Genomic DNA, 108,387 nt, shown 5'->3' on the forward strand with positions numbered 1-108,387 from the left:
TGGGAAAGCTACAAAATTGACAGGAAAAAGTCCCAAGTTTCCACAAAATTTCCCAGGTTTCCACGAAATTTCCCAAGTTTCCACGAAATTTCCTAAGTTTCTACGAAATTTCTCAAGTTTCCCACAAAATTTCCCAAGTTCCCCACAAAATTTGGGAATTTTTTCCCCTTATGAACCAGCTGGTCCAACTGGGTTGAACCAAGTTTCGACAAGTTTCAACAGGTTTCGAGGTTTCGACAAGTTTCGACGAAATTTCGACAGTTTCGATCGAAACTGGAGGCTTTTTTTTCGGTCCTCATGAGTTTTGTTTCGCATTTTCCAAAATGGGAAATTTCGGTGGAAATTTTGCAAGTTTCGATGGAATTTTGTTCTATGCTGAGAAGGCTTGGTCGATTGCCTTGGTCACCCCAAGCAACTAGGCTAAGCGACCAAAGGGTACAGTGACAACAAGTTGCCTTGTTTTGACCCTGTTTCATCTTCGATCCTTTAAGGTTTGTTCCAAATATTCAATCCTTGTATGATCAGGATTTCTTTAGCAACTTTGAACCTATCCTTTGATCTATTCTTTGAAGATTTCAAATCGAACATAAGGTAAGGACATTCACTTACAAATAGAATGATTTACTTTTTATTTTGATAGCATGATCTTTCTTATTGTTTTAAAGACATGTTCATGATAATTATGTGAAATCCCATCTAACCCTAATCTGGAAATCCATATAGTAGGTCCAAAAAACCCTGACTGATTTTGGAAGATGATGTAGCTTAAATGATGACGAACTCGGAAGATGGATCATGAGTGCAGTGATGACACAATTGGAAGGTCCTACAGAACCAGATAAGGCTCTAAGTTGGAAAAGACCCAGGAGGAGTTTAGGGCTTTCGCAAACAAAAAATCTGTTTTTGACCATTCAGCATTGCTTGGTCGATTGCCTTGGTCTCCTCAAGCAATCAAGCCCAAGCAATCAAATGTGCCTTCGGGACAACTTTGGGTATTTTTAGAAGTTTAGGTTTCTGGAGCCATATATATTCAAACTTCAATTTAATTAGAGCCATTTTGCATCTAAGCCTCTAGAGAACGTGAGACGAACCCTAGAGCCCTCTCTTCAAGGCCAAGAAAGATTCCCAAGCATCCGTAGGAGTTTCTCCGTCAAATCTCTCTTCAAGGTTAGTATATGCTTCTCTCTCTCTGGGTCTCTCTCTGGGTCTCTCTCTCTCTCTCTCTCTCTCTCTCTCTCTCTCTCTCTCTCTCTCTCTCTCTCTTTCTGTCCTTACCCATTATTGAGATTGTGAGAAAGGTCTTATGCTACTGTAATGACCTAATCTCTGATTCTCAATGACTTAGAGTGAATCCCCATTCACTCTATCCTTTCCGTGGACAACACGATGTGATTTCGGTATTAAATCTAGTATAATCTTTATGATCTCAATTCTACTTGAGTTGTTTGATTTCTAATCTATGTTAGATCTACTCTTAGGTTGTTTTTGACGATACTGTTTCTTATTTCTAGAATGAATCCCCATACTTCTAGTCTACCCGTGAAATCTCAGGACTAATCTGCGGATTAAGCCTATTACGTGATTTAATAGATTTCTATTCCAATGATCATGTTATATGCTTAGATCATGCTAGATAGTCTTCTAATACTATTTTATAATTTTTCTATTAATTTTGGAGTGATTGAAACTCAATCGAGGAGTTTTCGATCAAATTTGGAGTTTGCTATCCATACACAACAAGCTTGGTCGCTTGCCTTGGTCGCCCCAAGTGACCAAGCCAAGCGACCAAAGAGGTGTCCTGATAGAAACTTTTCCCAAGTTTTGTCTTCGTTTCATCTCCGATCATTAGGGTTTCTCAATATTTGTTTGTTTAAGCTTTCTTTGGTGATTTTGGACTTACACTCTGATCTCTTTCTTCAAAGTTAGGAATCGAACATAAGGTGAGTACCTTCACTCACAATTGACATGATTGCATTCCTTATATTGTAGAACTTGTATGCATGTGATAGCTACTGTCTTAGAACCTTTTCTATATTGTTATACTTTTGTAAATTTCAAAATATGTTTTATGATGTTAACTTGCATATTTGTATGATTATGATTGGAAGGAATGGACAATGTTATGATATACTTAATCATAACTTGCATACTATGTTATAATATACGAAATCATATTGTGATGTGATTGCCTAGGTTGTGGTTGTGGAATGGAGAATGCCCTTTTGGAGTTTTTGTCATTTAACCCCAGTGGAGGTGGTATGGGATGAATTCCTATGGTGCCTTTTGTCACATCCACCCAGCCGGTACCCCATCTGGCATACCCGAGAATGTGATCCACAGTCCAAGGATGAAGAATCGAGGGACCATGCCTCCCACATACACGATAACATAATCATGAACAATAATAATCAAGGTAAAAGCAACTAATACTAAATATCATGAATAAGATAAGATTCAACAAATTAGAGTGCAGAAAAGCAGATAATATCAAGGTATAAATTTGATCATAAAGGTGAGAGAATGTATGATAATCACCCTCTCAAAGTAGCGGAAATGAAGTATGATTAAGTTAATTACAATCCCAAGTATAAAAAGATAATCCAAAACAAGTTAATTACACGTCCAATGGTTCCATAAATAGACCAAGGAAATGGGGCACTAAGCTAGGGTTTCTTCTATCCTAATGATGGTCTCTTCAATGGTGTGGATGAAGAAAGCCCAGCTCTGCCGCTCCCGCACTATCGTGGGGCTAACCCTGGTGAGAATATTAATCCTCCTCGGCACCAACACTCTGATCTTCACCAAAGATACCACCCGGAGGGTAGTATGCGGGATCAAAGTCCGTCTCAAAGGGGGTGCCATCATAATCTTCGGTACTTGTTGGATAATCTAAAAACATTTGTACAAAAGGAATGAGTTTGAAGAACTTAGCAAGGTAGTTATTCCACAATTAAAATCATACATATACAAAACATAACATAATGCAATATGATATGAAACATATGATGCAAATATGATTCTAACTCTATGAATGCTAGTCTCTATGGTAGACATGTTTTAAGTCATAGCACCATACTTCTTTGGGTGGTTAGTCACTCCCCCTCAATCATACAAGATATCTTGGGTCTGCTAGGGAAGTTAGGTAAAGTCATCTAAAAAACCATGGTTGGGGATTTAGTCACCACTCTCTCACATCACCGTTTGGTATAAGTATTGGCGCATGTCACAGTAAAGCCTAGCCCAATGCAAGTCATCTACTCAATCGTATCAAGTCAGATCCAGATACGTCCACTCTTCGCCCCCGACAATCCTTTCCTGTATCCTTCATACTAGAGTCAGCGTAATCCCAGATTACGGACTCATCAACCCTATTGGTCATCCACAAATAGTAAACGGGAAGCTCTCACGTCCTCTCACGGATTGGTTACCGGTCTTGAGCACCCGTGAGCCCAAGTCTAACTATTTGCAACCCTACCAATAAATGGCCCCTTTCGGGTATCCGTAGCATGGTTTATGTCCCCTACCGGATTGGTTACCGGCCTAGAGCGCCCATCAAACCATACACTACCACGGGTCGTTCGGTCTCAATGCCCTTCCAATTCGGGTTTAACACGACAAGGACAATCCTAGCCACCCAACTAGACAATCCTATGTATGTCATCTAATAACCCGTGAAAGTGTCGATAGGCACCTTCGGAGAACATCCCATACTATTCCCTCCGATGCCCAAAGACAGAAGTGTCAATAGGACACTCCCCAATCCCAAGTTATACGTAGGCAATCACATATTCAAGTTCATCATTTCTCATGCATCCAATACATCTTCATAATAAAAGTTAAATCATGATATTGAAATGAATCAACATAGACATAAGTAATCAATAATAATTTAACATGACAAGAGTATAAGAATTCCGATGCTACTGTCCTAACACATGTATAATAGTCTTATGATAATTAAAAGTAATCAAGAGATTCTATTCTTTAAGTAAGAACACAATTCATAAGTTGATGGCCTATATGTTTATGGAGATAACCATCCTTACCTTAGGTTGAGTTGATGATGAATTGAGAATACCATGAAATGGTCCAAAAGAGTTGTTAAAACCCTAAACAAACATCAATAATAAGTTAGAGAAGAAATCGGGAAGATAGGATGTGAAATGGGTCTAAACTGGCTAAAGTTGCTGTCAACAACAACTTTGGTCGATGGTCTTTGGCCGATGGCATCAACCAAAGAGGGTCGACAAAAATTCTCTTCGGGACAAAATAGTGGATTTTGGGGGTTTTCATCCGAAATTGGTTTTTCGGGGTTCGGATCAATCTGAAACTTGGAGGAATGCTTAAGAACAGTATGAGGACACTATAAATCAAGAAAATAACATAATCCAATGGTCTAAATAGAAAGCCCCAATTTGAGCTATCAAGTTCAAGAGACAAGCATCAAGGCATGAATTGGGATTTATTGCATTGACCTAGAAATAGCAAGCAATAGCTAGGGGAACTTATAGAAATTTGATTGGAGTCATATGATAGTGATAAACATGAACATAGCATACCATACAACTCAATTTTGTACAAAATAGCATGATGTTAAGAGGAAAATCAGGGAATAAATATGCTAGGCTTGAGATGGGGGCATAGCATCAATAGATGGCTAAGGATACTGGAAAGGATAGCCTGGGGCGAGGAATGGACGTATCTGGATCTGAGTTGATATAACCAAGTAGATGATTGGCATTTGGCTAGGCTTTACCTTGACATGCGCCAATACTTAGGCCAAATGGTGATGTGAGAGAGAGGTGACCTAAACCCCAGCCATGAAATGTCCAAGAGGGATGCAAGACCCAACTACCACCGGAAGAGCCCAAGATGCTTGGATGGTTGAGGGAGAGTGAATGACCTTCCTAAAGAAGTATGGTGCTATGACTTAAAGCATGTCTTCCTATAGAGACCAGCATACATAGAGTTAGACTCATACATGCATTGTCTATCTCATGCTATGTTTTTGTTATCATGTTATTTATGTTATTATGGAATAACTTGCCTTGCTGAGTTCTCTTGAACTCACTCCTTTCGTGAAAATATCTTTTGTTAAATTATCCTACAGGTATAGATGACTATGATGGCCAATACGAGGAAGCGCAAGCTGAAGAAGCATACTACACGCAAGGTGTTGGCAGTTATGAAGATCTCGGTGATGATCCCTCGTGTGATCACGCTACGTACCATGATTAGCTCTACCATGGAGTGGGAGCGTCCGAGCTTAATTTCTAAAGTTTATGTTTATGAAGACGTTCTTTATAAAGTAAAATAGACTCTAGCTTAGTTTCATTACTTCTTTCTTTCTTTTCTTTTGGAACCGGTTGTAATCTTCTTTTGACTTTCGCGCTACATTCCGCTGCATTTGTGGAATGAGATTCCGCCTCACTCTACATTTTGATTATATATATATTGTTATCATTTCAACACTCTGATGTTATTTCGTTATTTTGCTTTGATCTATTAATTAATATTGTTAACCTTGATTTAGTCTTGTTCTTGATTATATTATTGTGAATATGGGAGGTTAGTTTCCTCGATAATGATCTTCGGGCTTTGGATCACACACTCGAGTGTGCCATGTAGGGTACCGGCTGGGTGGATGTGACTACTACATCAAAGGCACCCTACTAGAAAGATCCAGAATACATCACCAAGGGGGATTGAACTCAACTCGGGCTTGCCATGTATAGAGAAAACTTTTCATTTTATCTATGACTTGGGGATGCCAATAGAGAGCGAAGCTTTACGAACACGAAACAATCAAATCAAGAATTCTAGCCTTGGAGCAAAAAGCATAAAGTTGATTGAGGATATTCCAAGCATGAGAGGAGGTTTTGGCCTAAACAACATGTGGCAATGTTGAATTAGACAAAGAAGAAATCAATTATCCTAATATAGACTAATCTTGGTGATCCCATTGTGCAAATGAAATTGAAGAAGAGGAGGATGCATCAACTTAAAGAATAGAATCAGAGGATGGTTGTGGGAAAGAATATTTAGCATACCCGATCAAATCATAACCTTTAAGAAACAGGAGAAACTGCACTTTCCTCAATGGGAGAAACTATGCTTTCCACACAAGGAAATTCATTGCATTCAACTAATTGGTAGTCCACTTCCAAAGTTCGAAGACACCCAAGAAGACGGAGGTGGAGGAGCCCGTACAAAGGGCGGAATGAAGGAAGCCAAAGAGGCATAAAAGCCACTAACCTAGAAAGAGAAAAAAGGGCACAAGCTCACACAGGCCCGAACAACAATTGATACCATGTAGTGATTCTAATATCCAATTTGAATGTAATGTGAAGTACAAGAGTATTTATACATTAAGAAAAACAAGAACCAATTTGAACCCCCACACAAGCCCGAAACAACAATTGATACCATGTAGTGATTCTAAATCCAATATGAATGTAATGTGAATTACAAGAGTATTTATACATTGAAAAATAAAAGAATCAATTACAACCCCCAACCCCCCCCCCCCACACAAAGAAAAAACAAGGAGAAAGAGGAAGAGAAACACAAGAACTAATGCTAAACACAACTTTCTACCAAAAAAACAGAAAACATTAAAGACAATTGGTATCCTTAACCGTCTGATGGGTGATAGCCGGCAGATCTACAACCAAATCATTTTCCATGTTCCGAAAATTAAAATAGTTAAAATCCTTTGACAATATTTATGGTTTCGATGGTAGAGATTCTCCAGCAAGAAAGGTTGCAAAGAGAGCCAGAGACTCGCTAGGTTTGAAATTGGGCACCGCATGTCCAGCTCCTCTAAATGTTGCGAATGTGAGTCCCTTGTACTCTTGGAACCACCCGATCACCTGGATTCATAACAGCCCACATAACTACTAGTCTTCTTTTCAAATTATCTACGGGAGAAAGGAGACTCATTCCGTTAGTAAGATGAATATGTCTAGATTACCTGCTTCTGTTGATACCAGTATCTCCATGTTGTAGTGATAGGTAGTTTTAAAGCACTCAAGCTATATCTTGTGGACAAAACAGGAACTCTTCCATCCGTGTCTCCACTAAACAAAAAGAAAGAAATATGAACTCATGAGCCATAAGGTCCAAAAGAAAAGCTACTACACCTATAATATCAAGGGTTCTGCTGGTTTGTAGATCTCCTTCTTCATAGTTCCCTACCTGTAGACCCATATCCCGAGACTGCTGCGATTAGTTTCTTGTATATAGGTATGGTGGAAGGTATTGACTCCGACCATTCGGAAAATATTGTCATACTACATCCAAAGTAAAACCACAAAGTGTTAGAAAGGCATCTTTAATGTATGAGTACTAGAATATTCGACTAGTATAGTTAATGATATGTTAAAGAATTTGTTTTAACACATCCAATCAAGCAGTCTAGCTCAGCTCACTTGACGCTTTTTTGTCACACATATTGTGTGGGCCCATGTGAACTTTAATCCTGAAAGAGAAGCGTTCCCCTAGTGGAGATATGATCCAGACTCCTATTTAAGAGCTAGATACTGCTAGTGAACCAACAAGAGTCGTACTTCGACCCATGCCAACTAATCCATATTGCATGAGGAGTTTTATATGTACTAGACAACCTCAGCCAGAGTTGCATCAAACATGAATTTCTAACCCTAATCCATCTGTGAGAAAGCTAGTGCACACACTCAAATACAATTCGAAGTTCAAATGCTAAGAATTCTAACAATCCCAAACTCTCTCAGATATGTACAAATAAAGGTGTACAAAAAGGTTTGCTTAGTTGGTAACACGTGGCACCTCTTAGTGAAGAACTCATGGCCAATTCTTTGTATGTTATATGTAATAGTCCTCCCCCCCTAATATAAAGCTACCAATTCCCAAAGAAAAGAAATGTACCGCAGCCTCTACTCTATCCATGGATTTAGGTTGAACAGTTCTACCGAACAACCGTAAACTCTCCTCTCTTCTTGCATGAAAAGCCAATAATTTTAAGCTAAGATTATGGAGAAAGAGAGGCATACTTGCAGATGCTCCAGTTCTTGAGCTGAAAACCATCACTGACATGGAGGGCCTTCTGGACTTCGGGTCTGTTGTAGAAAGTCTTTGCATAATTGTCAAGGCAGGGGTCATAACCACCCATGATTCTTGGCAACTGGGAAAATTTTTGTTGCCAGATTAGAGAAGAAACAATTTTTTACAAGAACTAGCAAGGAAAAGAAAATGAGCTGACCATCTTAGACTTGCGGTTGAACAAAACTTGCATTGATCCATTATCTGAGCTAGCTGAGTTGTTGGTGCTACAGAGAGAGGTATAAAGGCTATACATATCAATCCCTTTATATTGATTAAGAAACTCACTCACAGCGTCGCTGCAAGTATCGTTATCCCATGTATGATCTGAGGAAAAATTGCAGTTTTCCTTGATAACTTTGTAAGTTTCATCTGATATCACAGCATGGCTCCATCCATAATCCACCATACCTCTCCAATCATCATCATTCGTTGTCTCAGGATTACCCAACTATAATTTTCACAGAAAATCTCAACTAGTAAGACTTTATAGCACATACTATGAGGGATTTTTATATTATCTAGTAGTGATCATTACCAAGAAACCCTTCAGGTTTATACGTAGAGAAGGATCCTTGTTCATATCATATACAAGTTCAGCCAGCTCTGGAACGTATCTTCCTGTTCATCAGGTACATGTAAGTCATGATAGAAACATAAAAATGATAATAGCCTGAAGGGTTACGAAGCAGCTGGCTATGTTTATGTACCTGCATAGCTCTCCCCTGCAATGTAAAAACTATGGTTTCTATACATCGGGAATTTGTTGAACCATCTGTGCAAGAAGGTATACGTATCCTTTGCTAAACAAGTAAAGACCAATTAGAAGATCAATTATTCTCTATCTGTAAAGATCTCAAGATAGAACTAGGTAGGCATCAAAGTAACTCACCTGTAAAGGTATCACCAAGAATACCATAATCAGTGCTTGTATTCGAGTATGAAAAGCCAACACCAACTGGAGATTCCAAGAATAACATGTTGGCTTCTGGAACAACAGGAACACAAGGAGCAATTCAGTTAATGCCGTTTTAAGTGTATACAGGTATACAGAGAAGTTAATGATTTCAAAACCTTTATTCCATGAGTATGGGTTGAATTTCAGCCCTTTTCCATCTTTATCAACAAGGAAAGGACCAATCTCTTCTGTAGCTCCGTATCCTACGGAAGAGCACCCTGGACCTGAGACATGATTTTTACCTTGTCAGAGAACATAGAGTGTAGAATGTTGGAATATTGTAAAGAAAGCTAAAACAATATGACAATGTAAAGGAGAATCAGGAAAACTTCAACCTGCGACGAAAGAAGGCTATGGATCGAAAAATGAGGTTATCACGATATTTCCTCCATTAGCTTTCAAAATCATAAGGAATTTGAAAACTACTAATTAAGGAGAGATACGTCTTGTTACCTCCATTAAGCCACAGCACCAATGGTTTTACTTCAGGGTTACTTGAGGCTTCATAGAACCAGTAGAAGAGAGCTCTCTGATTGGTTTCATTTACTGTAACATAACCTGCATAATGGTTGAACTCCACCTTAGGTTGGCCTGGCAATTCAGTTACAAGATCCTTGCCTGCCTCTACGCCCACCTTCTTGGCATGAGACAAGGGTACATGCCCAGCAGCCTCGCCAGGAATTACAGAAATTAGACTGAGTAGAGCCCAACATAGAATACCCATCACCTTTAGTGCAAAAGACATAGGAACACTAAAATTTTAAACCCTCAAAACCTCATATAACAGAGAAACAATACAAGGAGAAAAAAAAAAAAAAAAAAGATATATATATATGGAGATATATATATATATATATATATATATATATATATATAAAAAAAAAAAGAGCTGTGGTTGCGTATGTAAGGCGGACCTGGTGCCAAGCTGTACGAGGCAAACGATAATTTGTTGGGAAGGGATCAGCGGAGCCTCCACTTTTGATGTGGTTGTTGAATTCAGTTTGGAGAATAATACTCACAAAATTGATCCCATAAAAGTTTTTAATATTTTACATCTTTGAGACTCAAATCTTGCACGGATTATAATGGATACCAACTTTTGTGAAGGTGGATGAAGCTTCACCCCCAAAGGAATCCTTCAGGAATTCGGATCCTCTCTGTCCAAGCCTCTCATTCGTCCGGTACATCCGTCCGTTGGATGGGCAACTCATTTTTAAAGTACCACATTCAGGTTCCATGCATATAGGCTCCTTTGGTACCAAATTAAGATTTTGATTTGAATCTTATCAAATCTCATTCAACAGCTAAATGCATCTAGTACCACTTATGGGAGGCTAGCCAACATGATAAAAGAAAGAAAATTCAATTAGTAATTGAAATTAAATTCACCTTGAACAGCGAAGAGTATCTATCACCACTATGGAGGACAGCTTCAAATATTAATTATATTCACCTCTAACATCTAAGAGTATCTATCACAAATATAGTGGCTAGCTTAAGATGTTAATTTGAATTTAAATTCACCACCATCATCTAAAGAGTATCAACTACTAGTATGAAAGGCTATAAAACATGATTATATGATAAGATCCTCTTGGGACAAAAGAAGCAAAGGAAATTAATCAATGAGCTATTAATAGAATCCAAAGAAACGAGTGATTATATCAATAAATTTCTATCCAAGTCATTTCTTTTGTAAAGCAAGGACTCAATCTCAGTTCAAGTTAATTTTTTAAGCTAGCCTTCAACAGTTGTAGTAGATACTTTTAGCTGTTGGAGGTGAATTTGAATCCAAATAATATTTGAATTAGTTGTTTCATTTTATCATGTTAGCTAGCCTCCATAGTTGTAGGAGACACAATTAGTTGTTGAAGGAGTTCTTGTAAGATTCAAGTCAATATTTGAATTGCTTCCTTCTATATCATGTATGTCATGCACAAAATTGATTTTGGACCCTCTACTCACATGGGTAGGATTTTTTCAACCCACATGGATTCATGACACACGCTCAATTTAAAACCAAAATCATATTTTTTAGGAAAATTTCAAGTGTTGCTACGCAATTTTGTTCGTCTTTTCAACCGGATGAACCCGCAAGAATGAGCTCGACCGGGGAGGTCAAGTGTCACCTCCGACGTTCTAGTTAGGAATCTCTCCAATTAAGGAAGACAAGAAAGCAATGAACAATAAAGTTTAGAGTAGTGATAGTTCTATCCTGTGTGTCTTCTCCTTACGATTACCTGTCCTTTTATAAGGTTTTGGTATTTGACTTCGTCTCGAACTTATACTTTGTTCGGACTTCAATACGGACTCTAGTTGTAGAGCTTTTCTCAAATACATATTCCTTGACTTAGAAGTTCAATAGAATAAGTAGTCTGGATTTTCCGTATTGCTATTTGTAAACTGACTTTAACATGGTCGGTAAATTGAGCCAAACAAACTGGTTTAGGTTGGGACCGACCAAACCGGTTCATGTTAATCCATATTCTCTTTATCATCAAGCATGCAGGAATTTAGATCTTCTTTCTCTCAAAAAATGATTCTATTCTTATATGAAGAACGTGTGTTATGAATCTAACCTTGCAAGTTGGAAAATTTCCTCTCCATATGGGTAACGGATCCTGTTGAGCCATGTTCCTGCTGCCCCAATTATATGTTTTGATATGGAATATCATAGGGTAGTTGGGAAATTAGTAAAACCCAAGAGAGTATATGCGAACCCAAATAGGAATGGAATTATTCCAAATAACCACATATGTAGGGGATAGGAAGAGCATGGCCATCCCCTTAGGTTGGTAATTGGACTAAAGCCTTCTAAATTGCCAAAGTTGAGCCTACAGAAAAGATTTTTTGGGTTTGGCCTTAATGGAATCCAATTTTTGTGATATCCCCTAAGATTCTAAGTTAATGTTGCATCAAAGGACTGGAGGCTAGAAGGGTATGTATTAATATGTTATGGGCCATTCAGATGGACAACCCGGTCATGGAGGCCCAACTCATGGAAATAGAAAAAGAGAGTTCTCTAGAAGCTGCCTTGCATGAAGAAGAGATAAGGAAGAACTCTTGACTCGGATGGTATGAGAAGGTGGATAACAAGCTTCCGCGAAATGCAATTAATGATGGTCACAACTAGGTAAGAGTGGATGGTAGTTTTTAGAACTATATATATTTACTTGTCAAAGGTAAAATGGGCTAAGCATAACTGAAATTGAACCACATACTCTACACAGGGAATGGCCCATGGAAGTCTAGAGCATCGGGAAAAAAGAACCAAAATAGTTGGATTATGGTTAAGGATTTAGGGACGAAACCAAGAGTTGACAATAGGCCAACTAACTAATGGTAATAGAGCATTTACCAAAAAAAAAAACAACTAATGGTGATAGAGCTGATCGATAGCACATTGACCAGCTCAAATGCGTGTAAATAAAAGGGAAATTGCTCCCCATATGCCCCTACTTACTAATCGAAAGTCCTAAAGTGTGATAACCCCTAGGATCCTAACCCAAAACCCTAGTTGCAAGTCCAAGAACCCGGAGGATCCAGTGCGACGAAATTGTAGGCCATCCAACTTGAAAACATTGGTTTGGAACCAAAACCCATAGATCTAGATGACAAAGATGGTGGTCTACCACTTTGTCAGGAACTAGAAGAAGATCCAACAAGAATCCTAATGGTTTGGGCAAGTGGATTTTTAGCCCACGAGTGACAGAGTTGGGAGATGCCTTAACCCAGTTAAGAGCCTTTAAAATGCTCCGTAGGCTTGTACCAATGTTTTGGACTAACTTGGGCGGCAAAACACCCTTATACCGCAAAGTACTAGTTGGTCGGTTGGAACCATATCGGGATTTTCACTTCCAAAACCCCTATTTATGGTTTTAAACCTTGATTTTCGTCATTATTATATTCTCAAATGGTTGAGAGACTTGAAAGAAGTTAGAGAGCACGTGGAAGCAAGAGACAACACTTTTTGTGGAGAAAACCATGTGACTTCATTAGGTTTTGAATCTCGAAGGTAAGAAAACTAATTCCCTTCTTTTCTTCTTTTCTTTTTTTATTAATTCATTATTCTAGGGAGTTATTTTGAGGGAAACTTTTGCTGGAATTCTACTTTGGTTGGGAACACCATTGTTTTCATCAATCCCAATCATGTCACACAAGAGAAATAGGTTTTGTATCTGTTCTAACAATGTATTCTTCCAAAGAAGGATTCCTTGCTTTAAAATCTGATCTAGAACTAGGGTTTCTTAAGTTTTCTTGTTTGGAGTGTTTAGTTGGTGTTTCAGATATGTGACTTATACCTGGGATCACCCCAAAACTCATTAAATATGGGGGATTGACAATGTGATTTTCAGATATAAATTTGCAAGAGAGACCTGGTGATTGGTTGCCCCAATGGATTGGCTCAACCGATTGGCTCAACCAATTGGCCCTCTTCATGACTTTATTTTGAAGTTTGATTTGGCTAAATTGATTCTAAATCTTAAATGTAAGTGTATGAACATATTAATAGGACCTAATGTGACTTGCTAGAGTACTAGTTTGCATGAAACCAACTTATATAGAAGGTTTTCGACATCGATCTGGTAAGGAAACAGTGCACTTGTGCTTGGTTGCTTGATGTGTCATCTCTTTAAGTATTCACATATTCTTATTATTTTATGTACTATAATGTATTGTTTAAACACGTAAATCATGTAAAGTTGTAGGATGGTTACATACTGTTGTTCTTTATTTAATTACTTGATGTGGGCTGTGCTCTAACCGAAGCTATTGCATCGTTTGCCCCAACGATGGCATTTCTGATCTCATCTGTATTTCAATCGAAAATGTTTGAATTGACTTGTTGGGTGCATTCGCTAACCACCTACCAAAGTTTAGTCGAAACAGAAATTGTGTTTCTTTGTTGGAAGCGAGGATTGCACCCCAGTCCTATTTTTCCCATCACCAATTAGGTGATGGTAGATATCATGGAATGGAGCATGCTTGGTGACCCTATTTCCATAAGATTTTATTTTGTTGCAATAATTGTCTTTCCTGCATTTGTCATTTTTTTATTCTTGCTTGAGGACAAGCTTAGTCTAAGTGTGGGGGAATTCTGATGAGCACATTTATGCGTGAAATCTTAGGGCATAAATCATGCATTTTACACATTTAGAGTAGAGCTACCTTTGGTTTTATGTTGTTTTTGAAGATTTTAGGACCTTCCAAGATTTAAGCAAATATTTGGAGTTTTGGGTACGAAACATGCAATTTTACACATCAAGATGTCCGTTCAAATTCTCAAGTTCGAAAATGGGCTGACATAGAGCATGTTGGGCCAGAGATGTGATTATGGACCTAATATGGGAAAAATATCGTTGAACCGGGTCTTTCCTAGGTTCAACCCTCAACCCCAATCGGGGGCAAACCGACCAAGTTAGTTCTGGGCGAACTAAGTTCTAAGATGGCGTGCTAACGAAGAAACCTTACACGATCAACAGGCAAGCACGAGTCCGAGATTTTCGGGATGGATAACCCGTCAAAGAGACGGTTATCACACTCACTAAAGTGGACGATCATGCCAACTCGAATAACAGCCACGCCTGTAGCATCTAGATCGTGCAATCAAGGGAAGTTGTCCACTACCCCACTAACAGGTATAACTATCAAGATCTGACGGACACCATAAGAAGGCACATACGAGTTCAACGAATAGGATTAAAAGGTAAACCCTATATAAGTCAGAACCTACGTACAAAGAAGGTATCTGAATCGTATTCACAATATCGTATTTATACTTTAGCTCTGCAACTAGTCAGAGCCTTTGTGATCAGTTCATTAACTGACTTAGCCATCGGAGGTGGATTCCCGACCCCCACGGTCGGGCCATATCTGAAAATTGTTTTGTAGGTCATCTTCAAGTGATCTAAGGGCTAAGCAGATTTTGGACACATCATTTTGCACCGTTTGTGGGAAAGACTTTAGAAAGTCATGGTTACCAGGTCAGCAGCAGCTGCGGAGGCTCAACGAGAAGCTGACGTTCAACTTCCTGGTGGGAACGATCCAGAAGATATCCCCGAAGGAAGTCGTGGTCGTGAAGTACGAGAAGATGGAGGACAAGGAGGTAATGATCAACTAAATCCTCCGAATCCTCTCCAATAGCAGTTGGATCAAATGCAACTCCAGTTTTTGATATGAACCAGACGCTTCGTACGCTGGTTAGACAGGTGGTGGCTCCTCAGGCTCCTGATCATCAAGAAGCCAGAAGGTGTGCAGGAGAAGTAGAGACGCTCATACTGTTGCTGCGAAGGCATTCCCCATAGGGAGATAGGCAACTGGTAGGCGGTCAGAATTATGGTCCGAACTTGCGAGGGAATTCCCAAGAGTGAGACAAAGAACAAAGAACTAAGGAATAACCCAGAATGAATGGTCGGCATGAACGATCGCAATCAAGCCGAACCCGTCCAGTAACGAGATTGGGCAGAGGGGTACAAACTCACTCGCCAACCTCAAAACATTTGGGTCATGAGAGCTATCGAACTGGTGGGGGATGTTCGGTCCACATTGGTTAGGAGCGTGTAGATATTAATCAAAGGATGGGATTGCTTTCCCGAGGGAAGATGGCCGATGATATCTACTCGGTCATCAGAAAGACCCCTTTCGTCGAGGCAATAGGTGGATTTGTGTTTACTCACAATTTTCGGCTCCCAAATTTCTCTTCGTTCGACGGTTCGGGAGATCCCATCGCCCATATCAATTATTATCAGCAGACTATGGCTGTGGCTGGTAATTCGATGAAATCCTTTGTAGCGTGTTCGGTTAATCTTTGACCGGTGTAGCACATAAGTGGTTTTCAAATCTTCCTTCGGGAACAATTGTCAATTTCGAGGAATTGGCACGAAAGTTTATTGGTCGTTTCCAGAGTGGAATCTAGATCAAAAAGATGGAGGAGACTTTATTTACCATAAAGCAAGGGAAGAACGAATCAATTCGGGAGTACCTGAAAAGATTCAACAAAGTTACTATGGAAATTGAGAATCTGGATGAACAGGTGGCTGAAATTGCTTTATTCACTGGACTCACAAACCAGAGACTCTTGGAGTTTTTATTTCAAGACATGCCAACCACTTATGCTGAACTGGTGCAAAGGTGTCAAAAGCAAGGGAAGTGATGGAGATTCCGGATGCAAGTGAAGGGGACATGAAGGGCTCCCCCAAAGAATAGAAGGCTCCTGAAAAAATACAGAAGCCTAAGCAACCCAATCATGATCGAGCCAGAAAGCCCCGTTCAGCGTGGAGGCAGCGTTCTCCCGATCAAAGCGAGTACACACCATTGAATACTCCTCGGTTAGAGATTCTGAATATCATCAAGAGACAAGATATTTTGAAATGGCCACCGAAGGTCATATCCAAACCTGGAGAGCGTAACATGGAAAGGTATTACTGTTTTTACAAAGATTACAGGCATTACACCAATGATTGCAGGCACCTGAAGGCCGACATTGAGAGATTGATCTCTCAAGGACATCTCTTCAGTTTCATTAAAGGACGACCAGCGGAGCCAAAAGTAGCAGTCGAGAAGAGGGACTGTTCGGGAAGTCGAGAGTGACAAGTCGAGGTTTCCCAATTCAAAGAAGGGAAAGGAGGAGGTTGGAGCTAGCCGATCTCCAATCCTACCTATTTTTGGGGGACCCGAACCGGAGTCACTCCGAAAGCTGAAGGTCAAGTCTAAGTTCATTGGGAAGGTGGGGGCAGTAGTCGCCGGGGGGAGGGGGTGGGGTGGTTTCTGGCGGCAGTGGTGGGCAGTTTCTAGTGAGGTGTAGAACCTAAGGATTGGGTATGGGAGGGTATTAAATGGAGGTAGTTATATTATTTTAAACCTAGAGGGCATTATGGTCATTTCACACCTCACTTAACAAAATTTAGATTAAAAGCCTAACAGTGGGTAACTTGTATTTAGCAAGTGGATACTATGTAATTTAAGCCACTATAGTGGGGAGCCCAAAGTTTCACCCCCATTAGTGGGTGGCATGTAAAAAACTCTATTATTTATTATAAGTTAACCAAGCATGAAAGTATTCTTCTACCAAGTTTGGTGAAAACTAGAAGAATCCATTGAAGCTGAAGTAGTTTTCAGGAAGTTGATTCCTTTGTCAAAGGCTATGGTTAAATTGGATGATACTGTATAATATAGAGGTCTTCTATTTGACTGTTTGAGACCAGTTTCTGCCATCATCACAATTTCATCAGAACTAGTAGGAAGTTATAATAGTTGGAACTCTATGTTTAAAATATTGTTGGCATTTTTATGTTGCTTGCTGTTTTGGTTTTGAAGTATTGCTGCTAGGTATTCTTCATGATTTCTTAAAGAGTTCCTTATTTTTTTTCACTTTGTTAAATGGTGATAAAAAGGGCATTGCTGAATGCTATTGTCTTTTGAAGAGGTTCCATTGCCCTTTATTATAATTCGGTTAAGACAAAAACCGACCTCTTGAGGCCACCATTCAGCCTCCCAGATGGCTTGTCTATTTTATAGCTCCGTTGGATCTATGGTTTGTTGACTTAAAAATGGAAAACAGTTCTTTACTGCAGGGGTCAGACATGGCAATCAGTTTTTCCAGATCATTGAAATACATAATCTCCAAGGAGGCATCAGAACAGTGAGTTGTAGAACATTTGCTGCTGCTGGTGGAAAAGCAAAGAAGGGAGCAAAAGGAGGTGCGCGGCTGGTGATGCTCCAAAGGCTTCTATACTCAGCAAAGAGGTAAAATCCACCACCGTTGTTGGTGCCAATATACTCAAGGATGAGTAGACCCTAAGATCATGGCAGATGCTGAATACCCTGATTGGTTCTCGCACCTGTTAGATAAAAAGCCAGCATTGAGTGAACTAAGGAGGAAGAATGTGGAAACTCTTCCATATGAAGAGCTCAAGCATTTTGTTAAGCTGGATAACCGAGCCTGGATAAAAGACAATAACTCTGTCCAAGCCAAGAATTGATGAGACCTTTATTTTTCTTGCTTTTCACCAACCCTGTTCTTAAGTGAACTTACCTTGTTTTATGTATTCACCTATTTTACAAATGAGTCCATGGGTCAACTGTAAGTGTTCTTAGTTTGTGTGCTCTCAAGCTTAGAGCATAAACCCAAGACAAGGATGGAAAAAACTTGAGAACCAAATTGAAGGTCTCTTTATTTGTTGAATTGTGGGTGTAAGGGTAATCTGGGTATTTCCTAGGGTTTTGGTTTTCCATTGAACCGGTGTGGTTCACTTCATTGTATATACCTAGCTTGGTCCGGTTTGAGTCATTCGTATGCAAAACAAGGGTTCTGCGAATTTGGGGAAATCAGAGAGAGAGCTCTGAGATGCGATAATGGCGATTCTCCTTTCTTCTCCTTCGATCTTTGTTCTTGGAGGAGGTTTCAAGTGTTGAGACCTGGATTGTGATCGGCGTGAAGAGTGGATGACTCGACGGTGATTTGGTGCCATATGGTTGCCCTATTGTGGTTATCTTGTACATATCAATCTCTGATCTTGTAAGTTCTTATCCTTCCATAGTAGATCGGACTCCATTCTTGAGTCCCGGAGACGTAGGCATCTAATGCCGAACTCCGTAATCAAATGCCTGTGTCTCTTGTCTTCTTGCTTCCAATTTCGTGGTAAATCACACACGACCGAATGGTTTGTCTAGGTTAGGGTTTATAGATTGTGTTTTCTTTTCTTGTTTCAATCTGATAAATCGTATAGGATATTCAATCAAATGCGATCATGAATTATAACTGGGAATATCAAATTGGCATCAGAGCCATGTTAGCCTGTTAGCCTGAGACAGCCTGTGTTTCGGTGGTTTTCTTTTTCTTGTGATTCGGTGGAGACCTAATTAGAATTTCTCTATGAGTTTTATGTTTAATTGGTTTATATGATCTCATAGGTAGTTTAGGTTAAATTATTGAATAATTTTTTTTGCTGATTATATAATCTGTGTATGCTTCGGCTACTGCTTCTGCTGATTATAGTTCTGTGCTACATCTGGTTCATATATGCTACTGCTACTACGATTGTTTACAGAATTAATTTTGGTTTTTTATATATATGATCTGTAAGATTCGGATGATACTACTGCTGGTTTTATAATCTGATTTTTTATATAATTTCTAAAAGTGTTAGTCTGTTAGCTAGTGTTAGCCTTGTTAGAGGTGTTAGTTGTTATCAAATTAGGTTATGTATATTATTTACATAATAATTTGATTGTTTGATCTCATACGGTTGTAGATTATTTTCAATTTTGATAATCTGATTGTGATACATGCTTTCGCTGCCCTCTTGTACATGCTCATATGAATCGGTTTTCATGATTTAACCTTTTATATGTTCATATATAGTCTGTTATCAAGATATGATTTAATTATATGCTCATATCGATTCGGTTCTATGTTGTAGTGACGCTTTACCTCTTGTGTGTGTGTGATGCAATAAGAGTTGTATGCTCAAGATATGAAATGCATACACCACCAAAGCCTTCAATCACCTCAAGCTTGACTTCCACAAGCTTACTTTAACACCTTGGTATGTTCTTCAAGGTTTGGGAGAAGGTGAAAGGCAAAGCACAAGGATCACTTGGGGAGTGGGTGATCAAGTGTGAGTCTTCTTCCTCTCAAATGAGGTGAATTGGGTTTATATAGAGCACCTTTGAGTGCCAAAACCCAATCCCCAACGGATAGAAAACGGACACATTTTTGTCCCGGTTTTTCAGCCACGGACGGACGTCCGTCCGGAAAGAGCCTTTAAACTAGCCGTTATAGGCTGTTTTTACACCAGACGGAATTCCGTCTGGGCAGACGGTCATCCGTCTCAGAAAAGAGCCGTTGCAAACTAGCCGTTATTGGCTAAGTCAGGGCCAGACGGACGTCCGTCTGCCCAGACGATCATCCGTCTGGCCTGGACTGGCCCAGACGGAATTCCGTCTGCCAGACAGAAATTCCGTTTGACCTTCTATGATTGAAAACACAGAAATGCTAAACCAGACGGTCATCCGTCTGAGCCCTGTTTTGCTGAATTAAGTTGGGGCTCGGACATGGCTTGGGTTTTTGGACTTTTAGGTCAACCCTAAGCATTGTACACCTCACTAACATGTCCTAGGTCACTCTAGTAATATGAATTACATATAATTGATGCATTTACATGAATGTGTATTAGAGAGTGTCCTAAGCCCTAATTCAGCCTAAGTCTTGATCTTCGACTTGATCTTCGACTTGATTTTGTGCAACGGTCTTCATGTCCATCTTGGCATGGTCATCTTGACTTAGACTTCATGCCCATCTTCATGTCTATCTTGGCATGATCTTGGCTTTGACTTGCATATGGCTTTGACTTGGAGTTGGTCCACTTGTTCTCATCTTGAACTAAAACATCATAACTCAATATAGCCATTAGTAATTCAGGCCTATTATCATCAAAACCAATAGAGGCTGATGTGGCAATTGCTGACGTGGCATTTCCCAACAATCTCAAAAGAGAAAGAGGGTGATCGAAGTCACTCCTTTCTCAAAAACATCAAAAGCAGGGAAAAATGGTTGATCAATTCAATTACAAATCCCAATATCAAAGAGTAATCTAAAGAGTTATTACAACATATCTTGGTTCCCAAAAAGTCATAAAGGCCTAGGCTAGAGTCTCCTCCGTCAAGTATAGAGTATCCTCGTAAGTGTACACAAAGGAGACTAAGCATGGCCTCTCCCAAATCCAAGGTCGGACTAACTCTAGTATGGAGGGTAATCACCCTCGGCACCTTCACCATAATCTTCGTAATAGCCAGGACCTTCACCGTAGTATGAGGGATCCTGCGCCGCCTCATAGTAGGAGCCATCAATGTCTTCAGTACCTGCAGATATGTCTAACAAAAACAATTGCAGAAAGGAAATGAGTTCAAAGAACTCAGCAAGGGGAATCGTTCCACAATACACAAAACATACGATACAAGTCACAATATGATGTCAGATGATATGAGACAATAATGAAAAATGATTCTACTCTGAGTATGCTAGTCTCTAAGGTAGACATGCTTTAAGCCATAGCACCATACTTCTTTAGGTCGTCTGTCACTCCCCCTCAATCATACATGATATCTTGGGTCCGCGGGTAATTGGGTAAAGTACTCATCAGAAACCATGGTTGGGGATTAAGTCACCACTCTCTCACATCACCATTGGTATAAGTATTGGCGCATGTCGCGGCGAAGCCTAGCCCAATGCAAGTCAAGTCATCTACTCAGTCGTATCATGTCAGATCCGGATACTTTCCCTATGGCACCGACCAACTCGGTTCCGTATCCCTCACACTAGAGTCAGCATATCCTACGGCTACAACCAACTCGGACTACGAACTCATCAACCCTATTGGTCATCCACAAATGGTAAACGGGAAGCTCTCACGTCCTCTCACGGATTGGTTACCGGTCTTGAGCGCCTGTGAGCCCAAGTCTAACCATTTGCAACCCTACCAATAAATGGCCCCTTTCGGGTATCCGCAATATGATTTATGTCCTCTCACGGGGTGGTTACCGGTCTTGAGCGCCCATCAACCATACTCTACCACGGGTCGTTCGGTCTCAATACCCTTCCGATTCGGGTCTGATACAACAAGGATAGTCCTAGCCATACATCTAGACAATCCTATGTATGCCATCCAATAACTCGGGAGAGTGTCAATGGACACCTTCGACGAACATCCCATACTATTCCCTCCGATGTCCAACGACATAAGTGTCGGTAGGACACTTCCCAATCCCAAGTCATACGTTGTCATTCACAAACTAAATCTCATTATATCATACATGATCAATAATTCATCATATAAACAAAGGCATATCATAACATGATTAGTCATATACATAATCATAAAGAATAATTAAGCATGATATTCCGAATAACATATAACATACTATTACTGATAAAATGCATACAACAATCATACATGGTTAAGGAGTACACATATGAAGTATATCTACTAAGTTTACAAAGTAGAAGTATATTTGCATAATCAACGTACTAGGGGTAACGACCGTCCTTACCTTAATCGAGTCGAGAATAAAATCAAGAGTCACCAAGAATAGCCTAAAAGTCAGTGTTTGTACCCTAGACAACATATAATCAACATTAGAGAAGAAAGCAATCGAATCAGAGGTCAAACGAAGCATTTCGGCCAAAAACAGAGTTGTTGTCATATCTTGGTCGACTGGCTGGTCGACTGTCAGTCGACCAAAGCTTAAACAGTAACGGGCATAATTGGTGATTTGGCCCGAAACTGATCTTTCGGTGCTCCGATCAACATGAAATTTGGAGGGCATGATTATGGCAATATGGGGACACTACACACCAAAAAATATCACGATCCAACGGTCCAATTGTGAATACCCAAATCGAAACCCTATGTTCTATATGCTAATCATCACACATTGAATTGGAATTGATTGCAATAGTAAGAATTGATGGGGAATCAATTAAGGGGATGACAAGAATTAAATTAGGATCATGAATCAATAGTAATTCAATCTAGCATACATCTACACTTCAATTTGAACTAAAGAATAGGTTGAAATGAAAGGAATCATGGGATTGTAATGTAGGTGAACATAATCATAGCAAGAATGAATTGAGATTGATGGAAATGAATGGGGAAGCTCATGGCCAAGTGTTTGCAAGGTTGCAGCACTTCAACCATGGCCCAAGGATTATAAATTAATAGAAGATGAGTAGATTAGAAGAAAAATAAGAGAAATCATACCTTGAGTTGACGATTGAGGTGGAAAACCAATGATTGGAGTCAAGGATCTTCACAAACACCAAGAGAGGGCCAAGAGAGTGTCACTCTTTGTTCTCTGGAGTGCCAATGATTGGGGTAAATCTTCATTCACGAGTTCCAAAAAGGTAGGGTCAAAATGGTAAGTAAGTTTTCTAATTTTTGAATTTCATTACTGCTGGTCGACTGGTCAGTCGACCAAGGCTGACAGAACCTTAGAATAGGGATTTGGAAGGCCAGACTGATCCGAATTGAGTTGAGTTTTCAAATACAAGTCAATCAACAAGTCTAGTTTTAAGAAATACCTTCGGATTGAGCACGGGGTTCAATAGGTGCTTCAACTAATTCAATCTTCTTCACAGATTTTCACTAAACACCGACAATGTGCTCAAGTAAGGGCATCACTGTCAATATCCATAGGCTCTGGATCAAGCATCGAATCTTCAACTAAGAGAGCCCACAAGTCTCTTCTACCTCCACTTCGGGTCTTCGGACCTACAACAATACAAAATCCTGGCCGGGTCAGGGTTAGGATAAAGCCGGATTTTACACATACCTTATGAGTTGATAATGGAGGCAAGAGAGAGTGTTTTGCAATGATTTTAAGTAGAATATCCTTCACCAATTTCAAGGAGGAGTTTTGGGGAACCTTCTCCACGTTCTCAGGTGTTACAATGATTAGAATAGGGTCCAAAAGACAAGGCTAGTATAAATAGGGTGTGGAATATTCCAAAGAAATCATTAACTCGAATCTGGGCAGCCTTGGTCGATGGGATTGACCAAGCATAGTTCAGCAGAAAATCAGCAATAGTTCAACAACTTTGGACAGGGATTCGGAGGGCTATACGGGGTCAAATTGAGTGGGGTTTTCTCCTACAAGTCATTCAAGAAGTCTAGTTTCGAGAAATACCTTCAGATTGAGCACGGTAGTTCATTAGGTATTTAAAATAATTTAACCCTCTTCGATGTGCAGAATTTCACTAAACACTGACAATGTACTCAAGTAAGGCGCATCATCGTCAAAATCCATGGGTTTCGGGTCAAACACCATGTCTTCCATAAAGAGGGCCCACAAGGACAATTTCCATCACTTTGGGACATGGATCTACACTAAGGGAAAGGTCGGACAGGATTTTCTAAGGCTTTCAAAGATAATAACACTGAAATCAAGGTCCAACTTCAAGGTCTAACATCAAACAAGTCTTTCTTCACTCAAAAAAAATAGGGTGCCCTGGCTAGGTTTGGGCCGGATTTCACATCAGTGGGAATAGTATGGGATATTTCCGATGGTGGCCTTTGATGCTTTCCTGGATTATTGGTTGTCATACCTAGGGTTGTCTAACGGTGTTTGACTAGGATATCCCTGTTATATCAGACCCAATTTGGAAGGGTATTGAGACTGAATGACCCATGGTAACAATGGGGATTCATGGGCGTTCAACATCGGTAACCAACCCGTGAGAGGACATGAATCACATTGTGGGGGCCAGTCATTGGTAGGGTCGCATTTAGTAAACTTGGGCTCATGGGCGCTCAAGACCAGTAGCCAATCCGTGAGGGGACATGAAAGCTTCCCGTCTATTATTTGTGGATGACCAATAGGGTTGATGAGTCCGTAGTCTGGGACTATACTGACTCTAGTGTGAAGGATACTGGAAAGGATCGCCCGGGCGAGGAATGGACGTATGTGGATCTGAGTTGATATAACCTAGTAGATGATTGGCATTTGGCTAGGCTTTACCCTGACATGCGCCAATACTTAGGCCAAATGGTGATGTGAGAGAGAGGTGACCTAAACCCCAGCCATGAAATGTCCAAGAGGGATGCAAGACCCAACTACCACCGGAAGAGCCCAAGATGCTTGGATGGTTGAGGGAGAGTGAATGACCTTCCTAAAGAAGTATGGTGCTATGACTTAAAGCATGTCTTCCTATAGAGACCAGCATACATAGAGTTAGACTCATACATGCATTGTCTATCTCATGCTATGTTTCTCTTATCATGTTATTTATGTTATTATGGAATAACTTGCCTTGCTGAGTTCTCTTGAACTCACTCCTTTCGTGCAAATATCTTTTGTTAAATTATCCTACGGGTATAGATGACTATGATGGCCAATACGAGGAAGCGCAAGCTGAAGAAGCATACTACACGCAAGGTGTTGGCAGTTATGAAGATCTCGGTGATGATCCCTCGTGTGATCACGCTACGTACCATGATTAGCTCTACCATGGAGTGGGAGCGTCCGAGCTTAATTTCTAAAGTTTATGTTTATGAAGACGTTCTTTATAAAGTAAAATAAACTCTAGCTTAGTTTCATTACTTCTTTCTTTCTTTTCATTTGGAACCGGTTGTAATCTTCTTTTGACTTTCGCGCTACATTCCGCTGCATCGGAGGAATGAGATTCCGCCTCACTCTACATTTTGATTATATATATATATATATATTGTTATCATTCCAACACTCTAATGTTATTTCGTTATTTTGCTTTGATCTATTAATTAATATTGTTAACCTTGATTTAGTCTTGTTCTTGATTATATTATTGTGAATGTGGGAGGTTAATTTCCTCGATAATGATCTTCGGGCTTTGGATCACACACTCGAGTGTGCCATGTAGGGTACCGGCTGGGTGGATGTGACTACTACATCAAAGGCACCATGCTAGCAAGATCCAGAATACATCACCAAGGGGGATTGAACTCAACTCGGGCGTGCCATGTATAGAGAAAACTTTTCATTTTATCTATGACTTGGGGATGCCAATAGAGAGCGAAGCTTTACGAACACGAAACAATCAAATCAAGAATTCTAGCCTTGGAGCAAAAAGCATAAAGCTGATTGAGGATATTCCAAGCATGAGAGGAGGTTTTGGCCTGAACAACATGTGGCAATGTTGAATTAGACAAAGAAGAAATCAATTATCCTAATATAGACTAATCTTGGTGATCCCATTGTGCAAACGAAATTGAAGAAGAGGAGGATGCATCAACTTAAAGAATAGAATCAGAGGATGGTTGTGGGAAAGAATATTTAGCATACCCGATCAAATCATAACCTTTAAGAAACAGGAGAAACTGCACTTTCCTCAACGGGAGAAACTATGCTTTCCACACAAGGAAATTCATTGCATTCAACTAATTGGTAGTCCACTTCCAAAGTTCAGAGACACCCAAGAAGACGGAGGTGGAGGAGCCCGTACAAAGGGCGGAACGAAGGAAGCCAAAGAGGCATAGAAGCCACTAACCTAGAAAGAGAAAAAAGGGCACAAGCTCACACAGGCCCGAACAACAATTGGTACCATGTAGTGATTCTAATATCCAATTTGAATGTAATGTGAAGTACAAGAGTATTTATACATTAAGAAACACAAGAACCAATTTGAACCCCCGCACAAGCCCGAAACAACAATTGATACCATGTAGTGAATCTAAATCCAATTTGAATGTAATGTGAATTACAAGAGTATTTATACATTGAAAAATAAAAGAATCAATTAGAACCCCCCCCCCCCACACACACAAAGATAAAACAAGAAAAAAGAGGAAGAGAAACACAAGAACTAATGCTAAACACAACTTTCTACCAAAAAAACAGAAAACATTAAAGACAGCTGGGTATCCTTATCTGTTTGATGGGTGACAGCCAGCAGATCTATAACCAAATCATTTTCCATGTTCCGAAAATTAAAATAGTTAAAATCCTTTGACAATATTTATGGTTTTGATGGTAGAGATTCTCCAGCAAGAAAGGTTGCAAAGAGAGCCAGAGACTCTAGTAACCATTGTGCAAAATTGAAGAAGAAGAGGATGCATCAGCTTAAAGAATAGAATCAGAGGATGCTTGTGGGAAAGAATATTTAACATACCCGATCAAATCATAACCTTTAAGAAACGGGAGAAACTACACTTTCCTCAACGGGAGAAACTATGCTTTTCACCCAAGGAAATTCATAGCATTCAACTAATTGGTAGTCCACTTCCAAAGTTCAGAGACACCCAAGAAGACGAAGGTGGAGGAGCCCGTACAAAGGGCGGAACGAAGGAAGCCAAAGAGGCATAGAAGCCACTAACCCAGAAAGAGAAAAAAGGGCACAAGCCCGCACAGGCCCGAACAACAATTGATACCATGTAGTGATTCTAATATCCAATTTGAATGTAATGTGAAGTACAAGAGTATTTATACATTAAGAAACACAAGAACCAATTTGAACCCCCGCACAAGCCCGAAACAACAATTTATACCATGGAGTGATTCTAAATCCAATTTGAATGAAATGTGAATTACAAGAGTATTTATACATTGAAAAATAAAAGAATCATTTAGAAACCCCAACCCCCCCCCCCCCCCCCCAAAGAAAAAACAAGGAAAAAGAGGAAGAGAAACACAAGAACTAATGCTAAACACAACTTTCTACCAAAAAAAAAACAGAAAACATTAAAGACAATTTGGTATCCTTAACCGTCGATGGGTGACAGATGCAGCGCAGATCTATAACCAAATCATTCTCCATGTTCCGAAAATTAAAATAGTTAAAATCCTTTGACAATATTTATGGTTTCGATGGTAGAGATTCTCCAGCAAGAAAGGATGCAAAGAGAGCCAGAGACTCGCTGGGTTTGAAATTGGGCACCGCATGTCCAGCTCCTCTAAATGTTGCAAATGTGAGTCCCTTATACTCTTGGAACCACCCGATCACCTGGATTCATAACAGCCCACATAACTACTAGTCTTCTTTTCAAATTATCTACAGGAGAAAGGAGACTCATTCCGTTGGTAAGATGACAATGTCTAGATTACCCGCTTCGTTGATACCCAGTATCTCCACGTTGTAGTGATAGGCAGTTTTAAAGCACTCAAGCTATATCTTGTGGACAAAACAGGAACTCTTCCATCCGTGTCTCCACTAAACAAAAAGAAAGAAATATGAACTCATGAGCCATAAGGTCCAAAAGAAAAGCTACTACACCTATAATATCAAGGGTTCTGCTGGTTTGTAGATCTCCTTCTTCATAGTTCCCTACCTGTAGACCCATATCCTGAGACCTGCTGCGATTAGTTTCTTGTATATAGGTATGGTGGAAGGTATTGACTCCGACCATTCGGAAAATATTGTCATACTACATCCAAAGTAAAACCACAAAGTGTTAGAAAGGCATCTTTAATGTATGAGTACTAGAATATTCGACTAGTATAGTTAATGATATGTTAAAGAATTTGTTTTAACACATCCAATCAAGCAGTCTAGCTCAGCTCACTTGACGCTTTTTTGTCACACATATTGTGTGGGCCCATGTGAACTTTAATCCTGAAAGAGAAGTGTTCCCCTAGTGGAGATATGATCCGGACTCCTATTCAAGAGCTAGATACTGCTAGTGAACCCACAATAGTCGTACTTCGACCCATGCCAACTAATCCATATTGCATGAGGAGTTTTATATGTACTAGACAACCTCAGCCAGAGTTGCATCAAACAGGAATTTCTAACCCTAATCCATCTGTGAGAAAGCTAGTGCACACACTCAAATACAATTCGAAGTTCAAATGCTAAGAATTCTAACAATCCCAAACTCTCTCAGATATGTACAAATAAAGGTGTACAAAAAGGTTTGCTTAGTTGGTAACACGTGGCACCTCTTAGTGAAGAACTCATGGCCAATTCTTTGTATGTTATATGTAATAGTCCTCCCCCCCCTAATATAAAGCTACCAATTCCCAAAGAAAAGAAATGTACCGCAGCCTCTACTCTATCCATGGATTTAGGTTGAACAGTTCTACCGAACAACCGTAAACTCTCCTCTCTTCTTGCATGAAAAGCCAATAATTTTAAGCTAAGATTATGGAGAAAGAGAGGCATACTTGCAGATGCTCCAGTTCTTGAGCTGAAAACCATCACTGACATGGAGGGCCTTCTGGACTTCGGGTCTGTTGTAGAAAGTCTTTGCATAATTGTCAAGGCAGGGGTCATAACCACCCATGATTCTTGGCAACTGGGAAAATTTTTGTTGTCAGATTAGAGAAGAAACAATTTTTTACAAGAACTAGCAAGGAAAAGAAAATGAGCTGACCATCTTAGACTTGCGGTTGAACAAAACTTGCATTGATCCATTATCTGAGCTAGCTGAGTTGTTGGTGCTACAGAGAGAGGTATAAAGGCTATACATATCAATCCCTTTATATTGATTAAGAAACTCACTCACAGCGTCGCTGCAAGTATCGTTATCCCATGTATGATCTGAGGAAAAATTGCAGTTTTCCTTGATAACTTTGTAAGTTTCATCTGATATCACAGCATGGCTCCATCCATAATCCACCATACCTCTCCAATCATCATCATTCGTTGTCTCAGGATTACCCAACTATAATTTTCACAGAAAATCTCAACTAGTAAGACTTTATAGCACATACTATGAGGGATTTTTATATTATCTAGTAGTGATCATTACCAAGAAACCCTTCAGGTTTATACGTAGAGAAGGATCCTTGTTCATATCATATACAAGTTCAGCCAGCTCTGGAACGTATCTTCCTGTTCATCAGGTACATGTAAGTCATGATAGAAACATAAAAATGATAATAGCCTGAAGGGTTACGAAGCAGCTGGCTATGTTTATGTACCTGCATAGCTCTCCCCTGCAATGTAAAAACTATGGTTTCTATACATCGGGAATTTGTTGAACCATCTGTGCAAGAAGGTATACGTATCCTTTGCTAAACAAGTAAAGACCAATTAGAAGATCAATTATTCTCTATCTGTAAAGATCTCAAGATAGAACTAGGTAGGCATCAAAGTAACTCACCTGTAAAGGTATCACCAAGAATACCATAATCAGTGCTTGTATTCGAGTATGAAAAGCCAACACCAACTGGAGATTCCAAGAATAACATGTTGGCTTCTGGAACAACAGGAACACAAGGAGCAATTCAGTTAATGCCGTTTTAAGTGTATACAGGTATACAGAGAAGTTAATGATTTCAAAACCTTTATTCCATGAGTATGGGTTGAATTTCAGCCCTTTTCCATCTTTATCAACAAGGAAAGGACCAATCTCTTCTGTAGCTCCGTATCCTACGGAAGAGCACCCTGGACCTGAGACATGATTTTTACCTTGTCAGAGAACATAGAGTGTAGAATGTTGGAATATTGTAAAGAAAGCTAAAACAATATGACAATGTAAAGGAGAATCAGGAAAACTTCAACCTGCGACGAAAGAAGGCTATGGATCGAAAAATGAGGTTATCACGATATTTCCTCCATTAGCTTTCAAAATCATAAGGAATTTGAAAACTACTAATTAAGGAGAGATACGTCTTGTTACCTCCATTAAGCCACAGCACCAATGGTTTTACTTCAGGGTTACTTGAGGCTTCATAGAACCAGTAGAAGAGAGCTCTCTGATTGGTTTCATTTACTGTAACATAACCTGCATAATGGTTGAACTCCACCTTAGGTTGGCCTGGCAATTCAGTTACAAGATCCTTGCCTGCCTCTACGCCCACCTTCTTGGCATGAGACAAGGGTTCATGCCCAGCAGCCTGGCCAGGAATTACAGAAATTAGACTGAGTAGAGCCCAACATAGAATACCCATCACCTTTAGTGCAAAAGACATAGGAACACTAAAATTTTAAACCCTCAAAACCTCATATAACAGAGAAACAATACAAGGAGATATATATATATATATATATATATATATATATATATATATAATATATATATATGGAGCTGTGGTTGCGTATGTAAGGCGGACCTGGTGCCAAGCTGTACGAGGCAAACGATAATTTGTTGGGAAGGGATCAGCGGAGCCTCCACTTTTGATGTGGTTGTTGAATTCAGTTTGGAGGATAATACTCACAAAATTGATCCCATAAAAGTTTTTAATATTTTACATCTTTGAGACTCAAATCTTGCACGGATTATAATGGATACCAACTTTTGTGAAGGTGGATGAAGCTTCACCCCCCAAAGGAATCCTTCAGGAATTCGGATCCTCTCTGTCCAAGCCTCTCATTCGTCCGGTACATCCGTCCGTTGGATGGGCAACTCATTTTTAAAGTACCACATTCAGGTTCCATGCATATAGGCTCCTTTGGTACCAAATTAAGATTTTGATTTGAATCTTATCAAATCTCATTCAACAGCTAAATGCATCTAGTACCACTTATGGGAGGCTAGCCAACATGATAAAAGAAAGAAAATTCAATTAGTAATTGAAATTAAATTCACCTTGAACAGCGAAGAGTATCTATCACCACTATGGAGGCCAGCTTCAAATATTAATTATGTGCACCTCTAACATCTAAGAGTATCTATCACAAACATAGTGGCTAGCTTAAGATGTTAATTTGAATTTAAATTCACCACCATCATCTAAAGAGTATCAACTACAAGTATGAAAGGCTATATAAAACATGATTATATGATAAGATCCTCTTGGGACAAAAGAAGCAAAGGAAATTAATCAAAGAGCTATTAATAGAATCCAAAGAAACGAGTGATTATATCAATAAATTTCTATCCAAGTCATTTCTTTGTAAAGCAAGGACTCAATCTCAGTTCAAGTTAATTTTTTAAGCTGGCCTTCAACGGTTGTAGTAGATACTTTTAGCTGTTGGAGGTGAATTTGAATCCAAATAATATTTGAATTAGTTGTTTCATTTTATCATGTTAGCTAGCCTTCCATAGTTGTAGGAGACACAATTAGTTGTTGAAGGAGTTCTTGTAAGATTCAAGTCAATATTTGAATTGCTTCCTTCTATATCATGTATGTCATGCACAAAATTGATTTTGGACCCTCTACTCACATGGGTAGGATTTTTTCAACCCACATGGATTCATGACACACGCTCAATTTAAAACCAAAATCATATTTTTTAGGAAAATTTCAAGTGTTGCTATGCAATTTTGTTCGTCTTTTCAACCGGATGAACCTGCAAGAATGAGCTCGACCGGGGAGGTCAAGTGTCACCTCCGACGTTCTAGTTAGGAATCTCTCCAATTAAGGAAGACAAGAAAGCAATGAACAATAAAGTTTAGAGTAGTGATAGTTCTATCCTGTGTGTCTTCTCCTTACGATTACCTGTCCTTTTATAAGGTTTTGGTATTTGACTTCGTCTCGAACTTATACTTTGTTCGGACTTCAATACGGACTCTAGTTGTAGAGGTAAACTTTTGCTAGAATTCTAATTTGGTTGGGAACACCATTGTTTTCATCAATCCCAATCATGTCACACTAGAGAAATAGGTTTTGTATCTGTTCTAACAATGTATTCTTCCAAAGAAGGATTCCTTGCTTTAAAATCTGATCTAGAACTAGGGTTTCTTAAGTTTTCTTGTTTGGAGTGTTTAGTTGGTGTTTCAGATATGTGACTTATACTTGGGATCACCCCAAAACTCATTAAATATGGGGGATTGACAATGTGATTTTCAGATATAAATTTGCAAGAGAGACCTGGTGATTGGTTGCCCCAATGGATTGGCTCAACCGATTGGCTCAACCAATTGGCCCTCTTCATGACTTTATTTTGAAGTTTGATTTGGCTAAATTGATTCTAAATCTTAAATGTAAGTGTATGAACATATTAATAGGACCTAATGTGACTTGCTAGAGTACTAGTTTGCATGAAACCAACTTATATAGAAGGTTTTCGACATCGATCAGGTAAGGAAACAGTGCACTTGTGCTTGGTTGCTGATTGTGTCATCTCTTTAAGTATTCACATATTCTTATTATTTTATGTACTATAATGTATTGTTTAAACACGTAAATCATGTAAAGTTGTAGGATGGTTACATACTCTGTTGTTCTTTATTTAATTACTTGATGTGGGCTTTGCTCTAACCTGAAGCTATTGCATCGTTTGTCCCAACGATGGCATTTCGATCTCATCTCGTATTTCAATCGAAAATGTTTGAATTGACTTGTTGGGCGCATTCGCTAACCACCTACCAAAGTTTAGTCGAAACAGAAATTGTGTTTCTTTGTTGGAAGTGAGGATTGCACCCCATTCCTATTTTTCCCATCACCAATTAGGTGATGGTAGATATCATGGAATGGAGCATACTTGGTGACCCTATTTCCATAAGATTTTATTTTGTTGCAATAATTGTCTTTCCTGCATTTGTCATTTTTTTATTCTTGCTTGAGGACAAGCTTAGTCTAAGTGTGGGGGAATTCGATGAGCACATTTATGCGTGAAATCTTAGGGCATAAATCATGCATTTTACACATTTAGAGTAGAGCTACCTTTGGTTTTATGTTGTTTTTGAAGATTTTAGGACTTTCCAAGATTTAAGCAAATATTTGGAGTTTTGGGTACGAAACATGCAATTTTACACATCAAGATGTCCGTTTGAATTCTCAAGTTCGAAAATGGGCTGACATAGAGCATGTTGGGCTAGAGATGTGATTATGGACCTGATATGGGAAAAATATCATTCAACCGGGTCTTTCCTAGGTTCAACCCTCAACCCCAATCGGGGGCAAACCGACCAAGTTAGTTCTGGGCGAACTAACTTCTAAGATGGCGTGCTAAGGAAGAAACCTTACACAATCAACAGGCAAGCACGAGTCCGAGATTTTCGGGATGGATAACCCGTCAAAGAGACGGTTATCACACTCACTAAAGTGGACGATCATGCCAACTCGAATAACAGCCACGCCTGTAGCATCTAGATCATGCAATCAAGGGAAGTTGTCCACTACCCCACTAACAGGTATAATCCTGTCAAGATCTGACGGACACCATAAGAAGGCACATACGAGTTCAACGAATAGGATTTAAAGGTAAACCCTATATAAGTCAAAACCTACGTACAAAGAAGGTATCTGAATCGTATTCCCAATATCGTATTTATACTTTAGCTCTACAACTAGTTAGAGCCTTTGTGATCAATTCATTAACTGACTTAGCCATCGGAGGTGGATTCCTAACCCCCACAATCGGGCCGTATCTGAAAATTGTTTTGTAGGTCATCTTCAAGTGATCTAAGGGCTAAGCAGATTTTGGAGACATCATTTTGCACCATTTGTGGGAAACACTTCAGAAAGTCATGGTTACCAGGTCAGCAGCAGCTGCGGAGGCTCAACGAGAAGCTGACGTTCAACTTCCTGGTGGGAACGATCCAGAAGATATCCCCGAAGGAAGTCGTGCTCGTGAAGTACGAGAAGATGGAGGACAAGGAGGTAATGATCAACTAAATCCAGAATCCTCTCCAATAGCAGTTGGATCAAATGCAACTCCAGTTTTTTTATATGAACCAGACGCTTCGTACGCTGGTTAGACAGGTGGTGGCTCCTCAGGCTCCTGATCATCAAGAAGCCAGAAGGTGTGCGGGAGAAGTAGAGATGCTCATACCGCTTCTGCGAAGGCATTCCCCACAGGGAGATGGGCAACTGGTAGGTGGCCAGAATTATGGTCCGAACTTGCGAGGGAATTCCCGAGAGTGAGACAAAGAACAAAGAACTAAGGAATAACCCAGAAGGAATGGTCGGCATGAACGATCGCAATCAAGCTGAACCCGTCCAGTAACGAGATTGGGCAGAGGGGTACAAACTCACTCGCCAACCTCTAAACGTTCGGGTCGTGAGAGCTATCGAACTGGTGGGGGATGTTCGGTCCACATTGGTCAGGAGCCTGCAGATATTAATCAAAGGATGGGATTGCTTTCCCGAGGGAAGATGGTCGATGATATCTACTCGGTCATCAGAAAGACCCCTTTCGTCGAGGCAATAGCTGGATTTGTGTTTCCTCACAATTTTCGGCTCCCAAATTTCTCTTCGTTCGACGGTTCGGGAGATCCCATCGCCCATATCAATTATTATCAGCAGACTATGGCTGTGGCTGGTAATTCTGATGAAATCCTTTGCAGGGTGTTCGGTTAATCTTTGACCGGTGTAGAGCAGAAGTGGTTTTCAAATCTTCCTTCGGGAAGAATTGTCAATTTCGAGGAATTGGCACGAAAGTTTATTGGTCATTTCCAGAGTGGAATCCAGATCGAAAAGATGGAGGAGACTTTATTTACCATAAAGCAAGGGAAGAAACGAATCAATTCGGGAGTACCTAAAAAGATTCAACAAAGTTACTATGGAAATTGAGAATCTAGATGAATAGGTGGCTGAAACTGCTTTATTCACTGGGCTCACAAACCAGAGACTCTTGGAGTTTTTATTTCAAGACATGCCAACCACTTATGCTGAACTGGTGCAAAGGTGTCAAAAGAAAGCAGAAGTGATGGAGATTCTGGATGCAAGTGAAGGGGACATGAAGGGCTCCCCAAAGAATAGAAGGCTCTTGAAAAAATACAGAAGCCTAAGCAACCCAATCATGATCGAGACAGAAAAGCCTGTTCAATGTGGAGGCAATGTTCTCCCGATCAAAGCGAGTACACACCATTGAATACTTCTTGGTCAGAGATTCTGAATATCATCAAGAGACAAGATATTTTGAAATGGCCACCGAAGGTCATATCCAAACCTGTAGAGCGTAACATGGAAAGGTATTGCTGTTTTTACAAAGATTACAGGCATTACACGAATGATTGTAGGCACCTGAAGGCCGACATTGAGAGATTGATCTCTCAAGGACATCTCTCCAGTTTCATTAAAGGATGACCAGCGGAGCCAAAAGTAGCAGTCGAGAAGAGGGACCGTTCGGGAAGTCGAGAGTGACAAGTCGAGGTTTCCCAATTCAAAGAAGGGAAAGGAGGAGGTTGGAGCTAGCCGATCTCCTATCCTAACTATTTTTGGGGGACCTGAACCGGAGTCACTCCTAAAGCTGAAGGTCAAGTCTAAGTTCATTGGAAAGGTGGGGGCGATGAGTCGCCGGCAGGGGAGGGGGTGGGGTGGTTTTCAAGCGGCAGTGGTGGGCAATTTCTAGTGAGGTGTAGAACCTAAGGATTGGGTATGGGAGGGTATTAAATGGAGGTAGTTATATTATTTTAAACCTAGAGGGCATTATGGTCATTTCACACCTCACTTAACAGAACTTAGATTAAAAGCCTAACAGTGGGTAACTTGTATTTAGCAAGTGGATACTATGTAATTTAAGCCACTATAGTGGGGAGCCCAAAGTTTCACCCCCATTAGTGGGTGGCATGTAAAAAACTCTATTATTTATTATAAGTTAATCAAGCATGAAAGTATTCTTCTACCAAGTTTGGTGAAAACTAGAAGAATCCAGTGAAGCTGAAGTAGTTTTCAGGAAGTTGATTCCTTTGTCAGAGGCTATGGTTAAATTGGATGATACTGTATAATATTGAGGTCTTCTATTTGATTGTTTGAGACCAGTTTCTGCCATCATCACAATTTCATTAGAACTAGTAGGAAGTTATAATAGTTGGAACTCTATGTTTTAAATATTGTTGGCATTTTTATGTTTCTTGCTGTTTTGGTTTTGAAGTATTGCTGCTAGGTATTCTTCATAATTTCTTAAAGAGTTCCTTATTTTTTTTCACTTTGTTAAATGGTGATAAAAAGGGCATTGCTGAATGCTATTGTCTTCTGAAGAGGTTCCATTGCCCTTTATTATAATTCGGTTAAGACAAAAACCGACCTCTTGAGGCCACCATTCAGCCTCCTAGATGGCTTCTCTATTTTATAGCTCCGTTGGATCTATGGTTTGTTGACTTAAAAATGGAAAACAGTTCTTTACTGCAGGGGTCAGACATGGCAATCAGTTTTTCCAGATCATTGAAATACATAATCTCCAAGGAGGCATCAGAACAGTGAGTTGTAGAACATTTGCTGCTGCTGGTGGAAAAGCAAAGAAGGGAGCAAAAGGAGGTGCGGCTGGTGATGCTCCAAAGGCTTCTATACTCAGCAAAGAGGTAAAATCCACCACCGTTGTTGGTGCCAATATACTCAAGGATGGAGTAGACCCTAAGATCATGGTAGATGCTGAATACCATGATTGGTTGTGGCACCTGTTAGATAAAAAGCCAGCATTGAGTGAACTAAGGAGGAAGAATGTGGAAACTCTTCCATATGAAGAGCTCAAGTGTTTTGTTAAGCTGGATAACTGAGCCTGGATCAAAGACAATAACTCTGTCAAAGCAAAGAATTGATGAGACCTTTATTTTTCTTGCTTTTCACCAACCCTGTTCTTAAGTGAACTTACCTTGTTTTATGTATTCACCTATTTTACAAATGAGTCCATGGGTCAACTGTAAGTGTTCTTAGTTTGTGTGCTCTCAAGCTTAGAGCATAAACCCAAGACAAGGATGGAAAAAACTTGGGAACCAAATTGAAGGTCTCTTTATTTGTTGAATTGTGCGTGTAAGGGTAATCTGGGTATTTCCTAGGGTTTTGGTTTTCAATTGAACTGGTGTGGTTCACTTCATTGTATATACCTAGCTTGGTCTAGTTTGAGTCATTCGTATGCAAAACAAGGGTTCTGCGAATTTGGGGAAATCAGAGAGAGAGCTCTGAGATGCGATAATGGCGATTCTCCTTTCTTCTCCTTTGATCTTCGTTCTTGGAGGAGGTTTCAAGTGTTGAGACCTGGATTGTGATCGGCGTGAAGAGTGGATGACTCGACGGTGATTTGGTGCCATATGGTTGCCCTATTGTGGTTATCTTGTACATATCAATCTCCGATCTTGTAAGTTCTTATCCTTCCATAGTAGATCGGACTCCATTCTTGAGTCCCGGAGACGTAGGCATCTAATGCCGAACTCCGTAATCAAATGCCTGTGTCTCTTGTCTTCTTGCTTCCAATTTCGTGGTAAATCACACACGACCGAATGGTTTGTCTAGGTTAGGGTTTATAGATTGTGTTTTCTTTTCTTGTTTCAATCTGATAAATCATATAGGATATTCAATCAAATGCGATCATGAATTATAACTGGGAATATCAAATTGGCATCAGAGCCATGTTAGCCTGTTAGCCTGAGACAGCCTGTGTTTTGGTGGTTTTCTTTTTCTTGTGATTCGGTGGAGACCTAATTAGAATTTCTCTATGAGTTTTATGTTTAATTGGTTTATATGATCTCATAGGTAATTTAGGTTAAATTATTGAATATTTTTTCCTGATTATATAATCTGTGTATGCTTCGGCTACTACTTCTGTTGATTATAGTTCTGTGCTACATCTGGTTCATATATGCTGCTGCTACTACGATTGTTTACATAATTAATTTTGGTTTTTTATATATATGATCTGTAAGATTCGGATGATACTACTGCTGGTTATATAATGTGATTTTTTATATAATTTCTAAAAGTGTTAGTCTGTTAGCCAGTGTTAGCCTTGTTAGAGGTGTTAGCTGTTATCAAATTAGGTTATGTATATTATTTACATAATAATTTGATTGTTTGATCTCATATGGTTGTAGATTATTTTCAATTTTGATAATCTGATTGTGATACATGCTTTCGCTGCCCTCTTGTACATGCTCATATGAATCGGTTTTCATGATTTAACCTTTTATATGTTCATATATAGTCTGTTATCAAGATATGATTTAATTATATGCTCATATGGATTCGGTTCTATGTTGTAGTGACACTTTACCTCTTGTGTGTGTGTGATGCAATAAGAGTTGTATGCTCAAGATATGAAATGCATGCACCACCAAAGCCTTCAATCACCTCAAGCTTGACTTCCACAGGCTTACTTTAACACCTTGGTATGTTCTTCAAGGTTGGGGAGAAGGTGAAAGGCAAAGCACAAGGCTTTCTTGCAATTTGAGAACTTTAGGATCACTTGGGGAGTGGGTGATCAAGTGTGAGTCTTCTTCCTCTCAAATGAGGTGAATTGGGTTTATATAGAGCACCTTTGAGTGCCAAAACCCAATCCCCAACGGATAGAAAACGGACACATTTTTGTCCTGTTTTTCAGCCCAGACGGTCGTCCGTCTGAAAAGAGCCGTTAAACTAGCCGTTATAGGCTGTTTTTACACTAGACGGAATTCCATCTGGGCAGACGGTCATCTGTCTCAAAAAAGAGCCGTTGCAAACTAGCCGTTATTGGCTAAGTCAGGGCCAGACGGACGTCCGTCTGCCAGACAGAAATTCCGTCTGGCCTTCTATGATTGAAAACACAGAAATGCTAAACCAGACGAGCATCCGTCTGCCCAGACGGTCATCCGTCTGAGCCTTGTTTTGCTGAATTAAGTTGGGGCTCGAACATGGCTTGGGTTTTTGGACTTTTTGGTCAACCCTAAGCATTGTACACCTCACTAACATGTCCTAGGTCACTCTAGTAATATGAATTACATATAATTGATGCATTTACATGAATGTGTATTAGAGAGTGTCCTAAGCCCTAATTCAGCCTAAGTCTTGATCTTTGACTTGATCTTCGACTTGATTTTGTGCAACGGTCTTCATGTCCATCTTGGCATGGTCATCTTGACTTAGACTTCATGTCCATCTTCATGTCTATCTTGGCATGATCTTGGCTTTGACTTGCATATGGCTTTGACTTGGAGTTGGTCCACTCGTTCTCATCTTGAACTAAATCATCATAACTTAATATAGCCATTAGTAATTCAGGCTTATTATCATCAAAACCAATAGAGGCTGATGTGGCAATTGCTGATATGGCATTTCCCAACAATCTCAAAAGAGAAAGAGGGTGATCAGAAGTCACTTCTTTCTCAAAAGCAGAGGAAAAATGGTTGATCAATTCAATTACAAATCCCAATATCAAAGAGTAAATCTAAAGAGTTATTACAATATATCTGGGTTCCCAAAAAGTCATAAAGGCCTAGGCTAGAGTCTCCTCCGTCAAGTATGAAGTATCCTCGTAAGTGTACACAAAGGAGACTAAGCATGGCCTCTCCCAAATCAAGGTCGGACTAACTCTAGTATGGAGGGTAATCACCCTCGGCACCTTCACCATAATCTTCGTAATAGCCAGGACCTTCACCGTAGATAGGTTAAGCATGAGTGGACAGTTGGACTGATGGTTGCAAGGTTGCAGCACCATCTCCAATGTCAGAACAGCAAGATAGGAATAGAAAAGAATAGAAAAAAGTAGAATAGAGAGTGGAATGATGATTCATACCTTGTTGTTGAAGATGGAGGCAAGAATCAATGATAAACAATGTGTTTTTGGTGGAGTATCCTTCACATATGCCCAGGAGTTGCTTTGGGAAGTTCCCCCCACGTTTTCAGGAGTGAAAATGATTGCAATAGGGCTCAAGGCTCAAGGTTATAATAATTAGAAAAGAGAATATTCCATGGAATCATTAACTTGGCTGACTGGGAAACTTTGGTCGATGGTCTTTGGTCGATGGCATTGACCAAAATATTTCTCAGCAGAAAAACAGGTTTAGTTCAGCAACTTCAAGTAGGGTTTTGGAAGGCTATACAAGGTCAAATCCAGTGAGGTTTTCTTCTACAATTCAATCAAGAAGTATAGTTTTGGGAAATACCTTTGGATTGTGTACGGGAGGTCATTAAGTACTTCAACTAAATCAATCTTCTCCGATACGCAGACTTTCCTTAAACACTGACAATGCATTTAAGCAAGGGGTATCATCGTCAATGTCCATGGGCTCGGTCACCGAATCATAGTTATTGTCACAACCACCCAGCCGGTACCCCATTTGGAATACCCGGGATGTGATCCACAGTCCAAGGATCAATGATCTGAGGTCCATGCCTCCCACATACACGGTAACATAATCATGAATAGTAATAATCAATGGTAAAAATAGTTAATACTAAGTATCATGAATAAGATAAGATTAAATAAATCAGAGTGCGGAAAACAATAACATTAAAGTATAAACATAATCATAAGGGTGAGAGAAGGTATGAAAACCACTCTCTCAGAACAGCGGAAAAGAAGTGTGATAACGTCAAATACATGTCCAAATGTCACAAGATAATCCCAAAGATAAGTTAGTTACAAGATCCAAGGTTCCATAAATACACCAGGGGAATGGGGCACTATGCTAGGGTTTCTTCTATACTAATGGTAGTCTCCTCAACAGTACGGATGAAGTAAACCCAACGCTGCCGCTCCCATAAAGCGTGGGGCTAACCCTGGTGCGGATAGTAATCCTCCTCGGCTCCAATATACGGATCCTCACCGATGCCACTACCCGGAGGGTAATATGTGGAATCATAGTCCGCCTCATAGGAGGTGCCATCGTAATCTTCGGTACCCGGAATATAATCTAAAACATTTGCACAAAAGGAATGAGTTCGAAGAACTCAGCAAGGAAGTTATCCCATAATTAGAAATCATACACATTCAGAACATATTATAATGCAATGCGATATGGAACATATGATGCAAATATGAGTCTAACTCTATGAATGCTAGTCTCTAGGGTAGACATGCTTTAAGTCATAGATCCGTACTTCTCTGGGTCGTCAGTCACTCTCCCATTTCCATATCTTGGGAATGCCTGGGGAAGATCGGTAAAGTCATCAAAAAGCCGTGGTAAGGGGATCGGTCACCGCTCTCTCACATCACCATTTGGTAAAGTATTGGCACATGTTTTGAGATCCCACCTAACATTAACCTTGTTGTTGTACCAAATGTATACATACCATATGCATTGTTCGATTTATTCTCTGCCGTATGAATTGCCTAGTTTCGTTTGGTAGAAGTTTATCCCAAAGCTAATCTATTCTCTCCATGATTTCTTCTTGTGCCTTACATTCCCTTTGATAGGAGGACGATCTTAAATCATTCCCATGACTAATCCTTCTATCCCTTCTGTTCTAGAGTGGATCTCCATACACTCCATAACCTTGTAAATTCTCCACATGATGATTTCGAAGAGAAATCAAGTGTGATCTTCATGATTTATTATTCCTTCTAACTGTTTCAAGACTTCAAGCTTTTCATCTCCTATTCTTCAATCAAAGATTTGTAATATCTCTTGTGTAGTATTGATCTACTCTTGCTATGATTATTCTTTGAGATTCGGATTATGAAGAGGATCTTGCATCCTTGCAACATATTGATCCTTGCAACCATCTCTTCTACAATCTCCTTTCATTCTTAAAGTTTTATGATCTTCATATTAATCTTCGCCATGATCCTTGTGAAATCTTCATGAAGCCATGATCATACTTTCGATTTGATTTCAAAGCATGTCAGATATATTCCTTGTTTCCTTACATAAGACTTATTGTTATTTGTTTCCCGTGGACTTTGAGAGAAGGAACCCAAGATAATAGGAAAGTACCCCTGTCTTTCGGAATCCAAGAACTCTCCCAATTTCGAGGACAAAATTATTTTAAAGGGGGGAGAATGTGAAATCCAGCCCAAACCTAGCGAGGACACCCTATCTATTTTGGGTGAAGAAAGGTTAGTTTAATGTTACATCTTGAAGTTGGACCTTGATTTCAGGTGTTCTATCTCCTCCTTCTCTCTTTTCTTCTTCTTACTGTTCTATCTTGATGTTTTGATTGTGGAGAAGCTGTTACACTACTATAACTACCTATTCTCTAAATCTCCTTATGTCTTAGAGTGAACCCCAATCACTCTATGCATTCCTTGAAACCACATGGTGAATCTCCTCAATTCTTCACTGATTTTGATTGAGTTTTGGACAACATGATCATTCTACTGTAGCTTCTTTTCTCATTAATGTTTAACATGTTTGATCTTAGCCTTTACTGCTGTTCCAATGTGTTTCATCTCCTTGAATCAATTCCCCTTTCTTTCTAGCCATTTTAGCCTTCTATGTTGACCATTGATATAAGCATTCTAGTAGGTTTCTGTTTTTGATTCCTCTCATTCTAGGATTAGTATTCTTTTGATTTTCTATTTAGTTATTCTTGCCTCTGATATGTTCTTGATATTCCATTAGAGAGAAGCCTTGTTCTCTCTAATTCTTCCCTTGAATCCATGGTGAGTTTGCTACGAGAACCATGTTGTTTCCAATTTAGAAACTCATGTTCCCAATTTATAAAGTACTGATTTTTGGAACATGGATGATGTCAAATTCATGCTAGATAGTCTTAGTATGTTTGTGTGAAGTTCCCTTTCGAATTTCGAATCAATCGGACTTCAAACAAAGAAGTTATGACCAAAAACAGGCAATCAACTGTACCTTCTTTGTCTCAATTGGTCGACCGATTGGTCGATGGGCCAGATAGACCAATCCAATCGACCAATGAGATCTGTTTTCCAGATTTAGGTCTTTGTTGCTCTATTTAAGTCCAATCTCGGGATTAGTTCGTCTCCTCTGCCTCCTAAGCCTCTGGAACGAGTTAGAACTCCATTCTAATCAATTTCCTTGCATCCTTGGTTTATCCCTCGCAAGAACTCAAGTAATCTTCTTCCTCTTGCATCAAAGGTATGTCTACACTCTCTTCTTCTTTTCCATCTCTGTTTTTCTTTCCTTTTTGGGCTGAGACAGTAGAGAAGATGCTGCATTCTCTGTTGCAAACATCTCTCTACTCATCCCTCATGATCTTCCTAAGGATTAATGGCTAATGCAATGTTCTTAATCATGATCATTGCAAGCTTTTGAAGGAATCATGATCTAAATCATGATCTTGTCTTTGTTCATCTTTTGATTCAAATTCTGATCTTCTTAGATCTGTTTTATTGATCATATTAGTAGTCAATCGCTGTGTTTTCTTTACAAGAGTTGTAACCTATCAATCTCTAGTTCTTTCTTCTTGATCATACCATGCTTTCTCCAAGAACCATGACTAATAAATTTATGGTAAGTTTTGTTTCCTTATTTAGATTCATGTTCTTCAGTCTTAGATCTATTTTTCTTGAAGATCTATGCATGCTTTTCATGATTTCTTTATCACAATCAATGATCCATCATCCTATCGTTCTTGTCCATGATTGTTACTATGAATTCTTCAAGAACCATGATTGATCTAATTATGATAACTTTTGTTTCCTAATTTGTAACTTGAAGACTTGATTTGATTAGTGTTTTGAAGTCCTCTATATACTAGGATACATTCATAGTAGTTTCCCCCTTGTTTGGTACCCTTTTGAACCACCAAATTTGGTTCTATATTCTAAAAACTCTGATTTTGAATGCCACTGTCTCTATTGGTCGACTCATTGGTCGACTGAGACAGTAGACCAATCCAATCGACCAATGAGTACAGCAACTCCAGATTTGGTCTATTTTGGATGTTTTGATATCTTTCCTTCTAAGTTTCTTTCCTAATATGATATATATATACTTGTTTAGGACCTTCTTGCCAAGTTTGGGAAGATTCTCCTTGATCCTTGGAGATTCTCTTCAAGTTATATAAGGTAAGGATGGTTACTTCTATAATAGCATAGATTGTGTGATTTTAGTTTCTATATTAGAATCTTTCGGATTTGTTACCATAATTAGATTCTTTTATGAATATATTACTGCTGTATTTACTTCAACTACAGTAGCATTATTTACTTGCTTTCTTTAGTTTATGAATGTCTTTATTTGTCAACTGTATATGAGATGAATCTTATTATGGTATATTTTCTATATACTGTAAATGTGTATGATATGACTGATTTGTGATTGTGATTGATTAAGTATGGTTCGGGAAGGAGAGGTGTCCTTTTGAAACTTCTGTCCTTGGACATCGGAGGGAATAGTATGGGATGTTCTCCGAAGATGCCCATTAACACCTTCTTGAATTATTGATTTTCATACCTAGGGCTGTCTAGCAGTGTTGGCTAGGAATAACCCGTTATATCAAACCCGATTCGGAAGGGTATTGAGACCGAACGACCCGTGGTAGCAATGGGGATTCATGGGCGCTCAAGACCGGTAACCAACCCGTGAGTGGACAGGAATCACATTGTGGGGGCCATTTATTGGTAGGGTTGCATATGGATAGACTTGGGCTCACGGGCGCTCAAGACCGGTAACCAACCCATGAGGGGACGTGAGAGCTTCCCGTTTACCATATGTGGATAACCAATAGGGTTGATGAGTCCGTAGTCAGGGACTATGAGGACTCTAGTGTGAAGGATACCGGAAAGGATCGCCAGGGGCGAGGAATGGACGTATCTGGATCTGACTTGATATAACTAAGTAGAAGACTTGCATTTGGCTAGGCTTTACCCTGACATGCGCCAGTACTTAGACCAATGGTGATGTGAGAGAGCGGTGACCTATACCCCCAGCCTTGGAATGTCCCGAGGGATGCCGGACCCACTACCAAAAGGCGTTGTGTGATGAGACCTTCCTAAAAAAGTATGGTGCTATGACTTAAAGCATGTCTGCCAATAGAGACCAGCATACATAGAGTTAGATTCATACATTCATTGTTTGTCTCATACCATACTGCATTTATGTTTGTTTTGAAATCCTATCATTTATGTTATTATGGATTTAACTGCCTTATTGGGTTTCTTTCGAAACTCACTCCTTTTGTACCAAATCTGTTGTTAGACTTCTCTGCAGGTTTGGAATACGATGGCGGTCCATATAAGGAAGCGCAAGGTGAAGAAGAGCCGACTGAAGATGTGGATTAGATTTCTCTTGTTTCTTCTAGACTTATCTTTTACTTTACTTGTATTAGCTTAGAGCTTTACTTAGATTTCGATCTACCTTCCGCATATGTTGTGGAGTATATTTCCGCTATACTCTACAGTTGTCTTTTGATTTGGTATCATGTTTTCACACTCTGATATTCTTAGTGATTCTTTTGAGATCTTTTCTTGAATTTTATTATTAACTTATTAGAATACAATGATTTGTTCTTGCTTTTGATTTGTTATTTTGCTAAATGGATATGATCGTTCCTAAACTTGATCTTTTGGGCTGTGGATCACACTCTCGGGTATGCCAGTTAGGGTACCGGCTGGGAGGATGTGTGAGAATGGTATCGAGCCCTAAGTTTTCGGATAATCATAACCATAGAACACAGTAATGAAAGCATCCTTGAGTCATAGATCTAGAAGTGACTCAAACTTTCTTAGAAGTGAATAATAGAAAACATGGATTAGAAATTTGAACAAACAAAGCATAATATACCATGTTTGAATAATGCACAATAATTAAAGTTTATGACTTGTACTTGGGTTGTAGTCATGGTTAGAGTAAAGTTGTCGGTTTTAAGTTATTGGGTATGTGTATGAGTTGTGAGTTGAGTCTTCTGTTGAAAGTTGTCGTGGTGAGTCGTCTTTGCGAGTGAGTCCTTATTGTGAGGTGTTGTCGTCATGAGTTGTCATATGGGTCTAAGTCATGTTGCAGTCATGTGTTGTCGTATGAGTTTGAGTCGGGAGTTGTCGCTGGGAGTAATGGTCGTGAGTGGTCGTTATGAGTTATAAGTCATAACTAAACATTAACAACTACTAATGCAACAAAAGAAATGCATAATGTACAATAACATAAGTGAAACAAACTGAATTTCATTAATCACATAGGATATTTTTACAAGTTTGAAAGGAAATACATCTATGAAAGCATAAAAGGAAACTCCTAGTACTATCTATCTAGGTGATCGACTCCGGTGATCTGTCTGGTCCCTCCTAGATCTGAACGCCTTCTCCAGTTGTCCAAATTTATCTCCCAAGGTATATATATAGGATTCTATCCTCTCCTGTTGAGCCTTTACCCTCTGAAGTGTGGAAGAAATCGATGACTAATGAGAAGCCACACCTGGAACCCCAGAAGTTGTATGTGATGGACCTCCAATCTCACGGAAGCGTGGTATAGGAATCTCCTTGTGTCTCGGAATCTCACCCTGACCCTGATTCTCACCTCCCTGATCATCAATAACATCCTCATCCTGAACTGGAACCCCATCATGATCATCATTGTCTCCATGCTCATCCCCATCATCATCATCATCACTGTCGTCGGCATCCTCAACCTCTGTGTCATCAGCCTTGACAATGTCACCCTCATCCTCTGACCTAGCTATGTCGCGAAGCCCCTATGGTGTCCCTAGTAGTGAAACTGATCGTTCTACCTCCAACCGTAGACTCAATGACAATTTTAGTGCTATTTGTTTAGGAAATTGTTCCTGAGAATCGAGCTGACCTCTCATAGCCCGAGACTTTCATCTTAGTCGTGTCAATCGATCTTCTATAGTATATTTGTGTGCCTCTATCCTCAAAACCGTCGAGCTGGAATAGTTCCCTCCTCGTCTAACTGAACTTCCTGATTCTCCTCCTCATCATCTTCATCCTGATCTTGAACCTCACTTGAAGTTTGGATTGTTGTCTCCTTATCCTTGTATTATCTCTGCTTGTGGCGTAGGAATAGTACTTTGATTCTCATTTCTACCTCTCCTAACCCTAAAGCATTTTCTTCGTGGTGGTTGAAGGGAATTTGAAGAGTCAAGTTGAGTTTTGCATTATATGAGTAAAGTATGTTAAGCAATGCAATATTTGGTGAAGAGGGGCATTTTGGTAAATTTTGGAAAAGTTTGTTTTCGATGGAAACTGCGGTTTAGACATGTTAGCATGTGTATAAGAGTTGGTTTAACATGCTAAGAAGGTTTGTTTGAAGAAGATCCATCGAAACCCTTGGAGTTTGAAAAAAAAAAAATTATGCAAGAAGGGCATCTTCGTAATTTTTTGAAAATTTTTGATTTTGTCAAAATTTTGATTTGAACATTCTAGTGTGTTCTCAAGACTTGGATAAACATGCTGGGATGATTTGTTTGAAGAAAACCCATCAATTTTGCTTTATGGACATGAAAATTCAGCAACTTTGGAAGAAGGAATCCTCTTATGGACAAGGTATTGTGATTTTTGGAAAGTTGGATTTTGAATGAACGGAGAGTGGGAGCATCTTCCCCATAGTAAATCAGTCTTGTGGGAATTGGTTTGATGTTAAAATTCAATTTGGTTTGAAAATGGGACAAGTGTTTGTAAAGTTGGAATTTGGTAAAGTGAATAGTGTTTTTGAACCAAAGTGTGGGAAATATTTTTGGTTGAAGCTTGGTTTTGTTTGGAAAATAATAGGAACATGTTTCTAAACATCCCTAGGCACTATCCTAACCTTTAGCCTCATGTATTTCTCAGTTTTAAAGAAAAAAACATACCAATGGAAAATGAAGTTTGAAAGAAAAGAGAAGAAAGAGAAGGTCTTACTTGTGTTGTTGATCAATGAAGGTTGTAAGTTGTCGTTGAAGCCTCTTGAGAATCTTGGAACTTTAGGAGCCCTAGATAACCTTTTCCCTGAGCCAAACTTGAAGTTGGAAGTGTTTGAAATGGGATTGAAATAGAGAAAGTGGTCCCTTTAAGGCTGTTTTTCAAGCAGGGCAGATTTTGTTGTTATGGCAATTTTGGGAAAATATTGATTTTGATGCATTGTTTGGATTTTTAATGGCATGTGCAGTTGAAATCAAGTATGTTTGACATGTTGGGAGTGTGATTTTGAATTTGGACATATTCTCGTAGATTTTTGACTTTCGATTGGTTTGTCAGAATGACCGGAAGAAGGAACTGTAGTGCTTCCTCAAGTTGGAATGGAAAGAGAGTTGTTCCTAGAGCTGGAGTGTCCTCTAGCAGTGTTGAAGCCCAGAACCCTCCGACAGGTCAAGCGACCGGTAACCCATCCGGTGCTCCTCCAGTGGTCAACTACCAAGAAATCATTAATCTTATGGGGGATATGTTGCAACAGCAGAGTGCACAGTTCAATCGGATCTTGACTGGGATTATGGCTATGCACAATGAGACTCGTGTTGCTGCCCAGACAAACCCTAATCTCGCTACTGTGCCTGATGTTGGAAGAAAGAAATTTTTTCAGCAGAAGTCCTTGCCCCATAGAAGTCCTAGCTATGTTAAAAGACCCAGCAGAAAGTTCACTAGGCCTGCACCGTATTCCACCTTGACTTATCAACCCCGGACTGTGGGACAAAGTGTTGGGAATGCAAACCTCAATCAAATTTCTGCAGACCTGAGACCAGTGAATCGAAGACCTCTAGAGCCAGTGCGACCTGTAGGACAGAGAGAACTTGTTTGTTTTTACTGCCGTCAAAAAGGACATTTTGCCCGTCGCTGCCCTCATAAACCAAGTCGTCTAGCTGCTTTAGCTACGAAGTCAGTTCAAGCCCCTCCTGCTGGTAAAGTGTGTAGCATAGTTTGAAGCGAGATAGAACCAAACCAAGATCTCGTAACCGGTACGTTGCTCTTATCCTTTAACTTCTGCTATTGATCTATTCTTTACTTATGCATTGTATAAATACCATATGCACTGCTTTGATTTATCTTTGCTTGCGCATTGTATGAATACCACATGCATTGCCTGATTTATTCTTTACTTATACATTACATACATATCATATGCGTCGCTTGATTTAATCCTTACTGATGCATTGCATATAGGCCATATGCATTGTTTTGATTTATTCTTACCATGTGAGTTTGCCTAGTCTGTATGAAATGCTTGTCAGTATTGTTTTGAATTCCTCTTAGCTATTTAAGAAGTCAGCCAAGAGTCCAATATTCTTTACCTATTAGATCTATTGTTCATTGTACCTTCCATCCCCTGGTAAAGTTTCGGTGGAAGAATCACACCCCTGAAGAAGTTTCCTCATCTTAGTGGAAGCCCAAGTATGCTTTCAATTTCGAGGACGAAATTTTTTTAAGGGGGTGAGATTGTGAGATCCCACCTAACCCTAACCTTGTTGTTGTACCAAATGTATACATACCATATGCATTGTTCGATTTATTCTCTGCCGTATGAATTGCCTAGTTTCGTTTGGTAGAAGTTTATCCCAAAGCTAATCTATTCTCTCCATGATTTCTTCTTGTGCCTTACATTCCCTTTGATAGGAGGACGATCTTAAATCATTCCCATGACTAATCCTTCTATCCCTTCTGTTCTAGAGTGGATCTCCATACACTCTATAACCTTGTAAATTCTCCACATGATGATTTCAAAGAGAAATCAAGTGTGATCTTCATGATTTATTATTCCTTCTAACTGTTTCAAGACTTCAAGCTTTTCATCTCCTATTCTTCAATCAAAGATTTGTAATATCTCTTGTGTTGTATTGATCTACTCTTGCTATGATTATTCTTTGAGATTCAGATTATGAAGAGGATGCTGCATCCTTGCAACATATTGATCCTTGCAACCATCTCTTCTACAATCTCCTTTCATTCTTAAAGTTTTATGATCTTCATATTAATCTTCGCCATGATCCTTGTGAAATCTTCATGAAGCCATGATCATACTTTCGATTTGATTTCAAAGCATGTCAGATATATTCCTTGTTTCCTTACATAAGACTTATTGTTATTTGTTTTCCGTGGACTTTGAGAGAAGGAACCCAAGATAATAGGAAAGTACCCCTGTCTTTCGGAATCCAAGAACTCTCCCAATTTCGAGGACAAAATTATTTTAAAGGGGGGGAGAATGTGAAATCCAGCCCAAACCTAGCGAGGACACCCTATCTATTTTGGGTGAAGAAAGGTTAGTTTAATGTTACATCTTGAAGTTGGACCTTGATTTCAGTGTTCTATCTCCTTCTTCTCTCTTTTCTTCTTCTTACTGTTCTATCTTGATGTTTTGATTGTGGAGAAGCTGTTACACTACTATAACTACCTATTCTCTAAATCTCCTTATGTCTTAGAGTGAACCCCAATCACTCTATGCATTCCTTGAAACCACATGGTGAATCTCCTCAATTCTTCACTGATTTTGATTGAGTTTTGGACAGCATGATCATTCTACTGTAGCTTCTTTTCTCATTAATGTTTAACATGTTTGATCTTAGCCTTTACTGCTGTTCCAATGTGTTTCATCTCCTTGAATCAATTCCCCTTTCTTTCTAGCCATTTTAGCCTTCTATGTTGACCATTGATATAAGCATTCTAGTAAGTTTCTATTTTTGACTCCTCTCATTCTAGTATTAGTATTCTTTTGATTTTCTATTTAGTTATTCTTGCCTCTGATATGTTCTTGATATTCCATTATAGAGAAGCCTTGTTCTCTCTAATTCTTCCCTTGAATCCATGGTGAGTTTGCTACGAGAACCATGTTGTTTCCAATTTAGAAACTCATGTTCCCAATTTATAAAGTACTGATTTTTGGAACATGGATGATGTCAAATTCATGCTAGATAGTCTTAGTATGTTTGTGTGAAGTTCCCTTTCGAATTCCGGATCAATCGGACTTCAAACGAAGAAGTTATGACCAAAACAAAGGCAATCTGTACCTTGTTGTCTCAATTGGTCGATCGATTGGTCGATGGGGCAGATAGACCAATCCAATCGACCAATGAGATCTGTTTTCCAGATTTAGGTCTTTGTTGCTCTATTTAAGTCCAATCTTGGGATTAGTTCGTCTCCTCTGCCTCCTAAGCCTCGGGAACGAGTTAGAACTCCATTCTAATCAATTTCCTTGCATCCTTGGTTTATCCCTCGCAAGAACTCAAGTAATCTTCTTCCTCTTGCATCAAAGGTATGTCTACACTCTCTTCTTCTTCTCCATCTCTGTTTTCTTTCCTTTTTGGGCTGAGACAGTAGAGAAGATGCTGCATTCTCTGTTGCAAACATCTCTCTACTCATCCCTCATGATCTTCCTAAGGATTAATGGCTAATGCAATGTTCTTAATCATGATCATTGCAAGCTTTTGAAGGAATCATGATCTAAATCATGATCTTGTCTTTGTTCATCTTTTGATTCAAATTCTGATCTTCTTAGATCTGTTTTATTGATCGTATTAGTAGTCAATCGCTGTGTTTTCTTTACAAGAGTTGTAACCTATCAATCTCTAGTTCTTTCTTCTTGATCATACCATGCTTTCTCGAAGAACCATGACTAATAAATTTATGGTAAGTTTTGTTTCCTTATTTAGATTCATGTTCTTCAGTCTTAGATCTATTTTTCTTGAAGATCTATGCATGCTTTTCATGATTTCTTTATCACAATCAATGATCCATCATCCTATCGTTCTTGTCCATGATTGTTACTATGAATTCTTCAAGAACCATGATTGATCTAATTATGATAACTTTTGTTTCCTAATTTGTAACTTGAAGACTTGATTTGATTAGTGTTTTGAAGTCCTCTATATACTAGGATACTTTCATAGTAGTTTCCCCCTTGTTTGGTACTCTTTTGAACCACCAAATTTGGTTCTATATTCTAAAAACTCTGATTTTGAATGCCACTGTCTCTATTGGTCGACTCATTGGTCGACTGAGATAGTAGACCAATCCAATCGACCAATGAGTACAGCAACTCCAGATTTGGTCTGTTTTGGATGTTTTGATATCTTTCCTTCTAAGTTTCTTTCCTAATATGATATATATATATACTTGTTTAGGACCTTCTTGCCAAGTTTGGGAAGATTCTCCTTGATCCTTGGAGATTCTCTTCAAGTTATATAAGGTAAGGATGGTTACTTCTATAATAGCATAGATTGTGTGATTTTAGATTCTATATTAGAATCTTTCGGATTTGTTACCATAATTAGATTCTTTTATGAATATATTACTGCTGTATTTACTTCAACTACAGTAGCATTATTTACTTGCTTTCAATAGTTTATGAATGTCTTTATTTGTCAACTGTATATGAGATGAATCTTATTATGGTATATTTTCTATATACTGTAAATGTGTATGATATGATTGATTTGTGATTGTGATTGATTAAGTATGGTTTGGGAAGGAGAGGTGTCCTTTTGACACTTCTGTCCTTGGAAATCGGAGGGAATAGTATGTGATGTTCTCCGAAGATGCCCATTAACACCTTCCTGAATTATTGATTTTCATACCTAGGGTTGTCTAGCAGTGTTGGCTAGGAATAACCCGTTATATCAAACCCGATTCGGAAGGGTATTGAGACCGAACAACCCGTGGTAGCAATGGGGATTCATGGGCGCTCAAGACCGGTACCCAACCCGTGAGTGGACAGGAATCACATTGTGGGGGCCATTTATTGGTAGGGTTGCATATGGATAGACATGGGCTCACGGGCGCTCAAGACCGGTAACCAACCCATGAGGGGACGTGAGAGCTTCCCGTTTACCATATGTGGATAACCAATAGGGTTGATGAGTCCGTAGTCAGGGACTATGAGGACTCTAGTGTGAAGGATACCGGAAAGGATCGCCAGGGGTGAGGAATGGACGTATCTGGATCTGACTTGATATAACTAAGTAGAAGACTTGCATTTGGCTAGGCTTTACCCTGACATGCGCCAGTACTTAGACCAATGGTGATGTGAGAGAGCGATGACCTATACCCCCAGCCATGGAATGTCCCGAGGGATGCCGGACCCACTACCAAAAGGCATTGTGTGATGAGACCTTCCTAAAGAAGTATGGTGCTATGACTTAAAGCATGTCTGCCAATAGAGACCATCATACATAGAGTTAGATTCATACATTCATTGTTTGTCTCATACCATACTACATTTATGTTTGTTTTGAAATCCTGTCATTTATGTTATTATGGATTTAACTGCCTTACTGGGTTTCTTTCGAAACTCACTCCTTTTGTACCATATCGTTGTTAGACTTCTCTGCGAGGTTTGGAATACGATGGCGGTCCATATAAGTAAGCGCAAGGTGAAGAAGAGCCGACTGAAGATGTGGATTAGATTTCTCTTGTTTCTTCTAGACTTATCTTTTACTTTACTTGTATTAGCTTAGACCTTTACTTAGATTTCGATCTACCTTCCGCATATGTTTTGGAGTATATTTCCTTTATACTCTACAGTTGTCTTTTGATTTGGTATCATGTTTTCGCACTCTGATATTCTTAGTGATTCTTTTGAGATCTTTTCTTGAATTTTATTATTAACTTATTAGAATACAATGATTTGGTTTTGCTTTTGATTTGTTATTGTGCTAAATGGATATGATCGTTCCTAAACTTGATCTTTTGGGCTGTGGATCACACTCTCGGGTATGCCAGTTAGGGTACCGGCTGGGAGGATGTGACACATGTCACAGTAAAGCCTAGCCCAATGCAAGTCATCTACTCAGTCGGTCAAGTAAGATTCAGATACGTCCATTCCTCGCCCCCGACGATCCTTTCCGGTATCCTTCACACTAGAGTCAACGAAATCCCAGATTTCGGACTCATCAACCCTATTGGTCATCCACATATAGTAAACGGGAAGCTCTCACGTCCTCTCACGGATTGGTTACCGGTCTTGAGCGCCGTGAGCCCAAGTCTATCCATATGCAACTCTACCAATAAATGGCCCTTTCAGGTATCCATAGCATGGGTTTATGTCCCCCACCGGATTGTTACCCCCCCAAAGCCCCCCCCCATCCAACCATACACTACCACGGGTTGTTCGGTCTCAATGCCGTTCCTATTCGGGTCTGACACGACAAGGATGAACCTAGCCACACAACTAGACAGTCCTATGTATGTCATCCAATAACCCGGGAGAGTGTCGATAGGCACCATCGGAGAACATCCCATACTATTCCCTCCGATGCCCAAGGACAGGAGTGTCAGTAGGACACCCCCCAATCCCAAGTCATACGTAAGCAATCACATATCCAATCTCATCATTTCTCATGCATCCAATGCATATTCATAATAGTAATCAAATCATGATATTGAAACGAATCATTATAAACATAAGCAAATCAAAATGATAAGAGGACACAACAAGAGTATAAAGATTTAAATGCTACTGTTCTAACACATATGTAACAGTCTTATAATGATTGAAAGAAAATAAGGGATTCCATTCTTTAAATAAAACACAATTCAATATTTGATGACTTATATGTTTATGGAGATAACCATCCTTACCTTGGATGAATTGATGATGAATTGAGAATACCAAGAATAGTCCAATAGAATTGTTAAGGCCCTAAACAAACATCAATAATGAGTTAGAAAAGAAGTTGGGAAGATCGGATGTCATTTGGATCAAAATTGGCCAAGGTTGTTATATCTGCCATCATTTTGGTCGAACATTTTGGTCGATGGTATCGACCAAAATTTCCTTCGAGGCAAAAATGTGGATTTTGGGGGTTTTCATCCGAAATGAGTCTTCCGGTGTTCGGATCAATTTGAAACTTGGAGGCATACTTAACAACAGTAGTAGGACACTATAAATCAAGAAATTAACCCAATCCAATGGTCTAAATAAAAAGCCCCAATTTGAGCTATCAAGTTCAAGTGATAAACATCATGGCATGAGTTGAAATTGATTGCATTGATGAGGAATAGCATGTAATAGTTAGAGGAACTAATAGAAATTCGATTGGAATCATATGGCAATGTTAAACATGAGCATAATACACTCTATAGCTCAGTTTGGTATCAAATGGCATGATGTTAATAGGTAAATCATGGAATACATATACTAGGCATGAGATAGAAGCATAGCATCAATGAATAGCTAAGGAAATCATGGATTGAACATGAGTAGACACTTGGAGTGGTGGTTGCAAGGTTGCAGCACCATTCCCAATGTCTCATCAGCAAGGTGACAATAGAAAAGAGTAGAAAATGGTAGGGTAGAGAGTGGAATGAGGAGTCATACCTTAGTGTGGAAGATGAAGACAAGAATCAATGATAAACTAAGTGTCTTTGATGAGGTACCCTTCACACTAACCAAGGAGTTGCTTTGGGAAGCTCTCCCCACGTTCTCAGGTGAGAAAATGATTGCGAAAGGGCTTAAGGCACGAGGTTATATTAAATAGAAAAGGAATATTCCATGGAATCATTAACTTGGCAGACTGGGATATTTTGGTCGATGGTCCTTGGTCGATGGTATCGACCAAAAGATTTTCAGCAGAAAATTAAGGTTTAGAACAACAACTTCAAATAGGGATTTGAAAGTCTATACAAGGTCAAATTGAGTGAGGTTTTCTTCCACAATTCAATGAAGAAATCTAGTTTCGGGGAATACCTTCGGATTGTGCACAGGAGGTCATTTGGTACATCAACTATATTAATCTTCTCCGATGCCAGACTTTCCTTAAACACTGACAATGCATTTAAGCAAGGGGTATCATTGTCAATGTCCATGAGCTCAGTCTCCGAATCATGATCATCAATTAGAATGGTCCATAAATCTCTTCTTCCACCGCTTCGGGTCTTCGGACCGGTATACAACAGTGAATTCGGGTCAGGGTCAAGGTTAGAATAGGGCTGGATATTACATTCTCTCCCCCCTTAAAAGAATTTCGTCCTCGAAATTGAAAGCCTACCTGTGCTTCCAAAAAGATGAGGAAACTTCTCCTTCATGTCTTCTTCTTTCTCCCATGAAGCTTCTTCGGGGGTATGGTTTTTCCATCGAATCTTCACCGGAGGGATGGTGCGATTCGCAACTCGCTTGTCCTTTTTATCTAGGATCTCGGCTAGTCCTTCATCGTAAGAAAGATCGGCACTAAGTCCTTTGGGTGCTTGCTGTAGTATGTGCTCCGGGTTTTCTAGGTATTTCCGAAGCATTGAAACATGGAACACATTGTGGAACTCCAGCAAGTGATGGAGGCAAGGCCAAGCGGTATGCTATAGGTCCGACCCTTTCCAAAATCTCAAAAGGTCCAATGAAGCGGGGACTAAGCTTTCCTTTCACATTGAATCTCGTCACCCCTTTCATAGGTGATACTTTAAGGAAAACTTTCTCTCCAATTGGAAATTCTAAGTCGGTTCTTCTCTTGTTAGCATACGACTTCTGTCTAGATTGAGCAGACTTGATCCTTTCCCGAATCATGTCAACCATATCACTTGTAGCTTCAATCATCTCTGGACCTAAGACTTTTCTTTCACCAGTCTCAGTCCAATACAAGGGCGTTCTACAAGTGTTACCATACAAAGCCTTAAACGGAGCCATGCCTATTGTTGCTTGTTAACTGTTGTTATAGGCAAACTCGACTAAGGCTAGGTGTTCATCCCAATTTCCACCCATGTCAACCACACAAGACCTAAGCATGTCTTCAAGAATATGAATTGTCCGCTCTGATTGTCCATCAGACTGTGGATGATGAGCTGTACTCAGATTCAATTCGGTTCCCAAGGCTTTTTGCAGACCATTCCAAAACCTTGAGGTGAACCTAGGATCACGGTCAGAAACAATACTCACTGGCACTCCGTGTAGACGAACTACATTGTCCACATAAAGTCTAGCTAGCTTATCCAAAGAGTAAGTGATCTTCATAGGAATGAAATGGGCTGATTTAGTCAACCTATCAACGATCACCCACACAGTGTCATTTCCCTTACTCGTCCGTGGCAAGCTAGTCACAAAGTCCATTGAGATATCTTCCCACTTCCAACTAGGAATAGGAAGGGGCTAAAGTAATCCAGATGGGGGTTGGCAAACAACTTTCACACGTTGGCAAGTTTCACACCTGGCAACAAAGTCTTCAACGTTTGCTTTCAAACCATTCCACCAAAAATGTTCCCTTAAGTCCTTGTACATTTTGGTACTTCCAGGGTGTATTGTAAAGATGGACTGATGTGCTTCTTTCAATATTTCCTTCTTGATTCCATCAACAGCGGGCACACAGAGTCTACCTCTAAACAATAAGGTACAAGGAGAAAAATAAAATCCTATACTAATCTAGCAAGCAGAAAGTACAAGGTCGAACTATGGGGAACTAAAAGGCTAAGTTACTAAGATTGAATTCAACAAAACTAATTTAAACTAAATCTATTAATTAATGCAAAAACGTTAACTATGTGATACGGAGGGATTATGATCAGACCGGGTTCATACCTGGTCCGACCCTCGACCCCGGTCGAGACGGAAAGAACCGATTCGCTCCCGAGCAAACCGGATCCAGAAGATGGCTTGCTGAAGAAGAAAGCCTATTCGGCTGCAAGCGTGCCCTAATCCTACTTATGGATTAGGGTAATCACCCTAATGATGGCAGACTCGAATTGACGGCTGCGGATAATCATTATCGAAGGGATAAACATCGTATAACCTAAAGGTTATCTCAAGAGTCCTCTACTAGTCCAAACTAGTAGAAGTCTATTGCTCAACGGATCTCACTGATAAGATCCAACGACTACCCGAAGAAGGCTCAAGTGCATCCAACGAAAGAGATTCGAAGGTACACTCTATATAAACCTCACTACCATACAAGGTGAGGGGATCGATCAAAAAGAATACTATCTGAGACTCAGGTTCAGATACATACTGATAGACCTAAACTATCAGCGATCTGCTATCTAGATCACCTTTCCCAGTTCTTCATTCCTTAGCTCTGCGCTTCTAGCAGACCCGTTTGTGATTAAGTTCATCAACTGACTTAGCCTTCGTGGGTGGACTCCCGACCCCAGCGGTCGGGCCACATCTGACGCTTTCGTTTTGCAGGACATCACGTGGAGATCCAAGGGCTGAGCAGATTTTGGACGCATCAATTGGCGCCGTCTGTGGGAAACGACTTGAAAAGCCATGGTGACTAGATCAGCAGCCGCTGCACAACGCAATTCCGGTGTTCAGATCCCCGGAGTGAATAATCCGGATATTCCCCGGAAAGCCAAAATCCTATCGAGGTGGATGGAGGCCAGGGAGGACGTAATCCTCCTCCTGATACAATCCAAGATCAATTGGATCAGGTAAAGATTCAACTCTTGGAGGTGAGCCAAGCACTCCGCATGCTCACCAGACGAGTGGTTTTACCACAAGAGCCTGATCAGCGCGATTCAAGGAGACGTGCATTGCCACGTGACCAGAGACTGGCTGAAGACCGGAATATTGATCAGAATTTCCGTGAAGGAGACCGAGGACCTCGGAGGATCGATGATCAACCGAGGCGAGACGATCGGTTCGACAGACCGCAAGAGAGTACAACTGATTCAAACACAAGGTTGGATACAGGGGTAAGAACTCACTCACCCACTGTCAGAAGAACCGTTCGTGATGATCGAGCAGTTCGTGACGAGAGGAATGCTCGGGAAGGACGGGCTGTTCGTGATGATCGAGTAGCACGGGATGATCGTGTTAATCGAGGTCGTGATCATATTGCTGAAGATCACCCGACCCAGATTGGTCAAGAATTGGCCAACATCAATGAGAAATTAGGGCAGTTGGCTAAGGGAAGAATAACTGAGGATATTTACTCAGTCATTCGGAAGACTCCCTTTGCTGAGCCAATTGCGGGATATCGGTTTCCCCATAACTTCCGTTTGCCTACCTTCTCAACATTCGATGGCTCCGGAGATCCAACAGCTCACATCGGCTATTACCAACAGACCATGGCAGTTTCAGGTAATTCTGATGAAATTTTATGCAGGGTTTTTGGTTCATCTCTAACTGGAGCAGCACAAAAGTGGTTTTCTAACCTCCCCTCTGGAAGGATCGTAAACTTTGATGAATTGGCGCGCCAATTCATAGGGCGATTCCAGAGTGGGATACAGGTCAAGAAAACGGAAGAAACCTTGTTTACTGTCAAACAAGGAAAGAGCGAATCGATCAGAGAGTTTCTGAAAAGATTCAACAAAGTGACGATGGAGATAGAAAACTTGGATGAACAAGTAGCCAGAACTGCTCTATTCACGGGACTCACTAATCGGAAACTCCTGGAGTTATTACTACAGGATATGCCTGCGACTTATGCTGAGTTGGTACAGAGATGCCAGAAGCAGGCTGAAGTCATGGAGATTCTAGATGCGCGCCAAGGAGATAATAAAGTCTCCAATAAGGAACAAAAGGCTCCTGAGCAGAAGCAGAAGCCAAAGAAAAATGTTCGCGATCGGGTTGGAAAATCCCAGCCTTGGCGCCAAAGGTCCCCCGGTAAAAGTGAGTACACTCCATTGAATGCTCCTCGGGCTGATATTTTGAATATCCTCAAAAGAAAAAATATTTTAAAGTGGCCGCCTAAAATTCTTTTGAAACCCGGAGAGCAGCAGGATCGGGAAAAGTATTGCCGATTCCACAAGGACTATGGTCATTATACTAATGACTGTCGTCATCTGAAGGCAGATATTGAGAGATTGATATCTCAGGGACATCTGTCCAGTTTTGTTAGCAGGAGAAGGGAGGAGCCACGTGAGCCACGTGCGGCTGCTCCAAAGAGGGATCGTTCGGTTAGTTCGGAACGATCAAGGGAGGCCCCGAAGTCTAAGAAAGGCAAGGAGGTGATTGAAGCTACTAGGTCACCGATCCTTACCATCTTCGGAGGACCAGAGCCCGAATCACTCCGGAGTCTGAAAACAAAATCCAAATTTGTTGGAACCGGAGAGACGCAGAAGCGGAAGAAGCTGAATGGTGAAGATTCTATCACCTTTAGCGAGGAAGACGAAAGAGACGTTTGTTTACCTCATGATGATGCTATAGTCATCAAGGTAGAGATTGCACGGCGGGAAGTGCATAGAGTTTTGATTGATACAGGGTCTGCAGCTGACCTAATTTCCTACGAAGTGTATCAAAAATTGAAGGTGGATCAGGACTTGATGAAACCTTCATCCACACATCTATATGGCTTTGCAGGGTCATCTGCAGTGGCGGAAGGATCGGTCCAGTTGGATTTATCCATTGGAAGTTTTCCTAAGGAAACAACTGTCCGAATCAATTTTTTGGTGGTTCGAGAACTACCAGCCTATAATATGATTCTCGGGCGACCATCTTTATCCAAGATAGGTGCTATTGTTTCAACAAAACACCTGAAGATAAAATTCCCGACTGATATGGGAATTGGTCAAGTCTCCTCTGACCAGAAGATCTCTCGGCAGTGTTATGTTGCCTATTTAAAAGACAAGGAGGGCCCGAGGAAGGTAACTGCCCTCCCCATAGAAGTTCGAGATGATCGGGAAGAGACAGAGATGCAAAGACCCGAACCAGTGGAGAAGCTGGAGCAAATCCAGCTGTGTACCGAGGATAAGAAAAAGATTACTTATATCGGGTCTGAACAGCTGGAAGAGTTTAAAGATGAGTTGAAGTTATTTCTTCAACAGAATAAAGATGTATTCGCATGGTCTGCTGAGGACATGCCCGGAATCGATCGGGCCATTGCAGAGCACAAACTCTGGATAGACCCTAAGGCGAAACCAGTGATACAGAAAAGAAGAAATTTCTCCATTGAAAAGTATGAAGCCGTTCGAAGCGAAGTTGAAAAACTTAAGAATTCTGGTTTCATAGAACCAATTGAGTGCCCAACTTGGTTGGCCAACGTGGTGATGGTGAAAAAGGCGAATGGGAAGTGGAGGATGTGTACAGACTACACAGATCTAAACAAAGCTTGCCCAAAAGATTGCTACCCGTTGCCTCGGATTGACCTCTTGATAGATGCGACTGCAGGATATGAAACTTTAAGTTTCATGGATGCCTACTCAGGGTATAATCAGATCCTTATGAATAAGGAGGATGAGAAGTATACGGCTTTCATGACTGATCGTGAGAGCTATTATTACAAGGTCATGCCTTTTGGCCTGAAGAATGCAGGAGCAACATATCAGAGGGCCGTCAACAAGATTTTCAAAGAGCTGATAGGAAAGAATGTTGAAGCTTATGTTGACGACATGCTAGTGAAAAGCTTTACAAAAGCAAATCATATTGCAGATTTGACTGAGGTTTTCTCAGTACTAAGGAAACATCAAATGAAGCTAAACCCAGAAAAATGTGCCTTTGGAGTCTCCTCGGGCAAATTTTTGGGCTTCATGGTATCACAGAGGGGAATTGAGGCTAATCCTGCCAAAATACAAGCTCTGATTGATATGGAGGCTCCCAAAACCGTTCGGGATGTACAGTGTTTGACAGGGAGAGTTGCTGCTTTAAATCGATTTATCTCCAAGTCTGGAGAAAAATGTTTGCCTTTCTTCAAGGCACTTAAAGACCTGAAGGGCAGTAAGGAAGCAAAGTGGACTGAAGAGTGCCAGAAAGCTTTCGAGGAATTAAAAGAAGCACTTGGACAACCACCGATCCTGTCCAGACCAGAGAAGGGGGAAATATTACAGCTATATCTAGCGACGTCCCTTTCGGCGGTCAGTGCAGTACTTGTTCGGGAGAAAGATAAAAAACAGTGGCCGATTTACTATGTAAGCCACGTGTTGCTAGATGCGGAGACGAGATATTCGCAGATTGAGAAGCAGGCTCTGGCTCTCATGATGGCCGCCAGGAAGCTAAGGCCATATTTTCAGGCTCATCCAATTGAGGTATTTACAACTTTTCCTCTTAGTAAAGTTCTTAACAAACCTGATTTGTCTGGAAGGATGGTGTCCTGGTCGGTTGAGCTCAGTGAGTTCCAAGTGAGCTTTAAGCCCAGAACTGCAATCAAGGCTCAGGCATTAGCCGACTTTGTAGTAGAAACTACTGCACCAGTGGAACCCACCATTGAGGATCCCATTATACCAACCACTTGGGAGGTATATGTGGATGGTTCGAGTAATAAAGATGGAGCAGGAGCTGGAATTCTATTAAAAAGTCCAGCAGGATTTATTATTCGATATGCTTTGAGATTCGCATTTGATGCAAGTAATAACGAAGCAGAATATGAGGCTCTGATAGCAGGACTTCGGTTGTCAAAAGCATTAGCTATTGCAGATGTTACTATTTATAGTGACTCTCAGCTTATAGTCAACCAAGTCCAGGGGGAGTATGGCATTAAAGAACCACGCTTGCAAAAATATCGGGAGATAGTGCAGGCATTTCAAAACCAATTTCGGAATTTGAAGATATCTCAGATTTCGAGGAATGAAAATTCAGTGGCAGATGAGCTATCCCGACTAGCCAATGCCAAGGAAAAGAATCTAGACCCTTCGGTCTACATTGAAGAGATAACTTTTCCAAGTTATCATGAGAAAGAAATTTCTTATATTGAAGCAGAACGTTGCTGGATGGATCCAATAATCGAGTATCTAAGGGATGACAAATTACCCGAGGATCCAGTAGAGGCAAGGTTGATCAAGATTCGATCAGCTAGATTTGTCATTCAGAATGGGAGACTATACAAAAGATCTTATGCTGGACCCCTTATGAGATGTATAGGCCCCGAAGGAGCAAAATCAGCTTTGGCTGAGGTTCATGAAGGAATTTGTGGAGCTCACATGGGTGGCCGAGCCCTGGCCCACAAAATTCTAAGACTTGGGTTATATTGGCCTAAGGTCCAAGAGGCTGCTATGGACTACGTTCGTCGATGTGGTAACTGTCAAATTCATGCTACAGTATCGAAGCGCCCGGCGGAAACTATGACTTCAATTCTAAATCCCATTCCCTTTGCAATGTGGGGAATTGATATCATGGGCAAATTCACCAAGGCATCAGGCGGACGGGAATATCTGATAGTAGCAATTGATTACTTCACAAAATGGGTAGAAGCCAGTGCACTGGCGGCAATTACTGAGAAAAAAGTGGAGAAATTTGTGCTTGAATCAATCATATATCGCTTTGGGATTCCAAAGATTATTGTCACTGACCATGGTACTCAGTTCGACTGTCCACAATTTGAGCAATTCTGTGGAACATATATGATCGAGCATCGTATGTCCTCAGTGGCATACCCCCAAAGCAATGGACAGGTAGAGGTTACTAACCGAACGCTACTGGAAGGAATAAAGAGAAGACTCGAAGCTGACAAAGCTTCTTGGGTCGAAGAACTTCATAATGTACTGTGGGCTTATAGAACTACGGTTCGAACACCCACAGGAGAAACTCCATTCAGGTTGGCATATGGATCCGAAGCATTGGCACCAGTGGAGATAATGGCGGGGACGTTACGGGATCGTGAGTTCGAGGAAAAAGCAAATGAACAAGGACTGCTTGATAGTCTTGATTTGTTGGACGAAGTTCGGGCAAAGGCAATAGCACGAACTCAACATTATCAAAGAAGGATAGCGTCTCATTATAATACTCGAGTGAAGAATCGTCGGTACTTAGCCGGAGATTTGGTGTTGAGAAACACCCTAGCTTCCGACCCGCGTCACCAAAGAAAATTGGACCCTTCCTGGGAAGGACCTTATATGGTTGTGAAACCGGTCGGTTCAGGAGCTTACAGGCTGAAGAACATCAATACCCAGAAAGAGTTGGATCGTTCGTGGAATGCTAGGCATCTCAAAAAGTTTTATCCTTGAGGATGATTTCAATTTTGTTCGCGATGTAATCATTTTCAACTCAATCAATGCAATTTTTGGCTTTCAACAAACTATCTTTTGATTGGGGGGCATCATACACCACATTCAAGAACAAGATCCAACTATAAGGCATCGGATGAAAATTCGTGTGGGTCCTTCAACACTTATGGAAATTTTTCGAACTTTCTTAAGTCGAGGCATCGGATGAAAATCCGAGTGAGTTCCTTTTGCAAGGCGTCGGTTTGAAACCCGAGTGAGTTCCTTCGAGACTTATTGAATTTTTGAATTATCCTTAAGTAAAGGCATCGGTTTAAAACCCGAGTGAGTTCCTTCTCAGACTTATTGTATTTCTCCGGAAATCCTTAAGTAAAGGCATCGGTTTAAAACCCGAGTGAGTTCCTTCTCAGACTTATTGTATTTCTCCGGAAATCCTTAAGTAAAGGCATCGGTTTAAAACCCGAGTGAGTTCCTTCTCAGACTTATTGTATTTCTCCGGAAATCCTTAAGTAAAGGCATTGTTTCAAACAACTAAGACCTAATGCAACGGCGATTCAAGTGGCTAGCAAAGTTCAAGATAAAGTAATTTCTTATTTCTTCAAAAGATCCAAAGAGGCCAGTATCAAAACAATTACAAGAGCTGGATACAATCTTCGATCAAAAAAGAAAGTCATCATAGGTGACTGTTAAGAAGTTATACAAGATCGACGCGACTTTGCTAGAACAAACATATGAGTCAACCATTGGTGGGGATTCAAGGAAAAGAAGAGAAGAAATGAGGATTACAAAAATATTTCGGTATGCATAAAATCCTCCGCAATTTCATACTCTTTGTCCAGCTTGTCCAGGAGAAGAATGGTCCTCGACCAAACTCGCATTCAGTACAAGCTCGTCATAATTGACTTCTTCCAGGGGAGAATAAACAGGAGAATCTTCCAGATATTGCATAATATCTGGATCGGAAGGTGGAGGATCAATCTTATCCTTGGTCCAGTCGGGAGGAGGAATACCCAGGTCGGTAAATACTTCAGGATGGCAAACAGCACTGTAGGGAGTCGTATCAAAATGAGGATCCTTCCTTAATATTGATTCCCATACTTCGTTCTCACCATCCCGGTACGCCTGCAAGTTATAAGCATTCAGCATATCAACAAAAGGCTTACTGTGTAAATACTTGAAGACGCAGGCTCTGCGAACATCAGTTGGAAGGGATTCGGGCAAAGGAACGACAGCTTGCCTTTCAGGTAACGTTTCAGATCCTTTGGCTCCTGACTTTCCAACTGTTCGCTCCAGTCGCCGGATCTTCTCCCTGGCATCATCCAAGTCCGACCGAAGACGACCAATCATCGAATTTTTTTCTCCTGCCACCTCCCAAGCTAGATTCCGAAGGCGAGCAATCTCAACATCTTTAGCTTCAGAGATTTCCCGAAGCCTAGAAACTTCATTGCTCAATCTACTGAGCCTAGAAACTGCTTCCACTTGGTTGTGGAAGTTACCAGCAAGACTCCTGCAAACAACTTCCGAGTTAGCAAGGAGCAGAAAAGTAATTTTTCAGAATCAGAGGATAATGAAGAAAGACTTACATCACCAGTGACTTCGTAAAGACTTCATCTGGAAGTTTGGAAAGAACTGCGCTCTCAGAAGTCATTCGAGCAGCAGTACACCATTCCAACGCTCTGTCAAACTCGTTTGACACTAATTCAGGCGAAGGATGAGAAGGATGAGCTACACCAAGAGAAGGATGAGCTTCATCACTTGTCACCCGACGGCGCTTCCTAGTGGCAAAATCCTCCAACTCGGAAGGAGAGGAGGAGGATGCCAAACAAGCACTAGAGTTAGAAATAGGAGCAGCACCTGCTGGGACCACACCTTCATCAGACGCCAACATAGTTGCCTCAGATGCCCGAAGAGTCTCCTTCGGGGGTGCACCAACAGGCTCACCAGCAGGAGCGCCGGCAGCACCATCGGCAACGGAGTGATCAAGATCTTCCTGGGAAAGACGAGCGATCACTTCGGGCAAAGGAGGCGCAGGGACGGCATCAATAGAAACTGCGGGAATCTGACTTGAAGATTCACCGGCAGCAGTCGCCTTACGCTTGGAGGATTCACTAGCTGAAACCACCGCACTGGCCCCAACCACCACCGACGGAACGATTTTCTTGCAAGATTTTGCTCTGATAAAGTTCGGGTTGATCTTGGGAGCCACTATGCAAAAAAAAAAAAAACCAGCCGTATCAGTACAGAAATAAACGACAACAACAGGGGGAAACCCTAGTTTTCTATAACTTCTGACAAAACAACAAACTAAACCCCAAGTATAACTACTGTGCAGTTTACTCAGGGGGGAAGTGGGGAAAGAGATGAGTAATCAAAAAACTCACTTGTTCAGAAGTTGATAGAGCTGTTGTTGGAGTACGAGGAATACGGAAGCAGGCCGAAGGACGAAAGGTCGCTTTGGCACTTTAGCAAATCTAACTTGCAGAAGTCAGGATAGATGGAGAGTACCCACGAAGGCTTTAAATAGCCTCAGGTATTAAGACGACGGTTGAAGGCTAAGGACAACCGACGACCTAGATCGAAATGACGCTTCGAAATCCGCAGAAAGCAAGATCAACGGTCGGAGGGATGCCACATGGAAACATGTGGAAGCGAGCACCTGATGCAGAGATACCTCCAATCGTCGCACCGCCATTAAAATAACGGATGTATTTCCGATTCATTGGAAACAGTGAATGGTATACAAAAGGCAGGAAAACGTTTGAACTTCGCAGAAGGGAAACGTGCGGACTTTGCAATAAATGAAGTAGTGGGGAAGATTAATGCATCTTCCCGAAACGCATCTTCACAATATTTCTACAAGATTATTATTCGGCGAGGAATGAAAAGTTAAGTGATAAGTTTTATCATTAATACTTTGATATTCAAGGCAAGATTTCGGCAGGAGACGGGGAAATATAGAGGCCAACATGAAAAAAGAAATGTCTATTCATTAAATTGAGGGTAAATCTTTACAAAAAGACAACTCCCTAAGCCTTTTCTTCATTGTTGCCCGAGGGACCCTGGTCGGGAGGACTTTTCTCAGGATCATGAGAAGAGCCTTCCTCAAGAGTGGCATCGGCTGAGTCCTCTACAGCAACAACTTGAGACTCGGCTTGTGATTTCTCCTCTGGAAGTGCCGGCTCGTCATTCAGGTATGCCTCATATTGAGGGTCAGCTGGAAAAGGATCATCTTCTTCCTGAGCCCAGTCCGGGAGATCCATACCAACTTTCCCGAAGACCTCTTTGTGGCATACCTCACGAAAAGGAGCAGTGTCGAAGGCAGGGATCGATCCAAGGATTCGCTCCCAAACGTCGTTCTGCCCCATGCGATAAGCTTGAATGTTGTAGAGACCTAGCAGCTCGGAGAAAGGTACGCTGTTCAGGTATTTCCGAATGCACTCCTTCCGAAGCTCTGGCTTTATATGCTCGGGCTTGCTAGGGATCGCCAACTTCAGATGTTCTTCGAGCTCCCTACTTTTGATTTCAAGGCTGTCACCAAACAACGTGGCAGCTGCTTTTTGCTTCCTGGCCTCGCGCTCGGCAGCAGCGGCACGAATCTTCGACGCTTCGAGGGCCTCCTTGAGGGAGATCACTTCTTCCTCATGCTTTTTCTGCAGCTCCACGGCAGCTGCAGTCAGCTGGTCTATTTCAGAATTGGCCTTGGCCAATTTCTCTTCACAAGTTTGCAGCAAGGAGCTGGTGCGACCAACCCGGCTCAATGCTTCCATGTGTTGATAAAAGCTCAACACAGCATTCCTGGGAAGGCGGAAAATATCAGAAGAAGTCATAAGGAATTATGAAAACATAACTAAGCAAGAAGACCGGTACCTTGTAGATTGACTAACAAGGGAGGTGTCATCCAGGGCTTCAAACTCCTGGCGATCAGAAGGAGCAAGACTGAGGGAGCTCCATTCTGCAGCTTTCTCGGGATCCCGAGTAACCCTGTCGGTCATCTTCAGGGTCCACTGGGGGGTGAAGACCTCCTCACCATCCGTCGAAGCTTTGGATTTTTTGTTGGAGGGAGCATCAATTGTGTCATGCCTCCTCTTGGTTCGGGCGGAGGAAGAGACATTAGACCTCTCCACCATCGGTTTCTTCCCTTTACCCGAAGCATCAGCTACAGGCCTGATATTCCTGATACCCCTATAAGAGGGGTCGGGAGAGGGAAGAGAAGCCTCTTGATCTACGGTCAAGACCCTGGGCGATCGTTGCTCGGCTGTCACAACGGCCCTAGCGGCCTTCACCCGCAGGCTTTCAGGGTTCATTCTGGGAGGCACTGCAAAGAAGAAGGACAAGAGTCAGAATTCAAAACATATCACTTCAGTCAAATCAAAGGATGATGGTTAGAAGCTCACAATGAGCCAAGCCCCAGTACTGAAGGATGGAGTTATACTCCACTTCAAATCCATGTATCTCTTGATACCACGGAATGGATTTGATCTTCCTGATGGCCGCCTCGTCTTCTCTGGATAAGGGAAGGCCTCGGTTACTCTCGGAAGAAGAAGTAAACCTCCTCCAGGTGGTTGGGAAGTTAAGATCTGATGGAGGCGCTCGACAGAAAAAGTATCGTTCGCGCCATCTTTTGTGGTTAGAAGGGCAAGTTCCTTTGACAAGGATGCTGCCCCTCCAATCAAGTTCAGCCTTATTGCGTTTGGAACAGAAAAACCCATCCGGGAGGATGGGAGATAGAAAGAACATGAAAATGTACAAAGAGAGAAAGAGATGGCGTAATGCCAAGCTCAAAACACAAACCCAAGAAGCCGACGATGAGACGCCAGCTATTGGGGAGGAGCATTCCGGGACAAATGTTCCAATGATTCAAAACTGCGGAGAACAAAGGATTAAAAAAGGGAAAGCGAACCCCGCTTTCCAGTGCATCTATATACAGAGAAAATTCACCCGAAAGGGATGAATCAACCCTCTCATCAGGGTGGGGAGCCCTAACCTGATATGAGGAAGGAAGATCAAAATCTTGGACAGCTGAAAGAAGGGTTTCCTCATTGTAAATGGAGGGAACAGAGCCAGGTCCACCATTGGACCCGGAGGTTTGAGGCTGCCTAGAAGACTCGACAATCTTGGAAGATCCAGACTCGAGAAGGACAGGAGAAGTTTCGGTTTTTCTTTCAAAACCTTTTTGAGAAACTTCAGCGAACTCTTGCCAGAGGACAGTTAGGGTTTTGTTATCACTATCCGACTGTTCGGGAGCAGGAGAAGCAAAAGCATCACTGCTATTACCAACAAGGGGTACTAAAGAAGCCCTATCGTCCGCCATTACTCGTTTCAGTAAACTACAAAAAGAAAAAGACCAGTAAACTTACTGATTCAGTGAGACGGAAGCTTGAGAGCAGGAAGGCGCGAAGCAGACAACAAAGGTTCAAATTCCAGACAGGAAGAATGAAACCTACGAAGACAACGAACCGCTTTTAAAACTCCCGCACGAGTGTTCGGGAATCTGAACGATCGAGATTGATTCAAAATCAGCGATCAAGATTGAAAGACGTTTTGAAAGTTTGAACTCACGAATCCGAAATAGGCGTTCGGAAACCGTCGCTTGGATGACGTGAGCCACGACAGATCAACTGCAAGGAGATATGTGGCCTTACACTCACAACGCTCGAGGAAAAGTGACCACCGCATTAAATGTGATATGACATTTAATGAAGCACGCAGAGATTATCATCTGACGACGAACCCAGTTAAAAACCAAGCCCTCGGGATCGACCGAACGCTTGGTCTGGGGGGCTCGTGATACGGAGGGATTATGATCAGACCGGGTTCATACCTGGTCCGACCCTCGACCCCGGTCGAGACGGAAAGAACCGATTCGCTCCCGAGCAAACCGGATCCAGAAGATGGCTTGCTGAAGAAGAAAGCTTATTCGGCTGCAAGCGTGCCCTAATCCTACTTATGGATTAGGGTAATCACCCTAATGATGGCAGACTCGAATTGACGGCTGCGGATAATCATTATCGAAGGGATAAACATCGTATAACCTAAAGGTTATCTCAGGAGTCCTCTACTAGCCCAAACTAGTAGAAGTCTATTGCTCAACGGATCTCACTGATAAGATCCAACGACTACCCGAAGAAGGCTCAAGTGCATCCAACGAAGGAGATTCGAAGGTACACTCTATATAAACCTCACTACCATACAAGGTGAGGAGATCGAAAAAAGAATACTATCTGAGACTCAGGTTCAGATACATACTGATAGACCTAAACTATCAGCGATCTGCTATCTAGATCACCTTTCCCAGTTCTTCATTCCTTAGCTCTGCGCCGGGGGGGGGGTTGGGGGGGGCCGCCGGCGCCGCCGCCCGGGGGGGGGGGGCCCCCCCCCCCGCCAGCGCCGGTCGTGATTAGGCACACCCGCTTGGCCCCCGGGGGGGGGCGCCCCGCCCCCCGGGCCACATCCGACGCTTTCGTTTTGCGGGACATCACGTGGAGATCCAAGGGCTGAGCAGATTTTGGACGCATCACCCTATTACTTTTCACAATATCTTATTATCACTTTTCATTAAAAGAAAAAGAAACTCACATTTCTAAACTAACTACAAGCCACCTACATTGACATGAAAACCCCAAGAAAATCAAAAATATGAACGAAAAAAAAAAAAAAAAAAAAAACTCTTTTTAATTAAATTAGAATTACCTTTACAATATTCTCTCGTAACAAGAATTTCTATCGGAAAATGAAAATAGATAACCATTTAAATGAGACAACAATATACTCCAATATTGGCTGTCCATTCTAGCATTTAATGTCAATGTCTCAATCTTATTTTCTTCTAATTTTTATTTTGTATAAAAAATAAAATATAAGTAAAATTTAAAAAAAATAAAATTAAGCCAAAGCATGCATTACATTAAAAATCTATACTCTATAATCACTAATCAGAATATAAGCAAAAAGCCCACGTGCATTTACATATGCATATTGACTGGTATACTCAATGGTGTATGCAAAATTTTTTAAAAGCTACATGGTATTACTTTGTTTTATATATTTATTTATTTGGCGTAAAACATTTTAGTAGTTAAGCATTGTCTCCTTTAAGATATAAAATGTGACATTTTCCTCAACCGCTAGCATTGTCGTTAATAAATTAATGAAGATAAAATGGATCGATTTCAATTCATTGATTCTCCTTCGGCAATGTCATTAGAGAATCAACCAAGAAAGGTAATAATTTTTTAGCAAATTATCAAAGCCATTGTTAAAATGAACACTATAAGATAATGAATAAAAGCAGTGAAAACAAGTTGAATGAAGACAAAGGTTTCATAAGGTTCAACACTAATGTGGCATACAACATTTACGGGTTAAGAAGAAAAACTATCACTTTGTAGGAAGAATATTGCAATGGAAATCTCTTAACTAATTGCTATAACAACATTACAAAAGTAGTCATCCTAATGCAAAAATCCCAAATCTAGCGTTGATCTCAAAGGAGAACATGGCAGGGTACATATTTCTAGAATTTTAATAAGCTAAGTGGGTTGGTCCAAGCCCTTTGTTTCGATCACAAATCTCACAAATCAAGTCATTCTCACCCACCAAAATATGTCGGTGCAGATCTATCTTCAAAGTCAAGTACAACAATTTGAGTCACACATAAAATAAATCTCCATCTTGACTTGAATCCTTCCAACTAATAAACACATAACTGAATAATGTTCATCTTCTCTAAGACTCCCTTCATGGGCTGAGCTTTAATGTGACCAAAACCAATCAAGTCCAAGCAATGCTCAAACTTGGCAGCACATAAAAGTTTTGTCAACATAATCATTGGATTGTCTTCGGATTGACTTCAATACCAATCTTCAACACCTGAATATTGCCTTTACCAAATATTTCTTTAAAATAATGATATTGAAAATCAACATTCTTCATTCTCTCATTATACATCTGATCTATAATCAAATGAATAACACTCTTGATATCACAATGGACAACAATCCTCTCATGATCCATAATGAGTTCTTAAATCATGTCTCTAAGTCAAATAGCTTCTTTAATTGCTTCAGTCACCGCCATATTGCTTATCTTTGTGTGAACCTCTTGCAAAACATCATATGAAGACATAATTGAATTGCACTGAAGGCTCTGTCTTACTTCTTTCTCCAATCATCTTCAGAAATTGCCACAAGTTTTCTTGTCTTCCCAAGTATGACTTTATTCACTCTCTATTGAGTAAGAAACCACCATCATCCCAATTCGCCACAAACTGAAATTGATATTGCCATCAAATTAGTCTATATCATATTTTATTGATGTGGAAGCCATGCATAGATGTATAAATCGAGAACAACCAAGACTCTGACATCAGTTTGTCAGAAAGAATACCAAAAAATCAACAGAAATAGAAAAGACAAATCAAAGGAACACAGATTTAATATGGGTTGAAAATTTTCATTATTATATAAAAACACAGAGAACTTGTTAATTAGACATAACGTTTTTATTTAGCATTGGTTACAAGACGGGAGACATGAAAGCAGGAGTCTGGATTTTTTACAATGATAGAGAATTGTGATTCTCTCATACTTTTTTATCATATATTTAGGAAGAAGACCTACCTATGACACTAACAAGGGGAATCAAAGGACAACCGATCTAAACTAATTAGCCTAGTTTTATTTAGAATTCTTAATTCGTAAGATTGTGACAACCACGAGAGATTATGCGTCTCCTAGTACTACTTACATCTAATCCTTTCATACTAAATGATTATTAATTTGATTTCCTTAGAATGCTACATGATAATTATTTGTACGGTCGTGACTAGTGGGAAGTATATTTGTACATAGTTCCTATTATATAATTGAGTGAGAAAGGGAAGTTTGAGGTTTACGATCCAACCACGTACAATAAGGTCTTGCTTTGTATAACTATGGCTGGTTTAAATAAATTCTAAACTGGAGTTTGCTTTGTTTAATTTGGGTTACTCTAAATTTGACTTCACATAATAAGAAAGTTGCAGTTTTTGAATTGTAGTGGCAAGAGTTGTGATAAGGGAGAAATAAACTAGCTCGAACCAGTTTGGATAAACTAGGTCGGACCAGGTCGGTTAAACCCAGGTCGGACCAGGTCGGTTAAACCCAGGTCGGACAGGTCAGATACACCCAGTTCGAACAGACCAAGTCAAGGTCGGTTATACAAGCGTAAAGGCAGGATAACAAAGTGAATCCTAGTAAATTGAGAACCGAAGACAAAGTATTCGACTGGGACTCAATAACTCATATTTGAGTAAGACTCAATCACTAAAGTTCGTATTGCAGTCCAAGTAATGTTTTAGTTCAAAACGAACTCATACGTGAAAAACGTATTTGAGTAGGACACAATGACTAAGAGTCAGATCACAACCAAACTAGGGTTTGAGTCTCACTCGAACTCATACGTGGAAAATCTATAAAAAGGTAAAGGAGCACAAGAGAAAGGTACGCTGAATAGAACTATCACTATTCATATCATTATTGTTCATTACTTTCTTGTCTTCCTTAGTCGGATTCCTAACTAGATCGTCGGAGGTGAAAACTCGACCTCCACGGTCGAGCTCATTCTTGCAGGTTCAACCGGCTAAAGGGACGAACAGGATTGTGCAGCAACAATTGGCGCCGTCTGTGGGAAACGCATCAAAAAGTCATGGTGATACAAACAAGATCAATGCTGGGGGAAGGCAAGGAGAACGGAGAGGAGGTCGACAAACAAAATCCTCCTCCAAAAACCACGGAAAACCCTCAATAGAAGGATCAGCTCGAGCAACCTGATGAACAATTGGTCACCAAAAATCAGATCGATGAACTGCAAAAATCGACCGAAAATCAAATTAATGGACTCCAAAAGCAGATCTCGTCTTTGGACGAATTGGTTAGGGTGACGATGCGTCTCTAACTACACCAGGAGCAGATAATCAGGAGAGCCCCGTCATTCTAGGGGGAACCAGAAAAGACCGACCACTAATGCCCGACCAAACTCCTCGACCATCAAAAGATTTGAACAAAGGCAAAGACAAAGTGGGAGATAAAATCCGAGCACCCAGTGAAGGAACGTCAAAAGACCCTATTCCGGAGTTCGAGCAGGAAGATCAACATAGCAGCACTAATCATGTGGATAAAGTTCGACGCGAAGAAGGAGAAAAAAGAGCTCAAGCTGAAAGTACGAAGAACGTCAACAAGCAAATTGACGAATTAAAGGAAGAGCTAAAGAAAATGAAAGATTCAGAAGTCCGAAAAAAGCCTCGAGGAAACTCCAATTAAACCCCCTTGCTCGGAATCATGAGCATCGGCTGTTCCCAAAATTGAACTCCCTTGCTGTTAAGCTCGGCCAGTTCCCAAAATTGAACTCCCTTGCTTATCAGCTCGGCCAGTTCCTAGATTGAACTCCCTTGCTTATCAGCTCGGCCAGTTCCCAAAATTGAACTTCCTTGCTCATCAGCTCGGCCAGTTCCCAGATTGAACTCCCTTGCCGTTAAGCTCGGCTAGTTCCCAGATTGAACTCCCTTTGCTGTTAAGCTCGGCCGGTTCCAGATTGAACTCCCTTGCCGTTAAGCTCGGCCGGTTCCAGATTGAACTTCCTTGCCGTTAAGCTCGGCCAGTTCCCAGATTGAACTCCCTTGCTGTTCAGCTCGGCTAGTTCCCAAATTGAACTCCCTTGCTCATCAGCTCGGCTAGTTCCCAAAATTGAACTCCCCTTGCTGTTAAGCTCGGCCAGTTCCCGATTGAACTTCTTTCTTTGTTAAGCTCGGCCGATTCCCAGATTGAACTCCCTTGCTTATCAGCTCGGCGGGTTCCCAAAATTGAACTCCCTTGCTTATCAGCTCGGCCGGTTCCTAGATTGAACTCCCTTGCTTATCAGCTCGGCCGGTTCCCAGATTGAACTTCCCTTTCGTTAAGCTCGGCAAGTTCCCGATTGAACTCCCTTCTTCGTTAAGCTCGGCCAGCTCCCGGATTGAACTCCCTTGTTGTTAAGCTCGGCCAGTTCCCATATTGAACTCCCTTGCTGTTCAGCTCGGCCAGTTCCCAAATTGAACTCCCTTGCTCATCAGCTCGGCCGAGTTCCCAAAATTGAACTCCCTTGCTCATCAGCTCGGCCAGTTCCCCAAAATTGAACTCCCTTTCGTTGTTAAGCTCGGCCGTTCCCAGATTGAACTTCCTTGTCGTTAAGCTCAGCCGGTTCCCAGATTGAACTCCCTTGCTTATCAGCTCGGCAAGTTCTCAGATTGAACTCCCTTGCTTATCAGCTCGGCAAGTTCCCAGATTGAACTCCCTTGCTTATCAGCTCGGCAAGTTCCCAGATTGAACTCCCTTGCTTATCAGCTCGGCCGGTTCCCAGATTGAACTCCCTTGCTTATCAGCTCGCCAGTTCCCAAAATTGAACTCCCTTGCTCATCAGCTCGGCCAGTTCCCAGATTGAACTCCCTTCGTTGTTAAGCTCGACCAGTTCCAGATTGAACTCCCTTGTTGTTAAGCTCGGCCGGTTCCCAGATTGAACTTCCTTCTTTGTTAAGCTCGGCCGAGTTCCAGTTTGAACTCCCTTGCCGTTAAGCTCGGCGAGTTCCAGATTGAACTCCCTTTGCTGTTCAGCTCGGCCGGTTCCCAAATTGAACTCCCTTGCTCATCAGCTCGGCCGGTTCCCAAATTGAACTCCCTTGCTCATCAGCTCGGCCAGTTCCCAAAATTGAACTCCCTTCTTTGTTAAGCTCGGCCGGTTCCCAGATTGAACTTCCTTCTTCGTTAGCTCGGCCGGTTCCCAGATTGAACTCCCTTGCTTATCAGCTCGGCGGGTTCTCGGATTGAACTCCCTTGCTTATCAGCTCGGCAAGTTCCCGGATTGAACTCCCTTGCTTATCGGTTAGGCAAGTTCCCAGATTGAACTCCCTTGCTTATCAGCTCGGCCGGTTCCCAGATTGAACTCCCTTGCTTATCAGCTCGGCCGGTTCCCAGATTGAACTCCCTTGCTTATCGGCTCGGCTAGTTCCCAGATTGAACTCCTTGCTTATAAGCTCGGCCAGTTCCTAGACTGAACTCCCTTGCTCATAAGCTCGTCTGTTCCAAAATTGAACCCCCGTTGCTCAAACTATGAGCATGGGCTGTTCCCAAAATTGTATATGTTAGTCGGAAGTTTAAGCATGTTCGGCCATCAAATCTCTAAAATCCGAACAGCATGGAGCTCGGACTTCAGAGACTCGGGGGCTTATGATAAGGGAGAAATAAACTAGCTCGAACCAGTTTGGATAAACTAGGTCGGACCAGGTCGGTTAAACCCGGGTCGGACAGTCGGTTAAACCCGGGTCGGACGGAGTCGGATACACCCGGTTCGAACAGACCAAGTCAAGGTCGGTTATACAAGCGTAAAGGCAGGATAACAAAGTGAATCCTAGTAAATTGAGAACCGAAGACAAAGTATTCGACTGGGACTCAATAACTCATATTTGAGTAAGACTCAATCACTAAAGTTCGTATTGCAGTCAAGTAATGTTTTAGTTCAAAACGAACTCATACGTGAAAACGTATTTGAGTAGGACACAATGACTAAGAGTCAGATCACAACCAAACTAGGGTTTGAGTCTCACTCGAACTCATACGTGGAAAATCTATAAAAAGGTAAAGGAGCACAAGAGAAAGGTACGCTGAATAGAACTATCACTATTCATATCATTATTGTTCATTACTTTCTTGTCTTCCTTAGTCGGTTCCTAACTAGATCGTCGGAGGTGAAAACTTCGACCTCCACGGTCGATTAACTAGATCGTCGGAGGTGAAAACTCGACCTCCACGGTCGAGCTCATTCTTGCAGGTTCAACCGGCTAAAGGGACGAACAAGATTGTGCAGCAACAAGTTGAATAAAAATTTAAGCCACCAACCCCTATCTTTAACTTTGCTCTTATTTGATTAAAAAACATCACTTGATGTTTATAAGGAGAATGTCTCCTTTTTTCCTCTCTTTTTTCTTTTTCTAAATTGAGTATGATAATTAAGGGGTTTTTAATGATTAAGAATTTTAAGAATTTTAATTTTCCTTGTATTTGCCAATATTATTTAAATATTTTGATAGTGTTATATTGTAGACAGGTGAAATGTCATTCTTAATTTTACTAAAAATTTTGTTCATATCATTGACACCACATAACAGCTAATGGAAGAAATGATTTGACAACCTGATGAAAGCTGTCAATGAAATTTTTATTTCTTTTTACTAAAAAATATGTGCCAAGTACAAAGTGAAATTGACTATGAAGACCATAAAACGATTGGCTAAATTTTTTATGATCAACATCTCTTTGAGAAGAGGTCATGGGTCAACTTTCTTGGGTCATATATATAACAATCTCCAACTCCCCAACCTCAAAATATATATATATATATGTATATATATATATATATATAAAAGCACACCTTACTAAAAAAACTGAAAATCATGAACTATTAAAATAATGTATAAACCATTTTTGACCAAATAAAGAAAATTGATGAATAGAATGGTCTTTCTTTATTTTGGTAAAAGATGAAAACAACGGTCATGATGCAACAAAAATATAATTGTATATAAAGCTATCCACCATAAATGACATCCTTAACTTTGGTTTTATATGTTGAGGGCTATGGGCAAAATTCCATCTTATATTTAAATTATATGTTAAAGTTATTTACCTGACAATATAATTGAAGTGCCCATAAACTAGCCCAAAACAAACATCAATTCCAAAAAAAAAAAATTTGAAAAAAGAGAGATCTTATATGATAAGAGTACATGATTATAAAGAGAATGCTCATTTCCCCCCTTTTTCCTCAATGAAATTGGTCTATGTGTAATTAAGGATATGTAATGATTAATAATTTAGACAATTTTAATTTTTCTTGTCGTATTTTGTTGTTTAAATATTCTAATAGTGATATATCTTGTGTTGAAATGACACTCTAAATTCTACCAAGGAAAGAGACTTGTGTATCTCATCAACAGTGCAAAACACTTAATGAAACTCGTTTAAAAATTCTTTTCTTTTGAAATAGTTTTTGAATATAGCCCCATAATTGTCTCAAGTGCCAAGGGGAAAACATTGGGAAAATGTGTATGTGGCCGATCTCTCTCCATGTAGTCAAAATTTTTAAATTTTTCTTCCATTTAAAAGGAAAAAAAATAATCAAAGAAATGATTTTAAACCGTGATGAGATGTCAACTAAAAAAAATCTTATACTTTGAATGTTTGATGCATAAATTTAGACCAAGTAAAATTGAAAATCATGAGCTATTTTATTTTATTTTAATTTTTTTTTTGAAATTTGACCATATAAAGGAAATTTGAAGTTTCTACCCAAAAAAAACATAAAAAAACAAAAATTGAAGTATTAGACTATGGGATAGGTATTTGTCTCATATCACTCTTATCTCAAACGCTTTGTTGGTATTGGCCAACAGGGTTTTTCATACCGGATTGATGAATAAATTTGTCACAATACAATATATGTTTAAATTTCAGTATATAATAATCGTATATGTTTCTTGAATGAATTAATTTCTTATGGTTACCCAAGATCTCGATATGCAAATTAATATCCAGAGAAGAAATCCTAAAGATTACCAACACAGACAAATATTAACATAATTCTCAAAAGAAAAGGGTTTTCAAGAACTTCTCTACTTGTTACACATTGAGAGTATTAAAAGCTTGTGTTTGAGTGAGAGAGAGACGACACCAAGTATGTGGTTCAGTTGAATAATATAACTTGTGTCCACGAAGAAGAGTTTGAAATCTTTTCACTATATTCAAATGAAGTATTACATGCTCTTTATAAAGGAATTCGTAAACCCAGAGTCCTTGGTTGAATAATATAACTTATGTCCATGGAGACTTTTAGATATTTTTATTATGTTCAAATGAAATATTACATGCTCTTTATAGAGAGTTTGCAAAACCAAAATCCTTGTTTTTCAGTTGTCTATAATTTTGGTAGCTGTGATCTTGTGGCCTATATTTTAAGACTTTTAAAGTTTAGATTTACATTAAAATACCTAGATAAAAGTTTAGATATAAGTTTCAGATTACATAAAATATTATCTAGGGTTTTACAAGAGGTAATCAACTTTAAACATTGTTTTGGATAAGGTAGAGTCTTATCACCTTTGTGTGCAGCTATGGATAAAGTAGATTACGTTCTTATCACCTTTATGCACTTCAGAGTTGATGACAGATAGGACTTTACAGAAATTTATCCAATTCATTTCTTTGTCAGAAATGAATCATCCATTTCTTTGTAGATATGACATGTGTCCAAGTCACGTCAAAGACTTGCGATTAAATTTTAAAAATAATTTATGTGACTTGTAAATGGACTTTAACCTTTTGATGTGATGTTGGGACACATGTTACCCATTTACAAGGAAATAAACATGATATTAGTCTAGGAGTTTACCAGTTGTAGGACAAGAAACCCTAGCTGCAGAGGCAGCTAAGATTTGAGCTGAATTTTCAGAAATATCCTCAACAGATGCAAGGATCATTCAAAAATCTGAGATACACAAAACAACTTGTATGCTTTCGTCCCCACTCCATTTGTTGTCTTTACCTCTTAGATGTTTCTTTTCTTTCTATTGACGGATCTGGAAGTGATGGTCGATCTACCCAAACCAGCATGTAAATCCAAACCTTTTGATTATCGTTTTCCTCACAAGCTCCTTCACTAATCCCTCTCCATCTGGAGAAAAAGGAGTTAATGGCTTCTGTTCTCTTACTCTGTGTATCATGAAGAAAATCTAAGAAGCAACAGCTAGCATTTTGCTACAGTTGATGCCAGTTCAGCGGATCATTGGATCGAGATCTGGTCAAGATTTTGATTGAGATTTTGGTCTCAACATTAACTTCTGGTGGTCGAGGTCGAGATTTTGGTCAAAATTTCGATTCGACAATCAACGATCTTGCTGAACATGTCTTGCACATTAAATGCCCATTACACCAGCAATGTCCCAACAATTAATAGATGGACAACCACACATCCTAGCACTGTTCTGGCACTCAAAACGTGGTTGTTGCCGTTGCTTATGGAATTTGAAACACGTACCCATGCATGGGCCACGCATGTATAGAATAGAGAAAATACAAAACGCCTGAGCACCTGACGGATTTTGGGGACATATTGTAGGAGATAGAGAAGACTGATTCTTGCAATTACTCAGGCCGACAAGAATAAACATGAATGTCAGCTACCTTTCTTGATTGGTCCCGGTCAAGTCTAACAGTGGAATTTCAGTGTTGCGCATTGTGCGACTAACGGTCAAGACTGAGACTTCGATCCCCACTTTAGCAGCAGGTGCTGTGCATTTAATGCGTAGCATTCAAGTCTCAGCCTAAGTCCAATACCCACATCGTCGCGACGTGGCCTGGGCCAGCTGCTGTTTAATTTGCTTTGAACTATTCAAGATCCTTTCTGGGTTACTTCCTGGGAAAATTCCAATTAGAATAACCAGTAAGACCAAAGACAAAAGTGCTATTAATTTAGTGTTTGCTTGCTGGACTTCCAGGAGAAGGTGTTCACCCACCCCACCTTACCTCACTTCATTTAAGCAGTGATAATTGACTTGGTTTAGTTCCTAAAACGTGCATTAATGGGTATCCAAATGCCACCCAACCAATGGGTTTAAGTGTTTAATCAACTGGCTAACCTTACCTACTTAAATAAGAAATATAGAATCATATTTGAAGTGTGCAACTGAGAGATAAAAAGCTTATGGTCATCGCTAATCAGTTAAAAAGTATTTTTAGATGTTACTTGTAATGACATGAATAGCACTTCTTCCGCGCATCTGCTGCTACGCATGTTTCCTTTACTTCAATGGTGAAGAAATATAGAAACCAAAGCCATTAATACAAGTACTTCAGTTTTGCTTTCTTAGTATCTGTGTGAGTCACATATTTAATGACGAGCATCTTGCAGTGATGAATTTTAAATTTCCAAGTAGCTGGGAGTGTCCTTTGAACTTGGGACAAGGCAAAGGTGATTTCCAGTTCTAAAGGTTGTTTTTCTCTCACTTGATTTCTTTCATTCTTTCTTTTCTTCTTCTTCTTCTTCTTTTTTTTTTTTTTTTTTTTTTTTTTTTAATTTATTTATTTTTTTTTTTTATATTTTTTCTACTGTGTTTTCAATTTCTACTTTCTACTAAGTTCTAGGCGAAATTTGCCGAAATATGGCCAAATTTTGCCAGATTCCGACCCCCCATTTCAGGGGATAGGTTATTTTGGGCCTGAATTTGGTGTTTACCCTAATTTAATGCCAATAAACACATTGGAATTGATGATTTTGCCTAATACATTACATAATTAGTATTTTTGATTGGCACATACCCAACTATATACATGCAAAACTAGAATTCTATAACATTATTTTAAACAATTAAACCAAAATAAATGTGTGCAAGGACAATAAACATCATTCTAAAATATTAGTATACAAATACAATTAAGTATAATATAACTGTGTTGGTACCACCTGTATCATGTCAATACCAAGTACTATGCCTCGATGGATCCATTTAATGTGAGTTTTGTGACTCATGTCTCATGCTAGAAGGCCCGAAGGCTACAATTATGAACTTCTCCTCCATAATATTTTTAAAGTCACTCCATAACATTTTGTGAAATCCCTCACAAACCCTAAATCGGAAATCTATGTTGTAGGTCTGAAGACCTGAAGTCAAGGTAGGAGACAACTATGGACCCTCTCAATTGAACCCATTGGCTCTAACTTAGAACCGATGGAGGTTGATAGTAAAGATCATATTATGGAAATCTTGAATGACTTTGGAAGAAGATATAGCTTGAGTGTATATGGATTTGGGAAATGGACCTTGAGTACAGTGTTAACACCTTCGGAAGGTCCTACACAATCAGGTAAGACCCTTTCTTAAATTGGATGAGGACCCAAGTGGTGAATTTGGTTTCCAGGAACCAAAATTCAGCAATTGACCTTGGGTCACTGCCTTAGTCGCCCCAAGTGACCAAGCCAGGCGACCAAACTAGCCAAGGACAAAATTGTCTCTTTTGGGAAAAATTAGGTTTTTGGAGCCATATATATTCAAACTTCGATCTAATTCGTACCACTTTGCCTCTTAGCTATTGAAGAACATGAGAAGAATCCTAGAGCTTCCTCCTCAAGCCCAAGGTTGATCCCAAGCATCCATGAGATATTCCTTCATTGAATCTTCTTCTACAAGGTTATTATTCACATCTATACTCTATTGATCTACTCTCTCTACTATTTTAACTCTTTGTTTTGATTGTGAGAAAGATCTTACACTACTGTAATGACCTAATATATGATCCTCATAGTCTTAGAGTGAATTCCCATTCCCTCAACTCTTTCCATGGAAAGCACGGTGTGATTTCGGTGTTTGACCTAGCATGATGACCATGATTTATTCTTACTTGAGTTGTTTGAGTTCTAATCTATGTTAAATCTATTCCTAGGATGTTTTATAATCATGATCTGCTGTTTTCTTATCTTTAGAATGAATCCCCATTCATTTTAGTCTTTCCATGAGAATCTGCAGATCAAGCCTATTATGTGATTTGTTAGATTTCTATTCCAAAGACCTTGTTTGATGCTTAGATCTTCATAGATAGTCTTCATATGTTATTTTATAATTTTCCTGTTAATTTCTAAGTGTTCTGATGTCAAACGAAGAGTTTCCGATCAAATTTGGAGTTTGCTCGAAGGATGTGACCACGTGCACTGAGGTGCATGCTGATATAGTGAAGGCACTAAGAGAGCTAGAGAAAGAAAAGGGGAAGAAGAAATAGGAGAAGAGGAGGGTGAATGCTGCATTGGACGAGGCAAGACAGGCACCATCATCTTATAGAGTTTATTTAGATTCTGATCGAGATGTTGATCCCGTTGATATTAGAGAGCAGGATGAGAGAGATATCAGACGGGCGATAGCTAAAGCAAGGAGATGCAGTACTAGGAGCAGGAGAGGCCAGAGTTAAACTTACAGGAGCTGGTCCCTCTAGGGTTGCAGGAGCCGGAGCCTCTGGATCTAGGGACAAGGGTGGTATACATGGTATGTTTAGCCGATCACGAGTTAGAGGGCCACTTCTATAGTATATCTACCGGCACCATCGATACCAACCAGAGGAGGGATCCTATCCTAGAGTGGGATCCTGACATTTTAAAAAGGAAGGGACCAAGCAGCCCAAGATTGTAAGGGCATGGAAAGGGATGGCTAAGAAGGTGAAGAAGGCAGTGGCGAAGTGGATGTATTATAGTTCTATTCCAGCAAACACAGCACAAGGTCTATATTATAAGAATATAATTGACACTATTGCAGAGGCAGGTCCTGGATATGCTGGTCCCACCCCTAGAGAGGTGATGACCACCTTACTGATTGAGGAGAAGGAAGAGCTACAAGAGTACATCAGTGCTTTGAGATCCATATGAGGGTCATATGGATACACCATTATGTGTGGTGGATGGACCGATCCAACAAGAATGTCTATCATCAACTTTATGGTGTATTGTGACAAAAGGACCATTTTTTGAAATTTGTGGATGCCACTGACCAAACAAAAGACCACAGGTATATACTTGGACCTCCTGCAAGATGTTATTGATGGGGTTGGGAAGAATAATGTGGTTCAGATTATCACTGACAATGGCTCCAACTCAAGAAGGCAGGTGAGGTGCTGATGAATACACCTAAGTATAATCTTTATTGGACACCCTGCGCAGCTCACTGTATCGACATCCTCATGTTAAAGGACATTGATTAGATCAATATTATTCAAACCATAGTGGAGAGGGCCAGACAGGTAACTAACTTCATATATAATCATAGCGATACTCTGGATATGATGAGGTGAGCATGTGAGGGTGAGTTAGTGCGACCCAATTCGATGAGATTCGCCACGAATTTTGTCACCCTAAGCAATATCCAAGAGAGGAAGGCGGGCCTTAGAGCTATGTTTGCATCGGAGGATTGGTTTTCTTGGGTTGCATCCATGTAAGTTTTTTTTTTTTTCCCCTCTCTACTATTTCATTTAACAAGTTCTTATACATTTATACCATGAATATCTAGTAAGAATTATCTATTACTAACTTAATGTGTTTGTGATAATTCAATACAAATAGTGGACACACAACACATGCAACGATCTCATCTGATGAGTTTTGGAGGAACATGACTATTGTGCTGGAGATCTTGGAGCCCATAATCAAGGTCTTGCATATGATTGACTCCTCCCTGAGGGGGCCCAGTATGCCCCACATTTATGCAGCCCCTTGAGTGCATGAAGATAGCCATACATAGAGCTAACCCCAGTGGTCACACCACTTACTAGAATATTGTGCACACTCGATAGACCGCTCATCTAATGCATCCAATGCATAAGGCGGGCAATTAATTAGTGTGGATTATTAATTTGTATTATAATAGATATTAATGATTCATTCAATAACAAGTCTAAGTCTCTAATTGTGAGTTTGTGAACTGTGCAGCCTATTATCTCAATCCCAAATATTAGTATAGCAAAAATTTGGGACTGAGGTCAAACCTGTTCAATGCTGTCATGCTGGTTATTTCGAAGTTGGAGCCAAACCCAGTGTCCAATCAAATTGCCACATGGAGGTTAGATATCAAGGATTTATAACTTAGTACTTGCTTTTTATTTTTGAAAGAATGCAGCTAACCCTCAATACAAATGATTGTAGATAAAGATGTTTAGGGTTGCACTTAAGGTCTTTTGTTTGAAAAAGTTCCTCATCGTGATGCCCTAGCAGAGTAATCTGATCAGTTCGTAACAATTGGTCAATTTAACGAACTACATAAGCAAATCCTAGACCTGAATAAAATGATTAGAGCAAGCATCCATCAACAAGTGGTCATGTTGAGGACCGGCCAACTGATTAATCCTATAAACCATGATGAAAATGGAGATGATTGACCATCGCAGCAAAAGGAGGTACGAGCATCACTGCCCAACCACTCATCATGACCATCTCATATAAATCGGGGAAAAAGGAAAAGAGAATGTTGGGGAGAAATCTCGACCATCACTAGAGGTAGCGTCTAAGGACCCTCCTCTAGGTGACAATTATGAAGATCGAGGAAGTAGTTCTCATCCAACCGATGATCTACAAGGAGGAGATAACAATGGAGTTCCAACCGAACGTGCTAATTATGTAAACAAGTGGTTCAACGAACTTTATGAGAAGTTGAAAAAGCTAAAAGATTCAGGCAAGGATTCTCTATATTCTGTCCTAAAAGACGATCCTTTTATACGAGCAATTTCAGAAGTTGAGATGCTAAGAAATTTTAAGTGTCCGACCTTCACAATGTTCAATGGGACAAGATGCCAAAGACATCACATCATGCACTACAAGTCTATCATGTCCTCATACAGACATAGTGAAGTAGCCATGTACAGAATTTTTCCTGCTTCATTATCAGAGCTGCATCTGAATGGTTTTTGGGACTACAGAATGGGACGATAGAGAATTTCGACCACCTTGGTCAGGTTTTTCTGTCACACTTTCAAAGTGGAGTAAGTACAAAGAAAAGAGAGGACACTTTGTTCTCTAATAAGCGGGGATGTACAGAGTCAATCAAAAGGTATCTCCGAAGGTTTAATAACCTAACCATTCAGATCGAGAATTTAGATGGGAAGAGAGCCCTTCATGCAATTTATCAAGGGCTTAATCATGAAGAATTGCTTGAAAACCTCTTGTTAGATATGCTTGAGACATATGTAGATTTGCTCAAGCAATGCCACAAGCAGGCTGAGATATCAGAAACCATAGAATTCCAGAAGAAAAAGCCGACCACTGAAACAAAAGCAAATAATTCCAGCAAAGCAAGAATCCAACCATAAATCGGAGCAAGCATGGTCGGGAAGAGCCAACGAAGCAGCCTGAGGGAGCATACACTCCCTGAATACTAGAAGGTCAAAGGCCAAGGATTAGTTAAATAGAAAAACAAGCGTCAATCCTGACTAGAGGATCATGATAGAAGCAAGTATTGTGAGTTCCATAAAGATCATGGTCATTGGACAAACAATTGCAGGCAACTGAAAGCAGAGATTGAGAAATTAACCTCTCACGGGCAATTGAAAAAGTATGTTCGAGCAAACCAAAGAACTCTTCAACCACCAATGGAGATATGAAGAGAGCTAGGTTGACCAGCAGAGAAAGACCTCGGAGCCCTAGCAGGAGTCGACCTAGGAATGGAGACAACAATAGAAAGTGATCTCCGATTTATACAATGCTCGGTGGCCCAAACAAGAGTCAACCCAGCAGACAAAGAAGAAGGCTCGATACATAGGGAATATTGAACTAGAAAGACTGAACGTGAAGGTAGTATCAGATCCAATTACCTTTTCTTCTAAGGATATGCAAAGTGTAAAGACTCCCCACGACAATGCTCTTATGATAAAAGTCATTTTAGTCGGAACTAAAGCCACAAAGTCTTAGTAGATATTGGTTCTTCGGCGGACATATTATCTCTGGAACCTTTTCTAAAACTTAAATTAAGTGAAAGCATTCTCGCCCCATGCGGAGCTCAACTCTACGGATTCACAGGATCTTCCACCCAAGCAGAAGGAACCATCAGGTTAGATCTCCGAATCTGTGAGCATCCATGGGATTAGGTTGTTGAATCAAACTTTATGGTTGTTCGGGATTTGTTAGCCTATAATGTCATTCTAAGTCGACAAACTCTCTATACTCTAGAAGCAGTAGTGTCAACATTACACATGAAGATGAAGTTCCTGACCAAAAATGGTATTGGAGAATGCAGTGCTGACCATAAGTCTAGTTTACAAAGTCATATTAATTATATGAGGAAGAGAGCAAAAACCCGTTCGACCATGACTGTTGAAATTAGGGATGATCGAGACTAGGAAGCAATGCAAAGAGTTGAGCTAGTTGAGAGGCTTGAAAGAATTTGTCTCAATCCCGAGCAACCAACTCAAGGGACAATGATTGGAGCTAAACAAGGAGCAGACTTCAAAGTAGATTAATTCAATTTCTAGAAGAAAACTCAAATGTCTTTGCCTGGTCAGAAAATGACATGCCCGGCATAGACAGGTGAGTAGCCGAACACAGACTATGCATTATCCCTTAAGAGACTCCAGTTGTCCAAAAAAGAAGGAACTTTTCTATTGAGAAACATGAGGCAATTTGAATGGAGGTTCGGAAATTAAAGCAATCAGGTTTCATAAAAATGATTGACCATCCAACCTAGTTGGCTAATGTAGTAATGGTCAAGAAAGCCAATGAAAAATGGGGAATGTGCAAGGACTACACCAACCTCAATAAAGCATGTCCCAAAGATTGTTACCCGCTTCCAAGAATTGATCTCCTCATAGATGCAACTACTGAACATGAAATGCTTTGTTCTATGGATGCCTATTCCGGTATAATTAGATCCTAATGCACCTAGGCGATGAAAAGCATATAAACTTCATGACCGACAGAGACCATTACTACTATAAGGTGATGTCATTTGGTCTAAAGGATGTAAGACGCCTATTAGAGCGCATCAACAAAATCTTTTCCAACCAGATAAGGCGAAACATGGAAATCTACGTAGATGACATGCTAGTGGAAAGTTCTATGAAGACCAACCACCTAACCAACCTAGCTAAGGTATTTGATGTACTCTGAACAAGTGTGCTTTTAGAGTATCATCTGGAAAATTCATGGGTTTCATGGTGTCTCAAAGGGGAATCGAGGAAAATCCAAAGAAGATCAAAACAATTCAAGATATGAAGCCACCAAGAAGCATCAAAGAAGTGCGAGCTTCATTGGTCGGGTAGCGATCTTGAATAGATTTATGGCTCGGTCAAGGGAAATGTGTCTGCCATTTTTCAAAGCTTTCATAAATATATCCAATCAAAAGACAAAAGTATGGAACGAAGAATGCTAGAAAGCTTTCAATGAACTAAAATTGTTGACCAAAAAAAAAAAAAAAAAGAAAAATTGTTACATCCACCTCTGCTCATCCGATCGACCGCTAAGAAAGAAAAACTTTTATATTTGGCCACATCATCTATTGCAATCAGTGCAGCGCTCATTCGAGAAGAAGGGTAATGTACAAAAACTAGTTTATTATATAAGTCATGTATTGATCGATGTAGAAACTAAGTATCCTGAAATGGACAAACAAGCATTAGCTTTAGTCACAGCAGCACGAAAGCTCCAACCATACTTTCAATCACACCCTATTGTTGTGCTGACTAATTTTCCTCTAAAGAAGATGTTGCATCAACCAGATCTTGCAGGTCGGCTAGTAACTTGGGTGATTGAATTAAGTGAGCATCAGATAGAGTTCCAACCCTAACCCACCATCAAGGCTCAAGCTCTAGCAAATTTCATTGTCAAAACTGCACATCCTTGAATATAATCCTAAGCCAATGGATCACACAGTTTGTGAAAAATGGCTAAGGAGAAGAGTTATACCGTAGTTGTATTATAGAGAATCAAAACATCGGAGGAATCTTGGTTGGGTGACTATAAAAAGAAACTAGAACATCTATCTCTGAAACTTGGTTGTGAGAAGTTTGTGATGCAGTGGCAGTTGAAGAAATGAGGAAGGAAGAAGTGAAACCCTAAACAAGAATTGACCTCTTGTCACTCTGAAACGGAGTGATTTCTTGATCTGTGTCTTATACTAATACCAACACGGGGGATTACATCCTGATCCATATTGAGTTCTTAAATCATGCCTCTAAGCCAAATAGCTCTTTTAATTAATTGTATCAGTCACCGCCATATTGCTTCTTGTCCAAGAGAACTTCTTGCTAAACATCATTTGAAAGACATAATTGAATCGCGATGAGGACTCTATATCCTTATCCTTCTTTCTCCAATCATCTTCAAACATTGCCACAAGTTGTTCATCTTCCCAAGTAAGGATTTATTCATTCCTACTAAGGAAGAACTGCCATCATCCTAACTCGCCACAACTGAAATTGGCATTGCCATCAAAATAATCAATGTTGTATTTTATTAATTTAAAAGCCATGGATGCAGATTGAGAACAATCAATACTTTGATATCAATTTGTTTGAAAGAAAACCAAGAAATCACGAATAGAAATAGAAAAAAACAAATCCAAGGAACAGAGAGATTTAACATGGTTCAAAAATTTTCATTATTATATAAAAACACGGAGAACCTTGTAAATTAGCCATGATGTTTTTATTTAGCATTGGTTAGAAGAAGGGATATGTTGGTGCAAAACCTTCCTATGAGGTTGATTTCACTAATCCAACTCTCTGCAACTCAAATTGGATCGAATTGACTCAAATTGGAACTGCTTGTCAAATCTTCCTCTAGTTGGATATGCTCTCACTTTGCTAACAGCTCAATAGACTCCGTTAGACACGGGGCTGATTACCATAGCCAATGATCCGTCTCTAACAATCAAGTTAATATTGAATTCAAGGAAGAAGAAACTAGAGCTCAAGTGTTAAAACATTCTCACTCTCATCTGGAGAAGAAGCGAGAAGATATCATTCGAAACTAGGAAAATAAGTGAATGCCTTACCCTGGTTGCCGCACTTGCCCCATTTATACCGTCTATTGCAATAATTGTCTTCCTTGAGCCATTGGATCTCTTTTCTTGATCACACGGCTGGGATCAATTCTCTGGCTTGACCTTCTGGTTATGTTAGACCAATCATTGGCCCATTGATTGGACTAGTTGGGACCGGCGGTTTGGTGATTTACCTATAACAAAGACATGAAAGCAGGAGTCTAGATCTTTTACGGAAAGCATAGAGGATTGTGTTTCTCTCATACTTCTCCATCATATATTTAGGAGGGAGACCAACTTCTAACACTGACAAGGTGAATCAAAGGTGGACCCACATAAATTAATTACGATATGTTATAAATAATACTTATTTGTAGATGTCCATTACCCCCAAAGAGATCATACCAGAAGATGTAATTTCCAAAGGAAGATCTCAGCCATCTCAATGTACGACCTTGGCGATTTGCATTCCCATATTAATCAAAGATCTTAGCAATCCATCATTCCATATCAAGATCATCTTATTGTGTGTGAGAATCATATATTGTATTTCTGTGTAGACTATATAATATTTCCATATCAGAGAAGATGTTAGTTCCATTATAAATATGTAATGAATAACTCAATAGAAGAGTTTAATTCATCTTGTCTTAATTTTATTCTTTGTATTTAATATATCTTCTTTATTTTATAACACATTATCAGCACGACTCCGCTCAAAGTATTGCATTTTGAGAAAAAAGACAACATACTTTGTATCATTATGTTTTCTCTTCTAAGATGAAAAGGATAATCAACAATGGAATTTGTCTTGTCCATCTTGTAATATAAGTGCATCGTGATTAAGATATGTGATTGAGTTAAACAAATTATAAGATATTATGTTGCCATAACAATTGTGGTTTAATTGTCATTAACCAATATCAACATAATGGTTTTATTTATTGTATATAGTGGTTGCTAATTTTACACTACAAATATTGTTGGATGCGCTTGAAATTGCTAGATTTGAAACTGTAAATGAATACTGTAAAATCCAGCTTTTACCTAACCTTGACCCGACCCGGTCATTGTTATGTTTGTAGGTCCAAAGACCCGAAGTGGTGGTAGGAGGGACTTATGGGCCCTACTGGTTGATGACGTAATGTCGGGATTCCGGTTTATGGACATTGATGATGCTTTGCTCCTTCCTTGAGCACATTACCGGTGTTAAGTTAGAATCTGCGCACTGATGAAGAGCGAGACAGTTGAAATAGCAAACGGACTCCTGTGCATAATCCGAAGGTACTCCCTGAAACTAGACCTCTTGAGTGAACTGTAGGAGAAAACCCCATGCAATTTGACCTTGTATAGCCCTCCAAGTCCGCACCTAAAGTTGCTGAACTATTCTGTAAAAATTCTGCGAGTTTGTTTTGGTCGATACTATTGGTCGATACCATCGACCAAAGGTATCGACCAACAAGTCTAGTTGAGCCCAATTTAAAGATTCTTAGAATATTCTTTTCTATTTATTTATTCCTCGAGACTGGAGCCCTATTCTCGCGTCTTTAACTTCTCGGGAACGTGAGAGAGCCTCCCAAGAACTCCTCCTTGGTAGTGGTGAAGCATCTTCTTCATCAATCATTGCCAACCACTTATTCCTACTTTCTTGTTCCACTTTAAAGGTATGACTCTCTCTCCTAATCACTTTCTCACTCATCTTTTCTCTATTTTACTGTTGGGACCATGGTCAAGGTGCTGCAACCTTGCATACACCTTGCCATGAACCTTCTAAACCCCATACAATGATGTTTTCACCGATATGACTATGATTGATTCACCTCATGATCATTGACTACACATTTCCATGATTTATTGCTTACCAACTTGCTTTATTTACCAAAACTGAGATGAAGCTCGTGATTTACCTAATCTATACCTTGCATATGTGCTCCATGTTACTTCTAAACGATTCCCTACCTAATCCCCCATGTTTTCCCCTAATTTGCATTGAGTTATAGCCAATGCTATGATCTACAACTCTTAACCTTAATATGTCAATTTGGGGATTTCCAAATGGACCATTGGATTATGAAAGTTTCTTGATAATTAGTGTCCCCATGTTGTGCTTAGACTATCCTCCAAGTTTCATGTCAATCCGAGACCGGAAGACCAAATGCGGGCAAGAATCCGAAAAGCCGACTTGCTGTCACGGAATTGATTTGGTCGATACTATTGGTCAATACTATCGACCAAATGTATCGACCAATAGAGTTGCTTTGTCAGCAACTTTTGCCCGATTCGATTCGTTTGATCTCCGATTGTTCCGATCTCTTCTCTAACCTTTCATATATGCTTGTTTAGGACTTTAAGACTATTTGGGGCACTTGCTTGTGATCTTGGACCATTCTCTTCTCCGATTCAAGGTAAGGATAGTTATCGATGTAATTACCTAGGATATGGAAATCTTGACTTGGTATTCCTAACCTAGTAAATATAGTTTCTATTTCATATTCTTATCATGTTAGACTTGCTACATATGTCTTTTAACGGTAGCTTTGTGTTTACATTATATTACTTCAATGTTTTATTATGTTTATCAATTTCAATATATGATGACTTATGTCAATGTCATGAATCGAATGTTTATTATGACGTTGTATCTTGTGAACTGATATGATGAACTTGGGCATGTGATTGCTTAAGTATAACTTGGGATTGAGGGGTACCCTCGGGTGCTTCGTCCTTGGACATCGGAGGGAATAGTATGGGATGTTCTCCGAAGGTGTCCATTGACGCTTTCCCGGGTTATTGAATGACATGCATAGGATTTGTCTAGATGTATGGCTAGGATGTCCCTATCATATCGGACCCGATTCGGAAGGGCATTGAGACCGAACAACCCGTGGTAGTAGTGTGGATTCGTGGGCGCTCAAGACCAGTATCCACTCCGTGAGAGGACATAAATTGCATTACGGTTACCCGAAAGGGGCCATTTATTGGTAGGGTTACAAATGGCTAGACTTGGGCTCACGGGCACTCAAGACCGGTGAAATGATCCGTGAGAGGGACGTGAGAGCTTCCCGTTTACCATTTGTGGATGACCAATAGGGTTGATGAGTCCGGTGAGTAATATCCGTGACTCTAGTGTGAAGGATACCGGAAAGGATCCCGAGAGGGGAGGAATGGAAGTATCGGAAGCGGCATGATATGATTAAGTAGATGACTTGCATTGGGCTAGGCTATACCCCGACATGCGCCAATACTTAGACCAAACGGTGATGTGAGAGAGCGGTGACCGAAACCCCCAACCATGGATTTGTCCGAGAGGGATGCGGGACCCAATTACCCCCGGTGATGAGTGGATCGAGACTACCTAAAGAAGTATGGTGCTATGACTTAAAGCATGTCTACCATAGATGACCAAGCATACTTAGAATAAAGTCATATTGCATTATATGCCTCATATCATCTGCATCATTTTATGATTATCTTGTGGTTTATGTGTGGTGGGATAACTTCCTTTGCTGAGTTCTTTTGAACTCATTCCTTTTCTGTTGCAATATTTTGTTAGGCTATTCTACGGGTGATTACTCCGATGGCACCCTCCCGAGGCGGACCCGGATACCTCATACTACCATCCGGAGGCTGGCTACGTTGAAGATTTCGGTGACCATACCGAAGAAGATTACCGGGCGTACCGGGGTTAGCCCCGGAGTTGTATGGGAGCAGTCATGTTGGGTCTCCATGGTCCTCAACTTTGAAGAAGATATATTTATTATGGAGGAGACTTATGAGTAGTTACCCTTTTTTTTTGTGACAGTATACTTAGAAGAATTGTAATAATTTTAACTTACCTTTATAACTTGAGACGTGTACTTAACTAAATTTTGACCTCACTTCCGTTTGGTGAAGGAGTGGATTCCGCCCACTTGCCTTCTTAATTTATCGATTTGATATTTATTTCCGCACTTTGATTATGTCCGACTCCTTATTTCTGAATTCCATGATCATTCGTTGTTAGTTTATGATTATTATTTGTTCATGATTGTATTACCGTCGATGTGGATTATGTGGTCCCTGAACTATGGATCTTCGGGGCTGTGGATCACATCCCGGGTATGCCAGATAGGGTACCGGCTGGGTGGATGTGACAAATACAATTATACAGATCCATAGGAAATTGTGCACATTAAGTTACAAGATTTGAAACCATAAATGAATACAGTTCTGCAGATCCACATGAAGTTGCAAGACTTGAAACTGTAAATGAATACAATTCTGCAGATGCATATGAATTTGCAAGATTTGAAACTGTAAATAAGAATGTTTTGCAGTTTATAAAATTAGTTCTCAATTGAAATTATATGGAGAAAATGTTATTAATGAGGACTTACTAGAAAGAAAAATATTTTTCAACTTTCATGCTTCAAATGTACTACAATAACAATATAATGAAAAATGTTTTAAAAGATTCTTTGAATTGATCTCATGCATCATTGTGGCTAAGCAAAATAATGAATTATTAATGAAAAATTATAAAGTTCGTCCATTCCTTGAAGTGAATGCAGAATTCATGATCAGCCTGAAAGAATGTAAATTTATATCGTGGTTACGATTGTTGACGTGAACGAGGCAAAAGACGGAATAATTATAATTATTTTTATAATAAAAATAAATAAGAGAATAATAAGGATTCTCAATATGACTTTTCAAGGAGTAAAGATAATATTGTCATTGACGTGAAAATGAAATATCATTAGGCATATATCTATCGTACTTCACAATATTTCGTTAAGCTTTGTCAAGTTTTAATTAAATGAATGAAAATAATGTTGAGATAAATTAGACTTTCCAAAATTAATAATGATACTGAAACAAATTTTACTTGTAAAGATGATGATTTTGATGAATACTACACATCTAAATGTTGCAAACTCCTTTGAAGATATGTTATTGGAGTTAAAATAAAAATGAAATTGAGATTATTTTAGTTTATTTATCTTAAATGTAATTCTTTTTTCCTTCTAATTTTTTTTATTATATTGATTTTCTACATATCAATTAATGTATTTTATTTCATTTTGATGAAGAATATAAATATTTTCTAATGTGCTACGACACATAATATACTGAGAGAAAAAAAAAATATTTCTCTTATTTGATAATGTGAAAGCTAATGTTTACACATTAATCGGTAGTACAATATTAATTGAAAGCTCTGAAAGAGCTAATCTATTATTATTTGGGAGATGAAATTGACTATAAATAATGCATTATATTATACTAAACCTCAAAGAAACTTATTAAGTTTCGAAGATATATGTTTAAATGATTGAGACTACAAATTATGGTAAAAGTGAATATTTATGTATTACTACAGAAGTGTTAGACCTATTTTCCCAATTCGTATTACACGATTATTTGCATGGATGAAACATATTGTGATAAATTCAAAGAATATTGATTTGATGGTTTTATTATTTGGCATAACCAGTTGGACCATCACGGATCAAATATGATGTGAAAAATTATTGAAAATTCATTTGTTATCTATTAAAGAACCATAAGATTCTTCAATTAAATGAATTTTCTTGTGTTGCTTGGTCTCAAGGGAAATCTATTACTAGATATTCACCAGCTAAAGTTGAGATTGAACATTTTGCGTCTTTGAAACATATATAAGGTAACATATGTGGATTAATTCACCCATCATGTGGACCATTCAGATAATATATAATTTTAATAGATGCAACTATAAAATTGTCACATGTATGTTCATTATGAACTCACAATTTAGTATTTGCGACATTACTTGCTCAAATAATTAGATAAGAGCGTAATTTCTATATTATAAAATAAAGACAATTTATACTGAAAATGCCGATGAATTTACATCTCAGGCTTTATAATTCTTGTATAACAACTAAGATTACAATTGAATAGTTAATTATTCATTTTGATATCCAAAATGATTTGGCAAAATCATTTACTAAATGTCTTCAATTAATAGTTAAATTATTATGTCGACATGGGGATATGCTATGTTATATGCAGCATTACTTATATGCATCAAGCCAATAAGTTGTCATAAATTTCTCCCTATTATACTTGGCTTAGGTCAGAAGCTAAAAATTTCTCATCTTAAGATTTTTGGATATATAATTTATGTTTCAATTGCTCCAGCACAACGTACAAAGATGAGTCTCCAAATAAAGTTGAAAATATATGTTGGATATGAATATCCTTATATAATTCAATATATTGCCAATGATTGAAGATTTATTTAAAGCAGGACTTGCTAATTATCATTTTGATGAATTAGTTTTTTCAACATGAAGGAAAGAGAATAAATAGTTAAAGAGATTAATTATAATGCATTATCATTATTTCAGTTAGATCTTAGATGTTTGAGTAATTCATTTATAAAGTATTATGAATCAATTACCAGCCAAGAATTACTAAATCTCATATTCCAACTACAAATACTCCAATTTGGGTTAATATCTCAACAGGACAATCTATCAATGCAAATGAAATTAAATCATGTTAAAACGTTGAATGACAATGGGTTCAAATGATAAAATCCAAAAAAAAAAAAAAAATGAACAAATGATCAAGATGGTCATAATATGGAGACAATTGTATTAAAATTCTAAAGACATAACTTTCTATAAAATCTCAGAAGAGATTTAGATGCCTGAAAATAATGAAGAGATATTGATTAGTTATGTTATTACAGGAAAGAGACGGAACCGAAAAGATATAGTTGTCGACAACATTATTGCATATTATATTATTGTTGAAATAATGCAACAAGATGATGATCTTAAACATAAATTTGTTGAAGAAATGATTGGCCAAAATGGAAAGACATAATTTAAACATAATTGAATTTGCTTGAAAAAATAAAGTTTTTAGACCTGTAGTCCAAACATTTAAAAGTATAAAGTCAGTGGGGTACAAATAAGTTTTCTTATAAAAATGAAATGAGAAAAATAATGAAACCGAGATATATAAAGTATGAATTTAGGCACAAGAATTTTCTCAAATGTTTAATATTAATTATATAGAAACATGTTCTCTTGTGGTGAATGCAATCACTTTCAAATATTTTATTAATCTAATAGTACATGAAAAACTTAACATACGTCTAATGAATGTTATTACTACATATTTATAAGGCTCACTCGAGTGTGAAATTTATATGAAAATCCCTAAAAATTCAAAATTTCTGAAGCACATAAAAATTCCTTGGAAGTTTGTCTAATAATATTTTAGAAATGATCAGAGCATATATAGTATAATCTCGTTATGAATATTTACTAAATGAAGGGTATAAAAATGATCAAATTTATTATTGTGCCTTTATTAAATAATATGGATCTAACTTGTTATAATAAATGTATATAGTGATACCATCAAAACTCTTAAAAAGTTTTCAAAAACAATAGATTATTTGAAGAAAGTTGAAATGAAATATGCTGAAAAGACAAAGTTTTGTCTAAGCTTGCAAATTGATCATTTGATGGATAGAATATTCGTTCATCAATCAACTTCTATGGAGAAAATCTTGAAGCGATTTTACATTAATAAAACACATCCATTGAATACCCCGATGGTTGTGATATCGCTTGACATAAATAAATATTCATTTTGACCCCAAGAAAACAATAAAAAGTTTCTTGATCCTGAAGTATCATATCTCAATGCAATTGAGACATTAATGCATCTTGCTAATATTACACAATTGAATATAGAATTTTTTTAAACATGTATTAGCAAGATTTATCTCTTCTCATATATGAAGACACTGAAATATTGTTAAACATATATTTCAATATCGTCGAGGAATTATTGACATAATGTTTTTTATAAATGTGGACATCAACTTACTTGTTATGTAGATGTAGAATATTTATCTGATCTACATAAAAGTATATTTCAAACATTTTTTTCGCTAAAAGGGTCATTTTATAATGAAAAGAAATACCGCAATTAATACCTACCTTGCTCACCCACAACAACAGTTGCCCCCAATACACCCTTTCTCAGTGGTTCCTACTCATAATTGACAACAACTAACCCATCAGAAACGATATCTAGGACGTCTAGAAGCATCCAAATCAAGATCTTTAAGGATAGAAGCTGACCGAAGAATGTTAATTTCAGAAGTTTTCATCCTAGCTGCTGAAGTCGCCAAAAAATCTTCCATGACTTCCACTTTTGGTTCAACAGACACAAAAAAAAATCTAGTTGATGAGTCATTAACAAAAGTTTAAAAGCCCTCCCCCCATACGCATTACTAATGCCGCAAATACTCCAAAAGAAAAGCTTCACAGCAATAGTTACATAGCAGCACTATCCTCTCCCAATGAGAGGCTCTTATTCACTGTAGATACTTTTTCTAAAGCTGCATCTACTTTCTTGAATTCCTCTGTCATAGAACCCTTTTTACTTGTTACTACTTTCTTCATTGCATGAGCCTTCTTCGGACGACCAAGCTTTCGATGAGGAGAACCTTCAGCCCGCACTGATATAGATGAAGACGAAGGTGGAAGAACTACTTTCAATTGCAAAGTTCCATCATTGGCTGAACTCTCCAGTCTGGCCGAATTCTGATGGGCCCCACAATAGTCCAAATCATCCTCCTTAGTTCTTTCATTGGCCAAACTTCTAATAATATTTGCAACTTCAGGTCCCACCAATGAACACCCCAAAGAAGGGTTTCCAATTTGCTTAGAACTCTTATCTGCAACAAGTACTTTTTGAAATTCAAATGGACTAGCCAAACCACTTTCAAGCTTATCTGTAGGTCCTACTAGTGAACTCCCCAAAGGAAGTTACCAATTGAATTAAAACACTTTGCCGCATATAAGGAGTTTTGAATTTCAAAACTAGAGTCCACAGCCAAAGAAGCTGCTTCAAAATTATTCAAATTTTGTTGGGCCCCGCATGACCCCACTTGAAGCTCCAAACTAGAGTTCACGTCCAATGCATTCCAATCTAATTTTGTTGTGTAGAAGAGTCTTTCCACTATAACCAAATTCTGTTCCGTAGAAGAGTCTTCCACTCTAACTGAATTCAGCAAGGCCCCACAGGGCTTCTCATGAAGCTTTTCAAACCGTTCAAAAGAGCCAATATCCTTAGTGGTCTAATTAGGTGGAAGTTGGTTAGTTGTGGGACCAGCAAAGGTAACCACGTTCTTTGAAAGATTACCAACCAACATCGAACTCTTGCCCTTATTAAAAAATTTTGAAGTTGAAAATTATCACTTTCTAGAGAGAGAGAAAGATCAAGAGAAGAGTTCTCGCTAGACGCAATCACCACATCAGAGGGAACCAACCTTGTGGAATTGAAATTTGAATTGAAATTTGAAATTGAATTTGCCGCAACCTCATTGGATGAAATAGAGTCCTCCAAACCCGCCTCCTCTAAAGCCACACGAATCTGATGTTGGAGTGAGCTTGGAGTCTGCACTCTCACACCGTCAGTAGGAATCCCATCCACAATAGGATTATCTACTGGGACATTTTCTGCAGGAACGATAGAGGGCTGAACCTGCAAACCATCCACAGCATTGTTTGAAGCAAACTTACAATGAAGACCCAAGTGGCCTTCTCGATTACACCATGAGCACCGCTGAATACCATCCTCAAAAATTACCTTCTGAAGAAAACGAAAAACTCGAAGAGTTCCTGGTTCAAGGCGTTCAATCTGCACCTCATTCACTCGAACAACATCGACCTCCAATTCAACCAAAATTCAAGCATAATGACCAATAGAGCCATGACGAGTTCATCTATCAAGAGAAACAGGTTTCCCAACAAATTTTTCTATAGAAAGAAGCACTTTCTCATGCCAATACTCAAGAGGCAAATCAGGGAAACGAACCCAAACCAACATACCCACTTTGGTTGAGGAGAGTGGATATTAAAATCCGGCCTCCATTGCTGAAAACGGATGTATTGCTTTCCAACATTCCAAAAACCTCTGCGCTACACCTTAGTCATATCTGCCTCACTATGAAACTAACAGATGATAAACCCTTTCCTCGATGAATGTAAGATCACCCATTGGGACAACTTCCAAGCACCCCTAGCTAGCTCTCACAATTCATCCATGGTTGTTATGCGAAAATTAGCTCGCCCAATCAACAAAAAAAAGAAAATGATTTCGTTACAGCTCGTATTCCTGTTGCGAGATTACAATCTTGCGAAACTTACCCGCCTTTATAGGAGAAGGGAGGGAATCGATCTCAGGCAACAACGAACTCCCCACTACTCCCACATAAGATTTGTCCCCACTGGCAGGCACCTCGGGAGGCTTCAAACACAGGAAGATTGATTCCCTAGGCACCTCCGAATTTCCTAGAGCTTTCATCTCCTCCATCTCACATCTTACTAGAGCTTCAAACGCAATAAAGCTTTCTGGTTGCCCTCTATCAGATATATTTTATTTACAAGTGAGTGTTATTTATTCACAAATGAATGTTAGTTATTTCATATCGTTCAAAAAAACAAACTATAGCTGTCATTTCTTAAAATCATGCAGAGATAATAGTGATTCATGAAGGAAGTCGACAATATATTTGGTTAAAATTAATGAAACAACACATTCAAGAAGCATGCAGTCTTCTATTAGAAAAAGGGGTTTCAACAGTATTATATGAAGATAATGTTGCATGTATAGCTCAATTGAAATGAGGATATACCAAAGAAGATAGAACGAAATATATTTCACTGAAATTCTTTTTCATTTATAGTCTTCAACAAAATGGTGAAATCGTTATTCATTATATTCGTTTAAGTGATAATTTGGTAAGTTTATTTACTAAGGCATTGCTTACTTCAAATTTTGAAAAGCTAGTATATGATATTGGAATGTGCATACTCAAAGATACTCAATAATGTTATCATCGGGGGGAGTAAAATACATGTTGCACCCTTTTTCTCTTCACCAAGGTTTTGTCCCGGTAGGTTTTCCTGGTAAGGGTTTTAATGAGACATTACCAATACATATTATTTAGATATGTATACTCTTTTTCCTTCACTAAGATTTTTTCTCACAGGGTTTTTTCTTTGTAAGATTTGAACGAGGTACATTATCTATTGATGGACATTCAAAGGGAAGTGTTATAAATAATATTTATTTATGGATGTCCATTACCCCTAAAGAAATTATACCAAAATATGTAACTTCCAAATGAAGATCTTAGTCATCTCAGCGTGCAATCTTGACGATTCGCATTTCCATATTATATTTTTTATAAATTCTGATATTTTCATATCAGAGAAAATGTTAGTTCCATTATAAATATGTAATAAATAACTCAATAGAAGAGTTGAACACATCTTGTCTTAATTTTCTTCTTTTTATTTTTTAATCTTATTTATTTTATAACAAGATAGTTTTATTTAAAATTCTTAATTCATAAGATTATGACAACCACAAGAGATTATGCGTCCCCCACTCATAGACATTACTTACATCTAATACTTTCGTACTATATGATTATTAATTGATTTCCTTATATGCCAAATGATAATTATTCGTATAGCCCTATCTAGTGCGAAGTTTATTTGTATATAGTTCGTATTGTATGAGTGAGAGAGGAAAGTTTGAGGTTTACGAACCAACCACGTACAATAAGGTCTTGTTTTGCGTAACTGTGGCTGGTTTAATAAATTCTAAACTGGAGTTTGCTTTGTTTAATTTGGGTTAGTCTCAATTTGACTTCACACAATAAAGAAGTTGCACTTTTTGACTTGTAGTGGCAAGGGTTGTATAACATTATCAGCAACCAACTTTTGTAATGATTAAGAATTTGACAAATTTAATTTCCTTGTCTTTGTTGATATTATTTAAATATTTTGATAGGTTGTATATTGTACACAGTTGAAATGTCATTCTTAAATTTATTAAAATTTTGTTTACATCATTGACACCACAGAACGGCTAACAGAAGAAATGATTTGACACCATGATGAAAAACGTTGATGAAAAAAAAAAAAAAAAAACCTTATACTTGAATTCCATGTGCACGCGCAAATTTAAGCATAGTAAAATTGACAATTATGACCATCTAAGGGTTGGCTAAATTATTAACGATCAACACCTCCTAGTAGAGAGGTCATAGGTCAACTTTCATCATTTGCAGAAGGTGATGTCGCTGCTGATTATCTTGTGAGCCATGCGATAGATGAGAATGAAATTGCTTATTCCATACTCACTGGAACACCTCTGTGAGATTACTGAGGCAGGGCGGAATGATTATGTGTATTATCATACACAGTAACTTATTATGTACCTTTTACTATTTTAATATAATATGAGGCTTATGTTTATTAAAAAAAATCTTTGGCAATGTATAATAATCCTCCCCCTCCCCCCCTTCCATATGTATAATCACACTTTGCTTGACAATCATGAACTACTAAAAAAGAAAATCTAGACAATTTTAAATTTTCTTGTCTTCTTTTATGTTCTTTAAATATTTTAGTATAAGGGATTTGTAATGATTTAGACAATTTTAATATTTCCTGTCTTGTTTTATTTTCTTTAAATATTTTATTAGTGATATATCTTGTATTGAAATGACATTTTTATATTTACTAGGGTAAAGAGATTTATTCATCTCATGAACGGTGCAAAAGAGTGAAATTCGTTAAGAAACTCTTTTCTTTTGAAATGGTTTTCAAATTTCACTCTATAATTGTCTCAAGAGCCAAGAAAGAAACAAGGGGAAAATGTGTATGTAGCTGATCTGTGGACATGTAGTTCACGTTTTTAATATTTATTTGTCTTTCATTAAGGGGAAAAAAAGAGAAAGAAAAAAAAAAAAGGTAATCCTAAAACTGATTTGACACCATGATGAGAGATGTGTGATGCACGCAAAAATTTAGACGAAGTAAAAATTGACGACCATGAATTATTTAAAGAAAAGAAATCTGAACTGTCCTTGACCAAATAAAGGAAATTTGAAGTATAGAGGTATAATTATTTTCAAATATAATAATGGTACATGTTTTCCGACTGGAAAAAGATTTCATATGGTTACCCTAAATCCCAATCTGCAAATTAATATGGAAAAAGGAAATCCTAAAGAAGGTGCTTCTCGGCTGCCACAGCCAAGCATGTTGTCTCGCAGGTTAGTTCAGCTTGCACTGATGAACAAGTTTTTGAAGCAATAGACATTATTAGAAACTAGTGTTTGAGTTTGAGAAGAAGAGAGAGACGAGAGTAGGGTTTACATGATTCGGTTGATTAGTACAAGTTATGTCCTTAAGGGAATTTAAGATATTTTTCACTATATTCAAATGAAGTGTTACATGCTCTTTATAGAGAATTCATTAGACTACAGTCCTTGTCCTCAGTTGTCTAGGACTTTGGTAGCTGTGATCTTGTGGAGTGCCTATATTACAAGTCTTTTAGAGTTTGGATTTACATAAAATATTGGACAAGAGTTTGGATAAACATTTGATATAAAATATTATCTAGGGTTCTACAAGAGTTATAATACTTGAGCTCTGTTTTAGATAAGATAGAGTTCTTGTCACTTTCATATGCAGCATTGGATAAGGTAGACTCCTTATCACCTTAAGGCACTTCAGAGTTGGTGATGACTAGGGTTTTACCAGCACTAGGAGAAGCAACTAAGGTTTGAGCTGAATTTTCAGAAATATCTTTAACAGGTACAAATAGATCATAAAGAAAATTGAGATACACAGAAAAACACGTATGCATTCGTCCCCACTCAATGTTGTTGTTTTCGACTCCTGGTGTTTCTATTCTTCTATTGACGGATCTGGAAGTGATGATCTGCCCAAAACGCTTATCGTTTTCCTCACAAGCTCCTCAACTTCACTTTCGATCTGGAAAAAAAGGAATTAATGACTTCTGTACTCATTACTCTGCATCATGTAGAAAATCTAAGAAGGAAAAACCAATAATAGATGGGACAATCACACGCCCCAACACTGTTCTGGCACTCAAAATGTGGTTGTTGCTCTTGCTTATGGAATTTGAAACACGTAGTACTCATGCATGGGCCATGCATGGATAGAAGAGACAAAATACAAATGCCTGAGCACCTGTGTATTTAGGGCACATATTTTAGGAGATAGAGAAGATCCATTCCTGCAATTACTCGGCCGACAAGACTGGTGGATAAACATGAATCTCAGCTACGTACCTTTCTTGGTTGGTCTCAGCCAAGTCTAAGACCCACATCATTCATTCACCTGGGCCAGCTGGTGCTTAATTTGCTTTGAAGTTTGAACTGATTCAAGATTCATTAATTCTGGGTTACTTCCTGGGAAAATTCCAATTAGAATAACCAATAAGACCAAAGACAAAAGTGCTATTAATTTAATTAGTGTTTAATTACTTGCTGGACTTCCAGGAGAAGAGGTGTTCCACCCACCCCACCTCACCTCACCTCACTTCACTTCATTTAAGCAGTGATAATTGACTTGGTTTAGTTCCTGAAACGTGTATTAATGGGTATCCAAATGCCACCCAACCAATGGGTTTCAAGTGTTTAATTAAATGGTTAACCTTACCTGCTTAAAATAACAAATATAGAATCAGATTGGGAAGTGTGGAACTGATAGATTAAAAGCTTATGGTCATCGCTAATCGGTTAAGAAGTATTTTAAGATGTTACTTGTATTAACATGAATAGCACTTCTTCCACACTAACTGGTGCTGCTGCGCATGTTCCCTTTACTTCAATGGTAAAGAAATATAGAAACCAAAGCCATTAATACATGCAATTAAGGACTTCAGTTTAATTTGTTTTCTTAGTATCTGTGTGAGTCACATATTTAATAATAACGAGCATCTTGCATTTGGTGGATTTTAAATCTCCAAGCAGCTGGGAGTGTCCTTTGAACTGGGGACAAGGTCACAAGGCAAAGGTGATTTCCAATTCTAAAGGTTATTTTATTCTCATTCTTTTTTGTTTTCTTTTTTCTATTACCTTAGAGAACTACGTGGTGCACATAAAATGTTCATATTTTATTCATGGCTAAAACCCTGATTGGAAATGTTTTGCTTTTCTGTAAAGAATTGTAAATTGTGGATGGGAAGTGGGGTACGTATAGGTATATTATCAACTGGTGTGAAATGAAATCATACTAAATAAAAACTGATGCACCCTTATTATCATATTTGGAATCCTCCCTTAACCCACCAAAATCCATGAAACCAAACAAGAATAGCCAAGACTAACCATAGACCTAAAAAACCTCAGAGTAAAGGTTTTAACAACATATTTTGCTGAATATTTGACTTAATAACACTGTTAGACTGACCTAATTAAGGGTGTCAATAAGTTGGGTTATGATTATTTAGTTATGTGGCCAATTAAACCTAGTACCCAAACTGAAATCAAACGTAACCATTTAGTAGCAACTCTAATTTGATACCCAAACAAAAAAAAGAACAATTCTAATTTGGTTTTTGAAATGGTTTCTATTAGGGCTCGAATTCTCTCATATATAGTTCGACTTGCAAACTCAGCAGCTCAAAACACAATGCCGTTAATTTTAAAGAAAAATCGATTTTGATTAACTTAAGTGGGTAAAACGTGCACATGGTGTTTTGAGTGCAGAAATTTAATGAATCCACGTGGCTTGTACATCCAATGGTGGGCAACACAAGTGCCACTAGGGGTGTAAACGGATCAGATTCGGATCAGATAGTGGTAATATCATATTCGCATTCTATTATATTTGGACGAATTCGGATAATATCCTATCAGTTTTCGGACAGATTCAACCGGATTCGGATGATAATCGGAAAGTTATTTTCTTAAGTAGATTATTATAATGAGCATTAATACAGATTTAATACAAGTTTTGGACTACATGTTGACAACTTTACCATTTTATTTATAAAGATTATGTTTGAAATTTAAGAATTTAGCAACTTTGGTAATTATCTTAGTAGAAATCTAAAAAAATAGTCACATATCTCAAGTAAAAAATTATAAAAATAAGATTCAAATAAGTAACTTAATCGGATAATTAATCGGACGCATAATAATCGGTAGGAAATGGGCAATACCACATCCACATCCTATTAGTAATTGGACAGATTCGGATAATGCTAAAGGCATGCAGATGCGAATTCAGGAGCGGATTTCAGTTATCCATTTACACCCCTAAGGCGCCACCATGTCAAACACACTAAAGAAGCACGGTCCATCTAGAACTAATAGGTTTTGTGAATTATGTGACTTGTGAAATGATTATGTCTCTATTAGAAAACTGAAAGTAGAGTTCTGTTAATGCTATTTTTTTCATTCTTTAGATCCAATTCGGTTTGATTTCCGATTCACAACCGATTCGGTTCGATTTTGCAGTCGGTTACGGTTAAGGTTTTGGGTTGACACCCTTAAATTTAAATCAAGGGCATGGTTTGTAATAATTAAAAAGAGTATAATTGGGGTTAATAACTTAATATTAGTGTAACGGCTGATAGAGACAGAGAATCCCCTCCACCTTATACGTTGGTCAACTTGGCATCTTTATCCTGAAGAGCTGAAGACTTGGGATCCAGATTGAGGCTCTCTGAAACTTGGTTGTAAGAAGTTTGTGAAGCAGCGACAGTTGAGGAGCTGAGGAAGAAAGGAAGTGATGAAACCCTAAACAAGGGATGAATTGAGCTCTGGGCGTTCTGAAATGGAGTGATCTATCTATCGAGTTGTGTTTGTAAAAAGGACTGACTATGAAGTGTTTTCTTGAATGCGTGCCTGTTCGACTCCGACGAAAATCGCGGAGGGAACACACACGATCTTACCCTAGAGCGCAGCACTGCCGCAGTTCCAACGATTCCAACTCGGTCTCCTCTTCGGCTTCTGCTTCGTCTTCGTCTTCTATTGCTCCTTGGCAGCCTAAGCTTTCCTCAATTTCAGAGGATAACGTTGCTTCGACGTCTACAGTAGTCCAGAAAGCAGAGAAAGTTGCCACATCTAGCAAGAAAGTAGCGCGCAAGACTGCTCCTAGGGCTAAAATTCCTGTTTGTACCTCATATGGCGATGGTTTCGGGTAAGTTCTGAATTAACCATGGGTTTTTCTATTGAATTAATTTTTAGATTTCCAAAATGCTTTCTTCAATTGATTCTGAGTCTCTGCCATGAAAATCGATTTATATATGGCTTCGTTTTTCCTCTTCATCTTCTTTTCAAGAGAATTTATTAATTTGGTTGGACTCAATTGGATTAATAAATGGTCAACGGAGTGAAATTGAAGAAGGTTCCTCATTATTGTGTTGCAGGCGAGCTTCGGTTCCATTGGTAGTCCCTTCGTTCTCTGCGGCTGCATTATTCATATTTTGATTCATCTCCGATGATGTCGGCCGTCTTCCATCAAGCTGATCGATCAAAGCTTTTATCTTGGCGTTTTTATGGAACTTCCGTTGACAGATGAACATTAGTAATCGAAAGTAGCTTAAATGTTTATTATATCATGCATCTTAATGAGGAGCTGTGTTAAGTCTCTGTCAGTCTCTCACTGTGGAAAGAGATGGGACTTTCAGAGTTTCTTGCCGTGTAGGCTACCAATGACGACGACAACGAAGAAATGGAGATCCAGATTCATCGTTTTCGTTTTAGTGCAGATTAATATTAGCCTTGCGAATCGATTTCATCGGACATGGATCATGGATGATAGTTGTTGTTGTTGTTTTTATTTTTTTGGTAAGATGTGGATTATAGGTTTTATAGTATTGTGTAGCCTTCCATTAGAATCACAATTTTTTTTAATTTTTTATTTTTTTTATTATTTATTTTTGGGTAAAAGTTAGAATCTCAAGTAAGGTACTTCCAAATGGATCCGTCATTTATTATTTGGAAAAAAAATTTTAAAAAGTACGCCACAAAATGTCACTTTAGATTTTACCATTTTTCCTTACATAATGATTGGATAATTTCATAATTATCCTTATTCTTATGGGAGTTTACCTCTTTCAACGAGTGAAAAATACATTCATGCATGACTTCATTTCTTTCTTGAAATTAGAGAATGTTTTAGGGCCTATTTGGTTACATGAATCCAGAGATTTAAAATCTCTGGATTCATGAATCTGAGAATTATACCCGTTTGGTTGTAAAAATCTCTAGATTCATGAAATCTAGAGATTCACTTTTTTACATTAAAAATGTGTATTTGTAAATTTATGGGTAAAGAGTGAAATCCAGAGATTTCAAAAAAGCTATACATTTGCACATTCACAAAAATCATGTCCATCAAATAATTTTTTAGGATGAATCCACATATTTCATTCTACAACCAAACATTTAATTTTATAAATTATGACTCCATAGATTTGAAATCTATAAATTTGAAATCTCTAGATTTATGTAATCAAACAGGCCCTTAAGCATTCAAGGCTTGAAGCTACCGATCCTGATTTGTGCAAGCCCTAAAAGCTATGGTGCTCTCTCCTAGTCGTTTTCCTCTTATGAAATCTCTATATGGAGAAGAAATTTGAACCGAACACATGGAAAGCTCTGGAAATTGATAATTGAATTGTTAGATCTAAGTTTTTATAAGCTCTAAAAGCAAAGGTGTTTGCGAGATCTTTCAAGATCTCCTCCTTTTCTCTATATTACACTTAATGAGAATACTTCACATGGTATCAGCCTTTTACCAAGGATGATTTCTCTTGTACGAAGCATCTGTATCTAACTTTCTCTGGAACATAGTTCTGAGATTTTGGTTTCTTGAAAATTCATATCTGAATCTTTTTTCGTCGAAATTTTCTGTTTTGTATTTGCGATGTGAGCTTACTTGTTTGAGTTTCTTGCTTCAAGATGTAGGGATTCCTCAGCATCAACTTGCAGACTTGTTCGCTAAAACCTTACCTTGGGGAGAGTTTGAGGGCCTTTGTTCCAAAACTATGGTCTGCGTCAATTTTGAGGGGGCTGTTGAGGCATCATATGCATCTACCCATATATATATATAGTGACACACGGCATCTTATCTCATCTTATGGTTTAGGTTTCTTACATTCTCTTAGATGGACAAAATTCAACCTGGCTGTTGTAGGATTTTCAAATACTGGATGACAACGAACAAAGGAATTCTTTTGGTAATCGACATTCGAAGAACTGGCAAATTAAGGGCTGGAAGCTTTCAGAGTTCATTCCTTTACCTCAGACCATGCACGGCCTTGGCA

General features: G+C 39.2%; 3 protein-coding genes and 1 pseudogene across 3 annotated transcripts; 1 reads left to right on the forward strand and 3 right to left on the reverse strand.

The window, feature by feature from the left end:
- Positions 1-6,725: 6,725 nt before the first annotated feature.
- On the reverse strand, positions 6,726-9,782 carry LOC149028857 (serine carboxypeptidase-like 31). Its single transcript, XM_089149326.1, is given in 11 exon segments — positions 6,726-6,872; positions 6,974-7,079; positions 7,198-7,219; positions 7,222-7,292; positions 8,031-8,161; positions 8,240-8,530; positions 8,618-8,700; positions 8,790-8,882; positions 8,972-9,067; positions 9,154-9,261; positions 9,491-9,782. Coding segments are annotated over 11 exon segments (1,440 nt in total).
- Positions 9,783-17,619: 7,837 nt separating this feature from the next.
- On the forward strand, positions 17,620-18,018 carry LOC149028858 (uncharacterized; annotated as a pseudogene).
- Positions 18,019-27,368: 9,350 nt separating this feature from the next.
- Positions 27,369-30,427, reverse strand: LOC149028859 (serine carboxypeptidase-like 31). Its single transcript, XM_089149349.1, has 10 exons — positions 30,136-30,427; positions 29,799-29,906; positions 29,617-29,712; positions 29,435-29,527; positions 29,263-29,345; positions 28,885-29,175; positions 28,676-28,806; positions 27,841-27,936; positions 27,617-27,722; positions 27,369-27,515 (listed from the first exon to the last, which is right to left on the reverse strand). The coding sequence occupies exons 1-10, from the start codon at positions 30,425-30,427 to the stop codon at positions 27,369-27,371; spliced, it is 1,443 nt and encodes a 480-aa protein (XP_089005475.1).
- Positions 30,428-39,624: 9,197 nt separating this feature from the next.
- Positions 39,625-68,473, reverse strand: LOC149028860 (uncharacterized). Its single transcript, XM_089166819.1, has 3 exons — positions 67,527-68,473; positions 66,718-67,454; positions 39,625-39,683 (listed from the first exon to the last, which is right to left on the reverse strand). The coding sequence occupies exons 1-3, from the start codon at positions 67,961-67,963 to the stop codon at positions 39,625-39,627; spliced, it is 1,233 nt and encodes a 410-aa protein (XP_089022945.1). The 5' UTR covers positions 67,964-68,473.
- Between the last annotated feature and the right edge of the window lie 39,914 nt (positions 68,474-108,387).

This window comes from Hakea prostrata, chromosome 1, assembly GCF_041222555.1.
Source record: "Hakea prostrata isolate BN-2017 chromosome 1, UWA_Hpros_2, whole genome shotgun sequence".
Classification (NCBI taxonomy): Eukaryota; Viridiplantae; Streptophyta; class Magnoliopsida; order Proteales; family Proteaceae; genus Hakea; species Hakea prostrata.

Coding starts and splice junctions, on each gene's coding strand:
- LOC149028860 (XM_089166819.1), bottom strand. CDS start 67,963: ATGAACCCTGAAAGCCTGCGGGTGAAGGCCGCTAGGGCCGTTGTGACA. Junction 67,455..67,526: donor CTTGTTAGTCAATCTACAAG/GTACCGGTCTTC, acceptor CCGCCTTCCCAG/GAATGCTGTGTTGAGCTTTT. Junction 39,684..66,717: donor GAAAAGTCCTCCCGACCAGG/GTCCCTCGGGCA, acceptor TCTACGGTGAAG/GTCCTGGCTATTACGAAGAT.
- LOC149028859 (XM_089149349.1), bottom strand. CDS start 30,427: ATGTCTTTTGCACTAAAGGTGATGGGTATTCTATGTTGGGCTCTACTC. Junction 27,723..27,840: donor CTCAGGATATGGGTCTACAG/GTAGGGAACTAT, acceptor CTTTTTGTTTAG/TGGAGACACGGATGGAAGAG. Junction 27,516..27,616: donor ACTGGGTATCAACGAAGCGG/GTAATCTAGACA, acceptor TTATGAATCCAG/GTGATCGGGTGGTTCCAAGA.